The 108,865-nt window shown below is 45.9% G+C and overlaps 1 protein-coding gene and 1 long non-coding RNA gene across 10 annotated transcripts; one reads left to right on the top strand and one right to left on the bottom strand.

Annotated features, from left to right (window-relative positions):
- Positions 1 to 234: 234 nt before the first annotated feature.
- LOC308586627 lies at positions 235 to 35,075 on the top strand. Of its 4 annotated transcripts, none has more exons than XR_014007974.1 (4): positions 235 to 3,031; positions 21,981 to 22,128; positions 23,579 to 23,729; positions 28,177 to 29,038. It is a non-coding gene; the product is annotated as an uncharacterized lncRNA (long non-coding RNA). The 4 variants fall into 4 exon arrangements; XR_014007975.1 differs by lacking the exons at positions 235 to 3,031; positions 23,579 to 23,729; positions 28,177 to 29,038 and adding exons at positions 21,195 to 21,347; positions 33,595 to 33,728; positions 34,961 to 35,075; XR_014007976.1 differs by lacking the exon at positions 235 to 3,031 and adding an exon at positions 21,195 to 21,347.
- RGS8 (regulator of G protein signaling 8) lies at positions 14,854 to 61,948 on the bottom strand. 6 transcript variants are annotated; one of them, XM_081193326.1, is made up of 6 exons: positions 61,542 to 61,948; positions 45,254 to 45,312; positions 35,082 to 35,211; positions 33,347 to 33,411; positions 19,498 to 19,664; positions 14,854 to 17,944 (listed from the first exon to the last, which is right to left on the bottom strand). In XM_081193326.1, exons 1-6 carry the CDS (start codon positions 61,892 to 61,894, stop codon positions 17,762 to 17,764), a joined length of 957 nt encoding a protein of 318 aa, XP_081049452.1. In that variant the 5' UTR covers positions 61,895 to 61,948; the 3' UTR covers positions 14,854 to 17,761. The 6 variants fall into 6 exon arrangements, with proteins under 6 accessions (XP_081049452.1, XP_081049455.1, XP_081049454.1 ...); XM_081193329.1 differs by having other exon boundaries at positions 35,082 to 35,177; positions 61,542 to 61,773; XM_081193328.1 differs by having other exon boundaries at positions 35,082 to 35,183; positions 61,542 to 61,773.
- Positions 61,949 to 108,865: the final 46,917 nt, after the last annotated feature.

The raw sequence follows: 108,865 nt of genomic DNA on the forward strand, positions 1-108,865 counted from the left end.
CGCGCCTTCCCCTCTGTTCCCGTACCTGTCCTGAAGGCTTGCGGTGGGGAGAAAAGCCCTTCTCCGCACCGCCAGCCTGGCAAGCGGTTTCCCTAGGAACGCATTAATTGATTTTCAATGCATTCCTATGGGAAACCGTGCTTCGCAAGACGAAAAACTCGCAAGAAGAAAAAACTTGCGGAACGAATTAATTTCGTCTTGCGAGGCACCACTGTATACAGGTGAAACTCAGAAAATTAGAATATCGTAATTCAACTTAAAAGGTGAAACTAATATATGAGATAGACTCATGACATGCAAAGCGAGATATGTCAAGCCTTTATTTGTTATAATTGTGATGATCATGGTGTACAGCTGATGAAAACCCCAAATTAACAATCTCAGAAAATTAGAATATTAAATGAAACCAGCAAAACAAGGACTGCACATAGAGCAATATTGGACCTCTGAGAAGTAGAAGCATGCATATGTACTCAGTACTTGGTTTGGGCCCCTTTTGCATCAATTACTGCCTCAATGCGGCGTGGCATGGATGCTATCAGCCTGTGGCACTGCTGAGGTGTTATGGAAGACCAGGAAGCTTCAATAGCAGCCTTCAGCTCTTCTGCATTGCTCGGTCTCATGTCTCTCATCTTTCTCTTGGCAATGCCCCATAGATTCTCTATGGGGTTAAGGTATGGCGAGTTTGCTGGCCAATCAAGCACAGTAATCCCATGGGCACAGAACCAGGTTTTGGTACTTTTGGCAGTGGGGGCAGCTGCCAAAGTCCTGCTGGAAAATGAAGTCAGCATCCCCATAAAGCTCGTCTGTGAAAGGAAGCATAACGTGCTCCAAAATCTCCTGGTAGACGGCTGTGTTGACCCTGGACTTCATGAAGCACAGTGGACCAACACCAGCTGATGACATGGCTCCCCAAATCAACACAGACTGTGGAAACTTCACACTGGACTTCAAGCATCTGGCATTGTGTGCCTCCCCATTCTTCCTCCAGACTCTGGGTCCTTGGTTTCCAAATGAGATGCAAAAGCTGCTCTCGTCAGAAAAGAGATTTGAGGAGACCAGAAGTGGAAGATCTCCCATCCCTAAGCCTTGCAGTGTCTATTCAGATATTACACAGACCTCCTGGGGAAGTGAACAGTGAGGAGCTTTTCCTGGATCAAACCTAAAAGCAGAGCTGCTTTGGTTATGTGACAGCGTTGCCCATCAGGCTCTATTATGGTCCATTTGACTGATGGAAAACAAAAGAGCACGCTCTAGCTGCATGTCTCTGAGACAGATGCTTCCTTCTGCCCTGTCAGCTGATTGTGGTACCCCGGAAGATTTTGCTGAAGATAGAATTACAAACAAAGCTTTAAAGGTGCATGTAAGCCTTTCTAGTAGTTTTTAATGCCTGTAAGCTAGGTGTATTCACACAAAACACTCACTCCACACCTTCCTGTCTTTTGACTTAAACACTTTGACTTGTATTTAAAAGGTAAGGAACACCTCATTCCCCCACCATGTCATTTCCTTCTGAGAGTGGCCCTGTGAAAGTGGGCGCAGGGAATCACTCTCCAAGTATCTCAAAGTAATTTCACTGTGTGTGTGTGTGTGTGTGTGTGTTTACAGTACAGTATATGTCTATTTTAAATCACACGAATCCTTTTCCTATGGGATGTCAGGAGAGACACACCTTCCGATCTGGCGCTCTGGCAATTGTCAGCAGGGCCGTCCCGGAGTGGCGGCCAGGAAGGCGCTGCTGATTTGCGCTCGAGTGAGTGTCTTGCACCAGAGCTCCAGACCAAAAAACCATTCCAGGATCCAAACAGAAGCCTTCTGTGATCCGGTATGCCCCACTTAAAACAGGTCACTTGGAGTGTATGATTCCAGATCAAGGCCCTACAGCTGCTCTTTCTTAAAAATAAATCTAGACAGTTCAAGCATACTCTAAAAAAAAGTATGAATAACATAACATGTAGTTTGGCCTGAGCTAGATGCCTTTATTCCATTTTTGGGTACAGTGGGATTTTATGAAGCGCAGCACCACAAACCTGTATATTAGGAACAGTTCACTTCATCAAATCCAAAATGATTCCAACCACACTGGCCCACTTATATTCTATGCAGCCATCAAGTATCCATGACATTGCCTTATCACTTTTAAAACTCTGAAATTCCTTCTTCATAGTAAGATAATATATCTGGGCCAGTTAGAGTTGAGTAAAGTGGAATGCCTTTCATTGTACGCCTTTAGGTCCCAGGTGAAAACGTTCCTCTTCAAACAGGCCGTGGGTCCATTAAGTACCCTTTGAAATGTGTTGGGGGGGTTGCTTTGTTTTTGTTCTTATTATGAGTTTTGTGTTTTTATCTGGTATTTTTATGCTGTGACCTGCCTGAGCTCTTCAGATGAAAGGTGGCATATAATTTTTGTTGTTGTTGTTTAGTCGTTTAGTCGTGTCTGCCTCTTCGTGACCCCCTGGACCAGAGCACGCCAGGCCCTCCTGTCTTCCACTGCCTCCCTCATGTTCGTAGCTTTGAGAACACTGTCCCACCATCTTGTCCTCCGTCGTCCCCTTCTCCTTCTGCCCTCCATCTTTCCCAGCATCAGGGTCTTTTCCAGGGAGTCTTCTCTTCTTATGAGGTGGCCAAAGTATTGGAGCCTCAGCTTCAGGATCTGTCCTTCCAGTGAGCACTCAGGGCTGATTTCCTTCAGAATGGATAACTTTAATAAATAATAATAAATACATCACACACCAAAGTGAAATAACCATTTCGTAAACCTCAAATTAGCATTTAAGCATAAGGACAGGCAGGTAGACTGATAAAAGCCATAAACTGGCTCCCAGCAAGTGACAAACTGAACCTGCATCTACTGGGAAGGAAGCACTGAATACACTTACTCCAGTTCATGCTACTTTACTGAGAGCAGGTTTTGGTCCCCAAAATGGAGTCCGGACAGGACAAAATGGCTGCCACCATGTTCAGCAAATTCAGAAGCATCACCTCTTGTTCCTTGCTCAGTATAACAGATATACCTGCAGGACTGAAGGAGGTAAGGAGCAAAATTAGGGAACAGTAAGGGGAAGATTTCTGTTTCATGCTTTAGAGAGAAGTGAACTGTCATATAAGGTGAGTGGAGAGACATGCACACACAAAAAAGGAGAATAAATTGAAGGGGAATTGACAGATGAAAGAGGGTGCGGAAGGGAGAGGAGGAAACCGCAGAAGACTGACAGGCCAATTCTGGTTTAATGATTTCAGTCCAGAGAAAAACAGGAAAGAAAATGTGTGAACTGAATACTAAATTCCATCTTCTCTGAGAAGCAAGGGGGGACTTTGCAAAGAGAACAAAGCAGAGTGTGCAGGTTGCCCAGAGAAGAATAGCAGGAAGCCTTCTGTACACCCGGATGCTTAAGGAAGGCCATCAGTGTCAGGAGTCGACTAACATGGAGGCTGCTCCACAAAAGGAGGACTCCGCCTGAGGCCCTGAGGCATTTTCAGCCATCCTATCGCACTCCTTCCCCACCTACATTGCCTGCACTTTTGCGAGGGCATTAGCTGGCCTATCCCCCCACCCCAGAATCCTGGGAACTGTAGTTTGTTAGTGAGTGGTGGAATTCTGGTGCCGTGAGGGGGAAACGACAGCTCCCATTGTTCTTGGGGGCTTGCTTTCAATGCATGCTGTGTATGCAGCCTTCTAGAATCTTAGAACTGTAGAGGTGGGGGACCCTGAGGGTCCTCTAGTCCAGCCCCCTGCTGCGGAGGAATAATGAGCCTTATAATGTGGAGCAGGGACTGGAAACAGCAGGAGTGTGGGAAGCCTCAGGCCTGGAGGCCAAGCACACCTCTCTGCGCCCTTTTATCTGCCCCAGAACACAGCCTCTCCACAGGCCACGCTCCGTGCCCACCTTGAGCGCTTTTGCCTGGCAGGCCTGTATTCATGAACGATGATTGTGCCTCTTGTGTGGAGAGATGCAGGAGCTGGGATCTGGCTTTTGCGTGGCTGGGATGTTGTTGCTGTTTTGCCTCTGGCCACATCTGCCACAGGCATGGAGCTCCCAGAAGACTCCGCACCCTTGGGGTGAAACGGATCCCCCACGCCTGTTCCAGAGGTTCTGGAGGGAGAAGGGAGGAAGGCAACAGAAGGCTACAGCTTTCAAAGGCAGCTTTATGTTTCAATAAATCTACAGTGCTGTCCTTCCTGTGTGCTTGTCTCTTCGTCAACTTGCCTGTGAGCAACACAGAGTCCACAGTGAGTCCAAGACCTAGAGGGTCCAATAAGCAGCCACTTACTGTGGCGCTGGTGCTGCTCATGCCTGCAAGTTTTTCACAGCATCCACACAATGACGTCCTCTTCAAAATACCACTCCCCTTTTAATCTGGATTTACCATTTCCACAGGTTTGGCTGTGGTATTGTTGGGTTTGCTTTTTAACCTAATCATGGATTTAATCCAGATTAAATGGGAAAATAATATAGGGCAGCAGTTTGATGAGCATGACGTTGTGTGGATGTTGTACAGAACTTAAATGCATCAGCAGCACTAAGCACATGCACCAGACATACAAAGCACTTCCCCAAAGAATCATGGGAACTATAGTTTACCCCTCACAGAACTATAATTCCCAGCATCTTAACAAACTACAGTTCTCAGGATTCTCGGGGTTTTAAATGTATTGTGGGTGTGCAGCCAAGATTGCCATATGAAAGTGCCCCAAACGTCTGACCTGGGTAACTCAGGGCAGGCAGGATGTATGTGCTTTGTGTTTGTAAAAGGTCTCAAGCTTCCTTGAGAAAACAGTTGTAAGTTACAAATAGTAGGAAAGACTACCACCTGAGGTCTTGGATTGGGGCTGCTAGTCAGGACTGACAGCAAATGGCTAGAGGGATCATTCTGACTATGAGGCAGCTTCTTTACTGCCAGTTTTGGTGGGCACATCTGCAAATTGGTCATTTCTGCATGAAACATTGCTTCCTCCAGTATCTTACTACACAAACAAATATGACTCAGAATCCCATCCATTTTCACTTACAAAAATGGCAAAGATAAGTCGCTTCAGTTGGACAGAGAAACATAATTTTGCCTGGCAAAACCCACTGAAGAAAGCAGAAAGGGCTGCAATGCTTCAAAAGAAGCAATTTTGAAGTGTAGAGAGAAAGTGCAGTCAGTTGCTGATGGCAAAACAAAAGAGCTTGGTTAGAAAAGAACAATGAGCTGTTTATAGTGTTTGCAATTTTCAATGGGACTTGTCTAAATGAACCCCTTATTTTCCTGTTACGCCCGACACATATTGTACATGTATTGTACATGTGAGAATGAGGAGGGTGAGGAGAGCAGGAGTCTCAGGCTTGGAGTAGAAAGATTCAGCTTTCCGTTGTATTATGGGAGAAGGGTGGCATGAGGAGGCTTAAAAATGCAGGCAGCTGTCTGCCCCATGCCTATGTGTTTTCAGTGGGCTGCTCTACACTACCACATGTATTATACTGCGGAAGTCCATAAAACAGATTTATAAAGAGACTCATATAGCGATCATGTGAAATGCTGGTGGCTCTGCAATTTCATCCCATGTCTGACTGAACTAGCTCACCCGTGAAAGTGGATTGCTCCCTGAACACCTCATTTGCTTCTCTGATTATTGTCTCTGGAGTAACATCCAGCCTTTTCTGCTGGGCTCCCCACGGTAGCACATCAGGGAGAAGCATCCATTCTACCTGCTTGGGCAAGCTTTCGTGCCACAGTGTGGTATGAAATATAGCTAAGCAAACAAAGTGCCGGCTGTTGTCTTCCCTGCTTCCTAGAGGCCTTGGTTTGTGGCTGAGAATGTAGGCTTCGCAGTGATTTACATGTAACCAGGGGCTTATCGGTTTACCCAATGCCACTTGTCAGCTGTTCTGTGAATTGGTTCGTGCTTCCTTTAAAAGCTGGCAGAGGTGAGGAAAAGATCTGTTGTTACCTTCTACATCTGCAGTGGCTTGCAGATTTCTACCTTCGGGCCTTGTGAGCCTGATATCACAGCTGGTGTTACAGAGGAAGGGTTTGAATGCTGGATCCTCACCATCATCCTGCACGAACTCTGCACATGAGAGCCAGTGTGGTGTAGTGGTTAAGAGCGGTAGTCTCATAATCTGGGGAACTGGGTTCGCGTCTCCGCTCCTCCACATGCAGCTGCTGGGTGACCCTGGGCCAGTCACACTTCTTTGGAGTCTCTCAGCCCCACTCACCTCACAGGGTGTTTGTTGTGGGGGAGGAAGGGAAAGGAGAATGTGAGCCGCTTTGAGACTCCTTAAAGGGAGTGAAAGGCGGGATATCAAATCCAAACTCTTCTTCATCCAAACTCTTCTTCTTCAATATACTCCCTGCAGCTGCCAAAGAGGAGAAAGATGGAAAAGCTGCCTTTCACCATCTGATTTGCAGCTTGAGAAGTCCCTGATAGGCTTCCACAGAGTTACTAAGCAGACAGTGCAAAAACCATTGTTTTATATAATTGTCAGGTAGCCTGGCTGCATTTCTTTTAAAGGTTGTTTCTGTTTGGCATCCATCCTATGCTAAAGTCAGATGGGGCAACCATCCAGTTCTGGAGGATCTGCTGTTTTGATGTTTACAGCTTGCTTCTCTTTCTAAAAAGAGTGGTTCCTGTTTTCTTTCCCACATATCACTATAACATACTTCTGATAATGCACTATCTTATCTTAGGGATTCCCACCCACACAAGAGAGATAAAGAGGTTTTCATTTTATGTGTATTACGTCTTTACTGTAAGAGTCAAATGGCAACATTCCAGTTTAAATTACAAGGCAATTCCAGAGATGATGTCAAAGGCATCATCAGCCATACAAAATGTGAATTGCATGAGTCGCTATTGATCTGTTGGGTTTGTGTGACTCACTAAATGAGCCCAACAGCAGCAGATATGAAAAGAATTTGGGGCAGAATCCATCCTCCCACTCCCATCTTCAACTTTCATCCGGCACCTTGCCAGATTGCCATGAACTGGATTACTATTATTTATCACTTATTAAATTTTTATACCACCCTATACCTGCAGGTCTCAGGGATGATGGTTCCAGTTGTAGCAGGAACCCCCCCCCCAATCATTCTGTTTGTGCAGGCTTCACACACACTCACGCTCGCGCACTGCATGCGCCACATTCCTGTTGTAAATTCATAGAAGAATCAACCATACATCGGATTTGCACTGTTCCATTTTATTTTGCTCCATGTGACGGGGACTGTTGAAGGGGGGTGGCTTGGTTCTGGTCAGCCGTGGTCCCTTCACCATCCCAGCGCATCCGCAGGAGCCCTGCCCGGTTGCTATGTCAACCCTGATAATCCCAGACAGAAGACAATCAGGATCACAAAGAACTTGCATATGGTAGTGGATTTAGCATGGACTGAAACAAAGGACAATAATCAGATCTTCCCTCTGGGGGCAGGAAACTGCAAACTCCCTTTGTCTCCTGGAAGTGACTCATGGGCAGGGGGAAAGCAAGAACCAGCCAGGTGACAGGACACTCAGGTTACCACCACAACTCCTCCCTCAACCCCTCCTTTCTGTAACATATGCATGATGTCAACCCCTCCTTTCTGTAATGTATGCATGATGTTTCTGGGGGTTGGCTTGTCCTAGAGGATGGGAATTTCAAAAGTTTTTATAAGGTCTTGCACACCATCTTTCTGGGTCTTTCCTCTCTCCTGCAAGTGAGGGGAACACCCTGTTGCAACAGTTCAATAAAGGCCAAGCCTACAGGCTGCTGTTTTGCTCCAAGTTATCCTGGTTGGTGTCTTTGTTTTTGTCCAAGGGAGCCCTCAGATTTTTCCGTTAACAGTTTGGCGACCATGCTCAGGGACACTTGGTTCTCCTGCGAAGGTGAGGAGGGAGATAGAGGGGATCGGGCGCCACTGGGCAACCTTAGCCCAGGGATCCTTCTTCCTCTCCCTGCCTCCTCTTTGCGGGCGGTAATCAATCGTCACCAAAAGCTCAACCAGGGGAGCAAAGGCAAGGTCAAGCCGGCTAAAGAGAAAGGATCCCGGGATCCGCGGGGGACATCTTCGAACGTGAGTATGGTTTGAAGTAAATACATTGGGAGGGGGTTGGAAGAAGCAGCGTCCCCACGACAGCCAGACTTTCCTTCTTTCATTTCTGACGTTACCCCTCGGAGTCGGCCGGGACGTCCTAAAACTCTCTCCTTTTCTCCCCCGATTCTCCCCCTCGGAAAGTGGCCAGGGAAATCGCGGAACTTTACTGTCGGACATTACCTCTCGGAGTCGTCCAGGAACGTCTAAAACTTTCCCTTTTCTCCCCCAATTTCTTTTTCGGAACGTGGCCGGGAAATTGTGGTACTTTTACTGTTTTCCGACGTTACCTCTCTTTCAAAAGTATTCTAACGCAAGGTCATTTGCTTCCTTTCAAATCTTTGTTTTCTCGGACCCCCGATCTGGCACTGCACAGTGCAGGCGTTCAGTAGGGAGCCCTTGGATTTTTCCGGTAACAGTTAGGAAGCCTGTGATGAGGTCCTAACTCTGTCATTCCCACACGTGCGCACTCCATACGGAATATGCCACTCGCACATGAGGCCGTACGGGCTGCTGCTTGCGCGACTGTATAAGCTGCTGTGCGAGCGGCAGCCTGTACGGACTGCACACACACAGCAGCCCATACGGTCGCTGTCTGAGAGGCAGCCCATACACATGTGAGAGCAACAACCCGTATGGATGCCGCGTGAGTGGCGCCCATATGGACTACAGGCGCCCTTGGCCACTCTACAGCTGGGGAGAGGCAGGGGCCATCTTGTCACCTCTCCCAGAGTGGCACCCAGGGCAGTCTGCCCCCTCCACCCCCCTTCCTATGCTACTGCTGCCATGCACCCTCTCTGTCCCTCAGCCTCAGTTCCAAATCTGTAAAATGGTAGTAATTGTGACTTATTAAAGTATCTTGCAGATTAAGAGTGCATTGTAAATAAATAGCAAATTTGTAAGTGAAGAGCACACTCTTTCACTGCAGAACCACTTGGGCAACAGGCTTCTAAATCCCCAGCCACAAACCCAAAACATGCTTCAGCAGTGAAATAGATCTCTGAGGTACTGTATTTTTCGCCCTATAGGACGCACCGTCCTATAAGGTGCACCTAGTTTTTTGGGGAGGAATTATTTCCACCCCAGGCACGGGGCTGGGGCGGGGGAAGCCCAGCCCCCAAACAGGCAGCTCTCTGCAAGCCGTGGGAGCCCAGCGCTGGCTCCCGCTGCTTGCGGAGAGGTCCGCAAAGCCTGGACGCGCTGAGCTCAGCGAGCACAGGCTTCAGCGTGCAGGCAACTCTCCGCAAGCAGAGAAAGCCCAGCGGGGAGGTGCGCGAAGCCTGCATTCGCCCCATAGGACGCACACACATTTCCCCTTCATTTTTGGAAGGGAAAAAGTGCGTCCTATAGGGCGAAAAATACAGTATTTTAGGTTGCATACAACTGAAATATTAGTTGTTGTGGTTTTTCTCTTGCAGGGTGAGCCAGGTTCCCCCTACACTTTGCTATTTAAAAACAGTACTAGCAATTTTGATGTTGGGGCATTCACCATTCTGACCCCTCTCTGCCACCATGCTTCAGGCAGGCCGGCCTTATATGAATACATATATTCATTTCGTGATAGTTTCTGAACTAACAAATTGGGACTTGGGCTAGATGAAAACAGAAGCTTTTGGTCATAAGGAAAAATCTGGGAAAGGATCTTCAGCCTGTTCTGGGTATTGTGGCAATTGGAGAGTGGGATGTAGCTTTGGCCAGGAATTATTTTGCATCGTTTAGGAATGTATCATCTGAAGAACGCAGATGTGGTCACAGTCACAAATGCTTTGGTCGTATCCAGGTACTCTATGTGTTTTGTGTTGGCGTTGCCTTTGAAGGGTGCAAGGAAGCTGTTGCTGGCAGAGAATGCCAGGGTACTCTTAGTGATCCATTATTCAAAGCAGATTAACCCAATATTACACAAAATCTATTGGCTCCTGATACATACTTGAGCCCAGTTCGAAGTGTAGGTTACCTCCTTTAAAGCTCTAAGTCAGGGTGGTCCAACTTTTCATACCAAGTGGGCCCCAAGAATACTTTTGACACAGAACCCGTGGGCCTCACACTTCCTTGTCATGGCGGGGAGGGGGGGAAGGATAAGGCCAAATCTGATTCCCACCCAGCCCTCGAGCTGCCTTCCCAAAGCCAGCTAAGTGAGCTGCTCTGACAGAGTCCTAGAGATCTACATCCTCCTTCTCAAAGCCTAGTTAGCATTCTCCCAGCTTGGGAAGAAGGTGAGAGGGCTCTAGGATCCTGCCAGAGCCTCGAGCCTCATTTACCTGGCTTTGGGAAGGCAGCGTAAGGGCTGTGGGGTTGTGTGGGTCAAATGTTGCTGAGGCTCCCGCCCCCCCAAAGGCCTCAAGGGCGGTGTGAGGTTCTTGGGCCACACCTTGGACCACCCTGCTCTAAGTGGTTTGGCTCTGGGCAGCCCTGTAGCCAGTGTGGGGCAAAAGGATGCACAACTACCCAGAGCTATTCTCTCCTCCCCCCTCCCCCCTGGATATTTTTGGGAAATTGTCTCATAAATATGTGACATTGTCCCACCACAACATGACACACAATGGCACCTTTCATTTAAAGAAGAACAGTCCAGTGACATCTGGAGGGCTCAGGTTAGCCATCCCAGGTGTAAAACTGACCCAAGAGGCCTTGAGTACTGATGACTAGATTGGTCATACTTATATTGCTTATACTGGACACCAGCTCTGTTGTTTGTGTGTTTTAAATGGTTGATTTTATATGGTTTGCTTCTGTTTTTAGATGCATTTATTTTTATATTTTATTGTAAACTGCTATGAGTACTGTTTCTGCCACATATATATCTGACAATGGAGCTGCCTGTTATATGTGTGGGATTATGAAAATACCACAGTAGCAATTATAAGACCATTTGTGACCAGCTAGTATTGATCAATGACATTTATCAGTCTTATGAAGTATGCAGATTTAAAGAGATGGCTGAACTGGATGGCACACTCAATTCCAATATTTCTTTGATGAAAATAGGGATGTCCTATTCCAATAATAATAATAATAATAATAATAATAATAATAATAATAATAATATACTACCCATCTGGCTGTGTTGCCTCAGCCACTCTGGGTGGTTTCTGACATATATAAGAACACAATAAAACATTAAAAAAACAGGGCTGCCTTTAGATGTCTTCTAAAGGTTATCGAGTTACTTATCTCCCTGGCTCGGGGGGTTGCATAACTCCATACCCTCCAACATTTATCCGAAGAAAAGAGGAAGGAAAAGTGAGACATTCCAGGATCAAATCAAATCCGAATCTGGGATGGCTTCTGTAAGTCCAGGACTGTCTGGGAGGTGTTCCATGGTGGTGTGGTCCTTCAAAGCAGGGGCACTTGCCCAGTCTCACACATTTCCCATTGACAGGCACTCCCATTAGCCAAAGCTCTGTGCACTGGCACCAATTCCTGGGGGCCCAGGCACCCACAATTTTGTGGCTGTGGCTGTCCAGCTGCTGCCACACACCACCACCCCCTGCCATCGCCTTACCTCTGGTACACTGGCACCCTGGCCTGAGTGATCCGGGGCTTGTCCCTCTGCCGTGGGACCTCTGTTGGGGCCTGCTGTGGCCATGGGTGTGCTTGCAGGGTGTGTCCGTGGCGGCAGCGGGCCTCAACAGAGGAGCGGTGGAGGTGCAAGCCCCATCACCACTGTGGCACCATGATAGTGCGTCTGCAGCCGCCACAGCATCATGATAGTGCCAGGCCACACTATCATGATGGCACAGCGTGACGTGATGTCATGACGTAGTAGCGTAGCGCCTATGCGCAGGGCACCCACATTCAAGGGCCCAAGTCCGCACTGCTGGCTCTGTGCAAGGGCTTCTGTTTGAGCAACAGGGAGGAGAGGGGGGAATCGTTCCATCTGCCAAGCTGACAATGTCTGTAATAGCATGATGTGGAATTCCACCCACGGTTTATTTTCTTGGATTCTTAAAAAGATATTATTTCTCCAGGCTTTCCAAGAAGGATCAGTTTATTCACTGGCAGTATTTGACATTTTTCTGATAACTGCTTTCTATGTTTTTACTTCTTCTTTTTAATTGTAAATGGGTGGGGACTAATTCTTCCTCCGGTGCCTGCTCACCCTGATACCTTGTGTGGGAGTCAGGCTCTGTGTCAAGCTGCAATCTGGTTCACCTGGTGGCGATGGGCACCACTAAGACCCCACAGAGCTCCAATCTGCATAGTCATATGCTGTATATGTACATCTAAATAGCCACATCCCAAGTCCTATTTCTTGAGGTCAATTCTGTGAGACAGAAGGTGTATGAGAAGCATTTCACACCTGCAGGGTTCCACGTGGTGTGGCAGCTCACTAAAAGAGTTTTCAACTTACCCCACTTCATGTTCTGTTTTCATGTGGCCTGGTTGTGAACACATGCCAGGCCACAGGGAACTCTGAACAGCTGGTTGCTCTCTGTGTGGCCCACATTTTATATAAACTGGCTGTCACCTGTTCTTGCATGTGACACCAGAGGCTGATGCGCATGCAAGTGTAATATAATCTAATTGCTTTCTTTTAATGTCTTTAGGCAACAGCAGCCTTGGGAGACTATTTTCTCTTTGGGTTGCCCATAAGAGCTGAATGAAAGAAAGGATACTTATCTCTTACAAAATATGGAAAATTAGAGAATATTGCAATAATTGAACTCCCATTTCTCTTGATTTATTAATACAAGGGGGAAAGCATTAATCACAGGCCTATTTTAGTACATATGAGGCTGTGCTTTTGGCATGGCAGCCCTCAGCGGATGCCAATTTCCCCCCATTAAAAATTGACTCTGAATGGTTGTTAGGCTATTTTCATTCCCAAGAGAGAGATGCTGCTTGCAGAAAAGCAGGCACCCAAAATAATTATAATGCTTTCAGATGAGAAGTTTCCTTTCATTATACGTTATCAATATTATTGAATCTCTTTCCTGTAATTGGAGCCATGGGACTAAGAGAGATAACAGGATGCAGACAGAAAACTTGTGCTGAAGCTCTACAATTTTGGGTCAAAAAGTTTACATTACCAGAACAGCAGTGTGAATGTTGTGCCTATACTGAACGATGAACCATCCTAGGTTGACTTCATTAGGTATTCCCTTTAAGTGTTACAGGATTGCTGCTTAATGCTGCAAGCTTAAAGAGCACTGAAGGGAAAGAAGGCATCAGGCCTTGCAGAACAGCCTTGCAAACAAGCCCACAAAATTTTTAGGTCCACAACTTTTACTGGCCTACCTCCCAACATGTACCTAAATTAGCTATTTGTGGTACATGTTGACAGTCTGGAAGAAAATAAAGAGCAAATTGCATATCTGCTTGCTTACCATAAGTCTAGACTAAGTGGTTGAAAAACTTGCTTCAGAATGCTTTGCTCAGCATTTGCTAGGCATGTGGCTTGCAGGTGACAAACACCCAAATCAACACACGTGGCATCTTTTATATGGAAACTGCCTAATCCTGAATTGTCCCCCCTCTAAATATGTCCTGTGCATGCTGGGGAGGAGAGGTTTGTAGATTGCCATTTTTCCTTGACCTGCTAGTTGTCTGTGTGCTTTAGTTTTCAATTTCTCTGCGCACACCCTGCTCCTTCATTCTGATGTGGTAAAAGTCCAAGGAAAACTGCATCCTATAGATTGTAGCGGGGCCGTTTTTCAGCTGGAACTCGCCAGAACTCAGTTCTGGCACCTCACAGGTGAGTACCATTATAAGAGAACAAGGGAGGTGTTCTTGGTGAGTTCCGGCAGCTAAGGTAAAAGGTAAAGGACCCCTGGACAGTTAAGTCCAGTCAAGGACGACTATGGGGTGCAGCGCTCATCTCGCTTTCAGGCTGAGGGAGCCGGCGTTTGTCCACAGACAGATTTCCAGGTCATGTGGCCAGCATGACTAAACCACTTCTGGCGCAACAGGACACTGTGACGGAAGCCAGAGTGCACAGAAATGCCACTAACCTTCCTGCCCCCGTGGTACCTATTTATCTACTCACGCTGGTATGCTTTTGAACTGCTAGGCTGCATGAGCTGGGACAGAGCAATGGGAGCTCACCCAGTCACGGGGATTTGAACTGCTGACCTTCCAATCGGCCCAAGAGGCTCAGTGGTTTTGATCACAGCACTGAGGGAGCAGAAATGTAATGGGAGAGTAGAATTATTATTTTATCAGTTTCAGTGTTTTATATTATTAAATATAGTTGTCCATTTTCCTTTGTAAACTGCTTCCTGGGTTGTTAATTAAATATTCTGCTGCATGTGTGGTTCAGCTGTGGAGGCACGCCAGCCACCTTAGCAATTGTCTGAAGCTGCCTCTGCCATTATATGAAATTGCTTAGGAGTTGGCCAATTGACTAAATCATGTTGGAGCACATCTGCACAGTGGTTTCTGAGGAAACCAGACAGGCACCCAGTGCATTTCCATTCCAGTCCCTGGAGTTCATATTTGCTTAGTGCTTCATCTTGATCAACTGCCTCCAGTTTTGCCTGTCATTCCACACACAGCCTGTTTACCATTAGTCAAGGGAGTCAGGCAGGAGATTTTGGAGTACCATTAAAGGGCAGCAAACTGTCATATATTTAGTTTGGTGCTATGCCACCGTATGGAATGCTGTTTGGGTTTTTATTTTTTATTTTTGCCTCTGACTGGCCTCAAATGTCTTGTGCTATCAAACATCTGGTTTACTGTGTGCCTCTGCTGAAGTTAAAGCTTCAGGAACCAAGATGTACTCACCCTTTGTCACTAAGCTGGAAAAGCAAATGCTACAAAATCCATTCTACTTTATGATTCACTTGTTGTCATGGTCAATGCTAGATGCGCAATGCCATTTTAATGCAGTGTATGCTTTACAGAGACATTGTCAGGTGAGTCTGTACAAACCTTGAAACGCAAGGAGAGTGCAGATTTTTTAATCCAAAAAACGCTACTGCAGGAAGCCACCCCCCGCCCTCTACCACCACAGCATCACATCAGAGCTTGCAATCGGCTGTGTATTGTGCACAGTGTTTGAAGGACACAGCACCCCATGATACCACTGATTCAAATGCATTTTCAGCCTTGCTCCTTTTTATCATTAGAACCTTGTTTCCTTATTCTTCCTTACACGCCCACCCACCCCAAGTACAAAGTTTGACCTGAAATATTTGCTCACTGCAGAGCCCAACATCATGACACAGCAGGTGTCTACATAGTCTATTTTAAGCTGTGTTTCTTAGGTAATAGAATACAACATCTGCATATACACATAAAACTGAGCATGCTGCTGTATTGGAAGAAGAAAAAAATATGCTGCATTATGTCTAATATCTATATACTCACACACATAAACAGCTCTCCAAGACTAGGATTTTCATCTGGGATAGATTTTCTCCTCTAAACAGGTCCCCTTCAAAGAGGGTCCATATGTCCTCTTATTGTTCACACAGCACCAACATCAATCAGTGAATAATAAATAACAGTCAGTGGTAAGGATGATAAATAGCATTATGGTGGAGTTCAGTGCCACTTTTATCCATTGGTGCATGAAAGCAGGAAAATGATAATTCTCTGGCATGTTTTGTACAGCTGCCACTTTGGAACTTAGATGGGCTTCCAGTTTCTTTAGGAGAAGCTTTGCAGGTTCAGTTTCTCACACTCATTCCTGCACCACTTTATTTACCCTCCTTCTCTTACCCACTTTGGTGTGAGAGACTATTGCATAGTGCAGTTACTGGGGAGGAAGGGATTGTGAATGGAGTGAGGAGATGCACCAGGTCATCTGAACTCGTCTTGGGTCTGCTTAAAGCTGGAGCTTTTCACAAAATATAAATCCACTCTGCATACTGAGATGGCAACCTTACCAGGAGATTGGCCATCCTTTTATTTCTTTCTCTTACCACCAGTATCACAGGGGTATTCCTACAGCACAAATTGATAATTGTATCTACAACACTTGAACCATTATGACTTTCCCAGAGGGAACCTAAGAACTAATATGTGAGGGTGCCAATAAGTTTTAGCATCCTAACAGATCTAGTTGTAGAGCTAGTTGTATTACTCAAGGGCAGGAGGACCCCAACCCATATACGAAGGAGGTTTCATGTTTTTGGCTTCTTGGAGAATGACCTTTGCCTCTTTATACTGGCAATATGACAAGTGTATTCACGGTCCTTTGAAAGGGCCATCCATGCAATCAAGAAGCAAGAAGAAGTAGGTGTCAGAAGGAGTACACTGCCCACTCCCTGCTTCTATTTCCCATCCCTGCATGCTGTTCAAAAAACCCCAAACCCACTCACCTGTCTTCAGAACGAAGTGGGAGCAGGAGCTTAAAACGCAAAAATCTGAGGCTTACACTGACAGTATAATTTAGATGGCTGTATATAGAGGGGCAAGGGATAACACTTAAGGGGCAGAGACTGTTTCAAGATCACATCAATACAATTCCAAGTAAAAAGGAGCTGTGTTGTTCTCTTTTCACATAGGAGCTAGCCTGAGTCCTGTGCATTATACCACAGCTTTAACTCTCTCGTATGCCCCAGCTCCAACAGCCTATCAGAGTGTTGTCAAAGAAGGTCTTTTCAGTGGTGGCTTCCCAGTCATAGAACTTGATTCGAAGTGAAATCAGGCAAGCCCATCTCTCCTTAATTTTAAATAGACCTTGGGTCATCTTTTTCTCATGGACATTGGAGGCTAATCTAGGACACTGCTTTTTAGGGTTGAGTTATTTTTCTTTTTTTCTGTGGTAGGATGGCCTATATAACATTTGGTGGTACTGGATATTATGTTTGAATGGGTTTTATTGTTGGATTTTATTATGGCTATGTATTGCAAACCTCTTTGGGATACAGTTTTGCCTTAAAAGCAGTCTGAAAACCTCTTGAATAAGGTAAGGAAAATAAATCAACTGCCTGAACATACAGGTTAAAAGAGATGTAGAACCTTCTTGTCAGGGTTTGTCTGGATTTGAATTCAAAACTTTCTTATCAACAGGCTGGTTGCCCCTTTGATAAGCTATTCTGGGTGGTAAAGCGAAGGGGAAACTGGTTGTACCATCCACCTCAAGCCTCCACTTTGCCCCACCCTAAAACAGATTTGGTTTTATTTGGCCAGGCTGTAAATCACTCCAGGCCAAGTCTAGAGCCTTGTCTGTCTTGGCTCTCCATTTTTAAAATATCTGCTGAGGCGTACATCTGCTACCTGCTGGTCTATGTCCTTCTGGCTGGCCAGTTACTGTCCTTTCTGCATGGTGCCTTGCACCTCTGGCCGCTTGCTTCTGGCGCTTCTCGACAAGGCCAGCCTCTGACCCTCCAGATGCTCTTTCTGGATCTGCTTTGTGGTCCAGCACAGATGACTATTTACCGACTAGCCTAGTGTAGTAAAGGAATTAGGAAGCCTGGCTTCACGACCAGTGAATTCAGCATAAAATGTAGTTCAGATGTTATGTTCCTGAAAACAGCACCACCTACGAAGTGTTTCAGTGTTGTGTGTGTGCATTTGCTAAAGTTAGAAATATAGGTGTCTGCTCACACACGCACACACACAAGGATCCAAAGAGAGCACTGGACTCATGCTGAGAAATGTTTTACACACACACATACAGTCCAACTCTTCATGCTTCTTCCACTCCCCCTCTCATTCTACCGCTGTTGTAACACCAATGAACTTAATTTCACATACGGAAATGGATTTGGCTGGTGCAGGAAGCTCATGGTATCTAAGGAGGGGAGTCTCCATCTCTGCTCTAGCTGAGCCTCCTCTGGGTTTGAGACAGCAGGTCTGTATACATTTTTGACCTTAGGAACCTGGGGTAAGAGTCTTTTTCCATAAGGCTGTGAATTTTGCCCTGGGCCTGGTCAAAGCATGTTGGTGAGGGCTCCTGTATGTTCCGTCTTGTCACCTCTCGGGTCTGGAAGTCTATGTTCACCTGAGAAAGAAACACAAATGTAATTTGTGTGAGGCAGCAGGGGCAATTCTTAACTTCCCCCGCCCACCATCCATAATCAAATACAGCATTTTTGTCACACTGTCAAACTTAATTCATCACTTTTGAGCTGAAAATCAAACCTGGAGTACATTTGGCTCAATGACACATGCGCAGCCATGTAGAATTTCAGCTGGCATTGTCAACTTTTAATTTTAACCAAACTGGCCAAGGGGTGAGGTAGATTTGGGGGCAAAATCAGGGTGAAACATATTGGGCCAAGTGCAATGATGGAACTTGCTAGGTGAAAGACGCAGCAAGCTGGATGAGTAGGTAGGCAATGAAAGGCTGGAACACATCTGAGATGCATTGGTTTCTCATATTTTAATACTGATCACCTGACAAACAGGCAGTAGGATCATTAAAATATTGGACATCTGGTAACCCAAGTTTTAGAATCCTTCTCTAGATCAGCAAATTACAGTAATTTCTGAATTGCCTAACCTTTATTGTAATGTCATGAAGCATATTTCTGTGCATATTTGAAATATCAAGCATATTTCTGTGCATGTTAGTGCATATTTGCTGGGAAGCAAATCCTGCTGTATCCATGTTATTCCATTCTATCCCTTACAAATACCCTTTGGAACTTGACATCTATCACGTTTTAGGTCTGAGTGCATATCTAAACCCAAGTGGCTGTAGCTCATGCCCACTGTATTATGCTGCACCAGAAGGTGGGAAGTCAAATGTTCTTGCAATTATACAGTCATGTGGGAAAGACATTGCACTTCTGCTGTGGGCTCGCTTGTGGAGATGAAGCCTATCGCTTCTTTTTCCTTAGACATTTTCACGGAGATTCAGCCGCCACTATTTTCTGCTGTAAATCAGGAAACTCGGAGTCCTTCCAAGATTAGGGTGTTTGATCTCCTCTCCTGCTGATAAGTAGTTGGTAGATTGAGTCGAGCTGGAGCTAATTAAGGCTTTCTCCGAGACTTTCCAGGGCTTTCTCTAAAACTTTTAGCCTAAACTTTGTGATTATAGTAATTAAGAAAAAAATACCAGGCGATAGAATACTAGAACTGATAAAAGCTAATAAAAAGCTGATAAAACTAATAAAAACCGCACGACTGACTCAGAGCTCAAATCAATGCTTCCTCTAACGATGCCCATGTGGAAAAGACAGTGGGTAGCCTTCTTCTCTGCAGAGAGGCATCCCTGAATGGCTGTTGGCTTCTACATCCATCCAGCCATGGCTTAGTGGTATGTCCAAACATACCAGGGGTGAGCACACATTGCCTGATCCCCCCCCCCCAGGTTATAAACTGTGGCACTATGTTATGTATTTTTGTGTTTTTATTCTGTAAACTGCCCTGTGAACCTCCGATGAAGGGAGGTATAGAAATAGATACAAACAAACAAACAAATAGACTGAGGTTCCACAAGTGGCTCCCAATCCTAGGAAGAGTGGTGCGTGGTGGGTTCTCTGCTGCTCTCCACCACCCTTGTTTCCAAGATTCATCCTGCCAGAATAACAGTTTCTTGTATCTACTAACCTCTCGTGGTGCTTGCACATCAATAAATTCTTCAAAAATTCTGTGTGCCTTGGAAGCCAGCTTGGCAGTGGACCGTGTCTTTTTGAACTCCTCGCAAGCCAGCCAGAATTCCAGGTTCTCTTCACTGAACTCAGTCTTTAGGAATGCACGAAACGCAGCCACTCCATCTGAAAAAAGGGGAAACTGTTTAAGGCTTGAATGTGTGAACCATTTTCAATTTTTAGGGGTTTGTTGCTGTTGTTCCATTCTAATGAAATGGAACCATAGGTAGGGTACCAACATTTTGCAATTCATCTACAAAATGATGTTTGGGCTTTCCCCCTCAATATTTCATTTTGTGCAGCATATTTTTAAGAAGATAAATGCATCATGGAAAGCCCAGTTGGTGTGTGAGCATTCTGGAGACACACACACTTAAATTTGGTATGAGAGTGGGGAATTGTAGTGTCATTCAGCTCCTACTGCTAGCACTAAACTTCAGGTCCAGCTTTTTATGTACTGTTGTTCCTATGAAGCATCTTGAAGCAATTTCACAGTCCAGTGAAAACATATATAAAACAAATGAATATATAAAAAGAGTTCCAACAGTTGTATATATAAACAATTCATATCCGATGCAAATACCAAATGCAATAAATGCTGGGAGTGCAGTAATTTTAAAACTTTGTACCATCAGGGAACCCTTTATATTATTTACTCATGTATTTAAAACATCTGTAATTCACCTTTCTTCAATTAACTCATCAAGGCAACTTGTCTGCTGAGGAATTCCCATATGTGTTGTAGAAGAGCTTGCAAAATATTTTATTGTGATTGCTAATCACACACTTGGGCCAAAGCAGACATGAAACTAAATGCATCACTGGAATTGTCTTTTATTCCCACCCACCCCCAGTTAATAGGTGTTTCTCACCCCCACCCCACTGTCTTCTCACTGAGACTGTAATGTGTTGGGGAGGGATTAACCATCTCATTCTCCACTGCAGTTTTGATAGGACCCCATTACTAGCCCAGAAAAGGAGAGCTCCCGCTTGGGTCAAGGGTGGAAAGGATTGAAGTCCCTTTTGCAGTATACCTGTTAACTGCTGTATATTTTGTAAAAAGAGAGCAATTTTAAGTGAGATTAGTGTCATGTCCAGTTTAGCCCTCTGTTCACACCATGGCTACCGGCTAAGCTTTTGGTCTCATCACCAATAATAGTAATGGTGGGATAGCTCTCTTTCAAGGAGCCTTGTGTGCCATTTTTACTACCTCACTGAGGAACTCCCAAGAAACCTTTTGAGCTGCCTCGAGTCCACGTTGTTACAGAACAAGGGTGGCTAACCAAATAGCTTCATTCATTCTTGGTCTAATCCCTGGATCCTTCAAGTGTTAAAAACTAATCAAATCAAGCTAGCCTCTTGGTAAGGTGTAAGGAGATGTAAGGAGAACAAAGAAAAGGACTCCTTAAAAATAAATGCTTCCTTGCCTTAAAAACTCTCTGTAAATGGAAAACCAGCACACAGGCAAAGAGTTGGACTAGAACTTTTCATATAGATGCATCTAAAGAGGGGTTTGGTGGGGTAGGGGGGGAGTTTAATAAGGGAGTGTTTAGAAAAGGTATCTCCTCCTAAGCGCCATAGCATGGGTTGCCGGTGCCTGGGGCTGCACAGAGCAGGTGGGTGGGTGGGAGAGAGTAAAACGGATGGAGTATACATGCACATTCAACTGCCTAACGGTGTCCGTATCACCCAGCTGCAGAGATAAGAAAAGAAGAGTCGTTTCATTGCCTGGAGAAGTCACTTCCTGATTTGCATGGAGAAGCCATTTTCAATGGACCCCAGCTTACAGAAGCACTCAGCTATGCTGAGGCAGAACTGGCTGCTCAAATTTTGCGCCCCCTAACAATTTTGTGCCCAGGGCAACCACCCCTGTGCCCCCCATGCTACACCACTGCTTCACCCATCTGTATTCAGAAACTATATAGTCCACTCAATCACCACAGCATCCCATCACGTTGTGTGGCATGTGCAGGCCCAGGCAACCATGACTACCCCTCAAGGTTTGAATTGAAATGCAGCATAGGAGAGGACTGGGGAAACAGCTCTCTGCACTCCATAGAACTAAACTGCCCTGCTCATAATAAGCTCATGACAGACGACATATTCCTAATTGTATTTAAACAGCCACGTCTCCAAGGCCTCTGAATGAGCTTCTGGTTGAATGGGAGTTTATGCCCAGGTATACCATTTGCAACCCATCCGCTATTTAGGACACATTTGTAATCTCTATTTATGCATGAGGGTGATCATCCTCCTTCTAATCATTACCACTTTCATAAAGACTGGCAGAGGAGAGCACAATGCGCTTGCTGATGGCTTTAGGTAGTTAGTGAAAGTGCCCTTATCTCTTCGGTGCTTAGTAACTGTGCCAGGGTATCTTGGGTTATATGTTATAAATAGAGAGAAGGCCCGCTAACACTATTGTTTGCTTTTGCTGCTCAGTAGGAGAGTACTTTGGAGGCAACAGTCTTCTGTAAGAGAACAGTCCCCTGGAATAATCCTCTTATCTGAAGAGCTGTCCGGTCCAAGGCTTATATTAAGATAATGAAACCTAAGAAGGAGAGTGTTGACGTTTCCCATTAGTAGACAGGTATGCATGTCACTATGGGGAAATGTATTGTATTTCTATTTAAATTATAATAATTATGTCTGAATCTGCATCTATGCATAAAATAAGCACATTCAAATTTTATGCAAATTGTTGTCCTCTTTAAAGCAGTCACTAAATATGATGACCCTGATCCAATTAAAGTTAGCTCTGGTTCCCAGAGAGGTAGTAAATCTGTGTCTGGCCAGTGCAACTATTAAGAGTATTGGAGGAAGGATTAAACCAGTTATCTTGAGCCATTTCAAATGCAGCTTCCACTCTGCTTTTGGCACTAGGATGGCTTTGGTTCCTCTTGTTGATTACTTGTATCAGGAGATGGTGTCCCTGTTTATTCTCCTTGATGTCTCAGTGGCTTTTGATACCATTAACCATGGTATCCTCCTGGCTCAGAAGATTGGGGTTGGAGCCATGGTGATGCAGTGGTTCTGCTCCTACCTTCTCTAGAGAATAGCATTGGGTGACGAAGGCTCAGTACCATGGCAGTTGTACCAAGGGCTGCAAATGCCCCATCTTGTCCCCAGTGCTTCTTAGCATCCATATGAAGCTGTTGAGTGCTGTCACCAATAGATGTGGGGTTTGGTGTCATCATTATGTGGATGACACTGGGCTCACTCACTCTATATGCCATCTGGACCCAGTGAAGCTGGGTTGGTGCTGTATCGGTGCCTTAAAGTGGCAATGGGCTGGATGAGAGCCAAAAAACTGAATCAGAATATGTTGTTGTAGGCACTGTCTTAGGTCAAGGAAGGTCTTGGTGGATATTTAGGAAGTGCCAAATACGTTCCTAAGCTGCTCCAGGCTGAATCATTTGCCAACACTTGCCTACTCCCTGACGTAGTGACCTTGAGCTCAATATAGCACAGAGTGTGTCTGATGTCCCTGAATAGCTTGGAGTTTTGTTAATGGCAGCAGCAGGCTAGCCTGCACTTGTGCATTAAGACAAGCAGATAACATGAGAATGCTCCCTTCATCTGCCCCACAATTCTCTTTCAACCTTTCGTGTTTTAGAATCGCTGGTTTGTTTTGAAATTCCGTGACTCCTTGTAAGATATTATAGGTATGGGTCACTTTTAATATTCTGAGACACTGTGGTTTAGAACCAACATTAAGTCCTGTGCTTTCTTCCTACATATGATCCAAGTTCTCAATTTTTTATCTCAAGGTCTATCCACTGCAAACAAAGCCCACTGTTTACAGAGGCAACCTGGAAAGTAGCAAAAACCTCACTTCATTAGGGAGCTATGTTATTACTAGCCTTGGTTTTTCCAATCCCATAGCTTTCTTAGCATTTGCTTTTTGGGAATGAGCCCCCCCCCCTTAATAATAAATGTAAACAGCTTTTTACCATGTGTTCACATGTGTTCCTTTCCCTTCTCTTCCAATGTCTGCTCTCAGACATCCTCACTATTAACACTGACTTTTGCGGAAACAGGCTGCTTGCCAGAGGACGTGAGAAACTGAGCAGACTTGGCCAGAAGCTCTTATGAAAGAAGAGTGTTTTCTCATGATGGATATGCTGAGAAAGACCTCTTTGCCCCAGAAAGTAACCTAGAGGAAGCAGAGGGCAAGATAAGCAGCTGGAGGTAAAAGATCCCACACAGACCTCTGACTAGCCTCCTGCTCTCAGTTAACTCAGTAGCTGTGCAAAGAAACTACCGTATTTTTCGGACTATTGGACGCACCGGTCCATAGGACGCACCTAGATTTGGGGGGGGGAAATAAAGGGGGGGAAATTTATCCCCCCCCCCGCCAGGCGCGGGGCTGGGGCGGGGAAGCCCGAGCTTCCCCCTCCCCCAGAACGGAACTCACAGCCATGCCGAAGCTGCGCGCAGCTTTGGCATCGCTCTGGGAGCTTGCGCGGCTGGGGGAGGAGGAAGCCTTCCGCCAGCCTCCAAACCAAGTCGGGGGACAGCGGGAATGGCGCGCTGCGCCTCTCCCGCTGTCTCCCGAGTTTGCGGGGCTGGCGGTGGGGCTCTCCTGAAGCCTGGAGGTTGTGGGGCTGGTGGGGGGGAGAAGCAGGCTTGCTTCTCCCACCCCCAGCCTCCAGATCAGGTCGCGGAATAGCGGGATGGCGGAGCGCTGCCATCCCGCGATTCCCCGACCTGATCTGGAGGTTGTGGGGATGGTGGGGGGGAGAAGCAGGCTTGCTTCTCCCACCCCCAGCCTCCAGATCAGGTCGTGGAATAGCGGGATGGCGGAGCGCTGCCATCCCGCGATTCCCCGACCTGATCTGGAGGTTGTGGGGATGGTGGGGGGGGAGAAGCAGGCTTGCTTCTCCCACCCCCAGCCTCCAGATCAGGTCGCGGAATAGCGGGATGGCGGAGCGCTGCCATCCCGCGATTCCCCGACCTGATCTGGAGGTTGTGGGGATGGTGGGGGGGGAGAAGCAGGCTTGCTTCTCCCACCCCCAGCCTCCAGATCAGGTCGTGGAATCGCGGGATGGCGGAGCGCTGCCATCCCGCGATTCCCTGACCTGATCTGGAGGTTGTGGGGATGGTGGGGGGGAGAAGCAGGCTTGCTTTCCCACCCCCAGCCTCCAGATCAGGTCGTAGAATAGCGGGATGGCGGAGCGCTGCCATCCCGCTATTCCCCGACCTGATCTGGAGGTTGTGGGGATGTGGGGGGGGGGGAGAAGCAGGCTTCTCCCACCCCCAGCCTCCAGATCAGGTTGGGGAATAGCGGGATGGCGGCGCTTCGCCATCCCCCTATCCCCCGAGCTTGTGGGGCTGGGGGGGGGGAGAAGCAGGCTTGCTTCTCCCACCCCCAGCCTCCAGATCAGGTCGCGGAATAGCGGGATGGCGGAGCGCTGCCATCCCGCGATTCCCCGACCTGATCTGGAGGTTGTGGGGATGGTGGGGGGGAGAAGCAGGCTTGCTTCTCCCACCCCCAGCCTCCAGATCAGGTCGTGGAATAGCGGGATGGCGGAGCGCTGCCATCCCGCGATTCCCCGACCTGATCTGGAGGTTGTGGGGGTGGTGGGGGGGAGAAGCAGGCTTGCTTCTCCCACCCCCAGCCTCCAGATCAGGTCGTGGAATCGCGGGATGGCGGAGCGCTGCCATCCCGCGATTCCCCGACCTGATCTGGAGGTTGTGGGGATGGTGGGGGGGGGAGAAGCAGGCTTGCTTCTCCCACCCCCAGCCTCCAGATCAGGTCGTGGAATCGCGGGATGGCGGAGCGCTGCCATCCCGCGATTCCCCGACCTGATCTGGAGGTTGTGGGGATGGTGGGGGGGGAGAAGCAGGCTTGCTTCTCCCACCCCCAGCCTCCAGATCAGGTCGTGGAATAGCGGGATGGCAGAGCGCTGCCATCCCGCTATTCCCCGACCTGATCTGGAGGTTGTGGGGATGGTGGGGGGGGGGGAGAAGCAGGCTTGCTTCTCCCACCCCCAGCCTCCAGATCAGGTCGTGGAATCGCGGGATGGCGGAGCGCTGCCATCCCGCGATTCCCTGACCTGATCTGGAGGTTGTGGGGATGGTGGGGGGGAGAAGCAGGCTTGCTTTCCCACCCCCAGCCTCCAGATCAGGTCGTAGAATAGCGGGATGGCGGAGCGCTGCCATCCCGCGATTCCCCGACCTGATCTGGAGGTTGTGGGGATGTGGGGGGGGGGGAGAAGCAGGCTTCTCCCACCCCCAGCCTCCAGATCAGGTTGGGGAATAGCGGGATGGCGGCGCTTCGCCATCCCCCTATCCCCCGAGCTTGTGGGGCTGGGGGGGGAGAAGCAGGCTTGCTTCTCCCACCCCCAGCCTCCAGATCAGGTCGGGGAATAGCGGGATGGCGGCGCTTCGCTATCCCCCGAGCTTGTGGGGCTGGGGGGGGGGGAGAAGCAGGCTTGCTTCTCCCCCCGCCAGCCTCCAGATCAGGTCGGGGAATAGCGGGGTGGCGGCTCTGCGCCTCCCTGCTGTCCCCAGCTTTTGGGTGCAGGCTGCTGCCCGCAAGCCTTGCGAGCCCGCGGGACATCCCGCCGGGCTTGCAAGACTTGGGATAGCTTCCTGAAGCCTTCAGAGCGAGAGGGGTCGGTGCGCACGGACCCCTCTCGCTCTCCAGGCTTCAGCAAAAGCCTGCATCCGCACCATAGGACGCACACACATTTCCCCTTCATTTTTGGAGGGGAAAAAGTGCGTCCTATAGTGCGAAAAATACGGTAAATTGTGGAAAAGGGAGTGATGCTTGGGTGCTAATCCCCAGACATTCAACTCCCGGGTCTCTTCCTCTCTCTCTCTCTCTCTCTCTCTCTCTCTCTCTCTCTCTCAGTTTCATGTCCCATCACACACATGACTACCTCCTCCTCTCTCCTGCAGTGACATCTAATAGTCCAAAATGTGTAATGCAGTGTCATTGTGCTGAATCATGGTGATTCCACCCAGAGGTGTAGCTCTGGGGAGCAGGGGAGCTGTGTGAACCTACATTTTGCTCCGGAATTTGGCAAGCCCACACATTCAGTGATTGAGCTTGCAGTTGGATGTGGCATGTAAACCAGTCAGTGCTTTAAAAACTGGGATGAGTATTTGACTTTTCAATGACACTTGCATTGGTATTTTGAATCCTGGCAGCCACTCAAAACTAACAAAGTTTTAGCATCACCAGATCTGTGGTTATAATGGGAATTTCCAATAATGTTTTTAATGGGGAGATTTAGTAATGAATCTGGGGGGGGGGGAGAGAAAGTGGAATTGCCAAAAGGGCATAGGAGTCGCATGACACGTATACACACATCAGAGACAGAGGGAGAGTGGGGGGGGGGGAGAGGAGGAAATCTTCCCAAAGCAAGCCAAGGCAATTGAAAGCACGCAGGGTTTTTCCATATCTTGACAGTTGCAATCAGACTGAGGATTTAAGGACAGTCTACCCTGCTAGATGTTGGACAAATGATAAACCACATACCCAGCCCTGTGAGGGATGCAGTGCAAGATATTGTTTTGTGTCTCTTCCAGCATTCTGTCAAAAGGAATCTTCATCTGTCTAGCCAGACCATCTCTCCTGGGCAAGAAATATACAGGGAAGAACAAGTCCTCTCCCTCTGTTCATGGTCACTTCTCTCTCTTCTTCTCCCCTACCTCTTCCTTACTCCCCAGACCAGGATTTAGCATCCAAGAAGCTATTATTTGTCCTCAGATGTATGAACACAGAACAGATAACAAATTACAGCATGAGAATAAACTCACAGAGACGTGATCATCTTGATGACTGTAGCAGCAAGTGATGACCAGCATGTGTGAAACAGCCATTACAAGCCAATCCCCAGGGACAGACCTTTATCATCAGTTCAAATGCAATTCTGTTCTGGGTCATGCTATCCAGCAGTGCCAAGCAAAGAGAGATTTTCTTTCTAGCCCCTTTCTCTGGAATGGACATCCTTTTCACACCTACATTTTACGGAGCATCTAGATGATGCTGTTGTCAGCCTGCTGTATCCCACTAGTTTCTGTGTCATCCTCCCATGTTTTCTTCAGGCCTGATTTGTGGCAATTTTTAGAAATAAAGGGTAATTGCAGCACTGACCTGTCCAGTGTGGATAGACTTGGCAAAGCACTATTGAGGTTTTTAAAGGATCCTTTGCAGATACTGTCTGCCTGAAAATACAACTCATTTTATTGCTTCCTGTGGAGCATAGGTGGAGAATAAGTGGTTAATATATTTTAAAATGACCCAGTGTCAGTTTCTCTTTCCACGGTGGGTGGGTGCAGGAGTGCTACCAGTGTTTCCTCTCATTATTGTCATTGCCCTGCATTAGAAATCCTCAGGGGCAGAGTCCTCATACAGCAGCAGCCCTGAGCAGGAGATGGGTGTGCTTCCTGATCCTAAATACCTGGCAGATACATAAAAAGGGCGCCAGCTCTTGCAGCATTCAGAAGGCAGGGGGTTAATCATGACTACCTAATCCACACTACCTAATGCTAACACTTGCTCCAGGCCTACGCTGAGGCAACTTGCTCTTTCTGTCTCAGCTGTGGGATGACTATTCCAGCTGCGAACCTACTAAACTCTGCATTAACACCTTGATCCTTGACCAACATCCTGACCTTCTCTTAGTTTCCAGGCTGTTTCCAGAGGCCAACCAGTTTCCATCTTGCCTGGGCTTTCACCTCCTCTTCTAGTTGAGGACTGCAATGGATGAGGATAATATTTCTCTTCTTTTCATTGTTTATACAGTGGTACCTTGGGTTAAGAACTTAATTCGTTCTGGAGGTCCATTCTTAACCTGAAATTGTTCTTAATCTGAAGCACTACTTTAGCTAATGAGGCCTCCCGCTGCCACCGCACCGCTACTGCATGATTTCTGTTCTCTTCCTGAAGCAATTTTCTTAACCCAAGGTACTATTTCTGGGTTAGTGGAGTCTGTAACCTGAAGCATCTTTAACCTGAAGCATATATAACCCGAGGTACCACTGTATAGTGAAATAGCAGCAATATTACAATATTCTTGTAGCTGTTATAAGAACATGAGCGCTATGTGGCCTCCATGTAGTTGTGGGATATTTGGCCAGTCCCAGTAACAACAACTGATCTTGTTTTTGAAAAGCTGGTTAGCTTTGCCACCAAGACAGGAAACAGATTGAAATACTTGTTTGCAGATTTCAAAACAGTGTTCACTTCACAGACACCTACAGCTAGGGCAAAAATAGGCTTGCTTTAAAGGAAGACGGCCAAGTATAACAGCCCATGTTTATCAGCGTATTTTTCCGACCCCTCTCTTTTCACAACTGGGTTATTCCTCTGTTTCTCCTCTTCCTTTCTTTGCTACTTTAAGTTAGGAGTATGCTGGAAAATAGTACTGCTTCTCTCTCCCACCCACCACACCCCCCAAAAAACCATTCTTTATCAATTAGTGAGAAAAGAAATTGCATCCAATTAAGGTATTATAAAAGGGGAGAGAAAATTTCAGAGGAATTCTCATGGGTGGGGTGCAGGGTTTTTGATGCACTTACTTTACTTTTGAGAGGGCTGGGGGGTGTTTGTGAGTACTCTTTCTTTCTCCCTCTCTCTCTCTCTCTCTCTCTCTCTCTCTCTCTCTCTCTCTCTCTCTCTCACTTGCAGACACAATCTGGTCTCCCACCACTGCCCACCACACTACCCACCCCAGCCCTGTTCAGTTAAGCTGTAGCAGTGCCAGTGTTGGAAGAGCAGATCCATGGCTTTGCCCCACCACACTGGCCATTATGATGTCTCACCAGTGGTCTGTACTCTGCAGTCCTCCCAGGTGCCCACACTTCAACCAAGTCCAGGGGGAGGCATAGTGAGGTGTGTCCTCTCAGGGGGATTTTTCAGTACAGGAGCCAGGAAGATGACAGAGTACTGGGGGAACATTTACCGGGACACCCAAACCACCACCAGCAGCCACCTCAAAATGATAAACTAGGCTCAAAACCCTGCATCTCATGAAATTCTAAAGTGCTCTGAGAACGAGGCAGAAAAATGGAGGCCTCTTTCAAAGAAGGAGAAAGCTTTTGATTAACTGGAGGACAGCACAGCTGAAGGTTGCATTTTAAAAGACTATTTGAATCACACCAGGCTCCTAACTTTGTTCCCTAGAATGCTGCCTCATCTTGGTTATGTTCTAAAATAGTGTTTTGAATCATTAGTCTCCAAGGGTTTTCCCCTGGAATGTTGGACTGCCCTGGGAATCTCTGTTGCAATGCCATTTTTTGCATTTTCGGCTTTGGTTGTACCACTGTCACAGACACTTATTGCTGTGATGTCACTATTTTCTGCGCCATAGCTTCCCACTCTGGATTTTTACACGCATTTTAAATGGATATTTGTTTGGTAATCATTTGCAGCTGATTGCATCCCACTGGACCAGCCTACCGCAAGAGAGTGTAGACATGCAAAATTCAAAATTGGCTATAAGAAGCTACCTTAGACGGAATCATACTACTGGTTCTCTAACCCTGTGGTTGTAGCTTTCCAAAGCTTCAGGAAATAAGTCCATCCCCACCTCCAGCAGTCTGGCTACATGAGATTATTTAATCCATCAAAGTATCCTCCTCCCCTAGAGCAATACTCCACTATTTTAGCCGTTTTTCTTTTCTTTGAAATTCCACTCTGTACTGTGCACTAGGGTGTGTAACTTTTGCATTTGAAACACACAGCAGGGGCATTTGTTCTGCAGCAAGGTCCCACCTTTCCCATTATGTGGGTGTGCTTTGGAAAGGAGGCGTGATATAGAAACAATCCCTGCAGCTAGCCAGAGCAACATCCTGCAAGCTCTGAAAGGTAAAAGCTACAGGATATATCCTGTATCAGGAGAAATCTGAACATTCCCAGTGTGATATGTCAGTGAAACAGAATAATATTTTCATGACTAGAGCTGGGATAATTCATTGGTTATAAGTGAGAGAAAGCATGTTGATTATATGGTGTTGGAGATTTTATATAAAGTTTATATGAAAATTGCAGATTGTGGGTTCCCCACCCCAACATAAATTATATTGTGTAACAACTGAAATAAGTAGCTTTTTCTTACTGAGCAGTGTGGGCGGAGATCTGCAGCCTACATTAGAGACTTGAATGCCCAATTCCCATTCGTTTTAATTAACTTCTTAGGCAGTTTTGAAAAATCTCAAAGCTCATCGTTAAAGCTGGAATTGAAGGGACTGTTGCAGAAAGCCAGACTCAGGTTGCAGGAGGATACCCATTCTCACCTGATATAACAGCAGATATGAAACTGTGAAACCAGCCAATGCCTCTACGCAGATCCATCCTCATTTCAGACATCATGATATATTGGTATATCACAATGTTTAGCCGGTGATGGATTGCAATGTTCAAAGCCAAATATCACTCAGCCCTAATGCAAGCGAGGGCAGAGTTAATGCCAAACTAGACATATCTTCGTCCTATTCTCCTATAAATCAGGGCAGGGGTGTGTGGATCTAATTTTTATAGCTAAAGGGGCATGATAGTGAGAAGAACCGAACCCTCCCCTTCCTTACCAGCGTATGAGCCACTGCATACCAGATATGAACATGTTCTGAGGAGAAAAGTGCTCAGAGTGATGGGCAGAGCAATCCTAACTCTGGCCAGTGAGCAGTAGGGCAGAACGGAGTGGCAGACCCACCGCTGCATCCAAAGCCCTTCCATCCCACAATGACAGACTTTGAGGGGCTTAAGCTGGCTGCTGCCAGAAGGAATGCTCTCAGCAGTAGCTTTCTGACCAACCATGCTTTTGATGGGTGCAGAGGGGACCTATGGACACTGAACCCCCACAACCAGCTGAGGGACATCTCCAGTCAATCCTAGCTTGCTGTTAGGGAGCTAAGATGGCATCCAAAGTGTGGGAAAGTAAAGCATGGGAGTTGGGGAAGGATCCACTCCCTTTACCATAATGCCTTTCAGAATTAGCACCCAGGAATTTTCTCCCCACCCTCTACTTTACAAGATACATGAGCTAACACATATGGCTGCCACTGTCACATATAGTATGCCCCCCTAGATATGCAGAGATCTAACACTACATGAAGACGCTTGGAGAAGAGATGACATGATAGCCATCTCCAAATATTTGAAGGACTGTCATGTAAATGGTGGAGCAGATTTGTTTTCTGTTGCTGAAGAACAACCTTTCTCAATCTTGGGTTCCCAGATGTTGTTGGACTACAACTCACATCATCCCTAGCTTGCTGGATCAGTGGTCAGGAATGATGGAACTTATAGTCCAACATCTGGGGACCCAACGTTGAGAAGGTCTGCTCCCGAGAGTAGGATCCAATCCAGTGAGTTCAAATTACTAGAAAGGAGGCTTGAACTAAATATTGGGAAGAACATCCGAAAAGTACAATTTGCTTGACAGTGGAAGACACACTTGCCTCGGAAGGTGGTGGTGGAGACTCTTTGGTTAGGGTTGTTTTTAAAGCAGAGGCGGTGTGATGGCCTAGGAATCCGATTCAGAGGCTGAACTGGAGGAATCCCAGCCTGCATAGGAGTCCCCGCCTCCAGGGCCGGCTGAGCTGGGGCAAGGCCTTGGATCTGAAGCACCTGCACCTGTGCCGGATCCTCAGGAGCAGGCACCAGGTGAATCCTCTCTGGCTCCAGAGGCGATTGAGGACGCATTGCCTACAGGTGCGCCTCTCCCAGCCCTGTCAGGGGAGGGTGAGTCTCCCCCTGGGTCCAGTCCAGTGGCATAGCGTGGGGGGTGCAGGGGGGGCCGGCCGCACCGGGCGCAACACCTGGGGGTTAGGGTTAGGGGGCGCAAATCCACGGGTTAGGGGGCGCAAATTACTTGCCTTGCCCCGGGTGCTGACAACCCACGCTACGCCACTGGTCCAGTCACCCTCCGGCTTCTCCTGAGCTGCAGAGGCTCAGGGCAGAGAGGCAGAGGGAACTGGTTTCTCCCAGGAGGAGTGCTCGCCTTAAGGCCAGGAGAGGCGGGTCACTTGGGGGCCGGGACCGCCCCTGGCCTCAGAGAAGATAAAGGCCAGTCAGCCCGGTCCCAGGTTGCGGGAGCAACGTCATTGAAGAGCTGTTTCGGCCAGCATCCAGCCCTGTTCCCCCAGAGTTCCTGTCCTTGCCCGGCTCCTCGCTGTGGACCCCGCTTCGCCCGTGGAGGACTGTCTGCCGACCCTCGACTCAGGTCCTGGACCTCACCCCACGGTAACTTCCCCCTTGGACCAGCACAGGCTGGTTGGTGACCTACCAAGGATGCTATAGAAGTGGAGAGTGGACTACATCACATGAGAGGTCACTTCCAACACTCATGTTTCTTTTGGGGTGTGCAAGGCCTTTGAAGATGCACAAGTGAGAGGCACAATTTTTGCCACTTGGAGATGTTGCCAGCATGGGACATAATACAAAATAAATGTCAAACTTATTTTCTTGCTTTATATTCACATAACAAGAGTTGATCTAAGGAAAAGCCAGTTGAAGACTCTCCTGTGAAAATCACCCAGGTGTACAACCCAGGATACATCTTAAGCAGTGCTTTTTTCTGGGGGTACGCAGGGGGATGCATACTCCTAAACATTTTGTGAATCTAAGTTTGACCTCATTGAGGGGCAGTATTTCTATGAGTAGGAAAATGAGAGTACCCCTAAATATTTTTTTAGAAAAAAAGCACTGCTCTTAAGAGAACTGGATCCCCCTCCCACTGGAGGCCTGTTACAAAGCAGTTAACAAGTAAACCTTGTCAGTCATTAAATAATTAGTCAATTGATAAGGTTGGAGGGCAAAGAATAGATACCAGGAGGAATGCAATTCTACTCACATTTATGGGACAGAAGGACATCAAAAGAATCTGCCCATCTTGTAGCTTCTTCTGTTGATAATCTCCTGTGACAAAGTAGGGGGCAGTTAGGGTCAGTGAGCATTGCTGCAAGTGAGAAATGGGGATTGAGGAGTGTATACCAAGGCAGCCCAAAACCTGGCAGAATTTGCAATATTATATGGCCTAAACAACTTGTGCAAAATTACAGAGCAGCTAATTTTCTGTTCTGTATCACCTTCTTTGTACAGACGTTAGAGTTCTTTTAAAAAGTATGTTGAATGTTGGAATAGATTGGCGAAAGGGACAAAATACAGATATCTGAGACCAGAAGTCCTTCCTCCTGGTGGGGTAACTGTGCTGGTGGTGCACTCCCCTACTCCAGGTAACTTGTAGTTAAGTATACAAGCAGGCATTCTTGTGAATAAGAGTGCTTTTGTTAAAAATACTTTAAAAAGGCAGGGGGGTCAAATCAGGACCACAGTAATAGGGTAAGTCCACCCACTGTTTTCTTAATGGAAAATTCCTCCCCTCTGTCCCGCTCTGTTGTTTGCCCCATGAAGGAAAACCTAGGAGTCCCTAGTAGCAGCTGGGGTAGGGAGATTTTAATCCTAAAAACAGCATGGGGAGAAAACTTAGTCTCCCTCCTCAGCACTATAATTCTGATCTGCTCTTGGCTAAAGCAAGACTGCAATTAATATTGGGGGGTTTGGTTTTATGTGGGAGGTTCTAACGCTGACTGTCCCAAGTCACATCCAGTTTGTTCTTTAGAGAAGTCCCAAAGCCACCTCTCTGCGCTCCCAGACTGCTCCTCTTCCTGCTCCCAGTCAGTTATTGTGCTTTCCCCCGTCTCCGGCAGTGTTCCTTACTCTGTCCAGCCAGGCTGACTTCTAACTGGCCTGACTCCAGCATCCTTCTACCATGGCTTGTGCTTCTGGAGCAAGCCTCACCAGCCATTGTGGTATGGCGCTTCCAGCAGAGCATACCGAACATCTGGCAGTGTGAGGAGAGAAGGACATTCTGTGCAAACATGCTTAGAGGCACACGCATAAAGAAATGCAAAATGTGAGTGGAGATACACGGATGCAAAGGAGGTCGAAGCTCTGGACAACTGCCACCTTCTTTTGAAGGAGGTTTCCAGAGTCCACTTCAAATTAAGCACTACACTGTTTGCATCTCATTTATACTGTTTCGCAGCTGTATGTGGCTCACTTCTAATAGAGAACATTCTAACCGAGGCACACCCTAATTCATGGGTAGGCAAACTAAGGCCCGGGGGCCAAATCCGGCCCAATCGCCCATGGAATCATCATGTTTTTACATGAGTAGAATGTGTCCTTTTATTTAAAATGCATCTTTTGGTTATTTGTGGGGCATAGGAATTAATTCATTTCCCCCTCCCCCACCAAAAAAAAATAGTCCGATCCCCGAGGGACAGTGGACCAGCCCCCTGCTGAAAAAGTTTGCTGACCCCTGTCCTAATTACAGTATTTCATAAAAGGGTTTCTATTATTGTTGAATGGATTTAAGTTTGTTCCGGCAGAAGAAGGCAATCTATGAAGATTCGGGCTCACTTAGTCCTTCGGCACAAAACCTGTGCAATCCATTTTCTTACAGGTTTGAAATCCATGCTGCCAGGTGCAGAAATTGAGAACGGAAGGATTTATAAAATCACCGCAAAGGAAAGCGGAGAACAACCCAGAAAAGGAAGAAGGTGGATTGCCTCACCACTACTCACTTTAAAGCCCGGTTGGGTTTGTCTGGAAGGATAGCCGTGAAGTCGCTGCACGAGTCTGATTTGTGAGACAGACATCCCAGGCGAGTCCTCATCCCTCTGTTTCTGCAGTCAGTCATACAAGGCAGGGGAGCAAATGGGAGAAAAGGAGAAGGGATAACAATTAGCAACCCAGCGGGATCAGACTCTGGGTCCACCTGACTCAACATTCTCTTTCAAGCTTTGGCCAACAAGATGCTACCCAGAGAGCCAGGGTGGTGCAATGGAGGGGTCTCCAACCTTTGGGGGCCATGGGGCACATCTGGAACTTCAAGAGACTTCCATGAGCTCCAGGCACAAAATGGCAACTGTAGGAGAAAGGCAGAGTGGCTGCCACATCCAAAAGTGCAGACAGGGCCACCAAGCGATGCAGGCACCTACATCACTTCCACCAGATTTGCTCACAGAGAGAAGCCATTTGCACCTTTCCTCTGTTCAGAACAGATGAGAGAGTAGGCATCCGACCTGAAATGTGGGCCTGTTTAGGTGGAGCCAGTGCAAAGAGGAAAAGTGAACAGCCTCTCATGCATGGTGGATTTGGGAGGGGATATTTACTGAGCCCTTTCACAGGCACCAGAGGAGATGCTAGCGAATGTGCTGGTGCCCACAGGCACTGTGCTGGGAATCCCTTGAGCATCATAACAAAAATAAGGTCAAAGGAATTTCAGACTGAATGCACGCCTCTCTAATCTTTGCGATTCCAGAGACGACCTTGAAGGGGGCACGGTTTGACACAGAATACCAGAAAATAGAGAGCTAATTTGCATGCGTGCCTATTTTCAACGAATTAAGAGCTAATTAGAACTTATTAAAACTGACTTTTTTTAACTTTCCAAGACTATAGGAGTGATCTCCCTTTTGTAAAGAAGATGAATAAACAATTTTGCTTTTTTATTTTATTTTTTAAGTACAGGCCTTTTGAAGTTTATTATTGCAAAAGTTTACTGGATGTTCAACCATTAGGCTGTGAATGTAGAGGCAAGCTCCAGTTTCCTACTGAAAGCCAAACTGGATGTGTGCATGTTTATAAAACACGCACTTGCCCATTTACCCAGTGGCGTAGCGTGGGTTGTCAGCACCCGGGGCAAGGCAAGTAATTTTCGCCCCCTAACCAGTGGATTTGCGCCCCCTAACCCGTGGATTTGCGCCCCCTAACCCTAACCCCCAGATGTTGCGCCCGGTGCAGCCGGGCCCCCCTGCACCCCCCACGCCAAGCCACTGCATTTACCTATAGCACTGCTAGATTTGGGGTGTGCAGGCAGTTCCCCTGCCCAGGGTGCTGAGCCAAGGGGGTACAAAACTGAGAAGATCCATTTGTATCTACAACAAGTTGGCGTTGGTTGTCAGCTGCTTTGGGCACAGGGTCACTGTGGGAAAGCTTCACGTAAATAAACACAGTCAAGAAGGAGAATCATCTTGGCCAGTAAGTCCTCATTCCTTTCTAAGGGCTCACTAAGAAAACAGTTTGAAAGCCACTGCACTAAAGCCATACTGATTCTCAAACTCCAAAATCTTAATGAAAATTCACCTTGCACTCTTAACTCTCCCCTGAGCCTCAGAGGAATTTGCTTCTGTTAACTTCACTGTGAAACAGCCTGCAAGAGCTATTCATGACTGCACAGTTAAATATAAAATAACCTTTCTCGATGCCATATGGGAGGCCTCTGCAGAAAGCTTTGGCACTGTCTCCAAGATAATTTCACTGTGCCCACTTCTCCCTTCTGTTATAAACACTCTTGCATGATTTCTATTTATTGAACATTTTAAATGTAATTTTAGAGCAAATCTAAATGTTAGCTGATTAAAATGATTATCTGCTTGGCACCGTGCAACCTGCCCCAGAGCATTTAGCTCCAGTTGAAAAACAGGTGACTCTTTAGCACACCCTAGCACATGATGGAGGAAAAGAAACACCTGTGTTTTACAATATGTGACCCAAGTGAATGAGCAATGCAGTCTGAGCCCACTTTCCCACTAAAGAATTTTGAAATAGTAATTAAAAAGAATTTGTTTCTCATCAGCCACAAAAGCATATTTTTAGAGTTCTTAACTAATTGAATAATATTTAGTTTACCGAACTAACAGTGCACAAACGAGTAACAAATCAAAATGGCAGTTTTCAATTTGCTGTCTAACCCAACAGACCTCTCTGTACTTCCCAACAAATCGTCTAGGTTATTCAATATTTTGCTGTCATACGCAGATGGCTATATTGATCCTATACTACTTAAGTTTGATATTGCTGTGTGCTCATTTCTTTTGAGTATATAATTTTAAAGATTCATAAAAAGAATGTTTGTTATCTGCCTTTTAATTAACAATATTAATATTTGCATATTAGCAATGTGTAGAGGATACAACATGTAGGGGATAAAATAACTAATACTCAAACAAACACTACCGATCCTTGGCAGCAGGCGTTCCATTTTTATTTCAGTTCCCTACTACTGAAATAACAGCCTCACAAAATAAAAATAAAAAATCCTTAATTCCAGTCGCCACAAACTAAAACCTGCCTTTCCCAATGAAAACTGTATTTCCAGTCAGCCAAACCTTCAGTGGATTAATCTGCTGATTAACCACTGATTAAAGTGTGCAGTCCTTTTCTGCATATCAGTATACTCGGTCTGACCCTTTCATGTGAATTCATAGCGTCCTGCAAAATAACACAGACATTTATAGAGTGTTAACATTTAGTGGCAATCATGAAAGTAATGAGAGCCATTGCTAGCCAAGTAGGCAGGTAAGCTGAATAATTGTTGCCGGCTTAATGCATCCTGTTCCCTTTAGCAAGAAAGTAGCACACACAGTTCCCCCTCCATGGTCTCCTCACAACAGCCCTGTGAGGTAGGCTAGGCTGAGAGATAGTAACTACACAGCAGACTTCGTGGCCAAGACAGGATTTGAACCTGTGTCTCCCTTCCCAGTCATGGTCTGGAACTTTAGCCATTACCCTTCCTTTATAAGAAGTGACCGAACCCAAAGGGTGCTCATCAATGGTTCCTCTTCATCCTGGAGAAGAGTGACTAGTGGGGTGCCACAGGGTTCTGTCTTGGGCCCGGTCTTATTCAACATCTTTATCAACGACTTGGATGATGGACTCAAGGGCATCCTGATCAAATTTGCAGATGACACCAAACTGGGAGGGGTGGCTAACACCCCAGAGGACAGGATCACACTTCAAAACGACCTTGACAGATTAGAAAACTGGGCCAAAACAAACAAGATGAACTTTAACAGGGAGAAATGTAAAGTATTGCACTTGGGCAAAAAAAATGAGAGGCACAAATACAAGATGGGGGACACCTGGCTTGAGAGCAGTACATGTGAAAAGGATCTAGGAGTCTTGGTTGACCACAAACTTGACATGAGGCAACAGTGTGACGCGGCAGCTAAAAAAGCCAATGCAATTCTGGGCTGCATCAATAGGAGTATAGCATCTAGATCAAGGGAAGTAATAGTGCCACTGTATTCTGCTCTGGTCAGACCTCACCTGGAGTACTGTGTCCAGTTCTGGGCACCACAGTTCAAGAAGGACACTGACAAACTGGAACGTGTCCAGAGGAGGGCAACCAAAATGGTCAAAGGCCTGGAAACGATGCCTTATGAGGAATGTCTAAGGGAGCTGGGCATGTTTAGCCTGGAGAAGAGGAGGTTAAGGGGTGATATGATAGCCATGTTCAAATATATAAAAGGATGTCACATAGAGGAGGGAGAAAGGTTGTTTTCTGCTGCTCCAGAGAAGCGGACACGGAGCAATGGATCCAAACTACAAGAAAGAAGATTCCACCTAAACATTAGGAGAACTTCCTGACAGTAAGAGCTGTTTGACAGTGGAATTTGCTGCCAAAGAGTGTGGTGGAGTCTCCTTCTTTGGAGCTCTTTAAGCAGAGGCTTGACAACCATATGTCAGGAGTGCTCTGATGGTGTTTCCTGCTTGGCAGGGGGTTGGACTCAATGGCCCTTGTGGTCTCTTCCAACTCTATGATTCTATGAAACGCTGCAAGGTTCCCTAATACAAATAAGACACCTGTGGCCAAAAGTCCAACTGGCAGCAAGGCACAGTGCTGCAAGCGCAATGAGTACAAATGGCCGGCTTATGTTATGAAGACCTGGTAGTTCTTCTCCAAACCTGGGCTTGTTTCACAACTGGAGATGCTTTGGGTATCTTCTGCCCAGAGCTCCTCAACCACCGCCCTTCCTCACAAGGCCCATTCTAGCAAGCGCTGTGAAAATCTCACAGATCTCTCTCAGTTGAGGCACATGACATGTATCTCTGCAGTGCTGCTTAAACTCCTCGGGTGTCTGAGAGAAAGGCAGTGACGATGCACAACAGACAGGGAGACTGCGACAAAACAGAGCTTGTGTGGGACCTTATGGTGGAAGGTGCATGGCTGGCAATGGCCAAGATGGGGGAAAGGCAGGGAAAACGTGGGGAGCCAAAGGGGGGAGGGAGGACAAGGCAGGGGGAAATGAGCTTGACATGCTTCCGTTCAGAATTATCTGGAAATAAGGCTATCCCATTTTACCAGCAGCATAAAATGGTAGAGCCCTAAGGTGGCAGAATGGGGTGGTGCAGGTCATATTCTTTGAAAAGTAGTGAGGTGCCACATCAATGAGAAGATAGATCAGATCTCTCTCTGGCTGGGGGGAGAAACATTCGAGAGAGGTTATTTCTTTGTGGCATCAGAAGTGTTGCACCGCAGGCCATCTCCGTTTGTTAATTCCTTCCCTGACTGACTTGTGAGAGTGGCCAACACAGTTTCCAGGAGCCAGTACTTCAGGGAAGAAAGAGTAACCATGCTGGGTTCTGATACTGCAAATTGTAGTATTTTTTGCAAAAGGAGGGCAACTGTCCTCAACACAGCAAACTCTCTCACCTCCTGGAAGCGACAGCTGACCTTCCTTGCAGCTTTTCAGAACACAGAATTGGTAAGAACCCTAGCAAGCTGTTCTCCCTTCCCCTGAGCATGGGTGTAGTCAGGATTTTTGTTAGGAGGGGCAGGCCTTTTGCTAGGGGAGGGCAGAACCTCAGTTCGCTATGTATTTTTATTGATTTAGGGGGCAGCTGCACCTTCCTGCCCCCCCCCGGCTACGCCCACGCCCCTGGGTGGCCCATGGAGGAGACGCTGAGGGGTTGCAGTGCAATGTTGTTCAGCAAGCAAGGCAGTCTCAGCTCAGGACTGAACTGGATAAGGAGTTGGTTAGAGCATGGTACTGATAACACCAAGGTTGCAGGTTTGAGCCCCTCCAGCAGGTTGGACTAGATGGCCCTCAAGGTCCCTCCCACCTCCACAATTCTATGATTCTTTGCCCTTGCTACTCCTTGGCATCAAGGTGAGGTTGCTGGGCAGGAACATGGAGAAGCTGGCTGGCATTTGAACTGGCCTGAGAATGAAATAGCAGGAGGACTTGATGCCACATGAATGGATTCAGGTCCTTTAACAGCCTCAGTTGTTCACATGCATGCACTGAGGAATCTGCCAGCAAGTCCCCCACCTCCTGGGGCCTTTATGCAGAACACACACAAGGTCAAGGGGAAAGAGTAGCAGGCCAATGCTAAATAGAGACCACCTGCCAGTTCGCCCCTGAAAATACTCCCCCTCAGTTCACATATGACTTTTACAACATGCCTCCTTTGATGTATTCAGTGGTCTTTGTTTGCCTGATCTTGAATCTGGACTAAGGATTTTGAGCCCTTGTGTTCTGATTCAATACATGATATCCAATCACTGAATATTTCAGTATTTGGGTCACTGCCATTGGCCCTTAAACTCTGAGTTATGATTCGCAGCTTGGAAGTTTAGACAGCCAATCACGTTGAGAGTGGGGGTGGCCCAGTTGCTTTACCCCTGTTGTCCAGTTCTGTTAGTTCCAGTGCTTTTTTTTCTGGGGGACGCAGAGGTACGCACACCCCTAAACATTTTGTGACTCTTTGTACTTTTGTCCATTTACTGTACAGTGGTGCCTCGCAAGACAAAATTAATCCGTTCCGCGAGTCTCTTCGTCTTGCGGTTTTTTCGTCTTGCAAAGCATGGCTATTAGCGGCTTTGCGGCTATTAGCGGCTTAGCAGCTATTAACAGCTTAGCGGCTTAGCGGCTATTAATGGCTTAGCGGCTATTAGCGGCTTTAAGAAAAAGGAAACAAACTCGCAAGAACTCGCAAGACGTTTCGTCTTGCGAAGCAAGCCCATAGGGAAATTCGTCTTGCGGAACGACTAAAAAAACGGAAAACTCTTTCATCTTGCGCGTTTTTCGTCTTGCGAGGCATTCAGCTTGCGAGGTACCACTGTATTTATTTTCCCCTATTTGAACTATAAAATCGTGATTTTCTTGAGTCAAAATGAGAGTACCCCTAAACATTTTTTTAAAGAAAAAAAGCACTGGTTAGTTCAATAAAGGTTCTTGCTGTTATCACTGTGTCTTCCTTCACGGGAACCAACTACACTTCAGTTCCCCTGTAGCATCTTGTTTTGTCTTAAGAGAACGAGGCTGGAAGTTTCCAATTCAAATCTTGCCTCACCCAAACTTCTTAGTGCAGCACCACACTTTTCTACATAAGAAAATGAGAGAGTTGCAAGGAGGAGAGTCTCGGCCAGACACCAGCCCAGAGCACCTTAATGTTTTATATTTGTGTGGAAGTGAGAATTTTATCAAGCGCAGCTTGTCACCTCCTTGGATTTAAAGCTGTGCAGGTGGTTGCCCCACACGGGGCATTGAGCTGAGAGGGTACAAAACTGAGAAGATCCATTTGGAGACGCCAAATGTTGACCTTGCTCCAGGCACTATACAGTGGTACCTCGGGTTAAGAACGTAATTCGTTCTGGAGGTCCGTTCTTAACCTGAAACTGTTCTTAACCTGAAGCACCACTTTAGCTAATGGGGTCTCCTGCTGCCGCTGCGCCGCCGGAGCACAATTTCTGTTCTCATCCTGAAGCAAAGTTCTTAACCTGAAGCACTATTTCTGGGTTAGCGGAGTCTGTAACCTGAAGCATATGTAACCCGAGGTACCACTGTATTACCAAAGATTAGCAAGGCCCGCCCCTGTTTGCATGTGGTTACCAAAGTGCTCAAGAGGAGAACATTGGGCACCTGTCAGGGATTGGAAATCTGCTCCACATGTTACTGGGCTCCAATTCCTATCAGCCCCAGCCAGCATGATCAGCGTTGAAGAGACTTGAAGTCCCATGGACCAAAAAACCCCAGTTAAGTGTTAGGTTCATGCTACAGGTTGGAGTTAAAGAGGAGCCCAAATTGAAGGCAACTGCATCTGTGATCCTAAATAAGCCTTTGTCTATCTTTCTGCCTCAGCCTCCTATCTGCAATTTGGGGGTTAATGGAAAGGAGAGGTGATGTTAAGGGCCAAGAGTAAGAAACAGGAAGACACCGGCTGAGGTGTCATTTCTGCCTCAAACACTTTCAGTGGCCTTAGGCAAGTTGCTCTTCTCTCAGCCTTGGCATTTCATAACATGGATGTAATACTCGCCCACCTTACAGGGCTGGTGTCCTTAGGACCTTTGGAATGATGTATACAAAGCACTGTGTAACCTTGAAATGTGTGACTTAAATGCTAAGGGTTGATGCTGGCAGAGGAACATGGAGCAAATGGAGTGGGACAACTGTGTATGAATGAATGGTATTTGTTAGTTGCTTTTCTTACAAAATAACCCAAAGAGACATTACAACCAGTTAATAGTAACAGTGAAAACCTAAAAACACAGCTAGACAGATAAAAGGCAGGATTGCATGTCTCACTGCATTAAAAGATGCCACAATGCCACCTTTCAAATAAAGGCCCAGAAGCCAAGGCCTTGTGCCCAAAACTGGATAAAGGTGGTGCTGGGTGTGCCTCCCTGGGGAGAGCATTCCATAAGCATGGGGCCAACACTGAAAAGGCCCATTCTCAAGTTGCCTTCCTCCAAACCTCCCACATTGTTTTGCATGGCAAGGCAGTGGAGGTTTCGGATCAGAATTGTCCTTCTAGAGGGGCTGCCTTCCCAGGTTGACAAGCCCCACCTGGCCCCCACTTCCTTCTACAGCACCTGCAGAAACCTCCTTCTTGGCCATTGGACCCACTACTGGTCTTGTTCACTCAATCCGCCAGATCCTGTCTTCGGATGGAGAAGTCCTTAATTCACTGAGGGTTTGAGACCCATTGGCTACCCTCACCTGTGGCTGCTGTGACCTGCTGACAGCTTCTAGGAGCCACAGGTGAGAAGTGAGTGCAGAGTGGGGACCAAAGGTGGACAAACTAGCCCAGAAGGAGCATGTCATGCACCCCACCAGAGGTACTACCCCTCACCAACACCCCATGGAAACTAATAGAGACTGGAAAAATGGATGCCATTATTAGGTAGATCTTACTTGGCACTGCACGCGGGTGGCACTGTGGGTAAAAGCCTCAGCGCCTAGGGCTTGCCAATCGAAAGGTCGGCGGTTCGAATCCCCGCGGCGGGGTGCGCTCCCGCTGCTCGGTCCCAGCGCCTGCCAACCTAGCAGTTCGAAAGCACCCCCGGGTGCAAGTAGATAAATAGGTACCGCTTTAAAGCGGGAAGGTAAACGGCATTTCCGTGTGCTGCGCTGGCTCGCCAGATGCAGCTTTGTCACGCTGGCCACGTGACCCGGAAGTGTCTCCGGACAGCACTGGCCCTCGGCCAATAGATGTGAGATGGGCGCACAAACCCCAGAGTCTGTCAAGACTGGCCCGTTCGGGCAGGGGTACCTTTACCTTTACCTTTACTTGGCACTGCACAAGTGGACTCATCTGCAAAACAGCTCTCCTTTTGTGCTTCAGCAGGAAGGATAAACATAAAGCAGATAGGAAAGACTGACAGTGCAGAGGCAAGGAGATGGGCCTGAAGGTCTTCAGAAATCCAAAGTAGGCAAGCGCAAGCAGGGACCAATCCCAGCATGCACTTAAAAATCTGATTATGTACACACACACACACACACACACACACACACACACACACACACACAGCCTCTTCTCTTCTAACTAATGGAGGAGGGATTGCATTAAATGCCAGCAAGTGCATTCATTTTAATCCTTATCCCAACCGTCTGCCTTGTGCTGTATTTTTGCTGAAATCAACCCCTGTAATTCCCTAAGCCCTTTTGAATTTCCTCATTAGAGCACTCTCAGCCCACCCACCCCATTGCCACATGAGGCTGCAGCACGTGAGGATGCGTTCCCTGGATTCCCCTGGCTAGAGCTGCCCATGTGAGAAACTGGGTCCTCTGTTCCTCCCTGTCTTTGCGCTTGCACAGGCCTCTGTGGCCGAACAATAATTTGACCTTCCCTGTGCTGCAAAATCTTGGGACAGGGTGGTGGGCGGAGAATATAGCAGCTTTCAGACAACCATAAACCTGCAAGCACATCAAAGTTTTGTCCTGGTGTTATTTGACCTCATTTTGGGTGCATCTGATCTGGCCCACTCCCCTCCACAATCTGTCTCCATCCTGTCCACCAAGGCACCTCCTGTCCATCAGGGCACAGGTGAAACAGCTCCAGGGTTCGTTTTAAATTCTCTTCCGCTCCTCCTGGATTCCAAAAGGGTTTTAGTTTATTCATGATTTCACAGTAACAGGCAAAAGCATTTGCGGCAAAGTCTCCCATCTCTCCCATTCCACCGCTATTCTTAACAACAGCAGGGATGGCAAAAAGGGTGGCTGTTGTTGTTTTATAAAAAGAGGTTGTTTATTTTGTAGGGAAAACCACCTGGGTGGTCCCATCTATTAGGCATTTGCTTTCCCCTATGAAGGAATCTCCTTTTCCCTTTGCAATAAAGGGAGCAGGTGCAAAGGCAACTCTTTCAAGTGCACCCAGGTGCAGATTTTGAGGTCTCGGATGGGGGAAGGGGTGGGGGAAGTCTCCCCATTATGTGACACCCAACTTGGACAAGAGGTTATTGCACCATCACCAAAGGCATCATTTAATATATTTGGATATATTATATGGGGGAAACAACAGCAAAGGACAAAACGGAAGAACAGAAATGTCTGTCTAAAAAAGGTAAGGGGGGGCAAGGACAGTAAGGATGCCCATCAAATACAAACATTCAGGAGAGAGCAGACACACTCAACATGGATCGTGCACCCCAGACAGACAACCCTAGAGACCAAGCAAAGATACTCACTGCCTTTGCCCTGTCCTCGTGCTCTGGAGGTCTTTGCCAATTGTGTGGTCAGAGAGGCTCTATGGAGAGAAGAGAGCAATCTCTTAAGCTGGGAGCAAAACCCACAGACAGCGACACACCTCCCTGCCTCCCCCTCCCCCTATTTCCCTAAGCAACGGTTCTGCTGAAACCTCTCTGCATATCACATCCAGTAAAGACTAAAGCAGCCTAACTGAGCAGGCTTGAGGTTTGGCTAGCACTGCAGAGCTGGCTCACAACATTTCCATTGGTAGGATTTGAGAAGTGCCCACCTGATCAGAGCATTTTGAAGCATCCTCCTTCATCCTGCTCCTCCTTGTTAACCTGATGGCATTCAAATCCCTTTGCTTCTACTAAATTAAAGTAATCCACCACTCAGGGTATGCAGTAAATGTCTGATAAAACGTTTGCTGGGAGGATTCAGATGGGAGTCCCGTCCCCCCCGTAAACATCCATTTGGTCCTCGCTTCAGCAGTTAGAACAAAGCACTAGCCTGTATTTAAATAAGTATTTAAATAAGTCCTTGGTGGGTTTAGGATAGGATGGTAAATCCATGGAGGTTTCTGTGCAAGGCAGCTGGTGGAGTGGGGTTGAGGAAAAGAACATCAGCGAGTTTCGTTAAAGAGCGCCAGTGCCAGTGAAGTCAAATTGCATCTATTAAACAGCAAGGCGGGTTTCTTATTGGGAGCACTCGTGTGATAAATACACAGCCATTTTTAAAAAATGAAAAATGTGATTCAGAGTCAACTAAATAGAAATGTGTGAATTCCTCCTCAGTTCATCAGCCTGGGTGTGATCTCACACTTTCTTATGCTTCCTCTCACCTGACTCCCATCATCAGTCCAGATCTCCTGCCAGCTCAGGCACACCTCTGTCTCACTTCCTCTCACGCTCTTTTCCTCTAGAGGTGGAAGAAGCTTTGAAGGCCACCACATGCCGCCCTGTGCAATGAAGGGATTTCCCTAGTTGTAGCCCATGCCCAACAGAAGTCACCTGGGGCTTCTCACCATCTCAGCTTGGTGGTCACATATTTATTGGGTGATAAATGAGTGGTGAACTTGGGTCCAAGGACAGTCACACTCAGGACCAGCCCTGCAGCAGATGTCCTCTTGGCCAGGGTCCCTGGGGTTAATTTCTAAAGCCAGAACTGTTGCCAGGATTCGGAGTGTAGCAAGCAGGAGGATACTTGATCAGGCAAAGGCAAAAATCCGGGATTCCTGTATTGACACCTTGACAAACATCAGGGTCAGCCACAACTTGACCGAGATCTTCTGGCTCTTGTGAAACCATTCAAAGTTGCATAGTGAAGGACCATACGGGTACTATTGGCTTCAGAATGGTTCCACCCCCAGGCAGACCATTGCTTCAGCCTAACAAGACCTTCCTATACATACTCTCACTAGGTAATAGTTTACTTTTAGGCTTTCCCTAGCTGGCCCACAGCTTCCTTACATCTGTCTGTAACCCATTTATTCCTCTGACTTTCTCTGCCACCTGTTTACATGACAAATAGATTTTAAACTGTCCAATGAACAGTATTTTTTGGACATACTTTTTTTATTGGTTTGTATTTTGGTTAAAGAAGAAAATACTAGGTATAATAATAGACGGAGAATTCCCTGGATGGAAAGATCCAGGTTTGAGGCAAGAACTCTTTGGTGAGAGAACCACAGCAGAAACTTAAAATCATGAACAATGCAGCAAAGTAAAGTGTGGAAATATAGCCTCTTAGACCTTTAAAAATTCCCCTTCCAAGTTGCTTCTAAAGTTCCCCACTTCCCATCATCTCCAACTAGTAGGACCAGTCCTCAGGAATTATGGGAATTATAGTGCAAAAACAGCTGGAAGCCCGTGTTTGGGAAATGACCCGTGTTCCCAAGTTGTGAGTCACTTGAGGGGGCGCCCGGGAGGAACATGGTGGCTCAGCGGCCCTGCAAGCCCAGTGCTTCCCAGGGGGATCTGCCCCTCCCGAACCCCCCAGCTACACCACGGCTGTGGCATGGGCCAAATGGCTCGCACAAGAGCACAGGATCAAAAGATGGAAGACCCCGTGCACACTCCTTCCTACTTCCTTGGCAGTCCTTCCAGAAGCTTCCAGAAGTGCAAAGGCAGTGGAGGCTATGCAGGCTGGTGTCACCTCTCCTGAGGCTACAGAGGAGGAGGCCACGGAGAAAGATAGAAGGGGGCAAGGGAGGGGACAGTGGCAGGGAGGGGGCAGGCAGGCGAGCGACAGGGTCAGTAGGATGGGGGGTGCCCTGATTTCCCCACCTGAAATGTTAATGGGGTGCAAATCCACTTCCAAAACAGAAAAAAAACCACCACATATTTTTGTGATAAGAAAAGTGAAGGCAAAATGCAATGGTGTAGGTTAATATAAACTGCATATGCAAATCAGAATGAACGCTTAATAAACAGCAATACTGTTTAACTTCATGCAAATTTGGTGCAAACAAATCTGGATGAATACTAAATAAACAGGTCATTTGAAAGAGCCTCGGTCTCTGCTGCTATGATTTGCATCCACAGATTAATTATTGTGACTGAATGCACTAAAAAACCCTTCTTTGATGTCCATGAAACTAGCTCCTAAAGAGTGTGGTAAATCATAGCAGGATTTCTGGTTTATTGTGTTTCCCTATTCCTTTACAATCAAGTTGTTTAGATAACCCATTCAAGACTGCAGAACCAGTTTGTTAGCCCAAGAACTGGAAAAAAACCTATGAGCTGTAAGGTTGGTGAAAAGGTAGTATCCAAAAGCCTTTGGTGCCCTGCTGGTACAATTTTGTCTTCACCCCAAGTTAAAAGGGCTTCTGCTGCAGCTTACAGCAATTGCTTCTTTCACATCCCTTGTAGCACCAATTTTTGTTTTCAGTCTGCTTTCTCCATCCTAGCTGATGTAAGAGCCTTAGCTTTGCTTTTCCCATTTATAACTGATGAAGGGCATTTGAATCACTTGTGTCATGTAGTCAATCCAGCAGAAGCGGGTCTGCCAAAAGACATCATCATAACCTTCTTTGCCTCTAGTAAAATAGCTATTGTCAAGTTGCTCTGTTTGTCACAGCCTTAAGCAGCTGTTTTTGCAGCAGTAACCCAACATTATTGGAGGGAAAGGATTCAATATTTCTCAGTTTGGCAGCTTACAGCATTCCTGGCCATATATACACTAAGTGAAGCTGAAGCCTGGGAAAGCCTGATAGCTCTTTGCATATCCTCTTTCAAAGCAGGGAGCGGAGATGTGGCAGGCCGGTTCGGTCCATGCGCCAGACTCATTAGGGTGCTTCCAGATGACCTCTTTACTGAGCATTCATTCTGATTTGTTTTCAAGGAGATGACATTGGCTCAGACCCTCCAAGTGTCCCTATTTTTCAGGGACATCCCTGGTTTAGAGGTGCCGTCCAGGTTTCTGATTTGATCCCAGAATTTCCCACTTTTTCTTAGGATGTCCCTATTTTCATCGGATTAATGTTTCAGGATATGTAATGAATGAGCATTAAGCAGCCAATGTTGTCAAATTAAATAGCCAGTGTGGGGAAGCCAGATGCTGCTGTGTCAGAGAGTCTCCTAATGAGGGATTATTCTGGCCAGTTTTTGTGGAATTCTATCTGCTAGTCACCTTTTATTTCTCTAGTGCAGAAAAACACCAGCACATCCTTGCTTCTTGCCATCATTCCTCCAGTTTTTATTGTCATGACGTCCTTGCCGTGATGGTGTTTGAGCTAGGCACAGGGGTCCCCTTTCCCTCATCATCTCCTGGTTCTCCACTACTTCACATTGGCTCTCTGCGCCAATTCTTCTTGTTTATTTGCCTTTGTTTATATGTATATACACTTTATAAACTGGCTGCCCTATAACCTTTTTTTTATTGGCAGCATCCAAGGATGAAAACAAACAAAATTACAACAAGTAAATACAACTGGTGTAAATCCAGCAGCATAGTTTTTTCAGAGTGTGGCCAAAGGTGCCTCCAAACTCTTACTATTTTCCATGAGGAATTCTCAGCCAACAGATTGTGTGGAAGAAGGGCCCAGAGTCATCTATCTCTGCTTCCCCCAAAAAACCTTCAGGAGGACTGTCTTGTTTTTCTGTGATAAGAAAAGCAGCAGAAATATGTGCTGGAAACTGTGGAATAACACTTGCTTCAACACCACGTCCTCTAACCTGCCCGCAACATAGTCTCCCATTGCAATGAAAATGTGGAGACCCTCACACAAACCCTTAAGCCATCACGGCTTCTCTATTTGTCATGCAGAATCCCAAATTCCCAATTGCAAGTTTCCCCCCCACCCCAAAAAACCCAAAATCTTTCCCCACCTTTTCATCCATTGCTCCTTCCATCTCCTGGCCAGGGAAAGAGAGAAGCAGCAATCTAGTTTGGGTTCTCATTTGCATGCTCTTACAAACTGCTCAGCAGCATCACACGGGACAAGGAGGGTCTGCTCTGCATCTAAACCTCTTAGGTCTCTGCCCAGTTTCTTTGCATTGCTGCCCTTCCTTTCATTGCCAGTTTTGTTTGGGAACCTGAAGTGTCACTGAGCTGCCACCCCCTGTGTATGTGTAGTGGCCATTTTCTCTTTGGCTCCTGCTTTGAGAGAGATGCAGAGAGAGCTGGATCTGATCCTGCAGCTTGGCTCTCTCTGTGGCTTAAAATAAACTGGACTAGATTACTAGAGAGGAAAGGGATTTGAGGAGATGGGGAGGGGTCCTCCGAAGCAATAATGCCTCCCTCCAAAGCCCCTTCCTGCCTGACTTCTCATGTGGATGGGGGGGAAGCATTGATCTTTCTCATGAGCTGAATTGATAGTGCCTTCTGAAATCTTGTTTTGTGCATTTGGGTGAGGGGGACTCCCAAAGCAGCTGAGGCAGGTGGTCCCGGGGAGGCGGGTGGTGCCTATGTAGCTGATCCATTCAGAATTCACCACAGCACTAGGATGCTGCGGCTGTTTACACATTCCTAATTTGCTCAGAAATTTGAAACATTAAATTGTGTCCTCCCTAAAAGAGAGCACGTGTTGCGGTGAGACCTGGAGACCAATCCCCTGTGTTGTGGGTGGGTAAAATTGGTCAGCCACCCGATTGGTAGGTCCCTTGATGTTGGGTTCAATCTGGCCAATGGGGCGCAGTCCAAATGGATCAAGGGACCTATATATACACATGCACGTGACCCAGAACTTTCCCCTTTGTTGTGTGCATTGGAACACCTGCCCACCTCTCCCTACTTTTAGGGCTTGCGCGCTTGACCTTGTTATGCCGTCATGTGTCATCTGTCATTGGGACAGGGGCACGGCAGGAATTTTCCCCACTTGGCTGATGCCATTTGGGTTTCGCCTGCCGCGCAGCAAATCGTCGCAACTTGTAAGGTTGCAGATAGGCTCTGGTTCAGGTGATAGGGATGGGAGAACACTCTCGCCATCCCTATGTGAAGGGTATTCCGTTAAAGGAATTCAGGGACTTGATGGTTTGGTCATCCCCTGAGAGAGGGTTGTGCCCATGCCTGAGTCCAGGGGGGCATTTGGGTGGCGGAGTTAGCCCGTTCCCGGCTTTCCACTTATCCAGCTGTTCACCCTTGACTGACCTATGCTGGTACCCTGGGTCAGCGCTATCTGCATGGCAGGGAGCTAGTCGAACCAGAGCCTAAGCAACCAGTCACTTTCTGTAACCAATAAAGTTGTGGTCTAAATTCTGCCAAAAAACCAAGCTAAAATTTGAGTCAAGTGTGAATTTATTTAGAGGGGAGGTCTCTGGGTCTGAACACGCAAAAAAAAGAGGAAGTTTATATATCCCCAAACTCAAAGGTTTATATGTCCCTGGACCCTGAAATAAGCACTGGGATGCTCCATATCACAACAATAATGGTTGTTCAAAGTTACCATGCTTCCAAAATACTCATCAATGCATATCACGCAGCCTCCACACACACAGATAGCTGTATTTGGGGTTTCCTTTCCCCCTCTAGTCTGTGCTTAAAGTAAGGTTACCAGTTGTCCCCGTTTCCTGGGGACAGTCCCCAAATCTACAAATCAGTCCCCTGACAAAAGCCACTGAATTTGACTGAAGTTGAAAAGTGTCCCCAGATTCATTGAAAAAAATCTGGTAACCTTAGCTTAAATCCTGCAGTTTTGTGTGTTTCCTTCAATAGCTTTTGCTCAAGCAGTGATACTGATGTAGAATAGAATGTCCCTACTTCCATCTGATGAATGTTGGAGAGTATGCTACAGACAAATCAGAATAAATGCTCAATAAATGGGTCATCTAGAAGCACCCAAAGAATCAGGGCCGTATACACTTGGTGCCAATCAACATTCTGTGCCCTGGAAATCTAATCTTCCATCAAGAAAATATGAATGCTTTCACTCATATGAATTATATACATCCAGCAGATATGCATTCCTTTGTTTCCTTTTCATAATTTATGCTGAGGAGAGAGAGGAATCTCTGCAGGGTGCTGAGGCCTCCTGAGCACTGGGAATCTCAGGTAATGCACTTCCAGGGGATCTGCCTGGTGGCAAATGGCAACCAAACAATTTTATATAGCATAATTGTAAATATTTTCAGGTATGAGATAGAGTATATCTTGCCCTCCAAACGCTGTGACTGCCTTTTTTCCAGTCCCCACTCTCAAAAATGTTCAGATCTTTTGTCATGCTATTCTTTCTCCCCAACCCTTTTCCATTGTTGATCCCAGTGGCAGCAAAAGTTGAGTCCCAAGGCAGGCATCAGAGATAAGCTGCCTACCAAACTGATATATTTATATAAGTATTGTTTTATTTATTCAGAATGTTTATAGGCTATGCTTCAGCAGTGCACTCAGAACAGCTAAATGTAAGATGATAAAGGCCACAATTTTAAAACAATGAATCATCATGAAACACAATAAAATAAGGCACAGCAGAGCCATAGAATGAGATAAAATGCTAGCATAAAACCGGAGTTGGCGTCAGGGGTGGCGTCAAGATTGGGCACCTGCCAAGGGATTCAGCAGGATCCCTCACCAACTGACCACCAGTCACTCACCTCAAACATCCCCAGGCCACCAGATGTGTTTTAGTGATGGGTATGGCTGTGCTTTTGAATGGGAACGTACCCAGACACCTGCCATGTCTACCCAAAATGCAGTCCCCAGCCCAATGTTTGGTTGGCCATTGCATTTTTGGTAATTTAACATGGTGAACCCACCATAGGTCAGAGCCAAGCACCACCACCTACTACTATAACATAACTGTTGGTGGTGAGGTCAGTGACTGGCTGCAGCAACAGTGGCAAACAACAGGTTGAGAGGGTGTTGGTCTTAGGTTGGGAGCGACTAAAGTTCAGTGTCAGCCCTGCACAAAACCTCAGTCACATAAAAGCTCTGAAAGGTGCTCACTTTAAGCTCCCAGATTGTTCCTTTGAAGCCCTTCATCTGACATCATGTATGACACCAGGTGTAAGTTGGGTGGGCATGGCTTCCCCAAAACGGCCTTGTGGGCCTGCAGACCAGAGGTAATCCTACAGTTGTTATTGAACAACAACTGCTTAATAGGGGCAAGACCTGCTGGGGATGAGTTGCTGTGATCATTAGATTCAGGTAGGTAGCCGTGTTGGTCTGACGCAGTCAAAATATATATATATAAATTGTCCAGTAGCACCTTAGAGACCAACTCAGTTTGTTCTTGGTATAAGCTTTCGTGTGCTTGCTGGTATCTGAAGAAGTGTGCATGCACATGAAAGCTTACACCAAGAACAAACTTAGTTGGTCTCTAAGGTGCTACTGGACAATTTTTATTTTATATTTTTATACATTTTGACTGTGATCATTAGGTCTGACACTCCTGTGTTGATGGTGTTTTTTGCTAATAAAGAGTTAACTTCAACTTGCATGGTGTGATTTACTGCTGGCTCACGCCTGACAGGACCGTTCCCAAGGGAAGCGCACATACAGTGAATCCCCTTCCAACTCCTTGTTTGTAAGTGACTGGATTCTGAGGGAAGGAGAGGAATGGGAGAAGCCCATGGCTTATGGGTAGAAAGGGATGAAGTTGGGGCAAGTGGGCATAGGCTTAGGCCTACTTCCCACTATGATGATAACCCTGAGTCTGGGCTATATCACTTCAGATGAAAAGTGAAAGATCACCTGACTGCATAAGTATACAAAACCCCCACACATAACCCACAATATGTAGAAAATTGGTGTGTAGCTGGACAAGTATTCAGTCCTATGAGCCCCCTCTTATGGTCCAAGGTGGCACAGCCCAGGCATACACATTTCCTGCCTCACTGAGGGCAAAATCAGAGACGGCATGTATGTGCCTGAAAGCAACCAGGGGGAGATTAAAACCAGGGTTGCAACAGTAGGGAAATGGCGCTTAATCCTTTCCCTCCATGCCATTTCCTTGATTTAACTGCCTCCCCAAAGAGCTCTTAGCTGCAGATGCCTACCTCTTTCCTACCCATGGAGAGCCATGGCAAAAAGCAGCAGGTGAGGGGGACTGAAACTGGAGAAATGCCATGCACCGCACTGCTCCAATGCATGGCTCCCATCCCAAACCTTCTTCCCTCACTGGCTGCTTTCAAAGGCAGAATAGATGGTGGAACAGCTGATCACAGATCTCCCAAACAGCATCTACTTTGGCCCTGAGAACTGGGCTTCAGCAGTCAGGGAGACATGGGTCGGGTGGAGGCTGAATTTTATGTGCTGATTCCAAAAGGTAATTTAAAACATGTTTTTCAAAAGTTTAATAAGCAAAATTATTTATACTTGAAGAACTCTTTTGGGTCATGGTGTCCACAGCCTGATTGCTTTGACTTCCTGCCAGCAGGTTGTTAATGCAGAAGGTCGCCCACTGGGAAGCCCAGCTATGATTATGGACTAATATTTTCCCTTTTATGTTTTCCCAGGTCAGGGTTGCATTAAATCAGGAACAAAACAGTGCCCATGTGTTGATACAGGCACTGTGGCAAATGTGATTAAATGGACAATAAAGAGAATTGCATTTCACAAGGGCCAATATTTTAAAAAGCCTCTTTTGAGGCAAGAGGAGAGGGTTATGGAAAATTCCTGCTCAAATGACCACAGAGCTTTCCAAGGGCGGGGAGTTGTTTATCCTCGCAGATGTGATGAGGCAGCTTCTATGGGAGAGCTTTTAATAACACAAGCATTTTTGACATTAGGCTTGAATGTCATCCAAATATTTTAAAAATTTCTTTAAGAGATAAATTTAAAATAAGAGGCGATAGATTTACAGTGTGTTATAATCTAAGAGAAAATGTTGCGAAAATGCTCTACCGGTGGCACCTCACCCCGGCCAAACTGGCCAAACTATATAAGAATAGATCTGAAATTTGTTGGAGATGTGAAAAGGGGAGAGGTTCATACATGCATATGTGGTGGGAATGTGAAAAAATTAAAGAGTTTTGGGATATTGTATACAATGAATTAAAAAAAGATAGTCAAATTCCCATTCACAAAAAGACCGGAGGCCTTTCTATGAGGGATAACATCAAATGAAATTAAGAAAGAAGTAAGACCACTTTTTATGTACACAACATCTTCTGCCAGGATTCTGGTTGAAACGAATTAGAAGAGTGAAATTACACCTTCAAAGTTAGAATGGCAGTTAAAATGACAGAATACGTCCAATTGGAAATAATGACAGGGACAGTTAGAGGGTACTCAGTGCAGAAGGTGAATAAAGAATGGATAGTATTTAAAGAATATCTGAAAACCTATTATGATAGCAAAAACCTCCTAACTCTTGTAATGTACAGATAATAAACCCAAGAATATCTCTTTGAATGAAATAAAGGAAACAAAGTATAATAATATGATACTGTGTAAAATTAACAAATGAGATTCTGTTTCTTGAGAATAATCAGAAGTTTAATTTATCCTTCTTGTTTTCATTCTTTATTTTTATTTTATTCTTTCTTTTTCATTGTATTTTTCTTTTTTGTGTAATATTTGTGCATAAACTGTAATATGGGAAGATTGTTGTGTAAATATGTGTTGAATGTTGAATAAAGATTCATTTGCTCGCAAGTGGCTCATAGCTAGGTACAGAATGCGCCTGGTGAATTTTGAATACAGGCTGGGGGGGGGGGGAGAGGCATCAAATGTTGGCCTGACTCCCCCTCCCGCGTGACAAGGCAGGGTGGAGCCCGTGGGCTCTGTGTCAAAGTCCTCTTGCAGCCCACTTGGTGTGAGAAGTTGGACCACCCTGGTCTAAATATTCTTAAAATGCAGTATTTGGCAAATAGCTACGTTCTCGCCCCTGAATGAAAGAAGAACAGGAGATGTCCCTGCAAGCTGCACATGACACGTAGTGTGATCCTCAGCTTCCCCCAGCGGCAAAACCTGGATCTCAAATCCAGGTCTTCCCCATCTGAAAAGCAGTTAGTAGCAGCAGTGAAGATGATAAATGGAAAAGCCCTCCACCTTTTTAGTGCATTCCCCTTTGAGAATTGGGGGTGCCCTATTCAAGGAGAGTAGCTAAGCTTCATGGGGACAAATGTGTTGATGGGTTTGCTTGGAGAGAAGGGAATGTGAGTGGAACAGAGCAAGCGCAGGGCAGAGGCAGAGCCTGACTTTCAGCTGTCGAGTACAATAACATTAACCTCTTCCCACAGCTTGCCAGACTCATGTTGCTGCTGCGGCTGTCAATACATCAATGTCTGTAATGCACCCTCCTTGGGAGAAAAATGGAGCTTGTTGTGAAACATCTGAAAGATCTTAAACTCGCAGGGGGGGGGTATAACCAAAGAACAGACATTTCTTAAGCTCACAACCTACTGGTAGTCCTCAAGCTGCAGTCATAAATGCACTATTTAGATGCTGCCATAGGAAGGAAGGAAGGAAGGAAGGAAGGAAGGAAGGAAGGAAGGAAGGAAGGAAGGAAGGAAGGAAGGAAGGAAGGAAGAGAAAGAAAGAAAGAAAGAAAGAAAGAAAGAAAGAAAGAAAGAAAGAAAGAAAGAAAGAAAGAAAGAAAGAAAGAGACTGCAAGGTTGTTCCCTCCAGCCATTTAAATAATAAAAAAATGAATGGATTAATGAACAGTTTTTTGTACTGAACGACCCAAACTCATGAGGCTCAAGCCTAGATCCACCAAAAATTGCTGGGTTCTGCCCCACAGCTGATTTCATAATGTTCTAGCAAATTGCATTAACTGTTGCACCTTATTTTAAGACAATGCACAATACCCAGTGGTTTTTTACTAAAAATATGTTTAGGGGTACTCTTATTTTCCTACTCATATTGAAATTTTGAACAAGAAAGCTAAAAGTGAGCAGGGGGTGAGGAAATGGAAATGAATAAAAGCAACCACCACATGCACACCACACATCCAGCAAGAGTGGAGGGAGGGGCTTAAATAGAAGTTTTCACAAATCTAATGAAAAACAAAACAAATGGAATGAAAGCAAATACATAACTGAATTCGGTGCTGTTTGTTGCAGGCACCAAATAAATGACACAAAAAGCCTGCAGCTGAACTGAAGGGGAGTGAATGACCCTGAACATTCATGAAAGTTTGCAAATCAAGATTAAAAAATAAATGCAAACTGGAAGGGAAATAGCACAATTAAGATTGAATGCATTGAAGTTTGTTGATGGTACCAAATCAAAGGATCTCTCCAAACTGGAGATGGTAAATGTGATTCAATGTAAGCAAGGGCAGCTAAAAAAGCCAATGCAATTCTGGGCTGCATCAATAGGAGTATAGCATCTAGATCAAGGGAAGTAATAGTGCCACTGTATTCTGCTCTGGTCAGACCTCACCTGGAGTACTGTGTCCAGTTCTGGGCACCACAGTTCAAGAAGGACACTGACAAACTTGAACGTGTCCAGAGGAGGGCAACCAAAATGGTCAAAGGCCTGGAAACGATGCCTTATGAGGAACGGCTAAGGGAGCTGGGCATGTTTAGCCTGGAGAAGAGGAGGTTAAGGGGTGATATGATAGCCATGTTCAAATATATAAAAGGATGTCACATAGAGGAGGGAGAAAGGTTGTTTTCTGCTGCTCCAGAGAAGCGGACACGGAGCAATGGATCCAAACTACAAGAAAGAAGATTCCACCTAAACATTAGGAAGAACTTCCTGACAGTAAGAGCTGTTCGACAGTGGAATTTGCTGCCAAGGAGTGTGGTGGAGTCTCCTCCTTTGGAGGTCTTTAAGCAGAGGCTTGACAACCATATGTCAGGAGTGCTCTGATGGTGTTTCCTGCTTGGCAGGGGGTTGGACTCGATGGCCCTTGTGGTCTCTTCCAACTCTATGATTCTATGATTCTAAGGGTAAAGTGAGGTGAATGGGGATAAAAAAATTATAAACTGTGCACACATAACATTTGATAACAGGATCAATGGAGACCAAATATTTCTATGGAGTCAATGCACAATCTAGATCTATTGCATAGTTTTTGCTCCTGGAAAGCACTTCTTGAGAATCTGGATTTGTTCTGAAAACAAAAGTTCATTGCAGCTTGATTCTGTGTTACCCCACAGTGCATCCATTTGAAAGCACATGAAAACATATATAGGCAACTCTGGCAAAGTGTGTGTCTGTGTGTGCACACATCCACACCAGCCCAATGAAATTGTGGGTGGGTGTATACCAAGATTGCAACTTCTAACACTTCCTTCTTTATTCATCTGGGGTATGTGCAGAAAGAGAAAAATATGATAACCTAACCAAGGGGAGGATATGTCAGGAGTGCTCTGATGGTGTTTCCTGCTTGGCAGGGGGTTGGACTCGATGGCCCTTGTGGTCTCTTCCAACTCTATGATTCTATGATTCTATAGGATTTTCAAATGGGTATCATGTAACCACATCAATTTTTGTGGACAGAACAATTTTCAATCAATTTAGATTTAAAGCAGCATGTTGCAGATGAGCAAGAATGATTCCGGATTAATAAAAGGCATTTTTGTACTAGAAACAGGTTAGTGTGTGTGTGGCCCTAATTTCTCATGGGGTCTGAACTGGTGACGACTGACCAGGAATGAGACCTTGTGGTCATAGTGGATGGCTCAATTAAGATGCCACGCTAGGGATAATTAAGAAAGGAATTGAAAATTAAGACTGCCAGCCATCATAATGCCATTATGCAAATCTATGATGCGACCACACATCAAAGAACTCTGTACAATTCTGGTCCCCTCAGCTCAAAGAGGACATTACAGTGGTGGAAAAGGCTCGGAAGAGGGCAACCGAAATAATGAAAGGAGCAAAGTGACTCCTCTACAAGAAAAGGTTACAACATAGGGAATTTTCTTAGAGATATTGCTGGAACTCAGGAGCATCCAGTGAAGCTGAATGTTGGAAGATTCAGGAGAGGCAAAAGAAAGCACGTCTCCACACGCTGTATAGCGACACTATGGATTTCACTCCCCCAAGAGCTGCTAGTGGTGGCCACTTTAAAATTCTCTTTAAAAGAGAAGTCCAGGCTTAGGAAAGGAACTGAAAATAAAATCCGCCAGGATCATAATGCTGTTACAAATTGTCACCTCAAAAAGGATATTGTACAGCTAGAAAAAGTGCAGAAAGGGGCGAACAAAACAAGGGGGTGGAGCAGTGCCCCAGGAGTAAAGGGTCCATTGTTTTGGAAAAGAATGTTTAAGTAGGAGCATGAGAAAGGAATTACACAGGGCGTGGGGAAAGAGAGCAGAGAGGGGCTTCTCTTCCTCTCATCATCTAAGAGCCAGGAGTCATCTAGCCAAACTGAACGGTGGAAGATTCAGGACAGACAAAAGGAATGGAATCATAAAATTATAGAACTGAAGAGTTGGAAGGGATTTGCTCCTTCCCACCCCCCATGGCTAAGCCAATGGCAAGGAATATTTATTCATTATTATATACTGCGTTACACTATGGTTTCTAAGTGGTGTACAAAAGAGCCACAAAGGAGAAAAAATATTATTATTAATAATTAGAGAGAGAGAGTCTTCATCAGATACCTAAAGTTTGGTTTGCAAGACTGTTTTGGCCAAGGCATGGTCACCTGCTCTATACCCAAAATCATATATGAAGTCAGCTGTGGGGCGGATAAAGACATAGAGGGGCCAAAAGCAGGTTGCAGGCACCACCAGCCAGCTGATCGGCAACAGGCGGTTGGAGTTTGCGCAGTGCCATGTGCTCTGAAGCCCTAACATCAGCTGGTTGTCAGGGCTTGATTATTGGGGCTTCCATCCACACAGTGAATCTGAAAATGGGTACCTTGACAAAATTGTGATGTCAGGTAGGACCCCCCCCCCCCATCTGACAGACCCATGGGCTGGAGGAAATAACCCAGGTCAGTTTCCCCCACTCCCGGCCTCAATATGGCATTAGCTAGCACAAGATGGTTGCCATAGAAGTGGCCAACAAATTGAACAGCTTCAAAAAGGGACTGGACATTTTCAATTGTATTTATTTATTCAATTTCTATACCACCCTACATCTGAGGAACACAAGGCGGTTTACAATCTAAAACCACAAAAATATATAATATAGTAACAAACAAAAACAATACCCCCACCCCCCACCCCAGTTTAAAATCGCTTAATTATGGGAGAAGAGGGATGTTTTTGCCTGGTGAAGGCACCAGGGCAGTCTCCCTGGGGAGAGCATTCCACAAAAGGGGAGCCACTCTGGAAAAGGGCCGCTCTTGGGTTGCCCCCCTCCAGACCTCTCATGGAGGAGGCCCATGAAGAAGAGCCTCAGAGGATGACTGCAGTTTGTATGGAGAGAGGCGATCCTTGAGGTATTGCAGTCCTGAACCATTTAAGGCTTTATAGGTCAACACCAGCACTTCCATGGTGTATAAGACTATTGATGGCTGCCAGTCATGTGGGCTCTATTACCTCCAGTATCAGATGCAGTATGCAGATACCTCAAGCAGGAGAGCAATGCTGTACTCATCCCCTGCATGCAGGATGCTGGGCAAGACGGGCTCCTCCAATACTCTTACGTAATAGATGAAGTGTTTGTCTCCCGTTTACTTTATCTCAGGGAATTCACTGACAGTCATGGAGAACTCAGGCGCCCAGCATAGTCCCGTCTCTTCATGGGCAAAAGACGCCTTTGGGCTCCATGTCTTGATTACACTACAGTATCTGGATGTGAACGGCCCGTTACCGAGAGAGGGTTGTACTTGTTGCCATTGTTGTTTTCAAAGAGCAGGAGTCTTGATTATGAGGGTGAACAGGATTGCTCAATTGCTTTCTGGTAACTTTAACAGTTGCAACATGAATACTGGAAATTCACCCAATGAAGCTTTTCTCAGCATGAAGATGGAAGTGGTGGGGGAAATTTACCTTGCTGAATTCCTGCTTGTCACCCACTCTTAAAGACACAAGAACCCTGTAATTCAAAATTAGCAACCCTGCATGTGAGGAAGCCATAAAATTAGGAACAGATGCAGCGTATTTGGTGGCCAGTCTCTTCCCTGCCACTGATTTGGGGAAGAAATGTGTCTGTCTTGGTTCTTTCGGCCATGGATATCCATGCAACATTTGCCAGTCACCTATGATCTAAGGCACTAAAGAAGCAGCCTGCTCAGTGATTTAGCCTCGCCAGCACCTTCCAGTCAGTCTTCTACTTCCTTTTATCTGCAAGCTGTCACTGTCCCTTGGTGAACTGCCACTGATTCTGCAGCCCACTTGCCTTTCATTCAACAATTTAAAAAAGGAGAAATGAGGGAGGAGAAGCCAAATCTATGCTGCTGCTGCTAATCACTCCCATTTATCGCAACAGCAGCAGCCAGGCAGGGGAAAAACAACCTGTCTGTAACTTGTAGAGCTCACTGTCATTCTTGGGGGTTTTTAGTACTGTGTTAATCCTACTCCTCTTATTTTTTTTAGCTATTTTTTGGAAACCTGCGGTTCACCTACCACCACAGATACTTCCCAGAAAAGCAGTATACTTTGGGGCCGTGTATGCTATCAGCTCTGAAGAAGAGGTTTGTGCATGAGCAGGACTGTCCTTGGCAAATGAGCATCTCTCTCTCTCTCTCTCTCTCTCTCTCTCTCTCTCTCTCTCTCTCTCTTTCCTTCAGTCATCCTGGAGAGGCTACACACCAATTAACATACTGAGAGGAAATCCACTAAAGTGATGGTAATGGAGGGTGACAGCTGAAGAAGGCCCATGCACCCCTCCCTTACCCACCCATTCAGGCCCACTGCCCCACAGAAATTGGCGAGAGGCCAACATCCCCAAATGCCACCGCTGAGGAGATTACATTTGACCAAGAGGTCTGCCGCCCTGTTGCAAAGGCCGCCACACCAGGCAGCTTCCTTGTCACAACCACAAGCACCCACCTCCTACCTGTCTCTTAGCGGTCCGCACTGCAGAGGCTGCTTGGGTTGGGCTGGCGCTGGGTGGGCACGGCTCACTGAGGCCCTGGACGACAGAGACTGCGGCCTCCCGGTACATCGGAGAGCTTGAAGGGTGGCCAGCCTGACCACTGCTCTGTCTACGGCAGCCTCGGGAGCATGCTGCTGAGTTTGGCTTCTTAGCTCTGCGGCTCCTGAAGAAGAGCTGGTGGAAAAGGAGGGAGGTGGGGGGACGAAAGAAAGAGAGCAGGGAGAGGATGCTCCCTCAGATGTGTGCACAGAGAATTGAAATGCACAAGAGGACTGGGCAGGATAGCACAGGCTCACAGCCTGACTCGTTCTCATTATTCCAGCAGACTGACTCCCGCCTGCCTGAGGCTCACTCCCGCAAAATTCAGCCGTTTCATGTGCACAATGTTTGGAAGAGGGAGGGTAGGCTCATCCCAAAAGGATCCCTGAATTGCCCGCAGGGTGTGGGGGTGAGTTGGAGGGTTTCACCTTCCTGTTTGCTGGGATTTCAAGTCCAGCTTTGCCAGAAAAGCAAAAAGGCACATAAGCAAACAGAGATGCTTTGATTTATGTTTCTAAGCTGGCTGTTCCATGGCTGCTGGATTATCCCTTTGTGTGAGCAGGAGGAGGAATTCACACCGTGCTTCTCCTCAGAACAGCAGGGAGAATAATCTGGGCTGCATGGATGCTCCAGACCAGTGCGTGCTGTCAGCACCGGCCTCAGGCATCTAATTAAAACAGTGTTTCATAGGAATCTGGCCTTATATTGAAGCAGAATATTGTCTATATGACCCAGATTTGTCTGTTTCAGCTTGCAGCTCCAAGGTCTCCAGCAGGGGTCCGCCTAGCCCAGTGGTTCTCAAACTGTTTTCTCTTCACCACACTTTCAGAATAAAAATTTGCTTGCACCAAAAAATTAATTGATAAGAAATACATTGGAAAACAAAAAAGAAACAATCCTAGCAGTGCTTGATTTATAACACGGAACACAACTACTTTATAATATGATCATGGGGCATCCAGAAAGTAGAAAACAATGCAGCTACATAAAAACACGCATCATTCCCAAAATATAAATGAGCCTCTAACATACAGTGAGGGGGGGAAAGTATTTGATCCCCTGCTAAATTTGCCCGTTTGCCCTCTGACGAAGAAATGACCAGTCCATAATTTTAATGGTAGGTTTACTGTATCTGTGAGAAACAGAATACCGGTAACAACAGGGAAAACCCCCAGAAGACAAAAGTCAGAGATTGATGTGCATTATAATGAGTGAAATAAGTATTTGATCCCTTTGCAAAAGATAACTTAGTACTTGGTGGCAAAACCCTTGTTGGCAATGACAGAGGTCTGATGTTTCTTGTAGGTGGCCACCAGGTTTGCACACATCTCAGGAGGTATTTTGTCCTCCTTCTCTTTGCAGATCCTCTCCAAGTCAGTAAGATTTCGAGGCTGATGTGTAGCTACTTGAACCTTCAGCTCCCTCCACAAATTTTTGATGGGATTAAGGTCTGGAGACTGGCTAGGACACTCCAGGACCTTAATGTGCTGCTTCTTGAGCCACTCCTTTAAGGGTGCCTTGGCCTTTGTGTGTTTTGGGTCATTGTCATGCTGGAATACCCATCCTTGACCCATTTTCAATGCCCTGGCTGAGGGAAGGAGGTGCTCACCCAAGATTTGATGATACATGGACCCGTCCATCGTCCCTTCGATGAGGTGAAGGTGTCCTGTCCCCTTAGCAGAAAAACACCCCCAAAGCATAATATGTCCCCCTCCATGTTTGACAGTGGGGATGCTGTTCTTGGGGTCATAGGCAGCATTCCTCCTCCTCCTTTTGGAGTTGATGCCAAAGAGCTCAATTTTGGTCTCATTTGACCACAAACACTTTCACCCACTTCTCCTCTGGGTCATTCAGATGTGCACTGGCAAACTGCAGACGGGCCTGTACATGTGCTGTCTTGAGCAAGGGGGCCTTGCGGGCTCTGCAAGATCTCAGTCCTTCACAGCGTAGAGTGTTACCAACTGTTTTCAGGGTGACTATGGTCCCAGCAGAGACATCACCTTGCCAACAAAGGTCCGAATAGTTCAAGCTATGGTTTTCCCAGTAGTGATGTATGGAAGTGAGAGCTGGACCATAAAGAAGGCTGATTGCCGAAGAATTGATGCTTTTGAATTCTGGTGCTGGAGGAGACTCTTGAGAGTCCCGTGGACTGCAAGAAGATCAAACCTATCCATTCTTAAGGAAATCAGCCCTGAGTGCTCACTGGAAGGACAGATCCTGAAGCTGAGACTCCAATACTTTGGCCACCTCATGAGAAGAGAAGACTCCCTGGAAAAGACCTTGATGTTTGGAAAGATGGAGGGCACAAGGAGAAGGGGATGACAGAGGACGATATGGTTGGATAGTGTTTTCGAAGCTACCAGCATGAATTTGACTAAACTGCGGGAGGCAGTGGAAGACAGAAGTGCCTGGCGTGCTCTGGTCCAGGGGGTCACGAAGAGTCGGACACGACTAAACAACAACAACATGGTCCCAGCTGCCCTGAGATCATTGATAAGTTCCCCCCATGTAGTTCTGGGCTGCCTCATCACCGTTCTCCTGATCATTGCAACTCCACAAGATGAGATCTTGCATGGATCTCCAGACCGAGGGAGGTTGACAGTTATTTTGTGTTCTTCCATTTGTGAATTATTGCACCAACTGTTGTCACCTTGTCACCAAGCTGCTTGGCAATAGTCTTGTAGCCCAATCCAGCCTTGTGCAGGTCTACAGTCTTGTTCCTGACATCCTTGGACAGCTCTTTGGTCTTGGTGGCTAGTTTGGAATCTGCTGGATTGATTGCTTCTGTCGACAGGTGTCTTTTGTACAGGTACTGTAATGTGCTGGGATTACAGGTAAGACGTCTCCCTTACAGCAGGTGCTTCTAATCTCAGCTCCTTACATACAGTGAAGATACCAGGTACCCTGACATCTGGCTGGTTGATAGGGGATCAAATACTTATTTCACTCATTATAATGCACATCAATCTCTGACTTTTGTCTTCTGGATTTCTGGGGGTTTTCCTGTTGTTATTCTGTCTCTCACAGCTACAATAAACCTACCATTAAAATTATGGACTGGTCATTTCTTCATCAGAGGGCAAATTGAAAACTTGCACTTTGCTTCAAACTTGACCATGATGTGCAGTAAAATTGTATTTGTAAGCTCACCAAGAGTTGAAGGAGCATCATGCAATTCTTGGCTGATAGCCAGGTCATCAAAGATCACTGCACCATTTTCTGCAGCTTGGTCAACAAGGTCATCTTTTATTTGGACATAAGATCAAGAGGATACAATGTGGGGTTTTTTGCCAGAGGGCTGTCAGTATCAACTCTGTTGTATACAGTCCAAAGAACAAGATTTTATGTTCAAGTTTAAATTTGATCAGCTGCATCAATAGTTTGTTTTAAAATACAGTGGTACCTCAGGTTAAGTACTTAATTCGTTCCGGAGGTCCGTTCTTAACCTGAAACTCTTCTTAACCTGAAGCACCACTTTAGCTAATGGGGCCTCCCGCTGCTGCCACGCCGCCGGAGCACGATTTCTGTTCTCATCCTGAAGCAACGTTCTTAACCTAAGGTATTATTTCTGGGTTAGCGGAGTCTGTAACCTGAAGTGTATGTAACCTGAAGCATATGTAACCCGCGGTACCACTGTACTGTAAATAGTAGATGTCTGTATTGTTGATGCTTCAATTACTAGAAGGTAATGGATATAGAAAAAGGGACGCGGGTGGGGCTGTGGGTAAAACCTCAGCGCCTAGGACTTGCCGATCGCAAGGTCGGTGGTTCGAATCCCCGCGGCGGGGTGCGCTCCCATCGTTCGGTCCCAGCTCCTGCCCACCTAGCAGTTCGAAAGCACGTCAAAGTGCAAGTAGATAAATAGGGACCGCTTACCAGCGGGAAGGTAAACGGTGTTCTGTGTGCTGCGCTGGCTCGCCAGATGCAGCTTGTCATGCTGGCCACGTGACCCGGAAATGTCTGCGGACAGCGCTGGCTCCCGGCCTATAGAGTGAGATGAGCGCACAACCCTAGAGTCTGGCAAGACTGGCCCGTACGGGCAGGGGTACCTTTACCTTTTTAATGGATATAGATTTCTTTTAAAGACTCTATTTAGTTTATTAGACTACTAAACCAGGAAGTGTGCATAAGCAGTCATGATAGCTTATATGTCAGTTCAGTTCTTAGTGTTTAGGCTGGGAACCTCATGAAATTCCAGGACAAAGAGCCATGTGGGCAATTAGGCAAGTCCACTCCCTCCCTCTTGGTGCGGCGGCATTGCGGGACAGCAGAGGCTTCACTGGGGCTCCGACAAGGGATGTTGAACTTCAGTGCCCTTCCTGACAGGTGTTGGGGGCATAAGCCCCCGCTGCCTATCAGGAACTGGATCCTAGCCTGCCCCCTGCTTTGGCAAATGAGGATGCAGGCTGGGAGTTGGGTTGAGCCAGGGGGCAGAGCCAACGGAGCAGGTAGGCTTCCCTTGGATCTGCCCCTTGCCCCATTTAAGCACCCACCCTCAGTGTAAGCTAATAGTCAGTGAAATTGCTGTGGCTACGGTGGTCACTGTTCTTGATGGGGCCGGGTAGGAATTTGCCCACTGGGCTAACTGGCTCTCACCCGGTGGTTTTGCCTACCTCATAGCAATTGTCACAACTGGTTGGGCATTGGGGCAATCCTTTGTTTTGGATGGGCGGGAGGTTGTAGTCTCCGCCCGCCCCTCCAAACGCTGGGGTATCCCGTTAAAGAGATCCAGGAGAAGTGGCTATGCCTGTGTGCCCAGGCGTGCCCAGGGCCGAAGGCACTACCCCAGACGGTGGTCCCTGTGGGGGTCATCCTATTTGATGTAAGTCTCAGGAACCCCCACCTGGATTGACCTACGCATAACTTCCGGTGGGCGGGCCAGAAGTATTTAGATTGCCCCACGCCCAAGCCAAACCTCTTTCATCTGTATTCAATAAAGTTGTGGCCTGTTTTGACCCAAAACCCAGTCTTATTGGTCTCTTATTTATATGGGTTGGGGTATGGGAAGCCCAATGCCTAGTTCTGCAAGCACTGGAACTCCTGGAGTCTCTCACTGCTTGCAGATTGGGGTGTATGCAACAATATATTATCCAAAATACTGTTGCATTCGTTCCCCATCTGCTCTGAACATGGTTAGAATGGAACATGCCTATACTTGGAAGGAACTGTGTTGATAGATGGGATTAATATTTTCTCCTTGGAATTTTACTGCAAAGTAGAGGCGGGTGTTTTTATTGAACAGTATACGATAGCCGATGGGTGGGTTTCAAAAGAGACCCTCTCTATGCTGTGAATAATTGTATTGTTCAATTAAATCTGCAAATTGTGGGTCTCTTCCTTTCATTTTGAGCTCTTGTCCGAAGGTGGGCAAGCACTGTGGAAGTTACAGCCTTCAGCTTAGGCTCTGTGGGGACATTGGGGACATGATTCCACCCAGAGAAAGCACCATCCAGAGTGATGCAACTTAAATCACTTTCTACAAACACTTTGCTTGTTCACCTGACAAGCTATTGGTCCCATTCTTCTTAAACACCATCCTGTCTGCCCAGCTCAGCTTTTTCAAAGACACCTTTTCCTGTGAGAGTGAGAACTTCAGTTTGTCAGTTTATTTTGTGTGAAGACATAAACTTAGAGCAAGATGTTAATTTAGGAAGATTTATTTTAAAATGCTCATGATGCTTATGTAACTGCGAAAAGTCGCAGCAAATTCTATAGCAACATGAAGATAGAAATACGTGTCTCTCCCTGTGTTTTCTTTGGTGCAGGGCGGGGGAATATTTGAGCCTGCAGTCCAGAACCTACCGGTACTTAACTAGGAGTAAGGCCAATTGAACTTTGAATAGAAGTGCATAGGTTCACACTGTGATTCACTCTGGGTTTGTACAAGCAAAGCTGTGTCTGCTCTGCAATTCTGCATAAGCACATAAAGCATAGAGTTTATGCATCCTGAGAACCTCAACTTTCATCTACTTTTTAAAAAGTACATTTCCAGCCTCCTTGGACATGGGAGGGAATGCTGTCACTAACTGAATTCCAAGTAGGACTGGGGAAATACCATTCAGTGATACCCGACCAGCCAAGCACTATTGTCATGGGAGTCGGATCTCTTTCACAGGTGTTTCAGTTGTTCTGATTCCTGGACACCAATGCAGTTTATAGGGTTTCTATCATCTTATCAGCTAGGGCTGCATCCCAGCTGTTTAGGCTGGAGCAGCTGGCAGTGAAATCACCCCTGGGTCAGGTGGTTTGCCCCCCTCACTCACCGAAACAAGCTGGCAATGTTTTGTGAGGAATTGGTTCTAACTTTTTATTTCTGTAACACCCAACTAGCCTTCTGTGATCTTTCACTCTCATGCAAATTCACCTTCTATATAAACTCTTTTGTTCGATTAAAACAAAGCTGTAATTATCACTTTACGGGCTTAGTGGCTTTCAGCTGGCTGATGAATTCAAAGCAGTTGGCTGTAAACCAGAGCTCCCCACATGTTTCATACCCAGGACACAGATTTATTTCCCCCTGAATCAAAATTGGAGGCATCTTTCACTACACTCTGCAATATATCCCACTTAATAAGTATCTCAGGACTCCCCAGACAGCCTGTTTACTGAGCGTACATCCTGATTTGCTTGCACAAAGTTTAGGCAATGGCTCATCTTTACTGAGCGTTTGTTCCAGTTTGTTTGTGGAGAGGTTACATGGCAATCAGCACTTCTCCTGGTTTCATCCTGATTTGCTTGTATGAGTGTTAAATGACGTCCCATTAGTCAATTGTTTATCCCACACCTTTTGGTGAATTTCTCTTTCATTATCCTAGCTGCAAGAAGTCCATTTTTTAAAAGTAGATTTGTTGTGTCTGAGTGCTTGAATCCACTGTAATTGTACAAACCTACATCCCTGGTATGTGATTGATTCCCTCCCACAAAATGCTGCCGTTCTAGAGGTGACCCTGCTCTCCTCTTTGACCTGTCAGTCATGGCTCAGGGATAGGTCTGGATGGGGAAGGGGGCTTGCAGTGATTTTTAGGAAGTCATTAGCTTACACCAGGCATTCTGTTGAGAAGACCCAGTTTTCTGAGTGCATGCTCTGGAAGTTGGGCAATAGGGGCAGTACAGGATTCCATTTGTGGTACCAACCTCCCTGCTGCACCAAGGACTCCCTGCCTGAGCTGTTTCAGGTCGTGGCGGATGTTCTCCTGGAGACACCTAGTTTGATTGTCCTAGGGGATTTTAACATCCATGCTGAGACAACCTTACAAGGGGCCGCTCAGGACTTCGTGGAAAGCATGGCCTCCATGGGGCTGTCCCTGAATAAGTTTGGCCCAACTCATGGTCATGGACATGCCTTAGACCTGGTGTTCACCTCTAGGGATGTGAGTGATCTGACAATCAATTATCTTTAATATACTGCATTTTTATATCTTACTTTCACTAATATATGCACTTTTGTGAACCCTGGTTAAAGAACTGCATCACAAAATTTGGGTCAGTGTGAATTTCCAAGGATTAACTGTGTTTTGGTTTGCCTAGCATTTTGAAAAGGGTGGATTTGATAGAAGCACATTTAGTTGTGATTTTTTCCCCCATCAATACATACAACACATGCCAGAGATCAAATGTTGAGAAAACCTCTCCAGTATTTGAAGAATAGAGTGGCAGCAAAACTTGCTTTACTGTTTCATCCACTGATGTTTATTTTTATCTTTATCTTAAATCATGAAGATGCAAACTTACAAGAAGCTTTTCTCAAGAGGCAAAGGCCCTGAAAACATTGCCAAGGGTATTTTCCTGAAAGGCTCTATAATGAGAAGGCATTTTGCCCAGAAGACAGTTCCTAGAATTTGCAGCAGAAAATCTGTTATTAAGGGAAATCTTCCATGGAGGCATTTATTGTAAGTACCATAATTTACTACAGTGGTACCTCTGGTTAAGAACTTAATTCGTTCTGGAGGTCCGTTCTTAACCTGAAACTGTTCTTAACCTGAGGTACCACTTTAGCTAATGGGGCCTCCCGCTGCTGCCGCGCCGCCGGAGCACAATTTCTGTTCTTATCCTGAAGCAAAATTCTTAACCCGAGGTACTATTTCTGGGTTAGCGGAGTCTGTAACCTGAAGCGTCTGTAACCTGAAGCGTCTGTAACCCGAGGTACCACTGTATATGAAACCGGGTTTTCAATTTTGTAGTTGAAATTTGAAAGATGGTTGAATCCTGACAAGACAGAAGTACTGTTTTGGGGGGACAGGGGGTGGGAGAGTATAGAGGACTCCCTGGTCTTGAATGGGGTAACTGTGCCTCTGAAGGACCAGGTGCGCAGCCTGGGAGTCATTCTGGACTCACAGCTGTCCATGGACCCACAGGTCAATTCTGTGTCCAGGGCAGCTGTTTATCAGCTCCATCTGGTACGCAGGATGAGACCCCAGCCGCCCTCAGCTTGTCTTGCCAGAGTGGTGCTGCTCTGGTTATCTCCCGCTTGGATTCCTGCCATGCACTCTACGTGGGGCTACCTTGGAAAGTGACCCAGAAACCACAACTAATCCAGAATGCGGCAGCTAAACTTGTGACTGGGAACAGCCGCCGAGACCACATAACACCGGTCCTGAAAGACCTGCATTGGCTCCTAGGATGTTTCCGAGCACAATTCAAAGTGTTGGTGCTGACCTTTAAAGCCCTAAATGGCCTCGGCCCAGTATACCTGAAGGAGCGTCTCCACCCCCATTGTTCATCCCGGACACTGAGGTCCAGCTCCGAGGGCCTTTTGGTGGTTCCCTCCCTGCGAGAAGTGAAGTTACAGGGAACCAGGCAGAGGGCCTTCTTGGTAGTGAGTGGTGCCTGCCCTATGGAACGCCCTCCCATCAGATGTCAAAGAAATAAACAACTATCTGACTTTTAGAAGACATCTGAAGGCAGCCCTGTTTAGGGAAGTTTTCAATATTTGATGAATTATTGTATTTTAATCTTTTGTTGGAAGCCGCCCAGGGTAGCTGGGGAAATCCAGCCAGTTGGGCGGGGTATAAATAATAATATATTATTATTATTATTATTATTATTATTATTATTATTATTATTAGAATCATAGAATCATAGAGTTGGAAGAGACCACAAGGGCCATCGAGTCCAACCCCCTGCCAAGCAGGAAACACCATCAGAGCACTCCTGACATATGGTTGTCAAGCCTCTGCTTAAAGACCTCCAAAGTCGGAGACTCCACCACACTCCTTGGCAGCAAATTCCACTGTCCAACAGCTCTTACTGTCAGGAAGTTCTTCCTAATGTTTAGGTGGAATCTTCTTTCTTGTAGTTTGGATCCATTGCTCCGTGTCCGCTTCTCTGGAGCAGCAGAAAACAACCTTTCTCCCTCCTCTATGTGACATCCTTTTATATATTTGAACATGGCTATCATATCACCCCTTAACCTCCTCTTCTCCAGGCTAAACATGCCCAGCTCCCTTAGCCGTTCCTCATAAGGCATCGTTTCCAGGCCTTTGACCATTTTGGTTGCCCTCCTCTGGACACGTTCCAGTTTGTCAGTGTCCTTCTTGAATTGTGGTGCCCAGAACTAGACACAGTACTCCAGGTGAGGTCTGACCAGAGCAGAATACAGTGGCACTATTACTTCCCTTGATCTAAATGCTATACTCCTATTGATGCAGCCCAGAATTGCATTGGCTTTTTTAGCTGCCGCATTAGCTAAAATAATTTAGCTAATTATTTTAGCTAAATAATTTTAGCTAAAATTATTTCTCAAGAATTGGTAATAATCTGCCTATTCGGTTCTTATTCAACTTGACAAATGTTGTGCAACATTCATGATTCTCTCCCCACCCCCGTCCTAATTTGCAATTAATAACACACTACTCAACCTCTTATACACGAAGCAATGCTTATACAAATATGGAGATAAAAGCTCTAGACCTTTGGCAAACAGATGTTAAAAAAATAGATCTAAATCAAGGGTACACAGTAATCAAAAAAGCAATTGCACCAAAACATTCTCTCCTAAAGACATCTACTCAGACTTTTATTCTAATTTTTTGTTGTTGACTTGTTCTTTACTTGTTGGCACCCGTCTATCTCAGGAGACAATGGAGGAATGTCCCTTGGGAAGTAAAGGCAAACTGTTGGAAGGTTGCAGAGCCTGCTGTGGCTGTAGAGACCGAAGTGAGAGAGACATGTCTTGTTGCAGCTGGGGCAGAGGAAGGCGTCCAGCTGTGCTGCCACAGATGCCCCATGCCCTTTCTTCTCTCCTCTCCTCTCAGTTGTCACTCAGTTTCCCAAAGAAACATCACACACTTTCCTCTCTCTCAGAGCGAAAGAATCTTCTCAGAAGTCGTGGAGAATGGGGCTGCCATATACCCAGGGTGTTCTTTATTTTGCTGTGGGTCCCCATTGATTTTGGTGGGCTTCAGTCCACCCCAAACCAACCTGGAAGTGGCTAAAAAGGGAATTTGCAGAATGTTCGGCACAGTTCTTACTTTTTAATGAAGAAACAATCACTTTTCAGATAGAACTAATTTCCATGAAAAACCAACCTTTGCTCAACTGTAGGTTATTACTTCTTTATCTGATATCCAGAAACTGCTGGAGTTGGAACAAGGAACCTTCACCACCGAGGAAATGCTTTATTACAAAGGAATGCTTTGTGGCCCAGTGCATTGTGCGCAGAAGGCCTTCCAGGAGGCAGCAAAAATAACAGTATATCATGAGAGAATGGAATAACCTGAGTTGCCCTCAAAAAAGTTTTTTTCACCACATGGGGCTACAATATTTCTTCAGCATATGCTGTTTCTTACAACATAATAAGCTATTCTCAGCTTTCTACTACCTCAGATTTCTAGGACCTCAAATTGTGACCTATGAACCACTGGGGATCTATAAGTTACACTCAGGTGATCCATGGAAGATTGTGGATCATACAAAGATACCTGAGCTTAGCCTTGCATTTGATTTATGTTTTCTGATGAATCAGATGAAGGCTGTGTTTGACTAGGCACAATTACTGAGCAGGCTAAAAAGGCCTTTGAGGCCTCTGGTTTTCATATGTATTTTGTGCTTTCATTTTGTATTTTTATGCTGTAAATGGCCCTGTGATCTTAGGATGAAGGGCAGTATGTACATTTTAAATAACAGCAACAACAGCAACAACAACATTTTTTTTCTTCATCCATCACATCTGAAAGGCAAGTCTGCAGTTATCAAAATATGAGTTATGTATGAACATTCATTTGTACACATGTGTATGAAGAGGTCCCTCAAGATGCGCAGCAATTTTCAAGTGGTCTGCATAAGAACTGCTGCTCTATTGATTGACGCTGCCCCCCACCAATTTCTTTTTTTGTTATTACACAAGGATCAGGTTATTAAGCATCTCTTTCATCACGACAAAAATCACAGGTAGATAAATGCACAAGATGTAGAACACTGAAGTAAGCTCTAGGTGACTAGCTTCCTCTCTGATATACAAACAGTAAATTGTCTTACCTATAAAAGGAAATATTTTCCCTGTGGTGATTTTCCATTTGATTTATATTCATTATTGCAAAGCCAACTCGAGTGCAATGCAAACTAGTGTCACAAGAACATTCAGCAGCTAAGAGGCGAAGAAAGGGATCACTATGGCAGAGGAGGGAGTGTTGTCCGGAAGAGCTGCGTGGGTGTCACAATATGCAGCGTATGTCATAATGACGCTACCAAGAAGTTAAAGGATCTGAAAGCATGCCCTCTCCCAAACCCTCCATGCTGTTAGAATTCCTGATCTATGACTGCAGTCATAGGATTGTTGTCTATCACATGACGGTGTATGTTTTGACTCCACAGAGTGGGAAGTGATGGAGACAGGATGTTTGTGTTAGTGTGTTCCGTGAAGCGGGACTATTGTCCTTTGTTCTTTTTCTCTTTGCTGTCTGATGCTAGAGAGAGAGGGAGCCATGTTGCAGTGCTCCGTGTGTGTTTATATGTAAATAAAGTAGATTAGCCAAAATGCTGAGTTGCTGAGGTCTGTCATGCGCATGATGCGCAAACTCTGCGGATCCCTAAGTGTGCCGGTGTCGGTTGGCATTGGTCACTGTGATGATCGGGCTGAAGAAAGCTTTTGAAGCTCCCGAACGATCAACCCGGAGGGGGAGAACATGCCAGTTGGGCATGTGTCTCTGCCAGGGTCCTACTCGAGTGTAGGCTGAACTCCTGACACATGTGTATCTCCTCTCCCAATGAGCAACTACATCAACCATCCTCTTCTGCTGATGGAACCATCACTAGAAGTGTTGTATGATTAAAAACCAGGGACTAAACTGCCTAACACCACAATCCTTTTCAGAAATGTCAACTTTGTTTTTGAATACTTGTGTGGATACAGTGGTACCTTGGTTCTCAAACGCCTTGGTACGCAAACAACTTGGAACCCAAACACTGCAAACCCAGAAGTAAGTGTTCCAGTTTGCAAACTTTTTTCGGAAGCCGAACATGCTCCATTTTGAGTGTCATGCTTCTGTTTTGAGTGTTACACTGAGGTCTGCCTGTTTTTGCTATTTATTTTGCATTTTTGTGGCTTTTTTGCTTTGTTTTTGTGACTGTGTGGAACCCAGTTCAGCTGCTGATTGATTGTGTGACTACAGTACATTGTTTATTGCTTTCATTTTATGGATCAATGGTCTTGATAGACAGTAAAATTCATGTTTAATTGCTGTTTTAGGGGTTGTTTTTAAGAGTGTGGAACCGATTAATCCATTTTGCATTACTTTCTATGGGAAAGCGCACCTTGATTTTGGAACACTTTGGTTTTGGAACGGACTTCCGAAACGGATTAAGTTTGAGAACCAAGGTACCACTATACTCCTTTTCACTTTCTCCATGTTCAGCCCAATACATTTTGGCACCTGAGGTGAATCACAAAGTGGCACCCCCACCCTGACCAGGAAAGAAGGGGGGAGTGAAGATCTGCATCAGCAATAAAGGGGGAACAAAGATCTACACTGGGAACAAGGGGGGGGGAGGCCAGAGGTGCCTCCTACTTGCCAAGAGGCTGCTGTAGAGGTGGAAAGGGAGGGCACTGCCAAGGAGGGGGCAGATCTGACTTTCAAGGAGCATGCCACTGCTGTTGCTGCTACTGCAGCAGGAGCTGCAGCTGTGGGAGATTTGTTCTGTGGATCCTGCTGCCTGAGGCGGTCACCTCCCCTTGCCTTATGGGTTGGCCAGCCCTGACAGAAAGTGCATCCAGTAGGCTTGCACTGAACCAAGTTGCATATCTGAGCTCACCCGTGGTGCTCCACACCCATGTTTAGATCATGGCTATAAAGCAATGATAGGGACTGACAGGCACTCAAGGCATCATGCAGGTAAATTTTTATTTCATTCCCTTTTTTGTTGAAGGTGTTATACATTACCCCTTCTCTCGCACATTTTTTCTTTACAACAATCCTGTGAGGTTGGTTAGGCTGAGAGGTTGCACTTGGCTCAAGGTGACAGGTGTAAATGTGTATATGATGTATATGTGTGCAGGAAATCATACAGGGGAGAATCTTTAAAATGTAGAATAGAATGTCCCTATTTCCACGGGATGATTGTTGGAGGATATGGGATGCTAGGACTTGACTGAAGCCTTTCATGAGTTGAGACCACCCCTAGGCTCTGCCCTGTCCTTGAGGAGTCCATAAAACTCAGGCCTCTGGCTTCAAGAGTCCCCTCCAGGCTCATAACCTGCTTTGACAGAATGATGTGGGTGTGGTGATCCCTGGCATGTAGTGGGTCAGGACCTGAGGCTGTGGACTCTGGAAAGCCTGACTCAGGAGTCCCTAGACCAGTGGTTCTCAGGCAGTTTGCTATGGCACCCTGGCCTCTGTCCCTCTTTCCTTCCCTCCCTCCCCTGAGGCTCTCTTGTGTCTCTGCCCCCCAAAGGCTGGCACAGCTGTTTGTGGCAGCAGCCCTGGTTGCAAGCTCCGTAGGTGAATGGTGCCTCTGGGGCTGGTCGGGGGTGCTGGTTGCCAGGAGCTGAGGCAGCCTTGGAGTACGCCAGCAAGCGGACGAGGGAGCCCAGCCAGCCAGTCTGCCAGTCCTTGCTGTTGGGAATGGGCAGACCAGTGAGAGGGCGGGCAGGTGCTGCCCTGGCCTTCCTGGAGCTTGCTGTGTGCAAGGCTTGCCTGGGAGGTGAGTGCCTGGTGCCGAAGGGGAGCCTTTCCACCATGCAGGCCCAGCAGCGCCTGCTGCTGCCTCTGCTGCCTCCCAGGGTGAGCAAGGGGCCACCGTCTTCCCAGGCAGTGTGAGGAAGCACCTCTCTTTTTGGCGGGGGGCAGCTCAGAGACCGGGGCAGCGGCAGAGGCTGCTCAGAGGACACCCAAGGAGAGGGGAGAGGGGAGGAGGCTGGGGGAACCCTCCACAAGAGAGGGTGTTCGAAAAAGGGTGAGAGGCTGCCAGCTCGGCAGGCAAGGGAGGACATAACTGGGCTCCTGAGGCTTGGGGGGCATTTCCCCACAGGGGAGCCACAGAAAAAATGTAGTTGGCCAAAAGGGTTGAGAACCTCTGTCCTAGATCTGGGGCCCCAATCCTACCAGCACTAGCTCAGCCATGTCAGAATCAGAGCCCAGAGTGCTGCTCAGGGTGAGGTTCCTGGCACAATGCCCCCTTCACAACCCTCCTCCATTAATTTTGGGTGTTGACTCCACAAGAAAGGTAGGGAGAAGAGATGGAATCCCAGTGGCTCCCCATCGGGTACACATTGAACGTCCGATATTTGGACACAGCGGTCAAGTAACATTGTCAGTAGGGATACAGGAGAGCAAAGAACACAATGTGAACTATTAAGGGGCTAGCTTGTCTTCTCCTTCCCTCAGCTTGAATTGTTTACACCTTTTCAGAGGAAATTCATCAGATTCTCCCATCTTTTATGTGCAGGGATGCATTTCCTGCCTTGTGCGTCCTCCTTCCTTCCCTGTGAGTCACTGATCAAAGCTACACAGTGAGCCATTTCCTCAAGCCAGCTTTCATCTCTTCCCTAGCGCTATGGTACCATTGGAAATGCGGTTACCTGGCAACAGTAATGCTGATTTTTGCTGCAAATATTGCCCCCCTCCCTCCTTGCCCCAAGCAGCGGAGCCCAAAAAGGCCTATTAATAGCAGCAGCAGAAGAGGCATCCAATGGAAAACAGATTTCAGATCTTTGTGCCATTTGCTGGACCCTTCTAGAAGTATGAATGAATGAATGAATTTATTAATACGGTCACAGACCAGCATCAACACACACAATATCACAGATCATTAAAAAAAAATCAGAAATACAGAGGACAATTTGAATATAACAAGAATTTAAGTATAAAAAATTTAAATTAATTATTAGCGTGCCCCCCTGTAATTAACATTTAGGGGTTTGGTCATTATGGGATACCACTTGCTTCCTGCGATTAATTGCAGACGCACAGAATTTGGCTACATTTAATGTCGTCTTGGGATTCTTATCCTCTAGCAGAAGTTTTAAACTATGGAGTTCCGATTCTTTCCTGGACTTTTGCAAAACAGGTGTAATAAAAGTCAAACGTATATCCTCATAAAGACGACAACGTAGTAGTACATGTGAAGCAGTTTCAACTTCCAATGAGCCACAAGGGCAGACCCGTGCTGTGTATGGTTTACCCTCAAATCTACCCTAACCCTAACCCTAACCCTTCTAGAAGTAGTTTTTAAACACAGCTGAGTAGAGGACATGATCATTGCCTGTTTACCATTCAGAACTCCTCGCTTTGGAGTGTTCCTAGAAGAGGGAGAAGAGAGGATAAATGGCTGGCTAGACCTAACAACAAAGGTGTGCCCACAGCTATTACCTTCTCAAGATAGGACTATTAATTTTATTTAGTTATTTAAAATATGTTGATTGATTGGTGGTGGCAGTGGTGATGGTAGTCGTTGTTTCTGCCAGTGTTTTCATTTGGCAAGGCGCATGCAAGCCTCCTCACGTTCACGCAGCCAACACGTCTCTAAGGTAGCAAGACCCTGTTCTGCCAGGGGAAACCCTCTTTGGGCGTCACTCCTGTGAAATGAGGGGCAACCAGGGTGAAAGGGGTTGTGGGCTGGCACGTTTAGCCACGCAGCTTACATACCCTCCAACATTTCTCCGATGAAAATAGGGACGTGGGTGGTGCTGTGGTCTAAACCACTGAACCTCTTGAGGTTGCCAATTGGAAGGTCGGCGATTCAAATCTCCGCGACGAGGTGAGTTCCCGTTGCTCCATCCCAGCTCCTGCCAATACCTAGATAAATAGGTACCGCTCCGGCGGGAAGGTCAACAGCGTTTCCGTGTGCTGCTCTGATTCGCCAGAAGCAGCTTAGTCATGCTGGCCACATAACCAGGAAGCTGTACGCTGGCTCCCTCGGCCAGTAAAGCGAGATGAGCGCCGCAAACCCAGAGTCGTTCGCGACTGGACTTAACTGTCAGGGGTCCTTTACCTTTACCTTTATTTTACATCAGGAAGCTTCTCCCGTGTTCGATCTTGGCGTACACATATGCATCTGTAGTATATGTCTGTCACCTTGAGCCAATTACAATCTCTCCACCTAACCTACCTCACAGGGTTGTTGTAAAGAAAAAATGTGTGATTAATTTTCAAGAATTTATTATGAAGTTAAAGTAACACTTTTGTAGTAAATATTAATAAAATTCAGGGGGGACATATCAGGGTTCACAGCCATTACCTCATAAAATAAAGTGCTAAAAAATACACATTAAGTTAATATTATCCCAATAATATACATTTGAACATAAGGCCATTGAAAGTTTGTATGGATCAGGCAAATGTACCTCAGGTTACATACGCTTTAGGTTACAGACTCTGCTAACCCAGAAATAGTGCCTCAGGTTAAGAACTTTGCTTCAGGATGAGAACAGAAATTGTGCTCTGGTGGCGCAGCGGCAGCAGGAGGCCCCATTAGCTAAAGTGGTGCTTCAGGTTAAGAACAGTTTCAGGTTAAGAACGGACCTCCAGAACGAATTAAGTACGTAACCAGAGGTACCACTGTATGAGGTACCACTTTAACAGGACAACATAGAACAGCTTTGACATTTGAGTGATGGGGGGAGTGACCCAAAGACTTTACATTTTGCATCATTTATTTGTTTTAGTATTTTAAAACTAAAACCACCTTGGCAGAAAGGCATAATATAAATGCAATAAATAAGTAAATAAATACATTTGTAAGTAAACATATATCACTTCACCATCTTAGCAGTTGTACCTAAAGGCTGACTCCAGAAGTTTTTCCAGCTTGGAGAAGTGAACCATGAAACAGTATTTTGCATAAAACGATTCAGTGCAAACAGAGGTAGAATATGACTAATAAATCTTTTCCATCAATTAATTCCTGGTCTACGAATAAATCAGCTAGACCACATAGCAAAGCAGATTTTTAACTGCAAATCGCCATTGTGTGGCTAAATTTAGAAGTACAAGTGCAAGGCAGGATAAAGATGGGAGGAAGTAAATCTGTATTTCTTTGTGCTGAGGTAAGAGCACAAAGAAATTGTGGTTGTGTGGCCTGCCACTGTTTTCATACCATAACAGAGCAGATTCAGCTGTAAAAGCAGTCGAGGCATATTTCTAGGAGAGCAGGCATCAAGGAGCCAGTGTTGGAAGCAGCTCATGAGGTCGGGCTCTGAAGCTGTGCTGGAATGGCCAACTCCCCATAATTCAAAGTGTTGGTGCTGACCTTTAAAGCCCTAAACGGCCTCAGTCCAGTAGTAGAAGAAGAAGAGTTTGGATTTGATATCCCGCTTTATCACTACCCGAAGGCGTCTCAAAGCAGCGAACATTCTCCTTTCCCTTCCTCCCCCACAACAAACACTCTGTGAGGTGAGTGGGGCTGAGAGACTTCAGAGAAGTGTGACTGGCCCAAGGTCACCCAGCAGCTGCATGTGGAGGAGCGGAGACGCGAACCCGGTTCCCCAGATTGCAAGTCTATCGCTCTTAACCACACACCACACTAGTTCACCACAGTATACCTGAAGGAGCGTCTCTACCGCCATAGCTTTTTCTGGACACTGAGGTCCAGCACCGAGGGCCTTCTCGGTAGTGGCGCCCGCCCTGTGGAATGCCCTCCCACCAGATGTCAAAGAGAAAAATAACTACCAAACTTTTAGAAGACGTCTAAAGGCAGCCCTGTTTAGGGAAGCTTTTAATGTTTGATAGGTTATTGTATTTTAGTGTTTTGTTGGAAGTTGCCCAGAATGGGCAGGGTATAAATTATTATTATTATTATTATTATTATTATTATTATTATTATTATTATTATTATTATTATTATTGTGATGGGATGATGAGCTGTTTGTGCGTAAAATCGTAGTCCCTCAGAGTTTGTGCAAGTCCACAAACCTCTGTCTGTGACGGAGCCCCTCAGACATGGCTGCTCTAGTCACTTGCAGATTCCGACAGTGGTTGCTTTCGGAATCGTTTCCAGCATAAAAGCTCCTTAACGGAAACACGTCTTCTGGACTCGCGGCGTGACAGTTTCCGGCGAGGAGTGGGTCTCCCTATGGGAGCTTCAGATACCTCCCCACTGTTCTCGCTGGACGTGTCCCTGAGCCCTCCCTCTTGCTCGCTTTCCCTCAGAGATCCACCTCTCCCCCTGCTGGTTCCTGCTTCAGCTGCTGAGTCTCTACCAGCCTCCATGAGCCCTTCCACCAGAGACCCACCTCTCCCCCTGCTGGTTCCTGCTTCAGCTGCTGAGTCTCTCCCAGCCTCCGTGAGCCCTTCCACCACCTGTTCCTCCGATGGCAGTTCCCTGACATCCACCTCCCCTCCAGGGCCCCCTTCACCCCCTCCCGTTCCCTCTCCTCTGGGCGGTGATGAGGTAAAACCCCGAAAAGAATCCTCTTCATCTTCAGACGTCTCGAACATTTCCCTCCAACGGTCGCCGTTCCGGCTCGCTGAATCCTCCTCCTCCTCGGAATCTGTGAACCCCTCCAACTCCTCTTCTTCGTAGGTGGTGGCAAAGTATTCCCTCCGGAACCTCGCTACAGGCTGAGATTTACGTGGGAACCTCTGATGAAAAGTTTCTATTAAAACCTCGTCATTGACATCCTCTGCCATGACCCAGGTGTTTTCCGACTCCGGTTCCCCTTCCCACATTACCAAATACTCTTCCACCTGGAATCGAGGATCTCCGCTACATGGTAGCTGTGTTCACTTTCCTCCATTGCTGGTCCCCGAGTGACCCTCCCTTCTCTGTCCCCTTTATACGGTGACAGCAACGACCTGTGGAAAACTGGGTGCAGCTTCATGTGGTTCGGTAACCGGAGTCTGAAAGCCACTGGGTTGACCTGTTGCGTGACTTCAAATGGGCCCAATCTTTTGGGTCTTAACTTCTTACAACCCCCTTTGAATGGTAACCCTTGGGTTGACAGCCACACCTGGTCCCCCACCCTAATGGTTTCACCTTCTCTTCTGTTTTGTCTGCCTGCCTCTTATATTCCTCCTTGGCCCTGTCTAAGTTAAGTTGGAGCTGGCGATGGATCGCTTCCATTTCTTCTACGAACTGTTCGGCAGCTGGAACGCTCCATCTCTCCCCTTCCCCTCCTGGGAAAGCCCTGGGATGGCACCCGTAATTAGCCAAAAAGGGGCTCATCCCCGTGGACACGTTCTCCGCATTGTTGTAGGCAAATTCCGCCAACGCCAGCTTCTCCACCCAATCATTCTCTCTGTCATTGACATAACACCTCAAATATTGCTGGAGGATGCCATTGGCTCTTTCCGCCTGCCCGTTGGTTTCAGGATGCCGGGCAGTCGAAAAATTGACCTCTACATGCAGTAAGCTCATGAGCTTCCTCCAGAACCTGGAAGTAAATTGTTTCCCTCGGTCTGAAACCACCCTCAAGGGGGCGCCATGCAACCTAAACACATTTTCTACAAACAATTTAGCTGTTTCTTCTGCCGTGACAGCATGTGAGCAGGCTATAAAGTGGGCCATTTTGGTTAACAGGTCTACCACAACCATGATGGCTGTTTTCCCTCTGGACTTTGGCAGGTCAGTCATGAAATCTATTGCCACTGCTTCCCATGGTCTTTCAGGTGTGGGTAGCGGTTCTAATAACCCTGCCGGTGCCCGCCTCTCCCCTTTGGCTCGCTGGCATTGGTCACACCCTCTCACATACTCCCGCACATCTTCCCTGACCTTGGGCCACCAAAATTCCCTGGTAACCAGCCACATGGTTTTGTGTTGCCCAAAATGCCCTGCTGTGGGGCTATCGTGCAGCTGCTTGAGTACCTTCCCCCTCAAATCTCCTTCAGGTATATATAACGCTCCCTTGTAATACAACGCCCCGTTTCTCTCCTCAAAACCTTCGGGTTTATCTCCCTCCCTCCTGAGACCCCTGAGTTTGTCCTGGGCGTATTCATCATTCTCCATTCCCTCTACCAGTTCTCTTTGCCCCACCAATGCCGCCCCACACACCCAGCGGTCCTCTGGAATGACATGTCTTTCTTCGCGTGCTCCCTCCCCCTCCAAATATTCAGGTTTGCGTGAGAGAGCGTCCGCCCTAACGTTCTCTGGGCCTGGCACGTAACAAATCTCAAAGTTAAATTTGGAGAACTCCTGGGCCCATCTCAACTGCCGTTGGTTGAGCACTCGTGCCGTTCTCCAATACTCTAGGTTCTTGTGGTCAGTGCACACTTGCACCTTATGTTGTGCGCCAATTAGCAGGTGCCTCCATCTCCGGAAAGCCTCATGAATAGCAAGAAGTTCTCGGTCATACACCGTGTAGTTCCTCTCGGATTTGTTCAGTTTTCGCGAAAAAAAGGCACACGGTCTCCACTCTGACTCCTCCTTCCCTGGCTGCAGAAGAAGCACCGCCCCTATGGCTCTGTCTGATGTGTCTGTTTCGACTCTCATCTTTTTTTGTAAATCCACATGCAGAAGTTGTTCTTCAGAGGCGAAGGCCCTTTTCAGTTCCTCAAAAGCTCGCTCCGCCTCCTCAGTCCAAACGAATTTCTTCTTACTGCTAAGACAGTCTGTAATGGGCGCCGTCAGGTGAGCAAAGTTTCGGATGAACTTACGATAAAAGTTCCCAAACCCCAGGAACCTCTGCACATCCTTCTTTGTTTTGGGTGTTTTCCATTCCAGCACTGCCTGGACCTTTCCGGGATCCATGGCCAATCCCTTGTCTGACAGGCGGTACCCCAGGAATTCCACCTCCTTGGTATGAAACTGACACTTCTCCAGTTTCACCCACAGCCGGTTGGCTTGCAGCCTGCTCAACACTTCTCTGACGTCTCTCACATGCTGCTCCTCATTCTCAGAATACACCAACACGTCATCTAGGAAGGCCACGCAATTCTTGTAAAGCAAAGACCCCAGTACGTGGTTCATAAACGATTGGAAGCACGCCGAGCCTGCTTGTAGGCCGAAAGGCATTACTAAATATTCAAATGCCCCCAAAGGGGTGAACATGGTGGTTTTCCATTCATCCCCTTTCCTTATGCGTATCAGGTTGTACGCCCCCCTGAGGTCCAGCTTTGTAAAAATCTTTCCCTTCCGCACCCTGGTCAAAATGTCATCAATCCTGGGCATAGGGAAGGCCACTGGTTCTGACACTGCGTTTAAAGCCCTGAAGTCACACACGTCTCGGCTTGTCCGTGTTTTTTTTATCCACAAAAAACACTGGGCTACCTCCCACCGCTCTGGACTCTCTGATGAAACCTCGCTTCAGGTTCTTGTCAATAAACTCTCTTAACTCCTGCATCTCTCTGTCTGACATGGCGTACAGCTTGCCTACAGGGAGCTGTGCCCCAGGGAGTAAATTGATTTGACAGTCAAAGGGTCTATGCGGGGGTAGTTGGTCAGCTTCCCTTTCGCTGAACACGTCGCTGAGATCTGCGTATTGTCGTGGTACCTTCACCTTCTCCGTTACTTCCGTCCCTGCTAGGGTAGCTTGGGCCCCTGCTGAACCCTTTCCCTCCTTGCAGTGTTCTAAGCAATGTGCGGAACCAAAGGAAACCACTCTCTGATGCCAGCCCACCAGCGGATCATGTAACGCCAGCCAGCTCATCCCCAAAATAATAGGAGCCCCTCCCAAGGTGGCCACATTAAACGCTATCAGTTTGGTGTGCCTTGCCACCTTCATGATCATTGGGACGGTCTGCAAGCTGACTTCTCCTCCCAACAGCTCCCTGCCATCGATCGTGGTCACCTGCAGGGGGTTGCTTAAAGGGATCGTCTGTATTTGGTGTTCAGCTGCAAACTCCTTGCTCATAAAATTGCAGGAGCTGCCTGAGTCCAACAGCGCCTTTATCTTTAGAGGGTATCCGTTTTGCAGCTCTAGTGACACTTCTATCACTAGGGCAGGTTTAGGAGGTTCTGGCGTGGGCACTTTCACTGCTCTTTGGCCTGGCTGCTGTGCCCCGACGCTGGCAGCCAGGCGTTGGCTTTTACTTGCTCCGGTTTTTCCTCCACTCCTCCCTCAACAGCTCCCACCATCCCTTGCCATTCCTTCCTCTGGGGGCAGACTCTGGCAAAGTGACCTGGCTGTTGGCAGAGATAGCATTTCCGGGTGCCTTTTCCCTCCTTCTTTCCCCCCTCACTGGGCTTTGAAACTGCGCGCGCGCGCGCTGTTCCGATTTCCATCGGCTCCGCCGGCGGGAAAGTTGGCTCTGGAATGTCTGGAATGCGGAACTCCTTCCACCGTTCCCCCTTCCCTTCCCGCCTCTCCAAGGCTCTCGCCTCCTGGCGCGCTCCTATGGTCAGCGCAGATTTGGTCAGCTGATCCATAGAAACCGCCCTGGGACTCCGGGAAAGTTCATCTTTCACAGCCGAAGCAAGCCCTTCTTCAAATAGCATTTGAATGGGTTCTGCCGATAAGTCCCACCCCAATCTTTGAACCAGCATGGTGAACTCAGTCCAGTACTCACGGACAGATCGGCTCCCCTGTTTGCAAGCCATTAGCTGTCTGCGCACCACTCCCTGCTCAATATCGCTGGAAAACATCAGATCCATTGCACGAAAGAACTTCATTGTGTCCTTTAGGACGTCATTATTCGTTGCCATCAGGGGTCTAACCCAGTCCCTCGCCCCCCTTTCAAGATGCCCAATCACGAAAGCCACTCGCGATTCCTCGTCAGGGAATTCATCAAACTGCACATTGAGGGCATATTGCATCTCTGTCCTAAAGGCATGGTAGTCCTTGGGGTCCCCCCCAAACTTCTGCACCAATCCTGGTACCTTTCTGGTGAACTGGGTGGCTTTCCCCTTCTTGTCTGCATCCTGAGCCCTTCTCTCCTCTTTTTTTTTTTTAATTCTTTTTATTGAATTCCTTTTAAACACACAAAAAAAGAAACAAATACATTTAACAAAATATCATGGCACTCGGGTACTAAAAAGAAAAAAGAAAAAAGGAAATAAGAGAAGAAAAAAGGTCGAAAAAGAAAAAAAAGAAAAACAAAAGGCGAAAAGGACATAAAAGCTGCAACATAAAATATCGACTTCCTTCCCTACTGATTTCGGGTTTTTACTTTCAATAGTTTCCTTTTTACCGCTGGTATTTGTTTTTAGTTTACACATCAGAAGTTTTATAACAAACCTGCTGTAGTTGGTAAGTTTTTAAAATTGCCTTCAAAATAAACCAGAAATTTGTTCCAATCCTCTTTTAGCTTTGTATTTTTATGATTTCTAATTCTTTGTGTCATTCTTGCCAATTCAATGAAGTCATGTAATTTTAATTGCCAATCCCTCACCGTTGGAAGGCTTGTGCTTTTCCAATTTTGAGCGATTAGCATTCTGGCCGCTGCTGTTGAGTATTGAAATAGAGTTTTATCTTTTTCTTGAATTTCTTTCCCGACCATCCCTAGTAAAAAGGCCTCTGGATTTTTGGGGAATGTGTATCTAAGTATCTTTTTTAACTCATTGTATATCTGGTCCCAAAATTTTTTAATTTCCTCACATGTCCACCACATATGTATAAAATTTCCTTCTTTTGTTTTACATTTCCAGCAAGCCTTGTTTGCAGTTTTGTGCATTCTACTTAATTTTTCTGGTGTTAAGTACCATCTATATATCATCTTTTCTAAGTTTTCCCTAATTGCAGCGCTCGCCGTGAATTTTAATCCCTCACTCCACAATTTTGACCATTTTTCGTATTCTATATTATGCCCCAGATCTATCGCCCATTTAACCATAACTTCCTTAATCTCTTCATCTTTAGTTTCCCATTCCAGTAGTATATTATACATCTTAGATAATATCTTGGATTTACTTTCAATTATTTCCATCTGAAATTTAGACTTCTTTTCGTTCATTCCTATTTTTTTATCTTCTGTCCATTTTGCATTAATTTGATGGTACTGTAGCCAACCCGTCAGCTTCTCCTTTAATTCTTCATATGATCTTAGTTTCCAACTATCTTGGGATCTCACCAGTAAATCTTCATATGTCAGTTTTTGCTCTTCCATATTTATTCTTTTGATTGATATCTGTTGGGGATAGCCACCAGGGTGTTCTCCATTCCAACAGTTTCTTATTTTTCTCCCAAACTTCATACAAAGGACCTCTAATAATATGGCTCGAAAACCTTTTATGTACTTTTTCTTTATTTGGCCAAAGGTAGGCATGCCAGCTGAATCTATAATCAGCCCCTTCCAGGTCTAATAAGTCCGTGTTCTCTAGAGTTATCCAATCTTTAACCCAGCAAAGACAAGCCGCTTCATAGTATAGTTTTAAATTAGGTACTGCCAGTCCTCCTCTCTCCTTTCGGTCTGTTAGCAATTTGAATCTAATTCTTGGCCTTCTTCCCTGCCATATGAATCTTGAAAGAGTTTTCTGCCAGACCTTAAATATTTTGGACCCTCTAATAACAGGTACATTTTGAAATAGAAACAGCATCTTAGGGAGTATATTCATTTTTATTGCTTCCATCCTGCCCAGCCACGAGAGGTTCACCCTGTTCCAAACATCCAAGTCTTTTTTCACTTTGTTCCATGTAGGCGTATAGTTATCTTCAATTAGATTTATATTTTTGGGTGTAAGCCAAATTCCTAAATATTTTATTTTTTTTGCCACTTTAATTCCATATTGTTTCTCTAATCTTTCCTTCGCATCATTTCTCAGGTTTTTTGTCAGCATTTTTGTTTTAGTTTTATTCAGCTTGAAGCCCGATAGTTTGCCGTACTCCTCCATAATCTCCAATGCTTTACCCACGCTTTCTTGCGGTTCTTCTAGGGATAACATCAGGTCGTCCGCGTAGGCTTTTAATTTATACTCTTTAAATCCTATTTTAATCCCTTTTATCTCTGATTTTGATCTTATTTTGTTCGCCAGGACTTCCAAAGCCAAAATGAACAAGAGCGGGGAGAGGGGGCCATCCCTGCCTTGTTCCTTTCTCTATTTTAAATCTATTCGTAAGGTTGTTATTTATTACCAATTTAGCATGTTGGTTTGAATATATTGCCTGTATTCCTTTCAAGAATTCACCCTCAATCCCTGCCTTTTCTATCGATTTTAGTAGAAACCACCAGGAGACATTATCGAACGCCTTTTCTGCGTCTATAAAAATCAGGGACGCCGGTATATTGTTGTTAATCTCCAAATATTCAATTATATTTATGACGTGCCTCACATTATCTTTCAGGAATCTATTTGGGAGGAAACCCGCTTGGTCTTTGTGAATTAGATTTGTTAGACATTTTTTCAATCTGTTCGCCATAATGTCCGCATATATTTTATAATCGTTATTTAGTAACGATATTGGCCTGTAATTCTTCATGTTCAGTTTGTCCGTGTCTGGTTTGGGGATTAGTGTTATAAAAGCTTCCCTCCACGACTCGGGTATTTTCCCTCCTCTTAGAATATTGTTCATAGTATCACAGAGTACTTGTGCCAGTTGGCCTCCCAGAACTTTGTAATATTTGGCCGATAAACCATCTGGGCCTGGTGCTTTTCCCAATTTCATTTTTTTTATCGCATTCTCAGTCTCCTCCATACTTATAGGTCTGTTTAATTGGCTTCTTTCTTCTTCTGTAATAGTTTTCCCTATACAGTCCTCTAAATATTTTTCTATTTGGGTTGGGTCCTCTTCTCCTTTTTTATATAGCTCCTCGTAAAATTTAAGAAAGTTTTTTTGTATTCTTTTTGGGTCTACTATTAATTCATCTTCTACCATTATTTTATTTATTACATTCTGCTTCTGTCTTTTTCTCAGTTGCCAGGCTAGGAATTTCCCCACTTTATTCGCCGATTCAAAATATCTCTGCCTCATTAACTTAATTTTCCATTCTATTTCCTGGTTCGTTAGTATTGAATATTGTCTTTGTAGTATTTTTATTGTTTGTATGCTTTGCTCGTCTTTCGGGTGTTCTATTAATTTTTTCTCATGCTCCCTTAACTGTTTAAGTATTTCATCTATCTTTTGCTGCCTTATTTTTTTCTTGTGGTTATTCTGCTGGATAAAGAGTCCTCTTAAGACCGCCTTACTGGCGTCCCAGACTGTTTCTATGTTTATTCCCGTGTTGAGATTCAGGTCCCAATACTCTTTTAGTGTGGCTTTGGCTTTTTCGATAACCTCATCATTATCCAGCAGATAATCATTCAGTCTCCATTTAAAGCCTCCTTGTGATTCGCCTTTTAATTCCAAAGTTATTGAATTATGGTCGGAAAGGGTTCTCGGTTGAATTTCACATTTTATAGCTCTTAAAGTAATTTCTCTTGAAGCCCAAATTTGGTCTATTCTTCCCCAACTTTTGTGTACTTCTGAGAAGAAGGTAAACTGTTTTTCTGTTGGGTGCTTGTATCTCCATACATCTATTAGGTCCATGTTCTCTTCCAAATCTTGAAATGATTCTGGTAACTTTCCTTGTTTTCGTTTTCTCTTTTCTGTTTGTCTGTCCATTTCTAATATCGGCACTGCATTGAAGTCTCCCAATAGTATCGTCTTATTATTTCCTGATTCTAATAACACTTGTTCCAGTTTTTTATAGAATTCTGACCTGTTTGAGTTTGGGGCGTAGATGTTTACCACGTTAATCTTTTCTCCCTGAAAGCTTATTTGAACCCCCAGTATCCTTCCTTCTTCATCCTTGTAGGTCAGTTTGGGTTCCCATTTTTCATCGACATATGTTACCACTCCCCCTTTTTTTTCTCTCCCGGAATTTATGAATTCTATTCCCAAGTTCTTATTTACTAGCACATGTTTGTGCTTTTTGGCTACATGAGTCTCTTGTATACAAATTACATCCAGTTTTTTCTTCTTCAACACATTTGCAATTTTATTCCTTTTTGTTTTTTCATTCAATCCATTTACATTCCATGTTAAAATTTTAAGATTCATTATCGCTTTTATCTACTGAAAAAGTCAGTAATTTGTCGGTTTAGGTTTTGAGTTTTGACCGATTTAGATTCGGGTGTTTTGGTTCTCTGCTTCCTCCTGTTCCTCCCCTGCCTCTTCCTCCTTCGCCTCTTCCTCTTCGTCGTCCTCCCCTCCCTCCCCCACTCCTCCCTCTCCCTCCAACCTCCCCCCCCGCTCCCACTCCCTCCTCCCCCTCCCTCTCACCGCCCCTGCCTCCATATCTCTCCATCAACCCCCCAAGCTCTTTTTCATATCTGCGAAGGAATTTACTGACTTCCTGAATCTCTGTTATCTTGAATCTTTTTCCTTTGTAAAAAAATGAGATCCCTTCAGGGAATTCCCATCTGTGTTGTATGCCATTTCTTTTCAAGGTGTTGACTACAGTGGTGCCTCGCAAGACGAAATTAATTCGTTCCGCAAGTTCTTTCTTCTTGCGAGTTTTTCGTCTTGCGAAGCACGGTTTCCCATAGGAATGCATTGAAAATCAATTAATGCGTTCCTAGGGAAACCGCTTGCCAGGCTGGCGGTGCGGAGAAGGGCTTTTCTCCGCAACGCAAGCCTTCAGGACAGGTACGGGAACAGAGGGGAAGGCGCGCAGCGCTTTCCCTCTGTTCCCGGGGCTTGCGTGGGAGGAGGGTTTTTCCTCCCCACCGCCAACATTCAGAACAGCATTCTGAATGTTGGCGGTGGGAAGGAAAACCCTCCTCCCACCCCAAGTCTTCAGGACAGCCATCCGATGCCGGGCTGCGGGAGGAGGCGTTTCCCCCCCCGCCCGGCATTGGAGCTTCGTTCCGATGTCCGGGGGCGGGAGGAGACGTTCCCCCCCCGCCGGACATCGGAGCTTCGTTCCGATGTCCGTTGGAGGGAGGAGACGTTCCCCCCCCCCGCCGCCGGACATCGGAGCTTCGTTCCGATGTCCGGCGGCGGGAGGAGACGTTCCCCCCCGCCAGACATCGGAGCTTCGTTCCGATGTCCGTTGGAGGGAGGAGACGTTCCCCCCCTGCCGGACATCGGAGCTTCGTTCCGATGTCCGTTGGAGGGAGGAGACGTTCCCCCCCCCCGCCGGACATCGGAGCTTCGTTCCGATGTCCGTTGGAGGGAGGAGACGTTCCCCCCCCCCGCCGGACATCGGAGCTTCGTTCCGATGTCCGTTGGAGGGAGGAGACGTTCCCCCCCCGCCGGACATCGGAGCTTCGTTCCGATGTCCGTTGGAGGGAGGAGACGTTCCCCCCCCGCCGGACATCGGAGCTTCGTTCCGATGTCCGTTGGAGGGAGGAGACGTTTCCCCCCCCGGACATCGGAGCTTCGTTCCGATGTCCGTTGGAGGGAGGAGACGTTCCCCCCCCGCCGGACATCGGAGCTTCGTTCCGATGTCCGTTGGAGGGAGGAGACGTTCCCCCCCCCCGCCGGACATCGGAGCTTCGTTCCGATGTCCGTTGGAGGGAGGAGACGTTCCCCCCCCGCCGGACATCAGAGCTTCGTTCCGATGTCCGGCGGCGGGAGGAGACGTTCCCCCCCGCCGGACATCGGAGCTTCGTTCCGATGTCCGGCGGCGGGAGGAGACGTTCCCCCCGCCGGACATCGGAGCTTCGTTCCGATGTCCGGCGGCGGGAGGAGACGTTCCCCCCCCCGCCAGACATCGGAGCTTCGTTCCGATGTCCGGCGGCGGGAGGAGACGTTCCCCCCCCCGCCGGACATTGGAGCTTCGTTCCGATGTCCGGCGGCGGGAGGAGGTCCGAGGACAGTGGGGAAGACGCGCTGCGCTTCCCCGCTGTCCCGGAGATTTCCCTATGGGCTGTCGTCTTGCGAAGCAAGCCCATAGGGAAATTCGTTTTGCGAAGCGCCTCCAAAACGGAAAACCCTTTCGTCTAGCGGGTTTTCCGTCTTGCGAGGCGTTCGTCTTGCGGGGTACCACTGTATCTGTTTGTAGCCCTCTCTCTTACGAAGGAGCCTGATTGGTATTTCCTTAAAGATAATAATTGGTTTCCCATCAATTATTAATTTCTTCTGATAGCTTTCTCTCAAAATTATATTTCTCATCTCTATCGATCTAAAAATCACTAGGCAATCTCCTGGAATCCTTTTCTGTTTGTTTTGTTTCGGTCTGATTTTTATTCTGAAAGCGTTTTCTATGGTTTGTGCAACTTCCTCTTCTCTCAGTGCAAGCCACCTCGCCAGTTCCTTTGTCATTTTTCCTTTTATATCTTCGTCCCTTGCTTCCCCTAGTCCTCTAAATTTCAAATTTAGCTGCTTTTGCTTCATTTCCATCATGGCTAAATTATCTAGTACTTGATCTTGGCTTTTATTTAGTTCTTCAAAATTCTCCTTAATTTTTTCTACTTCTCTTCTCTGATCTCTCGTTTCTCTCTGTATTTTCTTATTTGAGTCCTCTAAGGACTTTGTTCGGACCTTTAGGTCTTTAATTTTGTTTGATAGTTCCCCTACCACATCCTCTATTTTTTTATCAAAGGATTCCTGCATTTCTCCTAACTTTTTTTCCATGCGGGTTTCGTTCTGTCTAAATTCCTCTTTTATTTTCAACCATAAAGCATCTAAGTCCCTTATTTCCTCTTGTCTTGAAGTTTTCCTCTCTATTGGTGTTCCCACCGACTTTTTCCCGTCCCTTCCCGCCATCCGCCCGGTCTGTTCCATCCCTCCTCCCCAAACCTTAAAGATAAACAAACTTATGTTTCTTACTGCTCTCCCCTAGGGGGCGCACAATCTAAGTAATTTTGTTTGTCTCGAAGAAAAGGGCTCCGCAAGCCTGCTCCTTGGACAGGTCAAAGCACTGTTGTAAAATTCAATTAAAAAAGGGGGGGAAAGGAAGAAGGGAAAAAATAAAACAAAATAAGGCAAAAAAAAGGAAGGGGAGGGGAACGGGGGAAAGACTGAAAAGGAGAGGAAAGCAGGTAAGAGGTACGAGAAATCCGAAAACAATAAGGGACAGTTTAGAATTCTTTCTTCTAGTCTGACTTCAGCCACTTGTTTGACCTAATCCGATATTCTGACTTTTGACAGCAATACAATATTCAAGCTTTGTCCAGGTTGATGTCTCCGTGGGGGCAGCCAAGACTGCGAACCGGGGATGAGGGGCGGGGGGGATGGGGGACAAGCGTGGGGGGGGAGGGAAAGCAAAGGGTAGGACAATACTGGGGGGACCTGCAGGTTTCCGAGTCTTTCTGCGGGGTTTGGATAGTCTGCGAGGGAAGGGAAGGTGACTAAGTTTCTCTCCTAGTTTCAAACTGTGGTGAGGTGAAAAACGGGGCTTCTACTGCCCCCGGAAAGAAAATGTTCTTCAAATTAAGCAAAACTAAGGGAGGTCAAACTTTCGTAGTTATAATTGAGATTAGGTCCAAAACAATGATTGAGACCGTTGTAGTCCAGCCGAGTATCAAAATCTAGCCAGGTTTCAGATCCAGGTTTCGCAATTCCAGCTTAGTTGCAGCCCAATGGAGATAGAGACTGGCGTACGTGCTCGAGCTCACGCAGAGTTCTCCTCCTGCCTCCAACAAGCCGCGAGAGCCGCAGAAGCCGCAGAAGTCAGCAAGAATCGAAAAGTCCGAAGAGATAAAAAAGAAGGGGGAAACGGAGGTTCGATATTGTCCAAAATTGTTTTACACCACTGTCGTAGATTTACGAGACTATTGGTGATGTTGGGGGGGGGTAGGGCTCGTTTCTTCCGTGTTTTAAACTGGGCTTTTCCCCTCTCCCCCTCCTACCCTCTTCGTCTCCGTCTCTGGTTATCGCCTCCGTTCAATCCTCTTAATGCTCCCTTTAGTCTCTCTCCAGACTTGCCCTAAGCAATCTGTTCAATACAAAGTCTCTAAAGTCTCCTTTCCAAATTAACACTATCTTTCTTGGATACTTTTGCCCCGTGAAACTCCCAACGGGGACTTTCTCTTCTTCGTTTCTACGGCGGGTAAGTAAGAGTTTCTTTGTTTCACTCTCCTGATTAGCGTCCCAGCGCCATCTTAGCTCCGAAATACAGATCGGGCTCCTTAATTTAATTTGGTTACATCCAACGCGCCTTGGGCTCTATTCTTCAAATTTTCAGTTCTGACATTTGTTAGACAGCCCCAGAGGCGGTTGTTCTTGAAGTTACGGAGATTTGTCGCCACTTTCAGCTGGGGCTTGAGGCATTACTGCACGGGGTTCGCAGGGCTTACCATAGTGCGTCTCTCGGTCCGTCACTCCTGAGTCATCCCAAAGTTGAGAAAGCTCAAAGGGGCTTCGGGTCCCTCCGACGCTGCCGGTTGCACTTCCCTCAAGGGGGCCCCCCTTGAGGTTTCGGGGGTCGCAGTGCCTTTGCGTTGCCCCCACAAAACCCCTATGCAGTCCGGAAAAGTTGTTCAGCAACTTCTCCGCGCACCCATACTGCAGGCGATCCAAACCGGAAGTTCCGAGCCCTTCTCTCCTCAAGCCTCGCCGTCTGCAGCGCCAGTTGGATCTCCAACGCTCGGTACCTTTCTTCCAAGCTTGGACCCGCTCCAACTCCTGCTTCTCCGGTTCCGGCTGGGTCGCTCATGATGCCTTCTCCTGCACAAACAACTTACAAAGACTGTCGGAATGCTGTGATGGGATGATGAGCTGCTTGTGTGTAAAATCGTAGTCCCTCAGAGTTTGTGCAAGTCCACAAACCTCTGTCTGTGACGGAGCCCCTCAGACATGGCTGCTCTAGTCACTTGCAGATTCCTTTTGGAATCTGTGGTTGCTTTTGGAATCGTTTCCAGCATAAAAGCTCCTTAACGGAAACACGTCTTCTGGACTCACGGCGTGACAGTTTCCGGCGAGGAGTGGGTCTCCCTATGGGAGCTTCAGATACCTCCCCACTGTTCTCGCTGGACGTGTCCCTGAGCCCTCCCTCTTGCTCGCTTTCCCTCAGAGATCCACCTCTCCCCCTGCTGGTTCCTGCTTCAGCTGCTGAGTCTCTACCAGCCTCCATGAGCCCTTCCACCAGAGACCCACCTCTCCCCCTGCTGGTTCCTGCTTCAGCTGCTGAGTCTCTCCCAGCCTCCGTGAGCCCTTCCGCCACCTGTTCCTCCGATGGCAGTTCCCTGACAATTATTATTATTATTATTATTATTATTATTATTATTATTATTATTATTAAAATTGAGAGTGCATTTCAGACTCTTCAACCAACAGCCACAGCTCCCAAGATTCTTTGTGGCAGGCCATGACTCTTTAAAGTGGTATGATGCTCCTTTCAATGGATTTTGCAGATGGGGCCACAGTCTCAAAATGCAAGGAGGTAGCCTCAGGCTCCCCAACCCTCTGTCTCTTCCCAGGCTGGTTAAAACACTGAGCCATCCATATCCTGCCACAATTGTCCTTTAGCCCGTAGGATGACAAAGATGGAAGGCAGCCTCAGGCCCATTGTTATAAGTTTGTGGGTGCCAGACCCATCTATCCTTGGACCCAAGAGGTGTTAGAATTTAATCAAGGCTTGGTCTCACTCCAAAAAGCTGTTTCCCAAAAGACAGGATGCCATGTATGATTACGTTTGTTTGGAACCCTTAGATGGTGGTGGGAGAGAGGGATTGGGGAAAGGGTTAAGCACCTGCATTCTCACAATCACCCCCACCCTGCTACTTCTGCTCCCCTGTTCACCCTCCAGAAGCAGCTGTTCCCAATTCAGTGTTAGAGAGGGAGATCTGATGTTGGATCCTCTCCCCTCACTGCTGCCAGATCCTCCAGTGTCCTGGCATGGCTGATGTCCTAGCTCCAAAGTTGGTTGGATCAAAGTGAGGGGCATTTGAGGGGGATGCTGTGGGAGGATCAGGAGGTGTCTTCTATCTGAAGGAAACAAAGCTGCCCTGGGATGGCCTCAAACCAGGAAGAAAGGTAGACATGCTCAAGAGCGTGTCAAAATCTCTCCCTCCCATTGTTTCCAGCCCAGAAATGGGTGGGGAAATGTGGTGTGATCCTGTCACTTTCACTTCCACCCCAGCATCTCAAGCTGAACAGAACACAGGATACGGCTTTTCAACTACCTTCAGATTTCCCACCCACCTAGCTTAAGATGGCAGCCTTACTATGTACTTTACATTGTTGTTGTTTGCAAGATGCCTTAGAACTGAATGCCCTGTATAAATTCCTGATACTGTTTTATTATTGTTGCTCTCATTCAAGACAGACAATAGTCACTCAGCACTGTATGTTGTCTCTTAACTCTGCATGTTTGCCCAGGCTTTAATTTCAAATTACAGCTACCCATTGAACCTTTTCTTTCTTTCTTTCTTTCTTTCTTTCTTTCTTTCTTTCTTTCTTTCTTTCTTTCGTTTCAAATCTGTAAGGTCCACCTTTTTGCCCAGCTCCTGTCCTTAATTAATTAGCAGTCAAATATAAATGCATCTTGTAGGCAGGACTAGTTACATAATTGTTGCAGAAACAAAAAAAAAGGATTTAGGCTTTTTAATAGGTCAAAGTTCATATTGCTATAGCTGTAGATTTCTTACAGGCAGAGACAAGTCATCTTGTTATGGGCTTGATCTTTGCATTGGAGCCTTTCTGGTTTTGTGAGGATGGCAAAGCGCTTCTGATGTCTTCCCCCTTTGTCGTTCAGAGCTGGCGCAAACGTTATTGCAGTTTCTTCATTCCCAGAAATAGCTAGATATAGTCCATCCACACAAGTGTGGCGCATGGCAAAGTGGGCTTTTGGCCTGTGAAAGCTCATACTAAGATGAACTGAAGACTTACATTCGACTCCTTGTTAATGCATGAGAGGTGAACTCCCATAAAATCATGCTTTCACTATTAGAAAAATCACAAGATGCTGCCAGGCCAAGGACTTCTTAACACCTAACAGTGTTGTTGTTGTTTCTTTGTTTCCACTTTTATCTTGCCCTTCCTTCGCAATATCCCTGTGAGGTAGGTTGGGTTGAAGTTCTGTAGTGAACTTCATAGTTTGAGTAGCAATTCAAATCTCAGTCTTCCTATTCCAAGTCTAACATTCTAAATCAGAGCTTTCCAAACTGTGTGTCGCAACACGTTAGTGTGTCAGCTGCCGTGTGTAGGTGTGTCGAGTGAACGCTCCCTGCGCTCCTCCCTGGGCTGGGAAGGGGTTGGTTTAAACTCCAGTTTCCTAGTAAAACTGAATTACTGTGTCACGAAATGATGCAAGTCTAGAAAGTGTGTCACCAACATAAAAAGTTTGGAAAACTCGGCTCCAAATGCTTGTCTTGGGAGGCTTGGGGACTCAGCAGTTAGGAAGCTGGGTGTTTTGCCGCTGAGCTATGGCCCTTTCCCATTTCAAGCTAAAATACTCTCAGGAGGGGACTTTGCTGAAGAAAAGATGTGTGTGTTTACAAATGGATGGGCAAGTTTCTTTCTCACATGGGATCTCTCATCAGGATGCTAAGCCGCCAAGAAACAAAGTGGAAGATGACTTTGACTCAGCATTTCTGCTGGGATTTACTCCAGCTTCCGTGCAAACTCCCATATCCCTTTCCTTCTTCCCTTTAACATCCTCCTGGAGGTTAAATCTTTGCGGAGTTTTCTGAAAAGGCTGCTGGCATAGAGCTCCTTGCTACTAACAGCTCATGTCCCTGAACAAGTCCAAGTTTCCACTTCCTTCGTAAATATGCACCCGCCATCGTCCCAGGGGAGCAAACCATTCTCACAAACATGCTTGCTTACGCTAAAGATAGCTAGGCAAAGGCTTCCATGGCTGCCCCCCCCCATTCCGACAAAAGCAAAAGGGATTATTTTCCCTTGGGAGGTTTGTCCCCTTTTTCTTCCTGCTGCATTCCTGATGAAGGGAAATTCAGCCCAACTGTTCAGTCAAGGGAGCCGTGGACTCAAAAAGGTTGAAATCCTCTGCCAGATGGGGATCCAAGTTGTGACCCTGGTGTTATCAGCACCATGCTCAAAGCAACTGAGCTGTTTAGCCACATTCTTGCATTTGATTTTTCTTTTTATGTTTATGTTTGTTTTCCTGAAATCATGCTGCTTTAAATGTGGATCATGATTGTATTTGTATCTGATTCTCATCTGTAGTGTCTGATATATCGTAGTGTTTTATTTAAGACAGGTTGCAAACTGCTTGGAGATTCCTTTGGAAATGTGAGGCAGTATAGACATGTTATATATAACATAAATACACCTGGAGGGCCGCAGGTTCCTCAACTCTGGCCTTATCCTTTCCCTGCTTAGAACTTCCCTCCTGGAATTCCTGCCCTGGGGCCTCATTCTGTCAGGCTCCTGTCCCAAAGTCAGCAACTTTTAGTTGGAAGAGATACAGTGGTACCCTGGGTTACAGACGCTTCAGGGTACAGGCTCCGCTAACCCAGAAATAGTGCCTCAGGTTAAGAACTTTCCTTCAGGATGAAAGCAGAAATCGTGAAGGCAGCAGGAGGCCCCGTTAGCTAAAGTGGCACCTCAGGTTAAGAAGAGTTTCAGGTTAAGAACGGACCTCCAGAATGAATTAAGTTCTTAACCCGAGGTACCACTGTAATAGCATTCAGACTAATAGCAGTCCAGGCTTAGCAGCAAACACAAAGTCCAGAAGTCAAGATTCCAAGAAGCTCTTAACCAAACGAAACCTGAAAGATGCTCCAACAGTTGACACCCCCCCCCTCCTGCCAGTCTTTTATAGATAGAGTGGAGTGGGCTTATTGACAGGACTCTCTCATCCTGGGAGACAGCTGCACATGCGCACACGTCCCTCTCCCTCCAGCTCTGATGCCACTTCTGTGGGAATGTCCAGGGAGGCAGGAGAGGAGATACTGTTTGACGATATTCTTCCTAACTTGTGTTAGCAAGTTCTATATCTTAGCAGAGTTTAAACATTCCCCTTTTGAAGGCAAGGCGGTTTGCTTGTTGCAGGCTCGTCTGAGCCTCTCTATAGTAGATTCCTGGTAAGATCCCTTCTTGTCCCTCTTAAAAGAATAGGCACAACCATCTTATGAAAGTCAACATAAAAGTAATTTGCTCACAATCATTCAGTTCACAATTGGATCCCTGAAGGCAGACTTAGGTTACAAACCTATATACACATGTGGAACTATCCCATAAGGGAGTTAGTTCCTAAGTGACTGTGAACAGGCAGTCACTTCTGCTAACAAATGGAAAAGCAAAATGGAGGAGAGAGAGCAAGAGAACGTGTGCTCCCCTAGCCAGAGTAGGCCACACCCACACCGAGTCACACGCAGAGAGGAAGTCCGTCCCAGCTCAGGAGGAAACAGGAAGTTTTCTCCTGGCTGGTACAGAGCATCCCCTAGCATGTCCCTTCTGGGAATGTTGTACTTGACTGCTACGTGTTTCACATCCCACAACTTCCTCCTGTTCAGCCCCTCCCTCTGGCTGGTCAAAGTCTCCCTACTTCCTAATGGGGCCTTGGGTACCCATCTCCAAAACTGTCTCTGCTCCTTCTTCCTCTGGCATCTGGGCTGCCGAGTCATGCCAAATCTTGACAGAGTCCAGGGGCCCTTGACGCTTCCCCTCCTGCCAGTGTTGTGGGCAAGGTCAGATTATAATGGTGCAACTGTAGCAATTGCATCAGAGTCCATTCCAGTAGGGAGCCTGGATTCGGAGCTATTATTATTTTTAAAACTATGTATCTAGCTCTCTGAAAAGGAATGTTACAAAGCAAAATGTGCAGGCATTTTTCTGAGTATTTCTGTGAGAAATTCTGCTCCCACCTGCCCACCACTGCTGTTTTCCCTTCAGATTGTGTCCTTCTAATGCCACTTTGCAGATGAGAAGCAGTGCCTGGAGTCTGAAAATACAGCTTGGCTATATAAACATCCAGCTCAAATTTTAAGAATGAAAATGATTTCTGGCCTTTGAGCCTGCAGAGAGAGATTTGAAAGCTTGTAGTCAATGTGAAATCCTGCAAGCCTGTGTCATTGTGGTTTCCAAGCAGGATTTGCAATGGTTGAGACTCTTCCCTAGGTCTTGTAGAAGAACTAGACAAATCTGCAAACTTGCATGATTTAGGCAGACTGCAGAATCCAGCAACTCTTGGTGCAGAATATTGGCTCAGAAAGTTAGCACAACTTGTACTTAGCTCTGTCGTGAGGGTCCAGATTTAGCATAAAAGAGAGCCCAAACACCAGGAAATATTGAGACACTCAGAATATCTGTCCTGATAGCTGATGCAGCTTTCTGCTGGTGAAGCAGGAGAGGTTTGTGCCAACATTTTACAATTCCAAACAACATTTACGGTAACTCCATTAGCAGTACTGACATCCCATAATTACTCACAGTTTAGGAGAGGTCTGCCATGTTCTCAATGCTACTTGTTAAAAATATAACTGTCAGTTACTTTGCAATGTGTTGTAAACAAGAAGCCATCCCTACTTCGATAGCAAACCATAACTTGTCAAAGTGACAGCAGCAGACTGACAGGAACATGGTGTTTAGAGGGGAAAGGGAGAGATGGAATGTTTTCCAAATGAACATCTTCACGGTGGGTTAAAATATCTCTGTGCATTTGTTATTTTAGAAACCAGGGTAGTAGGTACCCAGGGGGGTGCAGAGAATCAACATTATTCTATGGATTAATTAAGCACAAAATGAGGATTAGCACAAGTTTATTTATTTTTTTATAAAAAAATTTATTGGTTTTTCACAGTTTTTATAAACACAAACAAAACACAATACAAACAAACAAACACACGAACAAACATGTATAATTTCATATCCCTTTTTCTTAAACCTTACTGATCAGGGCTTGAAGGGGATTGATTTTGAACAAATGTAATCCAGGAACAAGAGATGGAGCTGAGCTGAGCTGAGCTGAGCTGAGCTGAGGAGGCTCTGTAGAAAACAGGACAGTCCTCGGGGAAGAGGATGCTGCTGTGAGAATGGCCAGTAGTGATTCGGGTTACTTTGAAATGGAGAGCTGGCAGGAATTTTAAGAGACTACCCTGCATTAGGGGCCACGCACTCTCAGGCAGCTGGCCGTCTCCCCAGGTACACCCAAGGCTCCATTTGCACCATATGTTTAAAGCAGTGTTTCCCAAACTTGGGTCTCCAGCTGTTTTTGGACGGCAAATCTCATCATCCCTAGCTAGCAAGGTCAGGGATTATGGGAACTGTTGTCCAAAAACAGCTAGACCCCCAAATTTGGGGAATGCTGGTTTAAAGCAACATCATGGCACTTTAAACCGTCATGGTTTAAACCCCAGAGAGTCTTGGGAAATGTAGACTGTTCAGGCTGCTGAGAGCTGCCAGGAGACTCCAATTCGCCTTGCAGAGCCACAGGTTTCAGAGTGGTTTAGCAATCCATCCCTCTTCCCAGGGAACTCTGGGAACTATAGCTCTGGGAGGACTAGGGGTCTCCTAACAACTCTCAGTGCACAAGTGATATTACCACCGTTTTGTTTCAAAGGTTGTGCCCCATGTCCCTGCCTACAGCATCTGGTGCCAGTGAAGGTGCATGACACAGCCAACTGCACATCTTCAAGTCTCTGTGTGTGGCTTGCAACTGAACAAGGGAATCCATTCACTTGCTGGATCGGGATGTAAATGTAAATGATTTCTAAGAGTGGTGTACAGCAGGCCAGTCCAACTTTTCTTACCAAGTGGGCTGCAAGAGCACTTCAACATGGAACCCACAGGCCACACACTGAACTGAATTTTCATATTGGTAAAAGCAGAGACATCACCTTGCCAACAAAGGTCCGTATAGTTAAAGCCATGGTTTTCGCAGTAGTGATGTATGGAAGTGAGAGCTGGACGATCAAGAAGGCTGATCGCCGAAGAATTGATGCTTTTGAATTATGGTGCTGGAGGAGACTCTTGAGAGTCCCATGGACTGCAAGAAGATCAAACGTATCCATTCTTAAGGAAATCAGCCCAGAGTGCTCACTGGAAGGACAGATCGTGAAGCTGAGGCTCCAATACTTTGGCCACCTCATGAGAAGAGAAGACTCCCTGGAAAAGACCCTGATGTTGGGAAAGTGGAGGGCACAAGGAGAAGCGGACGACAGAGGATGAGATGGTTGGACAGTGTTCTCGACGCTATGAACATGAGTCTGACCAAACTGCTGGAGGTAGTGGAAGACAGGAGTGCCTGGCGTGCTCTGGTCCATGGGGTCACGAAGAGGCGGACACGACTAAACGACTAAACATCAACAATATAATATACTGTAATAATATAATATAATTTTTAATATATAGTTAATATATTTAATTGAATATATATAATTAAAGGCACAATTAATAGATTTAGTATATTGAATTCTTAAACAAATTTAATTCACAAACAGCTGTATGAGCTTTTGTTACCAATACATGACACAATTTTTAAAAAGGTTTTAAGATTTTTTTTATTGAATGTTGCAGAGGGCCGCCAAAAAGGCCTTGTGAGCCTCATGCAGCCCACAGGCTGTGGGTTGGACCACCCTGGTGTAGAATATTGGATGAGGACCTGGGAGTGTGAATCAGTCAAGAAACTCAGTGGGTGACCTTGCACCAATCATGGTCTCTTAGTCAATCTAACTCACAGGGTTGTTGTGAAAATAAAATGAAGAGGTGGATAACTATGAATGCTAACTTAAATTCTTAGGAAGAAAAGTCAGATGTAAATGCAAAAACAAATAAAGAAATGAGCTGGTGCAGGGTGGTTGATGCTATTATATGCTTTTATTTATTTGCTTATTTGGAAATTGGGATGCAGAAAGGGGAGGTATGGGGAAGTCGGTGAAGTAAGGTTTAAGGAAAAAGGATTCGAAATTATACATGTTTGTTTATGTGTTTGTTTGTTTGTATTGTGTAATGTTTGTGTTTATAAAAATTGTGAAAAACCAATAAAAATTTTTATTAAAAAAAATATTTATTTGCTTATTTGTTATAATCTGCTTTTCTTTTTTCTTTTTAAATAATATTTATTAATTTTCAACCATTTAAACACAACAAAACAGAGAGACAAAAAAAGAAAAGAAAGAAAGAAAGAAAAAGAAAAGAAAGAAAAACATAAAACTAACAAAGCATGACACAAACCATTTCAAACACAGAACAATTTCAATGTCTTATCTTTCATTCCCTTATTTCCACGACCTCATCACACCTCCCTTTCTGTTTTCCACTTCTATTAATTATTTCAGCAATTCCTTTCCATCTTCCTCTGTTTTCTATCCTATAATTATCTTGACATATTCTAGCCTTATTTTCCCTTTAATACACTATTAATCTATTTATACTTGATTCCTTATAGCATTTCTACTAAAGCCATATAACTTCATTCCAACATTTTTCAAACATTCATTATTTTTACAGTATTTCTATAAATAGTCTTAAACTTTTCCCAGTCTTCTTCCACCAGCTCTTCTCCCTGGTCTCGGATTTCTGCCAGTCGTTTCCGCCAATTCCATATAGTCCATCAACTTCATCTGCCATTCTTCCCGAATGGATAAATCTTGTGTCTTCAAGTACTTCACCATGAGTATTCTTGCTGCTATTGTTGCATACATGAGACAAATTCTATCCTTCTTTAACACCAATTGACCGACCATGCCCAGGAGAAAGGCCTCTGGTTTCTTCAAAAGGGTATATTTAAATACCTTTTTCATTTCGTTATGAATCATCTCCCAGAGTGTCTTAATCCTTGGGCATGTCCACCAAAGGTGAACTCTAATCCTCAAATTCGTCTGTTCCCCCTTAAGTTCAGTCATAGCGAGCGTCAACTTATGTTCATCAAATTGCCTCTGTAGGGCTGGGGCTCTCTTTCTCTTTCTCTCCAGTTGTGTTTCTGTACCTTCAACAGCAACAGCTTTTTCCTTGACTTCCTCCACAGCTTGCCATATCAAAATAGGTTCTTGTATCAATTTCTGGGTGGTTTCTGTATTGGTATTGTCCATACTCCCTGCATTCAAGTCAACCTCAACAACTGAAACATCCACTTTCGCATTTATCATGTCCATTTTCCTGTGAAGCTGATCCAATGAGTCATTTATCTTATATAATGCAGCCACCAAAGCCTCTTCTGTCGACATTCCTCTTGGTTTTAACTATACTAGTACAAAGACAGCAACAAAAAGAACAGGAGGGCCTAATAATAGACCTCTCCTGGATTGTTACCAAGTCCTCCCAGACCTTAATGTTTTATCAACAGTTGACTGGTCTGTTTTTCCTCTTCCATTTACCATAACATTTGAAAGATTCAAGGTCAGTCCCAGAGTCTCACGGTTTTTAACTTGCAGCTGGAAATTCCCCTAGTCCAACTCTTGTAAATCAACCAGTTTCAAAGGCTTCCACTAGGGGGAAACAGTTTCTATTTATGATAGTCAATTGTATCCTCTTTTAAACAATCCAAAGTTAGTTTCAAATTAGTTTCAATTTTCAGTTACTTTTACTCCTTTTTAAAGCAGCCGGAGACAGTAAAAACAATGTATTTCTCTTATTTAGCTAGCTGTCAATGAACGTTCTAAGCGCTGTCAATGAACATTCCAAAAGATGTCAGTCCTACTAGCAGCCCGTTTCCAGGGTCAGAGCGGCAGTGTTTTAAGTCTCTTCGCTCTCTCCCACAGGCATACTCAATCCGCAACTTCCCCCTCTCTTCTCCTGCCTCCAAGATGGGGTTTAATGTTCTTTACCGTTGGAAATTTGATCTTTTACAAAAGACCTTCCAGGACTCCAGCTTGCAACTTCATTGCCTCAATCTATTTACAAAAGGGGAAGGCGGACTTCCTGTTTTGAACCTCCCCGTTACAATACCAAATTAAACTTTTAGAAATCCAATTCTTCCGTTTCAGCTCTACTCACGGGTAATTACTTTAAAGTCAAATTGTCCACAGGAAAAGGTCAGTGCTCTCCGGCAACAGCTATGCGGCTTCGCTCCGTGAAAGAAGCAGACGATTCGATGCACTGCGCCGCTCACCCCACATCGCTCTGGAGCCCCCAAAGTGGGGGAGGCGCAAAAGGTGCCCGCCGAATCCCACATTCACAGGCTTCTTCCGCCTGTGATTTTAACGGGTCTCCGCCTTCGCCGTGGCGGCCAGACCCAGATTTCCACGGAGCAGATTCCTCCCGGTCAGAGGAATTCTGCCATTACCGGAGGCGCCTCCCCCGGAAGTCGTTATAATCTGCTTTTCATGTCACCTGGGTCTCAAAGCAACTTACTAAGAATAAAACCATACAATATACAGAATTTAAAGCCTTAATTAAAAGAGTGTATAGGTTTTGTTTGCTATTGTAGATGATCCCAGATCCAGGGAAAGCTTCAGTAACCAGACATCTCTCTCTAACGGGGTACTTTTCTTCTAAAAATTGAATTGCTTTGATTTTCAGAGAAGAGACTAGTCCAAGAAACAGACATGACACTTCTCTGCAAATATAGAAACCCTAATGACTTTCTAAGTAATGAGCTCAGGGAACATGACTAGTGTCACAGCACTCCGAAGGAAGGAAATACTGATGTCATTTACATCTGTAAGTGACAACTCAAAAGTCTCAGCAGCACTGGTGCAGCTTTCACAACGAAGTGTCACCTTGAGACTTTTCTCAAGTGACAGCTGTTTTAATAGCCTCTTGAGCTTCAGCTCTGAGACATCTGACCCAGTTAGCAACGTGAAGGGACTGGAAAGGGATTTATTTTTTTGCTGTAAATCTAATGGCTCCTTAAATTCACATATCATTATAGAGTATACTGGTGGCACCTTTTCCCAAAGAGAATGAGTAGAATATATACCACTGCAATCAGTTTTATTGTATATAGCCAAAGGCCTTGACAATGGATGATAGAGAATAAAAGGAAACTTCCATCTAAAATCATACAACATAACTGATCAGAAAGGTTGGCAGTTTGACTCTGCGCAACAGCGTGAGCTCCCATTGCTTTGCCCCAGCTTCTGCCAACCTGGCAGTTCGAAAGCATATCAGCATGAGTAGATAAATTGGTACATACTTCTGTGGCGGGAAGGTAAACGGCGTTTTCATGCGCTCTGGCTTCCGTCACTGTGTTCCATTGTGCCAGAAGCAGTTTAGTCATGCTGGCCACATGACCTGAAAAGCTGTCTGCAGACAGTGAAGATGAGCACCGCACCCCATAGTTGAATTCGACTGGACTTAACCGTCCAGAGGTCCTTTACCTTTACCATTTGGATAACAAAGAATATTGAAGATGTGGTCCTGAATAGAGCAAAATAGTTTTGTATAAGGGGGATTGCTAAAAAGAATCAAATAGTTCCGGTTCAAAGTAATCAATAAATTTGCTGACTGTATGCTACTAGATCTAGTTACTCTTGTCAGGTACAGCAAATATTACATTAAAAAGCCTGACTATCATTGACTGTATGTATGCTGCTTTCTGCTTACATTAGTAGATACAGTCGAGCACAAGACTTCTAATCTCAGAGTCAAGGATTTGAGCCCCATGTTGAGCAAAGGATCCCTGCATTGCAGGGGGTGGACTAGATGACCCTTGGGATCCCTTCCAACTCTACAATCCTATTATTCTATAATACTTAAATTCTCCTGCAAATTGCTCCACAGTTCTGGATTTCTTATGCAACACCAACTGGAAAGTTCTTTTGATTTAGACAGAAGCTGGTACTACCCTCAGTCAGCCAGGGAATACTGATGTCATAAAATATGTAGATGGTATGCAGAGCAAGCAAACAAAATATGATTTATTCCATGGAGAAATGTTGGCTCCTGAAGGGGTAATAAGATTAACTAATGTAGCATAATTAAACAGAAGCAAATGCAGTTATGACGCATGACTGGCCTAGTTTTGTGATAAATCCTTGGAGACAAAAATTAAAGGATGGATTCACAAAGCTGTCATCACCCTGGTTGAGGAATTACTTTGCAGGACCCTCATGGAACTTGTGAAAGAAGCCTTAGATGGATTTTTCTGCCCAGGGCAAGACAGCAGAAGGATTTGCCACAAATGTGCCTGGCCCCAGGTGGCTGGGAATAAGGCTATTCCAATAACTTCCTGTCTCATGATCAGGTGGAACATCAGAGGAGACTGCTGGGCCCAGAAGGCTTGGTTGGCCCCTCGTTCATTGAACCACAGTAAAACTGTAAGGGCTCACCCACCTACCCCACCAAAGTCAACTCCATCCCTTTCCCCCAGTGAAAACCTGCTCACCCTTATATGCTACAACCAGCTCAGTCTGTACAATCCAGGCAAAACATGAGCCACAAGGAGGCATCAGGTGTGTTGAAGAAAAGGTGCTTGCAGAATATGCACATCCCCATGACTCAGGCAAAACTAAGCCCAGCTCCAAGGAAGGCAAAAACTTTTCAGGGCTACCAGCACCTTAATGTTTCAAAAGTGAAGATTAACCAAGGTGTTTGCTGCCCGTCTTACTTGGAAATTTGCCTTCACAAATCATTCTTGGTCCCGAAGCCGTGTTTATTCTGAACCTCTTCTTTTCCAGTAGGCCATAGTCCACAATACGTAGGTGGCAGGGCAGAGACCTCATAAATCAATGTGAAACTGAAGATCTCACTGCCCTTTCTACGTTTGAATGCATGGCTGATCATCCATCTTGTTTAGATACTGATTTGGACATGGGGACTGCTTATAGTAGTGTATATGTTTAAATTAGGATTGATTGAATATTCTTATTGTTCATACCAGCTGGTGATGTTTGCAATCTCTTCTCTCTTCGTTGTATTTGTAAAAAATAAAATAAAAGCAGTGAAAACAACAACAGCAAGTAGCCTGGCATGTTTACAATTAGTTCACCCCAGTGTCTTGGCATCATTGACCAGAATGCTAGAAGTAGGAACAGTTGACTATAAATTTTATATATTGGGGGGGGGGGAGCTTTTGAAAACAACCAACCAATAGGTCCTGGGTCCTTACAAGGGCCTCTGAAATTACATCCCTGAGGATATTTTCATATGCCCCCATAGGTCATCTCACTAAAGAGATGTACCCAAACTCTTTCCCATAATAAGAAACAACACACACACACACACACAGAGAGAGAGAGAGAGAGAGAGAGAGAGAGTTTGTTCCAAATGAGTCATTTAATCCTGAGAAGCCCTAGGAACTAAATCTTCTCTATCAATTCAGAACCAGAATTCCAAGAAGAAAATAAAATTACAGCTTGTCACTTCTCATTCCATCAGGGAGCACTGATAGAAAAAAGAGGAGAGCAGGCAGGCAAAAGGAAAATAGTGATTAAAGGTGCGGGGGCTTTAAATTATACATTGTTACTTGGTTGGAAGTCACTGAAATGCATGTAGCGTACCAATTTTTTTTACTCAGGACAGGAATGTTGAATTTTTTTCTAAAAATATGGCTTCAAGACAGGCATAGCCATTGTTTTATGATTTCTGCTAACAAGTGCACTATGTAACACTTTGTTATAACCCTTTCTCTCCATGAATGCCAACAATATCCTCTCTGTGTAGATAAGGGGAGGGCAACATTTTAATACTTTAACATGTCCCCACCTTTCACCTTTCACAGAGACAAGCAAAGTAATATTTTCCTTCAGAGATCTGAATGCGTTTTGAAACAGTGTGAACAACTCGTCCCACTTTAACCTCTGGACAACAGCTTTTGCAGCATTTTGAACCATTTCAAAAACCTGCAAATGTTGTCTGATTGGGAATCTCAACTAAAGCACCCGTGACAGATGTCCATCCAACCTCTGCTTAAAGAAGAGGAGTCCACAACCTCCTGAGGGAGATGGTTCCACTGTAAAACCACTCTGTCAGAAAGGTTTTCCTGAATCTCCTTTCTGGTAACTTGAAGGCATTGGTTTGAGTCCTATCCTCCAGAGCAGGGGGAAAAACATCTTGAGGAAATAACAGGATACCAAAAACTCATCCTGAGCTGGTTCTAGGCAGCACTGCATTCCAAAACAGGAAAATAAACCACCGATAACACAGCGTGAGATTTCCCTCACAAAGCTGCAAAACTATCAAGCCACTCAGAAACTGCACACCTCGCCTCAGCAAAAAACAGGCACAACTTCAGAACAGCCCAGCTCCAATTCAGAGAGAGCCCTATAAAGAAAAAGTATTCATACATCCAAACAGCAAACATGCATACCATTAAACAGAGGAAATAGCTAAGCAAGAAAACACAAGCTCCCCCTTCCTCACTGTTTATCCAGCCTGTAGCCCAGCTCCTGTGAGATTTTTGCAAAACTTTGCCCCTCCCTTTGTTTTTTTTTTAATATTTTTATTGCATTTTTTTCCAGGTATAGATGTACATTCATATATGAAACAAAATAACAAGAAAAGAAAAAAGAAAAGAAGAATAAAAGGAATCCATCTTTCCAATACATTTTTTCGTAACCAACTGGACTTCCCCACGTCTCCCTCACCCTGCATTCTTTACAATAAAGATAACAGCAAATTAATACCTTGTTTCATGTATTTTTTATACTTTCAAATAATTATATTTTAAGTTTAAAATACTTATTATTAATTTACTTTTCCCTAATATAAATATAATATAATATTATTTTAAACTTTGGTCCTTTCATAATTATAACTTAATTTCCAATATCCCAGATCTTATTGCTGGAGCTAGATTTTCCAAATCATGCAAATTCTTAACATTCGTATAACTTATAATGTTTTTGTAAATAGTCCTTAAATTTTTTCCAATCCTCCTCCATTGTCTCTTCTCCCAAGTCTCGGATTCTGCCAGTCATTTCAGCCAATTCCATGTAGTCCATCAATTGCGTGTGCCATTCTTCCAGTGTGGGCAAATCTTGTGTCTTCCAGTACTTTGCCATAAGTATTCTTGCTGTTGTTGTTGCATACATAAAAAACGTCCTGTCCTTCTTTAACACTTTCTGGCCGACAATGCCCAAGAGGAAGGCCTCTGGTTTCTTGGTGAAGGTATACCTAAATACCTTTTTTAGCTCATTATAGATCATTTCCCAGAAGGCCTTCACCCTCGGACAAGTCCACCAGAGGTGAAAGAATGTCCCTTCAGCCTCCTTACATTTCCAGCATTTGTTATCAGACAAGTGGTATATTTTTGCAAGCTTGACTGGGGTCATGTACCACCTATATATCATTT

Source organism: Podarcis bocagei (genome assembly GCF_964188305.1).
Source record: "Podarcis bocagei genome assembly, chromosome: 5".
In the NCBI taxonomy this organism is placed as follows: domain Eukaryota; kingdom Metazoa; phylum Chordata; class Lepidosauria; order Squamata; family Lacertidae; genus Podarcis; species Podarcis bocagei.

Coding starts and splice junctions, on each gene's coding strand:
- RGS8 (XM_081193326.1), bottom strand. CDS start 61,894: ATGAGAACGAGTCAGGCTGTGAGCCTGTGCTATCCTGCCCAGTCCTCT. Junction 35,212..45,253: donor ACGAGGACAGGGCAAAGGCA/GTGAGTATCTTT, acceptor TTCTCCCATTTG/CTCCCCTGCCTTGTATGACT. Junction 19,665..33,346: donor TGTCCTTCTGTCCCATAAAT/GTGAGTAGAATT, acceptor CCCTTTTTTCAG/ATGGAGTGGCTGCGTTTCGT.